Below are 108827 nucleotides of genomic sequence, written 5' to 3' on the forward strand. Positions count from 1 at the left end.
TAGTAGTCAGACTGGTTATTGAAGTTAATTGACATGAGGACACAGGAACTGCCACACCAAATATGACCTGATATCAATCTACTTCAGGACCTCACCTAAGACCTTCCAGCATCAGCCCTCTGGAGAAAATATAAAAATGCAGTAATAAGATCATCCCAAAAACTGTATGTTAAATTATTTTGATACTGCTGTAAGATCTGAAGTAGACAGTTCAATATTTCTTCCATGTTACTGCAAACTAGATTGCTTTATTTAACATATAATAGGGTTTTGTCCCATCACACTAAATTCTTGGCTCCAATGACAACCTCTGGTGGTAAATTTCATTATCTAATTATATATAATACATAAATTCAATTTGATATGAGTTTTGTATTGGTCATCTTCTAATTTCCTTGTAAGCCTCCTTGGTTTTATGTTTGACATCAGGAGAACATTTCCAGATTTTCTTCTTCACAATATGAATTTCTTTTTAGTTTTGCATCATCATTTGCTTCAATTTTTCTTAGACAGCTGAGTCTTTTTTATTGGCATACTGACAGTAATGGACAAGTCATTTGCCATTTATTTCATTTGTGCCAGACAAGGAAACCACAAACTAGCACCTCAGCAAAGTATTTTCCTGACATCCTCTTTTGTCTAGAGAATTATTACTGAAATATATCAAGTATGTAATGTAAAATTTGTGCCTCATACATTCATACTGCTTTATGCTGCAAACACACTACTAGCAAAATACTTCTATAAATTATTTCTTATTAATGTCACCTTTTGGAATCATGCAGTACAGCAATTCTATGGGTCTGGCAGAGGTCAGATTTTATGTGAAGTCAAATTGAATGGTGTTTCTGTATTCTCCAGAGCAACCTTGTCACAGATGTAACTGTAACATTTTCTCACACCAGGCACCATTAGAAGATGAGATAAATAAATTTCTGAAATCCCTTAACAGAGTGATCCTTTGTTTGGCTGCTCTACACAGATTTCCCAGGCTGAGACATTCAAAATCTTGCTTTTTTTTTTCTTTTCCCAGAAGCAACAGAAGTCAGAGGTTTGAAATCCATATTTCAGGAATTCTGCTGAGTTGGCAAAGCAAGCTCTCCTATGTGCTTTGGTTGGCTATGAGAAATCACAGTGCTGATAGGAATTCCTGAGTGAGAGGAGCATTTACCTGTGCTGATACTCAGTCTCTGGCAAAACAAACTTTTCCTGGGGCAGGAATGCAACTTTGCTGGACAATATGAACTAAAAAACTGACAGTTCTTTATATTTTCTTAATATGAACACTGGGAAGTTATCTATGAAAATCCACTGGCTATTTGGGGTGCCAGACAACTTCTGGTAAATCTTGCTTGTGGAACTGGAAGCAGGTCACAAGTTAAGGGAGGGGAGAGCAGAGGTCAAGAGCCACAAGGCAAGCACAGCAGTCAAACCTCATAAATCAGTAACAAAGCCCAAGCATTTTGGTATTTGGAAGACATCAGCTTTTCTCACAGGGTCAATAGAGATAAAAACTTAGGCTGGAGATGAAAGTAAAATCTGTATCCTTATGGATTCCTGTACAGCAGTGCTCCCTCCTTGCTGCCACTGGGGTGGTCACTTGAAATAATAAACACAGTACTGAAACAGTTCCTTCAGTAAAAGATTTTCACCACCCCAATGGTTTGCAGTTCAGTTTTCAGGTGAGGACTCTTTATGTTAAAGGACCAAAGTTTTGGGAAGAAAAGCAATAACCTCCTGTCTGCTATCAAGTGAGTAACTTTTATTGCTAAACAAAGTGCACACTTAGCATTCAAGATGAACAGAAAAGAAAAAATCTTATCCCAACCAAACCTTACCTCAACCAAAACTTGCTGATATTCAGGAGGAATTGAGCTTGTGTCTTCTACTTCCAGATCTAGTAGTTAAAGAAGACAATCTATCTCCTGTAGTCTTTTTAAGGTAAAATAGTGTGCCAAGAGGAGAATTTCTTATTCTTGTGATACACATTTCTTGTGCTTATGATTGGCACAATTTTAAGTAGGCAAGGTAACAATTGAGCATATGGGGTTTACAACATCCCACCCTGCTTGTAAGAGTAATGGCAGCAGGCACTTCATGTCTCACCTGCCATGCTTTGCTTTGCACTGCAGGTTCATCTGGAGGCATAGGGATGCATCTTTCCATGTGAAACACAACTGCAGGATGCACTTCAGCAACTAAAAGGCATTCAGTTCAAAGGACCAACTTAGTGCTAGTCTGAGATCAACTTCCCAAATACAGCAGAGATAAGGTGGCAGGCTTTTGCAAATGCTGTGTCCCAGAACCTCTGGCTGTGATATTTGGATTTGCTTTGCAAGAAATATTCAAGTAAGACAAAAGAGGCAATGCAGGTGGTTCTACATGCTAGGCAGTACACCAAAACAGAACTACAATGAAATCCTGTCTTCTTCCACCACAGGCTCATTAATTTAATTTCACACTGAGAGAAGGCTCCCCTGGTCAGTAGCAGTTGGAGTCTAAAACCCATTTCCCAAAGCAGGAACTTCCCCTTACCTAGAGTTTGGAAAACTGAGTCACATATACAATGTTAAAATGTTCAAAAGAGAGCACAAACGTCCAGCCTTGTTTCCAAACACAAGCTCCCAAAATCAGAGGTACCAGTTCAGTGTCCAGTGAACCCAAGAGAAAGTTCATTTCCACGTTCTCCATGCAAGAGTGCTGGGACTGCCTGGCTCCCAGACAGGAGTAGGAAGGGGCAGAAGACAACAGGCTTCTAGTTGCCAAAGAGAGAGTAATCCCAGCTTCTACTCCCAAGACAATCTCCATTTCTTCTGCCACGTGTTATTTTAATGTTACAAATGCATAAATCAAGGCCAGAAACCTTTAGAATCTTTAAATTAAATAAGGTAGTATTCAGTAAAATTAGTATGAAGATGCTTTGGGATCTGGAAATTCACCTTATCTTAGATTCCCAGTTAAGGATCTATTCCATAAGGAAATGCTTCTGACAGCAGTAATTTCCTTCATTCAGCAAACAAAAAAAAAAAAAAATTCAATTTTGGCAGTTAAAAAGTATTAATGAATTTTCTTGGTAAGATCTTGATGGTTGGAGGCTATGTCAACTCTGACTGGGGCAGACAGCACATCCTGCTCATGACACCAGAGCTTTGTGCTTTTGAGACAGAAGCACAATGGCCAGACTTTGGAGTGTGAAATCATCTCTGGAGAAGATCACAAGGGAAACTTTCTCTTTTTGTATAAATGTATATACCCCAAACAAAGGAGTGTAAATGCCTCGCTAACATTCCACCATCGGCATACAGATGTTACAAATCATGTTTAAATTCATGAATATTCATTGCCTAAACAGTAGCAAGCATGAGAAAGTCTGAATGGGAAGCTTAATGGGAAAAGTCTTATTATTGTTGTTTGTTATTATTATTTATACATTTATTATTATTTTTAAAGTGATTTAATTTTAAAAGTGACCAGCACCATACAACACAGACGTGGTGTTCCTCAAGGAACCAAACACAAGAACTGAGTCTGGTGAGGCTAAATATTGCCATGGCTGCCTGGTGCACAGGGCCAAGAAGGCAGGGGGTGAAATAAAATTATCACAATCATAAGGATCCCTCTGCTTGTCCATTTGAGACAGCACCTAAGCCTAACCAGCTCCAAATACTGTGTTTACCAAAGGCTGGTCTGCCACTTCTCTCATGTCAGGAAGTTCATGCAATGCCAAGAACAGCTCCCTGGTAATGAGGCAGGAAAGCCAAAGGAGGCAACACCTACCACTTCCTCCCCAACCTGATGGGCTCTGGCCAATTTGCAGCCACATGGAAATACCAGTGCTTATTAACCCTGCTGATTTAAAGGAAATAATTAGGACCTGTGGTGCCCAATTTCCCGTAGTTTGAGTTTTATAATTGTGTTTTCTTATTAAAGCACATTTTTAGGGTTAATGCTATTTTTTTTTTCTCCATGCAGAAGGCATTGCATTGTGCCTAATGGGGAAAATGAGATTTGGAATAGAGTACAGTACAAAACAAAATCAGAACAATAAGTAAGTTGGATAAACAGAAAGGGAAGCATTAGTCTTTGTGGTTAATCAGTGCTTATTTCAAATACTGATTTGTTTATGGTGTGTGCAAAGAGAAGAAGATCTAGAAATGAAACGAAAATTCTTGTATGCAATTCTTTCCAATCAGGAACTACCAAGTACTACAGTAACTTTTCCTCTGTTTTGTGTTTCTGTGTTTTCTGCAACACTGTGCCCACCTGCAGAAGAATACCAAGAATAAATCAGATACAATCAAAACAGGTTTAATGTGTGCAGATGATGGAAATCAGAGGCAACTGCAACCAGGTTTGGACTGTTATAGGGCACATCCAGCTAATTACTTGATCATTTTTTGCTTTGCAGCACCACTTTAGTTCAGTGCATGAGATCACGCTGATCATTTAGTATTGAGTAATACTAAGAAAGATTTGGGGCTCTGCTGAACAATTTCTTTATTTTTGCACTTTTCTATGGGGATGGTGGTACAAAAATCCATAAAGAACTCATATAACGTCCTGGTCACATTCCCATTACATAAATCTGGACCAAACTGTGCAGATGTCATTTATCTTTCCTACCTAGGATAAATACACCATAGCATTAAATACACCCTTTATAAACTCAGAATACATCTTTCACCAACTTAGCAATACTTGTGAGTAACCAGCACTTCAGCAAATTAGATACCAGTGTTCCAAAACTGGTCCTCACCATCACACACAGCAAGAAATACAGCTTAAAGATTTTATCAGCAAAATGGGTAAGTGGACAAAAAAAATTAGTCAACCAGCAATACTTATTTAATGATGCTTTTATTTTACAGGATACAAATTTCTGTTCTTTTTAGGTACTCAACATGAATTAAAGTGCTTAATTTTTACAATTCTCCACCCACCTTAGGATCAAATATACATATATTACAGAAAATATGTACAATATCTTCAACATTTTTACATTCATATATTTCTTAACCATAAAAATGACGACTTACATTTGCACAACTTACAATGGCATTTGTATTTCACCTTTTTAACATTATTCACTTTATTGCAAAACCGAAACAAATTTACAATTCTTCCAATTCTTAATTTTTTAGAAAATCTTTTTGCAATTAAAATCAGAAATGCTTCCATAATGAAGGGAAATGGAACATGTATAGCCTGTAATTCTGATGTTAAACATTACAGCTGATACAGCTCCCACTAAAATTACTGTATTAATCTGCCTTAACAGCTGCAGAATAGAAAATACAATGCTAGAAAAAATAATATTTCTATTGCAAACTGTTTTCTACATGCAACAAATTTGGCTTAAAAATACCAGGGCACATAGATGCAAAAATGCTTTGATATAGTTCCCTCTTTTCTGAATGTTTCCACCATAAATACTTAATGAATCTATGAGGATGAACTATAAACAGAAGTAGGCTGGTGTTCAGCAGTGGCTGAAAACATATTTTATTCAAAGAAAACTGCTTGAGGATTTTGAGAATAAAGCATGTTCTACATTCACTTGTGCTAGGAAGAGGAAAGGGTGAAATAAAATGCCACGGTTTATTCTAGGTAGAAATTTAATCACAAGGTTTCAAAGGAAGCTGATTGAAATGCCTCACTGGAATTAGCGTGTTTGTGAGGGCTCGTGTGTTTGTTTTTATAGGCTGAAATAGTAAACATGCCACAATAGCAGATCAACCTCCATCTTTTTCTGGAAAGCATACTCAACACAATCATTATACATTCTATTTTGAATGCAGCACAGTGTATCTTTTTTGATTGTAAAATACTGCTTGAAAACAAGTCATCTGAATAATAGTCTCAAATATATAAATAGACATATATACATATACACACATACATATGCATATGTGTATATACACACACATATGTAATCATTAAATTAATGTTATCATCTGTTAAAGGAGAAGGAATTAGGAAACAATCTGACTAGCAGATTAAAACTCCTATCTGAGGAACATACTACAGTCCCATGTGTCAGAACCAGCTGGATAAATTCCTCACACCAACAGGGCCACAGACTAGAGCAAAAAACATTAACCCCATGTATTTAATTTCAGATTTCAAATAACAGTACACCACAGAGACTAAGAATGGATTTACATTAAGGGTAGTCAGTTCTGCCACGAAATTACTTCTCTCCAGTCATTTATTTTGGATATATATTTCCAGTTGTTTACATTCACCCCTACATCCATTACCTCCATCTGAACTTCACCTGAGCTCTGTGAGTCCAGGTGAGACCTGGTATCACATCAGCTCCCTAATGGTGGAAGTTTCATCTCCCACAAGTGTCCTTATATTATGTAAGGCAGATTGTATGTAAATTTAAATCACTGAGGGTATAATAGCTCCAGCAGGCCCATGCTAGTTTATACCAGCTATATGGAGAAAGACCTTTTGTTATTGCTTAGGATTATTTCTACATGGAATGTTTATTTCTTTCCAGAAAGTCTTTCCTTCAGGGTAAGAAATAACTACCCTTTCTTAATTTTAATTAATCTTTCCTTGAAATGAAAAGCTGATGATTTTTTATGCTAGCTATGTGGTGAGGAACCCAAACAACCTGTCAAGTGTTTCCACATCTTTCCCACTTGTTTCAATATAAATATTCTTTTTCCTTCTGACTCCACTTGGAAGTCTGTGGAGCATACTTCTATAATTTCTCCTAAATTTTACTTAGGTGGTAGTGTATTTACTCTATATTTAATCAGTGCCTTGCCTTCATCCATAACTTAAAAACATGAGCAATAAAAATCTTCTTTTCTATGAAAAAGAGTTAGAATCTTTGAGGAGATTTATAAAGCACTTTGAGATGGTTTTGCATAAAAAGGTGCTACTATATATACATGCAATTAAAGTGGTTTAATATTCTTTCCAAATAGAAGAGAATGTTTTGTACTCTCAATATCTTTTTTGCACATACAAGTTAAATACACTTAGAAATAAACAGAACTACTTGGCATAAAGGGATTTGAAAATACTACATAATACAGGTTTTATAGCAGCTCTTCAACCAAGCAGGAGTACCTGATACCAAAAAAGAATTTTTAGAGGGCCTGGAGGAATGGTGCAGACATGCAGACATCATGATACAGTATTTTCCCATGGTAGGGGGAAAAAATAAGTAATTTCAAAAAATATATTGCTATGATCCAAAAATATGAATGATAAATTCAAGTCTTGTTCTGGTTGAACACAGATCAAACCACTAAAATAAGTTTTTATCTGCTTTATATCACACAGAAGAGTGATCACTTTTAAACTGAGAAACAAGCATTACTTGAACACAAGAGCTGCAAAACTTAAATAATTCAGCAGAGCCATTCACATGCATTCATGCATTATGAATGAATGCTTAGTTACAGTTTATTCCTTACACATGGAGCTTTATGCTCCCAAATTTAATGCCTTTTTTCTTTTCCTTGAAGAATTTAAGAATTTATCTCAAATGGGAACAGTTTCTACCTTGTTAGAATGATGGTTTTAATTTCACTGCTTTCATCATAATTCTAAAGCCACAGCAACTACAACTTTGTATTTGTTCCTCTGCAGTCATAATTTACAGTTTAAAGCACAGGTTTGGGATGCTGTTTTAGGAGGGTTTGTCTGTGGAGAATGAAGGCAACAGGGTGGTTAAATTTAGAATTTCTCCAACTTCGGATGTCCTTCAATATTGGTAATATACACTTTTCCCACAAAATACACATACAACCATGTATTTGAGTGCCAAGGCGTTCTGACTCAGAAGAGAACAATTCTGACCAAACAAATGGGTTTCACTAGGGTAAATAAAATATCCTGTGCTATCCTGTATAAAATTTAATGGCTGAGAACAAACATGAGGCTAACATCCAAACAAGCAACTCCCATTTCAAACTGCTTGTGCCCAGATGCTGGGCTTCATCTGAGAGATGCTGCCATTCAAGTACCTTCAACCGCTCAACACCACTACAACAATAAGGCAGCACAGAAACTGCTACTTCTAATCTCTTAACTGAACGGGCTTAGGATGAGATTTGCAGGAGCAAACAGAATGTACTACACAGCACCAAGCTGGGTAGGATGCTGAGAGAGCAGGAAGGCTCTGCAGTGAGATCCAGACAGGCTGGATCAATGGGCCAAGCCAGCTCCAAGAGGTTCAACAAGGCCTAGTGCTGGGTCACAACAAGCCCTGCAGCACTACAGGCTTGGGGAAGAAAGGCTGGAAAGCTGCCTGGTGGAAAAGGACCTGGGAGTGCTGGTTTGACAGCAGCTGAACAAGAACCAGCTGTGGGCCCAGGTGGGCAAGAAGGCCAAGAGTGTCCTGGCCTGTACCAGCAACAGTGTGGCCAGCAGGACCAGAGCAGTGATTGTCCCCTGTACCAGCAACAGGGTGGCCAGCAGGACCAGGACAGTGGTTGTCCCCTGTACTTGGCACAGGTGAGGCTGTGCCTCAAATGCCATGTCCAGTTCTGGGACATGAAAGACAGGATAAGAAGGACATGGAAGTGCTGGAATGGGCCCAGAGAAAGGCAACAAGAGCTGGTGAAGGGTCTGGAGCACAAGTCCTGTGAGAGGTGGCTGGGGGAGCTGGGAGTGTTCAGCTTGGAGAAAAGAAGGCTTAGGAGGGACCTTATCACTCACTGAAAGGAGATGATGGCAAGGAGGGGATTGGTCTCTTCTCCCAAGAAACAAGCAATAGCACAAGATGAAATGGCCTGAAGTTGCACCAGGGGAGTTTTAGATAGAATTTTAGAAAATATTTTGTCACCAAAACAGAGGTGAAGCATTGGAACAAGCTGCCTGTGGAAAGGGTTGAGTCACCATCCCTGAAGGTGTTTAAAAGGTGTGTGGATGTGGCACTTAGGGACATGGTTTAGTGGTGGACTTGGCAGTGCTGGGCAATGGTTGGCTCAGTGATCTTAGAGGGCTTTTCCAACCTAACTGACTCTACAGTCATATCATCATATTTTCACTATATCTCAGTCCTTCCTATCTGAGAACTCCTCTAAAGCAACTTCTTCCTTTATACTCCACACCTTGACCATGGGAAACTGTTTTTATACATTGGGATGTGGAAAGACAACTCTCCATACCCCACAATTGCACTTGAGGCTCTTGTAGAAGATAGCCACTCTTGGGAGATGGCCATGAAGGAAAGATAGCCACCAAGAGTTCTGCTTGCTTACCTGAATGTTCCCCCCTTTCTTGCCAAGGTATATGTAAGATTACATGTATTAGCTAGGGAGATCTTATATTACCTTGGCAAAAACCTGATGGTATTCACCAACATGAATCAAACCAGGCTTGAGCTGCCCATTGCTAAAGGTAAACACAGCTGCCAGTAGAAGTAACTAAAAATCCCAAAGAGAATTACAGAAGAGCTTGCACATTGGATAAAGGCAATACCAGGGTTATATCCAGAACAATCTGGACCCAGGGAGCACCCAAGGAAGAGAATTCAGAATGGACATGCACCAAGTCAGCTGGAGAGTTAGTACCACACCGTGTCCTGATCATTATTAACACTGGTGTAAAGCTATGGAATCTAAACAATATGGTAGATCCTGGATCTGTGCAGGTGAGAGCAAAATCCATCCCACTAACATTAACTTACATGACATTTTTATGAAGGAATGATGAAACTGCATGCTCATGTGTGCCTGACACTACAAACAGGTATGAATCCCTTGCTAAATGCAAATGAGTTGGGTTTTTTTTTCCCTATTATGTTGCAGAAAGAGTAAAGCAGGAGTAGGAGTTCAGTGGATAATTTGTTTGGCAAACTCATCATAAAAACCCAACAATTTAAATCTGTCATGTTACTAACAAAATTGAACCTGAGCTTTTCAGCTTGACATGATTTAAAACACAGATTGCAGATTTATTGAGAAGTAAGACTTCTGAATGTTCTTATGACAAGCTGATTGTAGAAGTTACATATTTTCCTTCCTTAAAGGGTTTCAAAAAGGAAAGACAGCAATGATTTTGATAGTCAATCACTACCTCTGAGTTTGCCATATTTCACTCAAGTAAAAATTTTATGGAAGTCATTTGTCTCTATGTATAAAAACTCTAATAGGAATGGAAGTTCATAAGGAACTTAATATTGTAAAGCCAATGAGTCCTTGTACCCAGGAACAGGAAAGAAATAATGCTAGTTCATAAAATTTCAGATTTGCAAGCTCAGATTTCATACTAAATTTTTATAAACCAGGCTCCACTTTAAAACAAGAATCCTTGAAGATTGTTGTCATAAATAAGCATTACAATACCTAATCTTCTACAAAAATTAAAAAACTGAAGTTCAAATTGTTCTTTTGCTCCAATAAGCATAATAGCAAAAAGACACATTCCCAGAAGGTTACTAGAATCTGTTGCTTTTCTCAAACCACATACTGCATTTGAGCAACAAACTACTGCACTCTTAAAAGCTAACAGTGATAGGACACTGAAGAAAAGCGACTACTTGTTTAAACACAACTGGAACTCATTTGTCCATTGCATGCCACTTACATTACTGTCAATTCTTTGATGCATAAAAATGTCAAGATCATTAAGTGTCAGCTATTAAAACAAATCACTGAACAGTATTTTTCAATTTAGGACTGTGTTTAATTTCAAATAGAAAACATGCTTTTTAAAAAATAAATTATTCACTAATAAGAACCCAGTATCATGAAATCAAAGCAATAATCAAGTATTGTACATTTTTAATACTGTACATATATTATATATAGTTTTCTCATATTTTAGGTATTTATTTCTACATTGAAAATCATTAGATTGTTTCCTTGATAAATTGAAACCTTAAAAGCCAATATACCTGTGAAAGCAATTTGCATTACTTTAATTAAAAAGATACAAGTGAATACAACATATGTACAGAACTGTGGAAATCAATCTATAAACTACATACATTGAACCAAACTGTCCCTGCATATTTAAGTACAGATCTATTTTGGCAATGTGGAGGTATATCTTTTATCCTGTTGCAAGTCCTAACATGTAAGTAGGAGGCTTCAAATATTTGTATTCTTAAATGTTAACTGAAGAGCAACTGGATTTTAAAAAAATTGCATTACAACGAACAAGTAGTACAGTAAAGTTAGTAAGTATTTTTAATAGCATTCACATTTTTTTTAAAAGTCTCTGAAATGGACCTGTACATCACTTTTATTGACAGAACATAAATATAAGAAAAAGATCCCTAAAAAGACCAGAATTCTTTCCCAAACATAAAGTGCCAAGATGTGTACGGTAGTAGGAAGTTTTTCTTTTTTTTTTTCCTTGATTGAGCAAAGAAAGGTTAACACAAAGGTTAACCACAATTTCAACTAAAAATTTTTAAAAATGCCATGTGTTCCTGTGCTTCAGCATTCAGATCTTTTAGAAGATTCAGGCTGCTCTTCTAAATTCACTTGCAGTTCATTTTGACATTCTGGTGTCTCACCTTTGACAGCTAAATGGATAACTTTGAGCCACTTCTGTTTCAGTTCCTCGTTGTCTGCAGCAAAGCTGTGCACAGACTTGGACTGGGTCAGTTTGAAGCTGTGGGGGAGGTCAGCACTTTTTGGGGTGTCATCCACTGTGTAGCCCAGAAGAGGAATTGTAGCCAGAGCTTTCACATCCTAAGAAGAAGAATAAGAAGTTGTTATTTTTTAAGAACAACTAATCTACCCATTACTTCTCATTTGCTGTACAGTTTGGTGAAAACACTTGGATCTTTCCTCCACTCCCAAGCTGTTTGCTGTCTCTTCCTCAAATACCAGTGACAAAAATTACTAAAATCTTTCCCATTTTCCCTGTACATACCTGTGGAGCACCATACATGTAGAGCACAAGAGCCTCCTGTTTGGGTATGACACACCATGCCTTCTGCCAGGGCTTGGACTTCTCCATGTACTGAAGAAAGCTACATATGACACTGTTTCCAGAGACTTCTGCAGATTCAATCTAGGAGGCAGCAGAAAGCATAAAAAGGAAACTAAACTTTCCTTCAATAAAGACCAAAACCAGAAAGATCAGAAAAGCAGGAAATATATCGCCATTCACATCAGCTCTTGGATAGTATCTGCAAAAAGGCTTCAGGAAATACCCAAGAAAGATCATGAAGGACTGGATTTATGGAGAATATATATATATATTACACATGTGCAATCACAACACACATTCCCTTAGCATGTGTAACCCATTCCTTTTTCATCAGTAACTTTGGATTATAGACTCCTATATCACTCCAATTTTCATTTTGCCACCACAGCCTGCCTTTCTCTATATCCCAGCATCTACAAAAATGTCTGATTTCCAAAATAGCACCATGTTAGGCACTGAAGTGCCACTAACTATCCCACATGAGAACTTATCTACTTTGGCAGTCAAAATATTATGACAGTATCAAGTTCAAACACATTTTTAAGAATAACATGAGCATTCAAGCACTAATCCTAGAGAAAAGATTAGATTAATTGCTTAAAACCTGTAGACAGAGTGAAATGCTACTCAAATTAAATAGTGAACTTGAGATGATAAGAAAGAACACAAAATAATTATGTGTTAAAATTTCCACTGGCCTTGGCTTTTCAGATGCCAAAAGCTGAGGACAACCTGATAACTTAAAGGCCCATTTTATAGACTGATCAAAACAGTATCTTACTACTCAGACTTTGAAGGAAGAGCAAAATTCTGCCCCATTCTCCTCATTGCCATCCCCAGTTCTTTCAGTCTGGGTATATATTTTTAAAAACCAACTGGTAGCAGTGGTTTGGTGTGATGAAAGCTTAAGTGCAAGAGAAGAAAACTGAAAATTTATAAGGGAAGGTTACATTTTGTCACAGGAACTGATGTAACTGAAAGAAGCAAACAAGTTCTAAGGTTTATAATTCCCTTAATAAATGTAAAGTTGCAAGAAACAAGGCAATTTTGCAAAGGTGAGTACTGGAAACCAAAATCTGTGGAATTATATTAAATTGATCCACATACTTTTTATTTCTCAAAGAGAAAATAAACTCTGCAAGAGTACTACCATTTTTCACCTACTGATGAACCAAAAAGATTGCAGCTATACATATATAGTATTTTGGAATGACATACCTCCAAGATGCCTTTCCTCTTCTTTTCTTCACTGTCTGTACAACCAATTATAACATGATAGCAATCTTTACAGACTTTGTTCAATTTGTTGCCATCATATTCGAGATGTGCTTTGTAATCGGAACATTTCCAGCAAACCACCTTAGAAAAGGAAATACATATAATATTTAAGTATTTATAGAAGTTTATTAAAATATAAATAAAAATTAGCGTTAAGCTTTTTGTAGTATATTTTTAATTATACAGAACGAGAAAGATGTCTTTATAATATGTCAGCAATAACTTAAATGAAAATAATGATTTTCCAAATTTGTGCCACTACTTAACTAGAAGTGCTTCTTCCTATTTACTGGCTGGAAATTTTGCACTTTGCATAAAATCACATTTAGCTTTTAATTATATCTGTAGTTTCAAGTTAGTATAGAATCAGAATATAGCCCAAACCATGCTGGCAGTTTCTTTATATGCCAGTGTGAAAAGGTAAATTTACCACCTGGTTTTCTATGTAACCAGAATGAGGTTATGGGATTAAAAAAAACCTACAATTGAGATGACCTTTTAATGATAAAATCCTGATAAAATCAGAAATGGCTACATTTTTAACTTGCTAAGAAATAATAGCATATTTCAGTGTACATACATATACCTATACATATAAAATTTACAATTTTAAAATCAAATCATAAATACACAGAATAAATAAGTCAATATTCACTGATTTTTCCTGATTTTTCTTTTCAATATTTCAACTTTGATATCTCATATCAAAGTTGTTTCATTAGAACTGGTTTTCCACAGAACTTTTCTTTCACATGAAAAAAGATGCCCTGAATAAAAAAAATATGAGTGAAGTTATTTCAAGAAACAAAGGTAGATAAATGGATTTGAACCATTAACAGATCTGAACAAAACTTTATTGTGGACCAAGGCTTTGCAGTGCTAATCTAGATCAGCACCTTCAGCTTGTAGCCCTAGACAATCCTTGTTAAGTATTCCAAATTAGTCACTTTTGGAGAGCCATCATTGCCAAATTAAGTCCCATGAAAAAATTTGAAATTAAAGCACAAGGAGATGTGATAGAACTATAAAAGAGGGAAGTAGTTAGAGTCTAAACAAAAAGGGAAATAAAAAGGGAGGGTGTGCTTCGAACATTAACAGAATTTTAAGACAAAAAGATCTGGGGAAAAAACCCTCTATGACAACTGTAAAACCAATAACTTAGAGCTTCTGAAAAAGTCTCTAGTGTCCTGCAAAGCACAAAAGCAGTGTTATTAATGCAACAAGCCCTCATACCACTTAAAAACATCAGAAAGGAATCAGACGAAACACCCTGTATAACAGATATTAAACCTGAGCTTGTGCTACCATCTGGTGGAGACAGGCAGAGCTGCTGGGTGGCAAGAAAAGAAAGCACAGTGTGTTTGCTGTTCTTTTGTTACCTTCTGAAAACTCACAAGTCATACTGCCATTGCCTGATGGTTGCTTTCACGCTGAATATGTTACTGTACCACCCCACAGGGAAAGCAGCAGCAAAACTCTCTCCCCACCCACACATTCCCTCCTTCCCTGATGCTTTGCACATGTGCACACTTGTTGAACCCAGCTAGGAGCAGCTCCAAGTTAACCTAAGGGAAAACTGCAGGGTTTTATGTTCTTTTGGTGGAGCCAGCCAGTGCTGCCTGAAATAATGCTGGGTTATGCCATCTTAATATGGTCTTGAAATTATTCATATTAGTAGAGGTCTCTCAAAACTAACAATATACTGAAATTTTGCTGGATTATGCCATCTTAATACAGTCTTGAAACTCTTCATATTAGTAGAGTTCTCTCAAAATTAACAATATACTTTGTGCAGGGCCTTGGGATATTATACACAAGCATATGTGTTTCTAATGACTAGAGCAGGCAGAGGCTGCTTGGTGGTGTGCAGAGCTGCTTCTTCCAGCTTCAAGTGCAGCAGCAAACTCCACAGCACTGGCCAGGCTGCCCAGGGAAGCTGTGGATGGATGCCCCATCCCTGGAGGGGTTCAAGGCCAGGCTGAATGTGACTCCGAGCAGCCTGGTCTGCTGGAAGGTCCCTGCCTGCAGCACTGGGGTTGGCACTTGGCACTGTGATTGTTTATGAAAAATCCCTTTGCCAGGATTTCTTCTCCTGGCAAGATGAGAAGCCTCAGCTTCTCCATGTTTTGCTGCTTTGGAATGTGATTTGGAGAATTGTTTACCCAGCATGTGAATTGTTTTTAATTAATGGCCGATCACAGCCAGCTGTGTTGGGACTCTGGTTAGTCAGGAGTTTTTTATTATTCATTCTTGTCTAGCTTTCTGAGGTCTCCTTTCTCTTTTTTTAGTATAGTTTTAGTATATAATTTTCTTTTAACATAATATAATATCATCATATAATAAATCAGCCTTCTGAGAAGGAGTCAATTCTCATCTCTCATAATTCTCTGACTTGGAGTCAATTCTCATCTCTCACCTCATCCTGGGGACCCCCACAACACCGCAACAATTGGGTGACCACAGGGGCTGGGTGATGTTCAAAGTCCCTTCCAACCCAAGCCATTCTAAGCTTCTATGATGCCAAGGAGCCACGAGAAGCCAGGCAGGTGCCTGGAGACACTGGCAGCCATGCTGAGCAGCTGCAGCAGGGGGTTGGCACTCACATGTCCACAGGCTCGGCAGTGGTGCCTCCTCCTCGTCAGCGCGTTGAAGGGCTCCTTGCACTTCATGCACATGGTGACCTCGTTGTCCCGGATCCACCGCGGCGCCCTCTTCCCAAGCTCAGCATTCTAAAGGAGGGCCAGGAGGAGGAGAAAAGACTTTTAAAAGCTAGGAAAAAACTGCACAGTACTTGAAATAATGAAAATAGTTATTCTCATCTGTAGCAGGCCCAGAGCCTGTAAGACTTCCCTGGCAGTCAGAAGCCCAAGATAGGAAATGCCAAGTCATGGTGACTGGACTAGAAGCCCCTCTCTTCCACCTTTGGACCCCTTGCTTATCTCTCTGTAAGACTATAGATCACTTTCCTTTAACCCTTACTATAGGACAATTTCCAAAACCCCTGAAAGAGGTTTTGGAAATCTATATAAAGAGCTGCTTTTGCCCAGCTCAGGCAGAAAAGCTGTCACTGGGAACCTTCACAGAAGATTCAATAAAGACACCCCTGTGGAACCTCACACAGCCTTTCTCCTCTGTCTCCCTGCATCTGCCTGCCTAGGCACCTAGCAAGCTGAAGGGCTGAAATCACAATGAGCTGATAATCACGAAAGAGCTGATGTCACTTAAGCTTGCTAAGGTTGCCTGTGGCAAAGAACTGCTCAGACAGCTGTGCCGAGCAGGTCAGAGCTATCCGGACCCCATTGCAGCCTGCTGGGGACACCCTGAACCCCAGAAAAAGCCTCATTACTCATCCTCTGGAAAGGAAATTACAAAACATAGCTCAAGATGCTTTTTGAAATCTATAAAAGAAATAACAAAGAACCCAGTGAAAAATCATGATGCATCGCTGAAAGGGTGCTCTGTTATGTGTTTCGAGAAAGATAGAGGCTTGTTTACAAGATTTGGCATTTTGAAGAAAAACAATTACCAACAAGATGATTGCTTTGTTGATTACTCTGCTTTAGGAATGATGAGCTTGAAAACAAAGTTTCTGCCAAACTTTTTCCACTTATTGAAGAACACAATGGGTATTAAGAAGGGTACAAAGGAATAAGAGCAGCTTACAGAGACTTCAACAGGCATGTCTTCATATTCTTTAGCAATAGCATTTCTGAAAGTTTCATTCCTCTGCTGAAAAGCTTCAATAGTACTCTGAAGTGCCTAAGGAAAGAGTGGAGAGATTCCTCAGACATGGTAAAATTTAAAACAGACTCTGCATTCTGACCAGTTATTGATCAGCAGAAAGAAGGTAGAGACAGAAAACACAAATATTTCCAATTGCTTCAGTGACAAAATGTTTAGCAAATGAAGAATGTAGATGAATTTACCTTTATCCATTCTTCTTTATCCTGTTCAGAACTAAAAGAAATATTTGACACATTAGTTTCAGACTAGTTTAGGAAACATTATTCCACTATCAACAATTTCTTGCAAAAGCCACGTAATGCTTCAGTAATTCTCAAGAATTTAAACAATACTAATTGTTCACTGTCCAACTTTAAAAAAAAAAACAAAAACAAAACAAAACCAAAAAACAAAAGAAAAACCCAAACAAACCAAACCAGAAGACAAGTTAGAAACATGAGAATTAACACTTCAGTGTATCTGCTCTCCAAGAGTTGCCTCCTCCTTGGATAATGTGTTGGGGAAAACACCCTGCTGCACCATGTAATACCAGTCATACAAAAATTAATTTTTCTATGGATTGCTCTGAAGGATGCAAAAGAGAACCTTTACAACATCTCAATTAAAACAGTTCCCCACCTGTTGTTTTGCAGTATTAGCAGAACTTTTAAGCTGGCAGAATCTTAAACTACTTTGCCCTTCCCACCTACCATCTGCACATGAGGAAGAAGAAACCCCTCCAAGCAGTCAAAATCATTCTTCCTACCTGCTTACAGTAAAAACAAAAAGCTGGGCTATTAACCATAGTACCTGACCAGCAGCCTTCCAAAGAAATAATCTGCCAGCTGTTTAAAACAGTAATTGAAAATGTACTCCAATAATACTTTGAATAATAAATATAATCCTCCTACTAAAGAATATGCCAAGAGTAAATTAAAAATTATTACAATGTCAAATAAAAGTTCATGAGTTAAGGACATTAAGGCATAGGGTACATTCACTATTCATACATTGATAAAGATTTTTCTAATATAATTGAATAAGAGCTTTGTGGCATCTATTCCTTCAGAGTTTTGTACAGACTTAATGTATTCTAACAATGACCACAAAGCAAAAGATAAAAATCTGTGCTTCCCTCACCTAAAATAAATTAATGCAATAAAATTTCTCCTATGGGTAATGTAGGAAAGCTAACAAAATAAACTTACTTTGCTGTATCAATTTTCTTCTAATTAAAACATGCTTCAGAAATGGTATAGCAAGATGCCACCTTTCACCATTGAAATAGGTGTATGGCATAACAATAGACAAAATATTTAGCAAGATATCAGACAGTAATTTACAGCAGATATGACTGATAGCCAAAAACCTGTCCCAGAAATCTTGCAGATCTTAGTGGAAAGGGGTTTTTTTGTGTAATTTTTCGAAGTATACATCTAATTTGAAATTGAATGAAAGTGTAGGTAAACACCTATATGCTGTCTTTGCACATTCTCTGCTGTAACTCTCATTAAACATTACATGTTTCTCATAAAGGAAAGTAGCTTGAAAGTTAATTGGCTAGCAGGCTATGCTTTGTCCCCAGATACATGGTGCAAACACAGAACTATACCAGCCATGGACATTTTCCTGTTTATTTAATCCTTGCCTCCCTGCAATGAAACCCTGACTGCTAAGAACAGGATTTTTAAGCAGGCCCAAAAGGAGAGAAGGAGCATCTCACTCTATTTGAGTCTAGACAGGGGCAATTTAGCCTAGGCACTGCAAAAAGGTGAGGGGAAGGTAACTCAGCAAAAGGAGGATACAAGGACTAATAAATTGGAGAGCAGAATAAGTGCCAGTGAGAAGAGTGCACCTGGAGGGAAAGGACCCAAGAACTAAGAGGAGAGCTTGCCTTCCAGGAGGAGGTTGATACGTGGACTGGAAGAATACAAGTAGATCGGAAATGAGGCTGAGGAACAGAGGAAAGCAGATCATCAGCTATTTCTGCAGAAAACTCTGTTCTGTGGAGGTAAACCCACTGGGAGGGAGAGCTCTGTCTGTTGGAGCTGCCCTGAGGTGAACAGACTCGTTGGTACCAAGGCAGCTCAGACCCAGAGGTACCAGTGATTATCACACCCTGTGTCCTAAAACACCCCAGTCACACAGGCTGCCCTGGCACTGCCCTCGAATTCCCAGCCAGCCCATTCACAGCTATCCTGGGCATTTCTGCAAGGTCAGCCAATGTGCTATGCATCCCAGATGCATCTTCTGCTCAGGGAGATTCCTGGATTGACAATTGATGATTTTTTGGCAGCCTAGGCTATTTCCAAAACACCAACATTAAGATGAAGTCCGCTGCCTCGTTCTTCAAATCTGTTAATCCACTCTTCTGTGTGTATATATTTGATCTCAAGGAACTGGCTAAAAAGACTGCTTACCTGGCCTGCAACTCCAGTGTCCTCTCTTTCCCAGACACTTGGAAAGTGTGTGGATACTCTTCATTATGGGTTTCTATAATCTTCATGCCATCTATGCCAACTCTGGTTCGAACCGAGAACTTGGATCCTACCAGGCTGAATTTGGGGACGCAGTAGAGCAACATATTGTTAAACTGGGGGGAGAAATAAACACGTGGTTTTGCACTAAGAAAAACACAGATAAAGCCACAGTTTGTCCACTGAGAGCTGGACAGTATCACAAAGCTAGACTTGGTGGGTGAGAAAGCAGGTTCTTTCCTGATCAGCTGGCACATAAGATGACCAAAGCTCTAATGCAAGACTTCCTCTTTCTTGTTTCTTTAGGAACAGGATTCAAGGATGGCTTCAGTGAATGTAAAAATAATTGTTCTGCTTATGCAGCAGTCTTCATAGTATTTATTATTAAATTATACTCAGACCAGATATTCTATGCCAGTGTAAAGCTTTTCTAACCAAATCTGTTCTCATGTCTCAATTCTACAAAACCTACTGTAAACTGTAGAATAAGGACTTTTTCCTTCAGTCTATACATTTATATTTATCCTGTACAAAAATAATTTTGTTTTGTACAAGTCGTAACTTATGTTATTCAAAGACATTATCTGTCTTTTCTCCAAGACAAAAGAACATTTCCTAAAGTTTTTATTCCCTGAAACCCTCCATATCACAAGGGGAAAATACAGTACAGAGAGCAGGGCAAAGATATATTCCTTTACTAAAGTAGAACTTTAAATAATGTTAAAATGTCTAAAGCCACAGCCTAGAAGCAGAGTTATTAAATCAGATATAAAGTGTTTAATTTTCTCACTTTTTTCCCCTCTCTCATTTTTCTCAAAATTAATTATTGAAAAGAAAAATTCACTTCAGTTGAAAACTCACTTCAGCTGAATCCTATTTCATAGAAATCCTGACTACACTATTGCCTAGTCTGTATCACAGACACAGAGCACATTTGAGCTTGTCACCTCTCTTATGAAGAGAACATTATTTAAGTCAGCTGTCTGGCCCCGGCTGAAGTATTTCTATTCTATGATTTCTCCTTTTGTTTGAAGCACAGATAAGGAGGAGCTGTGCCTCAATATCCTTTATTAACCAGAAGAAGGGCCATGCCAGAGACCCCTGAGCAAAAATATAGCAGCAATTTTCAATGCACAGGAAGCAACAAATTCCACCAAACCTTCCAAGGGAGTGGTAAGGGAGCATGGCTGTACTTTTCAAACTCCAGCTGAGAGGATGATCTGCCACGATGTAAAACTCCCACAGAACCACGAGACTTACTTACTGGGACCCCAACACCCAATCCATCAGGGCAGAGATCCTAAGCTTTTACATTTCAGTTTAATGAGGGTTTCAAAGTTCTCAGCAGCAGCAGCAGCCCCCACACTCACCAGGAAAAGGTAGCGCTCCTGGGCAGACGTGTTGCGAGCAGCCAGCTTAAGGATCTGCCCTTCTTTGATCAGCTCATTTGAAGGGTTCACGATGTCTTCCTCCTCTCCCAGCATCTCATAGATCTCCAACAACTTCTTTAGATTCTCCTTTATGGTGAAAATACAGTTATAAAAGTTATTAATTGAAAGCACAGGTCTTGATGCAGTTTAAATTAAATGATGGGAGCTGGCGTAAATCTGGAGACTGTTAAGCTTTGGAAAACATATTTATACCCAGCATGTGTGGTCTGACTGATTAATTTAGTTGATAAAGCTAGAAGTACTTTTAGAAATGTTATATCCTTGGTAATTTTTAAAATGCAGTCTTTATACAGTCTGCATTATTTCTTGCCCAAAACATCTCACATTTCAATTAAGATCCTATCATCCCAGCCCAATCAGGCAGAGAAACAGTAACTGCTCTCTACAAACATTGTCCTGCACTGACAGAAGCAGATGAAACATGGTTAAGAGTCCAGTGCAGTATCAGTGATTTGAGCCAGGAGAACTAAGTATGTCCCATTTTCCACTTGAGAGAATTTGATCCAATGACAGATTTTGTCTGTCATTTCCAGGAGCTGTATAAATACATTAAGTAGGAACAATCACTTTGACCCAAGAAACCAATTCTTGCCATTTTTAGGAAGATTTGCAATTCACTCTCCTAGCTTGGCCATATATTGAAATATAATATACTGAAAAGTGATCAGGAAAACAAGGATCATTTACCATCTTTCTTATTGCACTATTTGAGTGACTTGCTGCAGTGGATATAATTTCCAGGGATTCTAAACAGAAGAAAAAGAAAATAAGTAAAACCAAAAAGCTTTACTTTTACTTATTTATGTACTACACAGGGGGAAAAAGGGGGGGCACTGTGGTAATTCTACAAAAATATTTGTTGTTTTTATGTAAATTTCAAAGTACAATAAATTTCTTCAGTTAGCAATAAAAAGAAAACAAGGTAAAGCAGAAGGCATAAAAAAGTCAGGTACCAAATAGAAACAATATGGAAAAGAAGAAGAGAATTATTGCAGTTTACTGTAGCACTTCAGTACTTAGAATCACATTTTTCTGTGACAAGAACAGTCATGGTTCTGTCCCTCCTTTTCTCAAAGTAGTTCAGAAAGTCAAACAATATTTTTTCAGTTGAAACAGCTCATCTTATAAGTGTTTACTGCAATGGTACTAAAAATGAAATATTTAAAAGAATTATCTGGCAAGTGAATTTGAACACTCCATGCAAATACCTTGAACTGTTCTCATGTAAATACAGAGAGGACGAAATTTAAAAGTGGGCTGTGCTTTTTCCCTGCAGAAGCTTAAAAATACAATGAGCCTAACTTCACTTTTTTACAAGTAGCAGTCAAACATTCCAAATGTGCATAAAGCAAAACAAAATGCCAACAAAAATAAATTAAAAAGCCACCACAAGCCCTGATCATCTGCAAAGCAAACAAATCAAAACCTGTGTGCTATTCCAAAACCAAAGTAAAACTTCTGTTCTCCAGGAGAGTACTAAAGGCTTTATGACTTTAAAATTAACTTCAATTCAAACAGATTTTTTTTTTTTCAAGGAATGCTATGATTCCACTGAAGAAATTCTATCATTCTTTTCATGGGTAATTCTTCACTTGATCTTTCCTGAAAATATCTTTAATTTACAGTATCCTCTTACTAATATCTTAATATAGCTCCTTTAATGGCCTGAAGATATTTACTTTCAGCATCTTTCCAGTCTAGGGAATCCTGAGGCAATTTCCTTAGGTAGTCCTTTAGAAGCATCTCGTAGCGTGGAATGCGTTGGACTGGTTCTAGCATGTGATGTTGCAATGTCAAATTTCCACACACTTTTTCCTTCTAAAAAATTGTAAACATATTTCAATGAAGCAGGCAAAAATGTCATTACAATACCATAAAATAAAAGTAATGGTTGATGAAACATAAACAATGTATTTTGAGACATGCATGATAGATCTTCTGAAAGAATACAGAACTAGTTTACCAAACCAGATAATCAGAAAATCTTCACAAAAAATAATTGTAAAAACTTTTCTAAGTACTTGACAGTCTTACCAAAAAGTCTTATCAAAAAAATCTTTTAAACTCCAGTGTATTTTAAAATAGGTTTGTGATAACACACATGAGAAATACTTCTAAATTTATAAGAACAGTTCATGACCACATATATAAACAATCACTCTAATGGGCTACAAAGATATGTTTTACCTATGTGAGGGAAAGCTTTCTTTGAGGTTCATTTACAATGTCAACTCCCTCATATCTTAAGATGAATATTCATTTCCATAATCTTAGATGCAATTAGATTATAAAAACAAAAATTACATTAAAACCTACATTGTTTTCTTCCCTGCCTTACAACCAAAAGACCCCACAGAGCAGTAAAATTTAAGTAGAAATATTCCATTCTATTTCTAAGTGCTCACACTGCAGGACACACACGGCCAATTCCCAGAGACACCCCCAGGGAGCACCAGAGGGTGTGAAAGGAGCCTTTGGGAAAGACTGGCATTCCTGTGCCCAGCGTTACTGGGAGAAAACACAGTATTATTGCACGCAGTGCAGGGATCTAGGGATGCACTGCCTTTTCACTTCATCCTAAAGTGGTATTTACTTTGGTATTTACAAAAAAATGCACTATTTTTATAATCTTCAGCTATTTCAACCTTTACAAATTGCTCCTCTATTTTGCAGGAGAAAAATCTGGATTTTTGTGGGTGGGTTGTGCGCATACGCAGGAAGGAGTAGGGAAAAACGCAGTGTGAAGTGGATAAAAACAACTACCTTAATTCTAAGGGATTTGGTATTCAATTTCCTCTTTAATCCTTTTTTCATCCACAAACCTATGTATTTTTATATATCACTTGATGATCTCCATTGTTCTCCCCATTACCTGAATGTCTTGGATAATGAATTTGAACTGAGGTGACCGCTCAGTCCACGTTTTCACCAGTTCCATCGCGTTGTCGAAATTCTTCACGTACTCGCCGTACATCTTGAGGAAAGGAGCCAGCTTCTGCAGAATGTCTCCAATCCTAGGGGTGGTGGTCCTGCAAAGCAAAAGGGTGGAATCCCAGAGCAAAATGGAAAGAAAAAAAGTCACTCAAGGTTATAAAAGGTCCCAAGCGTTTAACAGAGAACCCTTCTGTTTGGGATCGCCTCATATGGATTTCCAAAATGAGCAGTAAATCTGAATTTGCAGGGAAAGAGTGTATGTATTCCCCTTTAATAATGTAAAGCACCACAGGTCATGTGGAGGACTGAAATAAGAAAATCTAAAAAGTGTTTGTATCCCCCTCTAATGATGTATAAGCACCATAGGTCATGTAGAGGACTCAAATAAGAAAATCTAGAAAGTGATGGTATCCTCCTTTAATGATGTATAAGCAGCACAGGTCATGTAGAGGACCCAAATTAGAAAATCTAGAAAGAGTGTTTATATCCCCTTTGATGATGTATAAGTACCACAGGTCACATAGAGGGCTAAAACAAGTAAAGCTAGAAATTGAAGGCATGAAAGATTTTATTTACAAAATATGGCCTAATTTACTTTATCTGCAGTTCCTTAAAATTACATTATCTTCTTTTGACCATAATTTAATCCTTAAAATATCTAACCTGTGGCTTGGTTTGAGGGCTAAACCCATTCTGTACAGCTTCCATGCTGTGCCTTGTATAAACATAACATTCTAGAAATATATACATATTAACATCTGGGTTTTAATTACTAATTATCTAAGGGAACATATGAAGGAAAGATAATCCCTTGGATTTCAGTCTTTTGTGAGAACTTTCCCACGTTTTTCCCAACTCCTGATGGCGCCTTCCAATAAACCAGAATAGTAAAGTAGCAGATGGAGAGGCTGCACTCCCAGGGCACACAAAAAATGTGGAGCAGCACAGAGGCCCCTCCAAGAACTACAATAGGAAGCACATTTCATGTCTCTTTTTCAGAGACAGACTCAGAAACTCAGTATCTTAGTAAGGATTTCTAAAAGTCTGAAATCAATGTTCTCATAGCGGTCTGAAGCGAAAAATTCTTCAGCCCACTCCAACACACCACTTCTCTGAGAGAACAGCCGTGCAGAACAGAAGGGTTGTGCTTGAAAAGTGAATATTGCAGGACTGTCAAAAACTGGTCCAGCTGCAGCTGCCTCTGCAGGGCAGAGAGTTCCTGTGTAACACTGGGCTGCTGCTGGGGCTGGCAATGAGGGACAAAATAGGGTGGGAAGTTGGTCTCTGAAATCATGCAGGGCTCTTATGTTATTCCAAAGTACCTGCTACTGGTCACCCTAGGATCCAGAAGTCTCAGGGTATTGTATCTAATTATCATTATCATTATTTGATAGCCTAGTGAAGGTCTCCCTGCCCATGGAAGGGGAGGTGGAATTAGATGATCTTTCAGGTCTGTTCCAAGCCAAACCATTTCATGATTCCATGGCATGGGATCACTGCTGTGCTCTGTTACACACTTTTCATGAGAAATATATTGCAACAATGCTGGTTCTGGTGTTTCCAAGCCATATGTTGTAAGTGATATTCAGCTCCAGCTGTTGCTCAACTCACTCAAAATGCAGCTACCAGACAATTTCACTTTCACTTGGGAAGTTTAGATTCACACTGCCTTTTCTTCCAAGAAAGAATTTGCATTTGATCTGCTTTACATATTTTTACATATTTTTACTCTAAGTTTTCAATTTAAACCAAAACTCAAGGAAAGGTCAGAAATTTTTATCCAGGTTTTTTTGCGGGAAGATAAAGAATAATAGAAGCACATAAAGCTACCCATAGAACATACTTAATTTCTTGTGTATAATGAGAGGGACTTATGAGAAGACTATATCTGGAAGAAGCTATTATTCCAGACAATTTCAGAGACCAGTGATGGGGAGAGAAAATTAGCCCAGATTTTACTTTCAGCAATGATCAGAAAAAGCTGTCTTCAACTGCACCCTTTTTTCTAACTCCTCCCAAAAGCACAGTGTTTCAAGGACATTTAAACAGGCTGTCTCAGGTGCAGCACAAAGGTTGTATTCATACAATTTGGAAAAGATAATATCCTTGAGATGCAATTTATTAGCTCTGCACCAAGAGTCAAAGCTTATCTACAAAAGCACTTTTCAACCTTTGAAGCTATATAATTATACACACCATAGTAGTGAGCAGTTTAGCATTTTGCAGATATGTAAAGTAAGGCAACGCATATTCTGTGCTCCATAAAGTGTCTAGAGCAGAATTTTAAGATTACACTGTGAATCTCACTTCAAATCACACAGCACTGCCATAATGTGGTGTGAGCTGTTTTTTAAACATCTAAACTCCACTTCTTATGGACATGTACTCTAGTGTAATCCAGGCATTCAGGAATCCAGGAATCAGTATTTCCTATCTGATTTTTTTCAAGTTCTGCTAAAAGAAATGGGTAGTTTTTACTTACTCCAGTCATTCTGCAGGGAACTTCTTATATTTCACAATGCTTGCATTTTATTACTTCCTTGCATTATAGACTGCCCAGAGGTACCATGTGTTTGTGCATGTGAAGTATTCTTTTTTAAGGAACCATCATTTAAAGGGGAATCATCTTACAGAGTCAGAAGATGTACAGCTGCTGTCTAAACCACCATTGCATGGTCTAAGATTTTCATATATATTACAAAACAAGGGGTTTTTCCCCTTCATTTTTGGTGTGTTTTTTGATAATAAAGGAGCTATATGACAGTGTAGCTGGAAATTATGTACGGACAAACACTTGAATTCCTCATAATAAATTCTAGACAATATAGAATATAGGAGCCAAACAAGTGCTGAGGTGAAATGACTGGATGAAACTTTATTTACCATTTCTTTTTAAATGAGGTTATCCTTTTTCCCAAAGAAGGTAGGGAAGCAGCAATGGTTTGAGACCTTTTCTTTTTTTTTTTTTTAGTTACATAGAAGAGACCAAAAACGTATGGCTGTGTTTTAACATGTCCAGAATCACACACACACACCAAAGCAAGATAAATATACTACATCTGTACATGAGTATTACACAGTGTATTTACACTTGTTCTATCCTTGCTGGCTCCAAACAGAGGTCAAGAAAAGCTGAGGGGGAAATGGATTTTGGAAATGAAATGGAATATGAAATGGAAATGGAATATGAAATGAAAATGGAATATATCTGGCATGGATTTTAATTTCAAAAGGAAAATTAAAACATAGAAAAAGAAGATTCTGTCCCATGTTATTACAAAAGGCAGTAAAAATAGAGGTTACTGTACTTCAGTATTATCATAAATCACATAAGTGTTATTTACCTCAGCTTTGTACTCTGTACAATAAATTCACCAGGTAGCACATAATTTGAGTCTGAACCCCTAATTTAGCAAGATCATGAGCAATCTCACTGCCTTCAGTGGGGTTACTCATGATCCATGTCCTTTATTTTGAGCAAATGATGCCAGTCCTCTGCTGAGTCAGATCCTGAGGAAGAGTGGGAGAGCAGATGTTCTCTTACTTACAGTGGCTCCTGGGCCTGGACACCTAATTTGAAGATACTTTCCCTACCTCAGCCCTGCAAGAGAGTTTCTACAGACACAGTTTCAGAAGTGTATTAACCAGTAAATTGCCTCTTACCATTCCTGCATTCTTTTTTCAAGTTCCGGAAGTAAGAATTTACTGTGGAAAGCATTTATCGATGAAATGTTGGAGAATATTTTATTAATCACCTCAGGTGGAAACGAACCTCGGTTGGCTTCCTCAAGGAGTCTGGAATAGAATACCTGCAATACAGAAAAAGAGCCACAAACCTATCAGCCCATTATATTTAACCAATAGAAGACCACCTATCCACCCCTCCTGCTCCAGCTGAGGCAAGATTAACATTTCAATAATACAGATGGTTAGTGATGAATTCATTCATTGCCTTTCCCTCTCTGGAAGTGAAATGCTTCTCCTCTCCTGACACCCCCCATTTGTTCTCATAAGGCAGGAGAGCCCTGCAGGCAGGGCTGACACAAGGAGAGCCAAGCTGAAGCAGTGCCATTTGGGAGCAGCTCCAGACATCTCATCCTGTCTGTTTTAGCAGCTACATCATCTCAGCTTCCCCAGTCTTCCAGCAGTATTTTCCACTCTTCTGTTCTTTGCAATTAGCATGATGTCTGATCACCATTAGCCCCACCAATTCCCTTGAATGCTGTATCCCCTTACCCTTTCGAAATCAAAGTAGTTGGCAGACTATGAGTGGTCCCCATGTATCATTTAAAGTACAGAAGAGACCCAGTTCTGAGTGGACTATAGTCTCTTTTAAAAATAAATGTATTTTTTCTCCTTCAGTGGGCTCAACCTGACTAGGTGCAGCTACAAAATGTGCATCTGTTAATATGCACATCACAAAAAACTCCATGCTTTTGGACAGCTCTTGTCCCTCTGCCACCCTCTCCCATGCTTGAACAGATTGCATATCCCTAGAAAAGTCTGGGTAAGGACTTGCAAAAGAAGAAAATAGTCTGAAGACAGCAGTTTTGATCACCCCAACTGAGATAGCCAAAGTGTCTTAAAAGGAAAAAAGCCATGTACTGCCACATACACTCTAAAACATATCCAGTTTGCTGCATTGCCAACAGGATAGTTAGTTACTTTGAAGACCATAAAGATTACACAACTTTTTAACCAAGCTCAGAAATATAACAGTCCCCTCCTAGTCTTCTGCTTTTCTCTCATTAGCAGCAGTTGAGCAGCTGTGTTTGAAACTAATTTTTCAGAATTTTCTCCAGTTAATATTTGAAAAACAGACATAGCAGTAATGCACTTAAAAAGTCATCAAGGAAAATAATTGTGCATTACCCATCGGAAAAATCTATGCAGGAAGTAAACATATTTTTTTTATTTTTAAAGTTCTCTAAATCACTTTTTTTCACCCTGCAATATTTTGGCTTTTAAAAGTTACCATACATCCATCACAATGTACGTCTGCTGTGTAAATCCACTTTCTTGAGGACAATTACTTAGATTCCCAGCAGCCTGAACAATTATTGTATCAGTTGAGACTTTTTACTTTTCATCAACTGTTTGTACAGCACTTCTGCACTGGACTTAAGAAATTTAAACTGTAGAGTCTGAGAAAAATATCCTGTAGTAAGGCAATGCAAAGCTAGAGGCATCCAAGTAAAGGGTATATGTGTTATGTGGAAAGCAAACAAGACTTAGGGAGGAAAATTCTTAAGTCCAGACTTTTAGGTTTAAGAAATATCAGCTAGATTGTACAAAGCATGAGTCCAACCCTTTCCTTGCAGGAACAGTAATTTGTGTTTCTAAATATATAATGGTAAAATAGAGGATATTCTTTTTGGAATGGGCAATTTCAAGGTTCTTTGGGACTAAAGAAAAATTCTGATTGGGTGGTTCAAATTAGAAGGATTTCGTAATTTTCAAACAAGTGGGTGATTGCAACATTCACTCCAATTCACTGGAAGCCAAAATATGGTTATCCATCCTCTTTGCTGGCTACCAGCATGATTGCTTAAAGTGACATCCCCACACACAGAACATATTGCATTAAGAGCCACAAAATTCTAATACTTATTAAAAATATAGCACTCTTAAAATAGAAACAAAGGCAAAACTTTGAGGCAACAGAAAATGACTGACTGGAAAATCAGCAAATTGTGAAAAACATGCCACATCTTCTGTAATTTATACCCACACTTATACATAGCCATTTGAGTGAATTCAAGGCAACACAATAAAAGCAAATTGAGAAAAATGTACCCCATCTAGGAGGTCCAGTCGGCTTACGTAGGCCTTTTCTGTTTGCAGAAGTTCATTGGCAATTTTGTGACGTTTCTGCTCATCTGTCTCCTGGAGGAAAAGAAGAGCAACTCTTAGGATACTGAAGAAAACATAATTTAATAATAACAAAATTTTTTGAAAATACTTATAGCTACCTTGTAGTCCAAAAAGAAATACAAGGTTAACAATTAGTAATAAACGTCAACTTTGAAAAATACATCATTTCCCGCAGTTTAATCAACACATACAAAAGCCACAGAATGTTAAATATCAGTCAAATTGCGAAGCAAAATTCAAAGCCTAGAAGACGTAGTATTTTCCAGTTTGTGTAGGGATCTTTGCCAAAGCACCAGCTCCCATCCTGGTAAGTGAGTACCACTGACCTTTCAGAGCTGGAGGAGCCGATTTACAGAGTGAGAGGGAACAGATGGGAGCACTCAGCGCTCACCCCCGCCCCATTTCAGAACTTATTTGAACTGCGTGTTCTTTGCACAGCAAAATTATTGAAAAATGTGGTACAAAACGTTTTATGTTCACCAATACATTCACTGCTGAACAATTGTTGGCTGCAATTAGAGGACTCCTTCATTAAGTCTTTATGGAAGTAATTTTTGCATTCTGAGGGAAGTTTTCATTTTAAAATCTTTTAATCCACAAAATATATTTCTGGTTCTTCTGCTGAACAGGAACTCAAAACATTCATTGAATTTTCAGTATTAAACTAAATATGTTAGAATATGTAATTGTAAGTTGCTGGGCAAAATTACTCCAAAACAAACAATGAAAGGACAGCCTTCTACAGTGTCAAAACATTATGGAAATGCCTCAGGCTTGCAAGTGTCAGGCTCAACAAACTGACACTTCCATTACAAGGTTCTTTCTCCAGATCTAGTGATAGTCTGTCTGTTCACATCTAACAACAACAGAGTCTTCCTGAAATAAATGGCAGTATTATCACACTGCTTATGGGAAACTGGTAATTGCTAGACAAACCATGAAAATTCTTCATTAAAAAATAAATAAAGAGGAGAGCTTGAGTGGTTTCTGATTTCAAGCTGCACACTGCTTCCCACAAGGTTATGATAAACACTTGCAAGTACCTTTACAAAAATTGTGTGAAGAATACCAAATATTAAAGTACAGTCTTATATTTAAAGCAGTTCAGTGCATTTTCCCCCATTTTGGTATTCAATAAGTATTCCAAATTTCAACATATTTCAGTTCTAATATGCAGTGTTCACAGTTGCACTGCTACATGGCAAACCTCCTCCTTAAAAACAGGCTTTCAATAGTGACTTCAAAGCTGTTCATTAAGTCTGTTTAAATCAGCATAGCAACCAACAGTAACCTGCAGAACAGTGTTTTAAGTGCTGTCAAGAGACATTGCAGGGAGCTGGAGATTAGCTATTACAGCTGCAGCTTGCTGCTCAGTGCAGCCATTTACAAAAGATCTCACATGTGGACTTGAGGCACAAAACCATGGAGGTTACTGGTTCCTCAGTAATTTTATTTTTTTTCCTCACCTGAGAACCCCACTTTCTCCCTGAAGCAGTGCTATAGAAGCAATCCATAGTTTTTAGAACATTACTTGAACTAATTAAGAGAGGGAAAATCATGCATAACAAACGCAAAAAAAAAAAATCACATAAAACGAGCTGAGCCCACATTTCCAACCCTCTCAGTATCAACCTTAGACATCATCTTAATTCTTGAACCTGCACCTCCTTTCTACATCAACTGCACGACCTGACAGAGGAATCTTCTGTGTGGGGTAAGATGCACATCTCAGATGAGTTATATTTTAATCACTGTGGCGTGTTCCTATTCCAGCACAAAAACACACACCTAGAGGGTCAGATCAGAGCAAAATAGCAGAAAATTCTACTACTGCTTCTCTTTCAGCACATCCTCAGTGGGGAAGCAGGGGGTGTTGTTGAGGGGAACTTCAGGGAACAATTACTTCAAGGAACATTTTAAACTTCTGTGACAATCCAGCACACATGGCAACTCAATGTATAAAACCAGGCAGAAATGGCTAGTGTGCTATACAGAGAACATTTACATTACACAGGTACATTATTTAATCCCTGGAGCAAAATATCAACAATGTGAGAGACCAAGAGTTGCATCAGCAGGGACTGCAAACCTGAATCTATACTCCAATGCTTACAGTAAATTTGTCAGCTGGATCTAGTTCTTTAGTACAAAGCTGCTCATGCCTAGAATAATTCTATTACTATGCATGCTTAAGAAATTAAAATAAGTGATTTTGAACTCTGAAATTAAGAAGAAGTGTGAAAAATGCTGGTGAAAGTATGAAGTTTCTTATTATCCAAACCAAACAGGAGCCATCTCCTGTCAAGAAAACTGTACCTGCCAACATGACAGTGATGTATATGATTCACTCTTACTCAGGCATAGCCCTTGCCCTGAGGGATTTGAAGGAATATATTAAACAACACAGACAGGGTGAGAGAAGTAGAGTATGAACAAATAAAATTTAAATTACACTGTGCTTGTCTCTTGCACAGCAACCAATAAAGCAGGAAAATTCTGGTATCCCTAAAGTAGTGGCTGTTCACAAGAAGATTTATGCATTTATATTGGTTGCTGAAGATACACAGCTTTGTTTCAGGTAAAGAAGGCTAAAAACTGTAGAATCAAGAAGCTGGTAGAACTTCTCAAATCTTTCAACAGTAAAACATTTCTTGGCAGAGAATTAACTTTGCAAAACCAAAACTTTTACTCTGGTTAAACTGAAACATCACCCCACATTCAGAAATCCAGTATCTACACCAGGTTTCTGCATCTGAAACATCAGAGCCCCCAGCACTATCACTGAAAGAAGACATCATATAAGGATTTTGTTTAAAGATGTTCAGTGGATTCTCCCCCATCCGTGGCATGCAGGCAGTCTAGATCCCTGTTTCCTACCAGTCTCACAGCAAACACTGACACATTTGTCCTCTTGTCCTCAGTTAGCTGCAGCAGCAGATTCCCCACAAGATGTTGTTCAGGAAGTTAATTGATTGAGATGTTCTTGTGCTATTCAGCCTCCGCAGTTTACACAAACCAATTTTTTTGACAGGAGGTTTTTCTGCTGCAAGGCAGGAAAGTTTTAACTTTTAATTGTCTTTTTGCTTGTTATGATTATGTTTCATTACCTTCAAACTAATTCAGTCAATAAGAGAAATAAAGGATACTCTACTCTGGTTGTTTGGGGAAATTGTTTCAGATCACTGCCAAATTTAATAAGTTTTGCTCAACTTTTTCCAGAACCTGCAATAATATGTCTTTAGTCAGATCTACACTGACTGGGGGGAGAGGGAAGGGAATAATTTTAAGAGGAACACTATTTCAAAACAAGCCTTCTTTTCCAAGTCCAAAAAGTAATTTCTGCACTTTTTTTTTTGCATCAGTCACGAATTTAATTCGCCCCTTTCAGCTGTGGATTTAGGATTACTTCTACTGTACATGTACACATTTCCAAAGAGAGAGAGCACCACTTTCTGCTCTTTCCTGAACTAAGAAACACGACGTGCAAGAGACAAGACACTTTGTATCAGCATCAAAATACATATATCAGACTCAAAGTTTGACTATGACTCACAAGCATCTGCTCCTTTTGCTTTTATTCAACTGTACTTACATTTTTAATCAAAAGGGCAGGAGAGTGCTGTTATCCTGTGTGGAGCAACTTCAGCTGGACTACATCCCAGTTTTAATATTCTATAATGACTAAGTAGGCATTTAGCAAAATCACAGATTGTCTAATGCTCTTAATTCTTACCAGTGTGTGCTTGAACACAGAAACAGCTTAAAGCTCCACCGGAACTCTCCTGTTGCTCATCATCCTTCTCCTAATCCAGACAGCGTGGCAGCAGCTCTTTAGACCACCACAGGGCTGATTTCCATCTCCAGGGTGCATTAACGCAAACTAAATCAGTGTTTGATTCTGTAAAGGGTGGCAGACACACTCCTCAACCCCACCAGACTGAAGGGGAAGTCCTTGCTGCACAAGGTATCTCAGGAAGGGCTGCTGTGACCCAAGTGCAAGCTTAAAAGTCATCCTGCATGGCTATGTCTTGGTTTTGTACCCTTCAAGCACCAATGAACAATATACATCCAGTTACAGCCACATTACACCCCACAGCTGACTCAGAGTCAATATAAGACACATCACATGTGCTGGTCCCAGCAGCTCCAAGACAGATTTTAAAGAGATTGCTGCCATTAGCATTTGTCCAGTTCCCTCCTGAACTTTAAGACAGAACTGCTTCCCTTTTCAGCTTTTTTCTTGAAAATGCTCCCAGCACCTTACTGCGTGACTTGGATTCAAGCTTAACATTGTTGCTCACTGAGAATTCAGCACAGAGAGGGGAAAAAAGCATTTCCCAACAGGAGACTGAAACATTATCACAGGTGTGGAGGGCCAAAAGTGCCTTATTCCCAGGCTTATGCTTAGGTGGATATCATAACATTCATTACTGGAAAAAAAAAAACATTACAGAAGAAAACAACCCCTAATAAAAAGAAGAAAACCACACAACCCATCACTTTCTTATCATTACCCAGGATATTTCATCCACCTTTCCTACTCACAGAATTACAGAATTTACCTCCTGGTATGTATGTATGTGATCCCCAGCTAACCAAACTCAAGTGAGCTGCTGCAGGTGCACACCTGACCAACAGTGCAGAGCTTTTCCAGCATCAGCTGTTTGGCTCTGTGTTGAAGAGGAGAAGCTCCCCTTGCCAAACAGGGGATGGCTGGAGCAGAACTGTTAATCACATTCACTGCTTTGGTACAAGGAGGCAAACTCACAAGTAAACTTTCACAAGTGAAAAATATACACTATTTTTCAGCAATTAATTTCCCAAGACAGATTTCCTTCCACCCACGTACTTCGCTTAAGCATTTAAAATCTTCCTCACAAGGGAACTCAAATTCATCATAAGTTCTCCTTGCTAAAAGTCACGTATTTAGTATACCCTGAACATTGCATCTATCTGATCACTAGCCGACTGCCACTGCCTTTTCAGCTTTGACTTGCCAACCACATCCAAGTTAGGGATTCACACAACTCTTCTGCCTGAAGCTCTATCATGACAGTTTACTGCACATGGCATTTTATTTCATATACACCACTAACATGTGTCCCTTGTAGGCTAGCACAGCTGAAGCATGCTGCTAAACAGGCACACATATTTGAGTTTCACTTTTTTTAAACCTCAGATAACTAATGGGGAAAGAGCCAAGGGGACGAGGAGAAGAGTAAAAAGGAGAGGAGAGTGTGGGAAAAGGCAAGCAAGATTTTTTTCTTATCTTTTTCCAGAGGGAAAATAACCAAAATATTTCCAATTTCTGACCTGCTCCTGGAAGCCTATTTTTTGTAAATAAAAACCTAGAGAAAATAGGAAAAGTAGCGATATATCAGGAATGAAAGCATTTCTGTCTTTACCTTTATTTCTACAGGTTGATCCTGTTTACTGCTTTCCTCAGCCGGCTCCTCCTTGACATCAGCATCAGTTCCTAGAGTTTCGCCGTCGGGTGGGAGCAGCGCGTCGCTGCTGGGAGTCCTGTGGCAGCTGTTGAGCACCTGCTCCTGGCAGGCAGCCTCACCTGGCAGGGGCTCTGTGCGAGTGCTCTCTCCTTCCCCGTTGGTCAAGCTGCTGTCCGTGGCCCCGTCCGGGAGCGGGGTGGACGCGGCCGAGCCGCGCTCCGGCGATCGCCGCTCCTCTTCCTCCTGCTCCGCCACGCCGTTGGCCGTGGGCAGCTGCGCAACCTGAGTTCTGTCAGTGTTACTGGTTCCCTGTGTCTGTAGTGAGCGCTGGGAGGGGAGTTTTGGCTGAGGTGATGGAGTGGACCCATATCTTCCTTGAGATTTAGTGATGTGGAGAACGGAGGGGTCTTTCTTGAAGTCGCTAGGGTTCAGGGAGCTAAAAGACCAAGCAAATAAAGTATGGATGAGAGGAGAGTTAAATGTGGACTCATAGAAAATCCTACTATGTGAAAAAGGAGAGTTGCACCACATAACTGATTTCTCCCAAAAAGTCTTATTTTTCCGGTGTTAATATTAGGAAGTTCTGAGACCTGAAATGCAATAAAACACTTACAAACAAGCTTCTCTTACCAGAAACCCAGACCTCTGCCCATTCTGAGCCATTGCATCCCTATGTGTTTTGAATCACATGTGTATGGGAGATTTATATTGGATATTAGGAAAAAACTCTCCACTGAAAGGTCATCAGGCATTGGAACATGTGGTGGTGTTCGCAGGGGTCCCAGGATGAGGGAACAGACAAGGATCTGACTCCATGTTTCAGAAGGCTTAATTTATTATTTTATTATATATATTACATTAAAACTATACTGAAAGAATAGAAAAAAGGATTTCATCAGAAGGCTAGCTAAGAATAGAAAAGGAGTAATAACAAAATCCTGTGACTGACCGAGACAGTCTGGACAGCTGGACTGTGACTGGCCATTAATTAGAAACAACCAACATGAGCCAATCACAGATGCACCTGCTGCATTCCACAGCAGCAGATAACCATTGCTTACATTTTGTTCCTGAGGCCTCTCAGCTCCTCAGGAGAAAAAATCCTGAGGAAAGGATTTTTCAGAAAATATCATGGCTACAGGAACAGGGTGTCCAGGGAAGACATTGAGCCACCATCCGTGGAGGTATTTAAAAGTTGTAAAGATGTGGCACTTGAGGAGGTGGTTTACTGGTTTGGCAGTGCTGGGTTAACAGTTGGACTCAGTCATCTTTTGCAACCTAAATTTTTCTATTCTTAGCTCCATGAAACCAAGAGCAGGAAACCAAGAAACTGACAGACAACTTGTCCAAAGTGTCCCAGAAGGTTATTGATAGAAATGGAGCAAGGCTTGTGGTTTCCCAAGTCCTAGTCCACTGCTTAAACTAACAAATAGCCCATTCCCTAACAGCTCTTTAATTATTAAAAATTAATCAAATAAAATCAATCAAGAACATTTAGCATCCCTTTCGTTAATTCAGATTATTCAAGGACCTTTACATTTTTTTCTCATTTCCAGTTTCCTTTGTTTCCTTTGTTTCCTTAGCAATGTCCTTTTTTCATGCTGCATCTTTTCTGAAGATCTTTGTTCTCCAAAATTTGTCTCTGCATTAAACATATTATTTCTTGTTCCTGACTGTCCCCTAACTATTCTTGGTATGGACTTCCATCTTCTGGAAGGATGAAAACTGCTTAGAAAACGTACTTTTAGTCCTTATTTATAGGATACTTTACATAAATGTTGCAAACATATCCTGCACTTTTGTGCATACAGATGAAAAATAACTTACACTAGCTTTATCTTCTTCCATCATATAACAAAAAAAAAGTTTAAATCACTTTTTCTTTAGTCATGTAAAGACTATGTTTTTTTTATTAAATAAACTTAACTCCAGGATAAAATTAATATATGTTTTTCAGCTGCCTGCACAAAGAGGTTTAATTAACTTTCTGACATGCCTACATGCTTGTGGGCTTAACAGACTAATGAAAATAAGTTATTAGAGTTGACAATCACAGTTTGCAGTTCATGAACATGCTACCTAGCCATTTCAAGATCTTTAATTAAACTGAAGTTCAGCTTCACAGAAGACATATTTTGTGGGCTGAGCTCATTCAAAAAAACAGGAATTACCTCCACTGGCTACGCAGGATAATCCAGAACCCAGCATGCTAATAATGAAAGTTTCTCATAAGCAGAGATCATAGACTTGAGTAGAATTTAGTCATTGGACAGGTATTACTGGTGCACCGAATAAATTATGCTGCCAAAAAACAACACAGCTTCCCATAGTTCACAAAATGTCCCTACTTGTAAAGCTCTATCAACAAGAAAGTTTTCTTTCTTTCTTTATAGTTTCCTTTGATTGCATAATATGGAAGAAGTTCCTGCACAGCACAGCAAGCAGGTCTAGGAGGAAGAAATGTAAGGCTCAGTGGTGCAGGGCACAACAAACCTGAAGAGTTTTCTTCCAGAAAGGATAATTTTTAAATTTTTTTTTTAAGGATACTGAAGAGTTTTCTTCCAGAAAAGATAATTTTTAAAAATTTTTTTAAGGATACTGCACTGTTTAAAAGCTGGGTGATGCTTTGGAGGAAGACTGGAAAACAGAGTGATAGCAGGATTAGAGACTGGTGCTAAAAGAATTCACATGACCTCCAGTGCTGCAGTAATCTTGTTTTCCCATCTCTGAGAACCTGTCATCACCAAGTGCAATTAAATCTCTGCCTAATGACAGAAGTTTGTTGCAGATGAAGCTCTGAAATTATTTCTATTCCAACGGACAAAAACACTTTTGCAATGCTCAGCAGCTTCCATATAAAGGATTAAATTTCACCCATCTTGAGGGGAAATTCTTTCAATGAAAGCCTTTTTAACTCTGACTCCATAGCAGGTCATGCATTCATGTACTCTGCTGTGCATCATTCATTCACTCCCACAGGGGGCCTCCCTTCTGAGATCCAAGGGATTTCATGTCCCAAGGGAACATGAAGAAACCACATCCAAACCTTGCAATGCTCAACTCTTACTGGACAGTTTCTGTTCCTCTGCCATGGGCCTTCTGGAAAGTCTGTCTCTTTGTACAGAGCAGATATATTAGAAACTTCTGTTTCAGAGTTTATAATGCCTCCACTTAGAGATGCATCATGTGCATCTAATTAAAAACACCCAAGAAACACCATTTTGTGAAAGCAGTGTTGGCTGTGGTTCTTTTTTCCCAAAGTTCCATGTTTCCCATAAACCACAGAATTGAAACTCAAGAACAATGAGCTTTTCCACCAAAATCACCAAGTACTACAAAGCAAGCCATTTAGGGAATGCATGCCATACCACTACAAATAATTTGTTGAGTTCACCCTGTATACATGAACAATTGAAGTTAAGACAGTATGAAATTAAAACCAGTATTTCAGGTTTTTCTATTTGCTCATAAAAGTATTTTTTTCTCCTTCAAGAAAAGAAGTATTTAATATTAGCTTCAAATTGCTGACATTTTCAAATATTCAAATTAGCTTCAAATTATTTCCAATTGCTGACATTTTCCAGGTTGTTTTTAAAATACTGCAGGTTTCTTTTTTTTTTGTCTTTTAAAGGAAAATTAGGAATAATGAAAAAGCCGTACGAAAAAGCACACCTTGTTAAGCCAAATATACAACTGGCTCCCACTATTTCAAAACACATGCAGTTTTGCCATCAAGTCCTTTAGCAGGGATAGGATTGAGCTCTACCACAGTACCAATGTTCTTCCTCACAGTCATGCCTCTCAGGTTTTAGCTTTTATATTTTTCAGATTCTGTGCTGCTCTGTTGTGTAGTTCTGAGCCTCATATTAGGGGATGAGGAGCTCTCTTCACAGAGTAGGGAAACAAAACAATTCCTTCTCTAGCTGGGGACCAAGGACAAATGATCCAAATTTCAGGCCCAAGAGCATAAACAACGTGGACTGAAGAGAGAAAAACAAGAAGGATGGGACTTCATAAGCTAAAGCTATAATTGGACAATTAACTCCAATATGCAAATGGACCAGAACTTAGCAAAGTGACTGGTCACGAATTTAGTGACCACTTTGGGTTCATCTGGGGTGTAGCCCTGGCTGGGCTCTTGTGCTGCTCCAGGTGTATCCATTGAAGCCTTCTAATAAATCCCTGCTTTATTCTTTAACTCTGCCTAGCCTCTGCTCCAGCTCAGCCTTCACAAGGCATCAACAGCTTCAAGCTCCAACAATCCCCACACAACAAGCAGAGTTACAAACCAAAACAAATTCCATCACATACCTGCCTCCCTCAAAACGGTTGATGAGATCTGACACTTTACTGGACTTTTCCTTTGTGACACTAGAAACAGCAGCAGGTGTCTCTTCCTCCATTCTTGGTTTCTGGTTTGTTAAAGCTTTATGCCTAGGGGTTTGGTATGTTGCCTTCTGCAGATGAATTGGCTTTGGAGGCACTGCAAAGAACAACAACAACAAAAATCAATCACTCGTATTTCTTTGAGTTTCTAGAATACAGAATCATAGAATGGCTTATGTTGAAAGGGATCTAAAAGATCATCGAGTTCCAAACCCCCTGCCATGGTCAGGGACACTTTCTGCAAGATCAGGGTACCTTCACAAATGAGATTTTTGCATAAAGAACTCATTGCATCAATGAAAAAGAGATACCCTTGGCTTTATTCAACCTCAAAGCTGCTTTACAAATACAAGGACTTCATATAATTCTTCATGCACTGTTTGGTATTAGGGATCTTGTTCTATTTCTTGACTAAAAGCTGAACCATATGCTACTTTAACAAGCTAGAAAATTAGGGAGTTTTCTTGTTTTCTTTCTGTTTGTTTGCATAGTGTACTGTAGGAAATACATATGAGAAGTTTATGACTGCAGATTTTGTAATAAAAAAGAATTAAGCACAAAGGAAAGACGAAGGAAATTGCTGTCCCAAAATTCTGGTGCTCTCATTCTTTACCTTATCCCTTGTGACCTCAGTAATAATAATCAGTAGAAAAGGTATTTGCCTTCAGCTTTAAAATTCCCTTACTCACTGAACCTTTGTCTAATTATACTGCTGAAAACCTTCCCCCCTGAAAACATTTTTTTAATTCTTGCTTTTTCCCCATCCTTACCACAAGTCCTTCTAATTAGATTGTTGATGATCAGCCACTGCTTAATACAGCAGTGACTAGAACACAAAAGACAAGGTGACACATAAAGCAACTGAAGTCACATCACTAAAATCTTTAACTTTAAACAACCATGCAGCATTTGTGGGCAACAAAAGCACATCACAAATGCATTCCACACTGGAGCAATGAATGTCCAGCTCCATCAAAAGGAGAGACTTGATGGAGAAGGACCTTAATTCCCAAGAACACTTGTTCATTCCCACACACATCCCCAAAACATACTGTGGGAGCAGTGAAAGCATTTGACATGAAATTGGGAAAAAGTAATTGAAAGGCAGGCACAAATTGGCAGGAGTAGGCAATATCCTGCCCGTGGAACCAGTGCCCCACGGGCTCAGGCACTGCTCCACAGGCACCACATTCCAGTGGGGCACAGTGCTGGCCCTCCAGCAACTATAAAACCTGCCAGTGAGCAAGGGAAGGGAAGGAGGACTTGAACTGGCTTTTTTTACCTCTCTTGTGGTAGGGAAAAAAGCTCCAGTACAGGATACACAATAGGTGGATGTGGAAAAGCCATGTTCCTTGCATTGCTGGTGCTAGAATATCTTCCTAACTTACCCTGGAAAACCCATGCATCACAGGAATGATCTTAGATCCCATCAACTGGTATTTGAAAGGGATGCTGAAAAAATTCTTTCAAATACACTAATCATAGATGGTGATAAACTTGAAGGAACACTAAATTAAGGACAATTTTTCATTTCTTCCCTTCATTTAATTTATAGGTAATACAGGACGCAATATTTGTTTGTGTTTCCAACAACCTAACTGCAGTTTAATGGGATTGCAGTGATCACTACAGTCTGAAAAGTACCATGAGATACACTGTGAAGAAATGAATTTGCCATAAAAATCTTTAGACTTCAATCCTATCAACTGCAAAGGCTGATAGATAACACAATCAGAGGGAGAAGGAAGACAATTACTGTAGGTCAGATGCTTTTACTGTGCATATGTGCACCCTCAGTCTTCAGAAGTATTATATTTATTAACACATGCAAAAAAAACAAGTTTGGGGAAGGATGCAGTAATGCTGCTCTTTTGAAACAGTTATTTGCAACCCTGAAACAAGCAGATTATTAAATTGTGCAACTGCTTCAGTGTCTGCAGTCCCTCCTGAGCAGCCCCATGCAGCCCCGCTGCAGCTGCAGTGCAGTGGAACAGCTTTCCCCACATTCCCTCTCCCCGGGGATCCCGGGCAAGGCCTGGCAGAATGAGGCCAGTGAGCATCCCGTAATTGTCCAGGCACGGAAAAGCTCCCTGTGCTGACAAAGCCATGGGACAGCTGAGCCAGGGAGACACCAGCAGGCTGGGGAAAAGCAGGACACAGCATTGATCACAAGCACATCCCCTCGGGGAGGAGGGGGACAGCAAAGGGGACACGGAGCGGATTTGCTGACCAGCACCACTGTCACCGACATCCTTTCATAGAAATCCTTTCTTTAGGATTTTTCCTCTTCTGAGAAGCTGAGGCCCCAGAAGAAGAATGTAAACAATGGTTATCTGCTGCTGTGGAATGTAACAGGTGCAACAGGGATTGGCCCATGTTCCATGTTTACAATTAAGGGCCAATCAGGGACCAAGTTCTCTGGGACAGATTCACAGAGCTCTCTTGTTTATTGATTCCTATTCTATTCTTAGCTTAGCAGCTTCTGAACTTCTCTCTCTATTCCTATTAGCATAATAATAATGCAGTATATGTCATGGATTAATAAATCCAGCCTTCTGACCATGAAGCAAGATTCTCGTCTGTCTCCCTCACCCTGAGGAACCCTTGCAAAGCCATGAAACACACCACAGCAATGTGTAGGAACATTCCTTCCTCTTGCAATGGACTCTGTATAACCCCCAGTCCTGGGAGATCTCTTACGCAATGGACTCATACAGCTCTCCAATTCTTCTGTACATCTCATGAAACGTTAATAATCCTCACAAGGATATATTAAAACTGCTAAACTTGAGGGAATTAATATCTACTGATAAAGCAGAAGGAATTAGTTGGTGGCTATTTTTATACTGGATCCACTGGGACAAAAATCAAATTCTAGGACATTTTGTGGAAGTGTCACAAACTTCTGCAGCTGAAAAACCACAGCTAAGCACATATGGCAAGCAATGAGGAACCTCTTGTCAAACTGGACAATCCCCATATACTGAAAATCACTTTAATGTCTTCAGAAGACAACCACAAACCAAGCAGTCAATTCACTTAGGTAAAATATTTTATTCCTTACTCCCTATCAGCACCTAGCAGACTGCATTTCCCCTACCAGCTGCTGCTGTAGCTAGTGTAGGGTTCAGAAATACTGCCATGGAGAAAGAATAGTTACAAGATCAATGGAAAGAAAAGAATCAGTAGTGTAGAAAAAAAAAAAAAAGCAATCCACAACCCTCAAACCTTCCTGTAAGGTCAGCCTTGTTAACAGGGATTATGGAAAGCAAATTCTATTAATTCTTTCCTCAATGTACTTCTGTAGTGTTTTATTTTAATCAGATTATTTTTCAGTGTGCACAGAGCAAGGATCTTAAGTGGAAAAAAAGAGAAAAGACTGCCCTATTGTAGTAACCTGCATAATACATAGCTCTGTTTGAGTCTATAAATACTTTTGCCTCTGTACTGCAGAATTTTGAGCTCATTAGGAGATATGAACTGCTTATTCTGCCCAAAGAAAACCCTTCCATATACTGAGGTAGCAGATACTGTACACTGCTACCAAAATCAAGATTTATGCCGCAGTGCCTGCCTGTGCATTCAACTTTGCATATATACATAAGGAAATGTCAGGTAATGCTTTATAAATGGCCCAAAAGATACAACCACCTTTGCAGACTCCAAAGCATATCAACAAAGGTCATTTATCTCTTGTCTTATAAAGTATAATGTGTTCAATGGTTAAAAATGCCGCTATGCCTTGACTCAATGGAAATGAAGTTAAAAGTTCCTGTGGTAAGCAACTACAGCTCTCCTGGCTGAGTCATCCATCATCACCAGGAATATCAAATGAGCACTGCTGAATAGATGCCAAAGATTTATACTCTTAAGAACAACATGAAATAACCAGTAACCTAAACACAGCAGAAAGAGAGAAAAAAAATCATCTTCTCTTTGAGATGTGCGTTTCCACATTTTTGGTTCACGCCACAAGAAGAATCTTTCAATAGTATATCAAGAGAAAAGACCAATAATAATCAGATGTCTTTTGTTCTCTCATTTGTCATCTTCACTGAGATAATTTGGGGATTTTTTTAGTTTTAGTTAAAAAGAGACTTTGTAGCAGGTTTCTTAAAGGACCACCAAGACTGGAGAAGCTTACCTGGGAACAGCTGTCAGTTTTAGTTCCACTCACTTCCATTCAATTTAGTTTCATTTGCCAGGGAAGTACAGTCTATATTTCAGTCCTTTAAGAGGTCTCTCAGCTTTTTTAAGCCCAGGCCACTGTCAACTTTTAACCACAGACTATATAATAACTGAGAAAGGAAGGCAGGATTCATGCTACACAGCAGATATTCAGCTAAAATTGAATGTCAGAGTTTAAGTGTTGAATCTGTTGCATCCTAATCATTTCACAGTAGCACAAACCAGGCCAACATTTGGAGTGGAAATTCACCTCCAACCCAAACAAAAATGCCTCTTCAGCCTCAGCAGGAGACTCATAAGTACTCCTAGGCTCTCATTAGAAAAATTTAAATGAGCAACTGATGCACAGTCTTGAACTGACAAGGCACTTCACTGCTTTGAAGAAGTGTTGGCATTTCCACATATTTTGCATCCTACAAAAAAACTGCCTTGTACAGACAGCAGTTTCAGTGCCCAGTATTTAGCAACTTGACATCATAAAAGAACTGATGCAAGAGGATCAAAGAGCAAGGAATAGAAGAAACTAGGGGGGGAAAAGGTAATTTTTACATGTCACTCTACATGAACTCTGCTATTGCAAGGTTCAAAGGACTACCCAAATATTTGCAGGTAAGGGCAAATTTCAAATTATTTAACAACTTACTTCCTCTCTTGTGGATTCCCATGTGGTAGCATATTTTGCTATTTCCACTGACTGCCTCCAGTGCAGATTAGTCCACTTTATCAGGGAATGCACTGCACTGGTGCAAAGGCAAAGCAGCACATCTCACAGTTGGGATAGACACACAGACTCTGACTGCTTTGCTCTGCAGCCCTGACTCCTTTGCTCAACCCCCTCATCATCTTTTCAGCCCATTTCAGGCTTTACTCCAAATTTGTTCCAAAGATTTTCCTGAATCAAACTCTGCTCCAGACAGAAATCTGACACACGAACTGCTGACTTGTTGATGGAAGGAATTACTGGGGAACAAAAATTGATGGAAGGAATTATCGGAGAACAAAAATTCTGCTATTACTGACAGTGTACCAAACAGGATTTTACTCCTTGAAATGCCAGGGGGAAAAATTAAAATGAAAATAAGGAATTTTATATTGGATTGCGTGCAGAAATTTATTCACTTGACCTAGATACCCTGAGTGAACTGTTTCCAAATACTTAAACTGCTTCTCAGAGACCAAGTAGAGACGAAAGTACAGGGTTCACTTGAAGTACAAGATTTTGAACATTTTTCCTCAATGTTAAAACTCTATTTCCCTTAATAAAGCAAATTTTACTGAAAATGGTTGTACCACACTTGCAACACAACCTCAAAGCCATGTTTATATCTCTCATTTTAACTACTTTGGTAGGTTAGATGAAGGTCATTTTGCAGTTAGTTCCTCCACAACCAAATACATTGGCATTGCAGTTCAGGTCTGTCATCTTGTTTCCTTTCACTATTAAAGGCCACTTAGTATTTGCATGACTAGAATAAGCATATGGAAAGATGTTTCCTGCTGCTAAAAACAAAAAACATTTTTGTACCTCTGCATGAAAGCTCTTTAAAAAAATAGTGGCCACTTTTAAACCAATAAACCAGAGCAGCCTAGTTTGCTTAGAACATTTAGTCTCCCAAATGCCTCTCTCACTAATTCTGGTTTCTTTTGCTTCAATTCAATAAAAAGCCAAACAAAAAGATATAGTATAAAACTTCCATCTGATGCACATAGTTAATATTATTAAATGGAGAGTGAGCCATGAACAAAGGAGACACAAAATACTATTTACAACAGTATTATTGAATTCTGTCTACACAGCTGCATTTCTTAGACTACCACACTATTCCTGGCTGTGGCACATTTTGGAGCACACAGTATTGACAAACAAAAGGAAACATGGCTAGGAAAGATCAACAACAGCTGTGTAACTTGAATGAATGAGGTCCAATAATATAAAACTCCTAATTTATCTAATAGCTAAAATTTTATAATAAGTGTGTTGGCTCTGGTTTTGAAAGGCTTTAAATCTTTTTATTGATAGCACATTTCTATTTATCCATTAATTACTTCTAAAATATTTTTTTGGGAGGAACACATGTTCCCTTTGCTGTAGAGAATTAATTCCAGAGACCTAGGAAATGGTGCAGAAAGGCTCCTCAGTAAGTAATGTTTACATATGACTGGCAAAAAGTCTTAGTTTAGTTAACAATACTGGCAAATGTTCTGTAAAAACAAATAACACACAGAAAACCAGCTTTATTTTGCTCTCATTCTCCTGAAGGAAACAAAACTTTCTTGACATCTCTAAGAATTTCCTCCTGCCCTTAACTCTAAGACAAACTCAGGACTGATGCAAAATTCTTCAAGGTGCATTTTCCCATTGAGTGATACAGATATTTTTGACTCCACCACATGATGACTCTGTGTGATTCTAGCTTCTGTACTTGATTTAGATGTGCTCTGCTACTGGATTTGTGTGACCAGGTTTTGGTAGCTGGGGGGACTACAGGAGTGGCTTCTGTGAGGAGCTGCCAGAAGCTTCCTCATGTCCAATAGAGCCAATACCAGCCAGCTCTAGGATGGACCCACCACTGGTCAAGGCTGAGCCATCAGAGAAGGGAGTAACACCTCTGTGATAACACATTTGAGAGGGGAAAAAGGTTATTGTACAGATATGACTGTGCTGAGAAGAGAGGAGTGACAATATGTGGGAGGAACAACTTTGCAGACACCAAGGTCAGTGCAGAAGGGGGACAGGAGGTGCTCCAGGTGCTGGAGCTGGGATTCCCCCACAGCCCATGGTGAGGCAGCTGTGCCCCTGAAGCCCATGGAGGGCACAGGGGTTGCAGAGATCCACCTGCAGCCCATGGAGATCCATGGGGTTGCAGAGATCCCCCTGCAGCCCAAGGAGGTCCATGAGGTTGCAGAGATCCACCTGCAGCCATGGAGGGCACAGGAGTTGCAGAGATCCACCTGCAGCCCATGGAGGTCCATGAGGTTGCAGAGATCCACCTGCAGCCATGGAGGGCACAGGAGTTGCAGAGATCCACCTGCAGCCCATGGAGGTCCATGGGGATGCAGAGATCCCCCTGCAGCCATGGAGGTCCATGGGGTTGCAGAGATCCACCTGCAGCCATGGAGGGCACAGGAGTTGCAGAGATCCACCTGCAGCCCATGGAGGTCCATGGGGATGCAGAGATCCCCCTGCAGCCATGGAGGTCCATGGGGTTGCAGAGATCCACCTGCAGCCCATGGAGGTCCATGGGGTTGCAGAGATCCACCTGCAGCCATGGAGGAGACCCATGGTGGAGCATGTGGATGCCTGAGGAGAAGCTGTGACCCCATGGGAAGCCCCCACTGGCACAGGCTCCAGGCAGGGACCTGCAGACCCAGAGAGAGAGAAAAGCCCACTCTGGAGCAGGATTTCTGGCTGGGTTTGTGACCCTGTGGGGAACCCATGCTGGAGCAGGCTTTGCCTGAAGGGCTGCACCCTGCACTCATGCTGGAGCAGCTCATGGAGAACTGTAGCACACAGAAGGACACAGGCTGGAGCAGCTCATGGAGAACTGTAGCACACAGAAGGACACAGGCCGGAGAAGCTCATGGAGAACTGTCTCCCATGGGCGGCACCCTGAAATTTGTTATGTTGCTTAATCAGTAATCAGCTTGTGATCTTCCCCCTGTCCTTACCTCAGCTCAGGAGCCTTTTGTTACACTTTCTCTCCCCTGTCTATTTGAAGAGGGGAGTGATAGAACAGCTTTGGTGAGTACCTGGCATTCAGCCAGGGTCAGCTCTCCACATCTGGTTTTCCGTAAGTAATTCTCATTTCTGTCTTATCAGCACTGTGTCTCAGAATCCAATGCACTGACCAGCACTGTGATTTATGCCTTCAAAACTCACTTTTTTTTAAACTTAAATAATCAAAGTTCCTATTGCATGTCACCTCTAAAAGATATCAGTCCAGATTTGATTTGAAATCAAGATTTCTGGAACGTAGTGACTCTTAGCTGTGACCAGCCACAGCAGAATCAACAAAATATTACTGAGAAGACCACATAAAAAGATGGTTTGAGTCAATATGAATAGTGATTTTATATATGTATGATTATACATATGTGCATATAAAGTGTGTATATATAAAGTATGTATACATATATATATATATATATACAGAGAGGGGTATATATATACTATTATACTATATATACGACTATATTATATATATATAGAGTATATACTATTTACTATATACTATTTTACTATTTACTATATACTATTTTGCCTTTAAAAGTAAAGATATTTATGGAAAGAAAAAGAGAGAAAGGAGATCTAATTCTAGTCTGTGTACATTACTGTCAGGTTTTGATACACGAACATGAAGTTCCCATCTTTCCACATACTCCTGCAGGAAGGCTCCTCTCAATCTCTGCTAGAACTCCAAAGACCCTGAATATCTTCCCACCACCCCTGCCTTGAAGCCAGAGTGTCAAACACTCTAGTTTAAAAATAGTGTCCAAACCTCCCTGCTCAAAAACAGCAATACTTTTGAAAAATAAGCCAGAAACTACAGAATCACAAGGCATTTACAGAACATTTGCATTTAAGCAGCAAGCTTATGCTCCATGGTTTTATCTCTTTCAAATACAATTCTCTCAAGGTGCTCTGCTCTCAGAAGTCTGAGACAACAACTTCCCTAACAAAAATATTTGGGAACACTTACCTTGTGGCTTTGGACTTGCAGCTGAGCGTGGGGACTGTCTGAGTGGCACACTTCCATTTATTCCCTGAGCCGCGTCGTAGCGTACATTCTGCTCCACAAGCCTGGCTGTGGCACCTGCTGCACAAGCCCTGGACAGTATCAAGGGCTTTGGACAGATGCTGCTGCCTGGAAAATAAATACGCACAAGGATTTATATAGAAAATAAGTATAATTAAATAAAAGTATAAATACACACGAAAGTAAGAAATAGGATTGAGTATAGGCTAGAATAGACTACAAGTACATTTATTAGAGTGCTAACAACTCCCTACAGAGAATATTAAAATATTTAAAGTGTCTCATCCTAAAAACCCTCTTTGCCTTTCACTGAAATTTGTTGTGTTGTTTAAACCTTGAAGGGTTGGATATGAAGAATATACTTCCACCATGATTAGCCTGAGCTCTTCCATAGGAACATGACAATATCCAACAGATATTTTTCCCATTTGAATTGTTGCTTGTTCAACAGAACTGGACCAGCTGGTTCAACAGAACCAGCATTTTTGTTCATCTATTCTATTTCTGTATTCAAAATGTGTACAAAATGCTGTATATTCAGAACATTTATTTAATTACTTGGTGAAAGGATCCAAAAGTCAGCTAAACTAATTGTGTCTATTTTGGTAGGAAAGGAACCTATTATAAGCAGTTAGAAAAAACCCAAAAAAACAAAAACAACCCCCCCCCCCAAAAAAAAAGCACAGCACAAAGCCAGAGAGAAATTCTTTCTTAGCAGAATGGAATTTATTCTCATTCATGGGCTCAATATGCTGTTATTGATAAAAAATGTGCAAGAAAATATAAAGTAAAACATATTCAAACAATGGAAACTGTAATAAAAGCACTTATTACAGTAAGTAATGTGAATTATGGAAGCCAAAACCATGCACTCTAGTTTTCCGGCTTAAAAGCAATTGGTTCTCTGAACACAATCAAAAACCTGAAAGGATAGTATGAAGGACTTTGAGATGTCACTTAGGTCAAGATTCATTTACCTCTGAATCCAAAATACTCCAGAACATTTTTGTGGGAGGAGCAAGGAAAAGGAGGAAAGCCCATTACTCAATTATTGTGGTGTTGTCATAATTATTTTCATTTTAAAAAAATATTAGGGTAGAGCTTCTGCATCTCTATTTCCTGTTGTTTTTTACCACCCTTTTTATTTTCTTGCCTTTGCTGGGGTTTTTTTTGCATGTTTCCGTAAAAAGCAAATCCAAAACCCACTCACCCATTTCATAAGGTGATCTTCCTATATCTTCTGAACAACAACTCCTCTGCAGAGTTTGGACCCTCTGGTCCCATCCAACTTCTTCTCCCACTGCAAAGCCCACCCAGCTACAGCCAAGCCTGTACAATTAGAACAGCAATGGAAAGGGATGCTACAACTACCGCTCTATGCTGCTCAATGATTCTTCAGCATTTTCTGGATTCCAACAATACTTTCAAGTATTTATTCTTTATTTCCTGGAAGCCTATTTTTCCTGTTGGACACTGAGGTAGCCTTGCACCCAGAGGCTGCCTCTACCAACAGAGATTCCTGCAGAGGTCCTTGGTGAGATGACAATCCCTGCTACCAGAGCCCCAGGTGACAATGCATGCACAACACCCGCAGCAGCAGCACAGCACCTTCCCCTCTTCTAGTTCATCCCAGTGGCAAGGGATCTCCCAGAACATAAAGGTGGCTGTTCCAGAGTGATGAGGATAATCTAACAGGGCCCCCACTCCACAGCAGCAAGATCTCAGATGCCTGCAATCTCAGGCAGAGATTCCTTTACTCTGTTTCCTTTGGTGTCATCCCCATCCCCAAAAAGTTGTGTTGTACTACAGCAGTGACAGCGCTGTCCCACAGCATTCCTGAAAGCCCAACAAGGTACTTCAAGTGCCATATGTCTCTCTCCTGGGGGTGGGAGTTCTGAGAGCTCTTAGAAAGACCAAGCTGATGGTACAGGGAGTTGGACCAGCAAGTTTTCCTTGTCTCCACCTAAGAGCTGACAGGCTGGATTTCCCTCTCCTACAGAATCCCATACAAATACTGCTACAAATGAAGCAGCTTGCACTCTAAATGGGCAATTCTAAATTCAGAAACAAATTTAAGAGTAACTCCTGTGGGATCAGTAGGTTGTACAAATTGGGTAGGCAACTGCACACAAGTTATAAATCTATATTCAGATCAGTTATAAGTTTGCAGTGAGAGTCAAAGTGTGAAGGCTTAAACTTTACTGAAAACTAATTGGTTTGCAGATTTGTCAGCCAAGATGCTTCAAACTCCAGAGCTCCCAGAGTGCAGCTCAGTAAGGGCCGTTGCTGTGTCAACTGCTCAGGCCAAGGCTAAAAATCTCCATCAAAATACTATCTTATTTATTATAAGGATTTCCTAAGAAAATGAGGTTCTGCTGTGGCCAGAATGGGAACTTGCTTTGCACGCACATCTTTATCAAGGCATTCACACCTGTTGAAGGTTATCACTCACAATCACATAACGCCCAGTAAATAGAGCTGCTGCTGAGAATAGAGCTGCTCTGTGGTCAGCCACGGTCCCCGCTCCCTGTCACCTTCTGCTCCAGATTCTGCTTCTGGCTACTCCTTCCCCTGGGCCAGCAGCAGCCCTTGTTGCACTGCACTGTGAGATGAGCAGCAGAAATGGGGCAGGCGGCAGCTGGAGTGCATTTTGGGTGGGTTTGGCCTCGCTCAGCAGCCCCAGCACTGCTGCTTGCACAGGGAACAGCTGGGAATATGGCTGGAAAGGGACAGGACAGCTCCTCCCAGCAGCAGCAGCCCTTCCTTAGACCTGCCTGATAAGATCATTTCAGCACAACCCCAGTTCCTCAGCAGCTGTTCAGACTTTCATTCTGCTTGGTTTACACATGCACACACACAGCCTTAATACAAAGTCCAGCAAAAACAGCAACAGCTGAAAAAAAACCTTTAATGCAAAAATAGTAGGTGGCCTTAAGAACCAATTTTGTTGTCAGCATCACATAGTCCCCACTAGATTGGCAAATATTATCTGCATTCAGTGTGCAAAAGCCATTTGGTAAAGCTCATCCACTGTAAGACAGAACGGTACCACAAGCAAGAGAAAAGAGTGCTTCTCTAGAACAGGATTTTTGCAGCTGCTTACAGGAAACAAAAGCTACAAGAAGTGTTCTCATTCAAGATGTGCTCTGTCTTCACACCAACAACCCAGCACATGGGGCTGTGGGGAAAGAGAGTGACTTCAAACTTGTGATTGTTGTACGAGCCATTAAACAAATCCTCCTTCCTCTCATGCTTGCTCAAGATGGACAGGCTGCAGACATTCAACACATATTTCAAACCAGTGATTTTGTTAATTGTGTAAAAGCTGGAATGGTAAAAGGTAAAAAAATCTAGCCACAGCATATTTCTATACAAAACTGAATATTCTCTGGGCAAAGCACATCCTTTAACACTCATGGAAATCTGAGCCCTAGTTTCTAGGCAATGATGATGAAGAGTATATAAACAGTGATGAACAATAGCACCTTCCAGGTGATGCAGACAATAAAATTGTGGCAGAAAAACAAACTCATAGTGAAAATTCCTGTATCTAGCGTATTGTATTCAAGTGTATTGTAATATAACAATACATTTTGTCGTAACAAAAGCCCAAAACATGCAATATTCAGCCCAAATACTTGCTCCACAATGAGGAGCATGCATTTCAGTAGGGCTGCTCAATTCTTGAGGCTTAAGTAAGCAGTGACACAATTTGCCTTTTTAAAATACAGTTGTTGCCCTGTAAATACAACATAAAATCCCATTAGATATGCAAAAATGCAGACATGCTGCAAAAAACCTGCACTGGGCTGAAGTAGAACTCCACCATGATTAATTCTGACCTGATTAAAGAAACACTTATGCACTTCTGCTACTCCCATGAATTATAAAAACTGAGAAATTTTACCTCAAGTCAGAAATGCCATGCACAACCAAATACTACCAGCCACTTGCTGTGTTGACCAGTACATGATTAAACCCTCCCTCTTTTAATCAGGAATAATTAAATACACTGAAGAGGAGAGAAAGGTGGGGAAAGATTTAAGAAGTGTAAGGGAGAAAGAGGTAATAATAGCTAATAGAAAAGAGAAATAAACAGTGCAAATTTGATAAGCACTTAATTACTTTGCTTATCATCTGCAAGGAAATGAGAAGCTAGAATGCTTGCAAACATGCTTGCATCTGCAAGTATGTTTCAAGCTAGGCAATGCATTATATTTTTTTTTTCAGGGCATTTTAATTAGAAATAACTTTGATCCATGAACATTTAGACAAACAGCCAGCCAGCTTGAAGTGCCAGTAAGATTAAAAAATGGCCTATTTATATTCAGGAAGGTTACACTAATGACTTAGCATTTGATGGGTCCTCCATCAGCAGTTCCATAAGCCAATCTCAACACCATTAACTCTTCTGTTGCATTTATTTTCATTCCCACTTCCAAGCACATAGTGCTTCTCTTCTGCTGCAGCGCTGTCTAATTTTTATTGCCACTGTGATCCCACTCTTGTTCATGCATTCTGAATGAAAGAAATGCAGTGGTTCTGGATGTAAAAACAAAATCAACGGGGGAAGTATTAATCTCTTATGACAAGGGGGAAAATTAAAGGATGAAAATTACTTCTCTTAAATGATATAGTTATGCATGCCCCCTGTGTTAAGTCCCAAGAGCACCCACCCCAGTGGCTGTGGCTGTTCTACTGCTGGATCTTTTCATTGATGTAACATCAATGCAAAGCCTCACCCGAGCCAGCCTTGGACAGAAATGGACGTTCAGCAAATAGACCCTGCCAAGGCACTGGCTCAGGCACAGCAACCAAACCAGACATTCTCCTGAGCAGCTCAGAGGAGTGCTGAGTGACACTGACACTAGCACAGACTACTCCAAGCCACCCACCTACTCACCAAACACTACAGGAGCTGGCAAGGGCACAGCAGGAGCGAGCAGCAGCTCCCTGGTCACCAACAAGGAGGCACCAAGCAGCTCCTCACTCACAGCACCACGCGCTGAGGCCGAGCCAGACATCCAGCGCATGAGGTCACAGATTCTGCACACAGCTGTGTCCAAACCTGCCCTCAAACCTAAGCCTCAAGTAACCTGCTACTTCCCCTTCACAGATTTATCCTTTCTGAGAGGGGAGCTGACACGCTCCTGAGAGGCTTATACTGCTGAAGCATACCCAATGTCAATAATAACTGGACTAAGCTCAAATTATCTGAGAATTAGGAGTGTGAAGGAGGAGGGTAGGAAGTCTGGAAGTCAACATTTCTCTCATGAAAAAAAAAAATAATCTTCCTTCCTCCAATTCCTATTAAAAGCTATCATTCCAAGTTAATGACACAGCTGTGCTTTGATACGTCCTCACCTGTCCCACTGCAGTGGTGGTAGAATTGTGAATGTTTTCAGCTACAGAATAGTGCAGAAACTCCACACTGATATTCTGTGCAGATGAGCTATAAAAGGTTAAACATCAGGCCAGCCTTTACTGTGGTGAGCCATCGCTGAAATATTGTAAATAGCTGACAACCAAACACTGCAAATAGAGAAAAAAATAGCTTTTGCTGAAGTCAGGAGGGCTGTCTCACCAAATAAATTAGTTTTCTTCCTGCAAGAAGGTGCTGGCCAGAAAAATAAATAGCAAATAACAGACGGTTTAGAATTATCTTTGAAAAATGGAATCTTGGCAAAGGATAGGGGGCAGATCAGGTTCTTTTAAAGGATTAGTTCAGATACCTATGCTGACAAAATGCAAAAACGTAGAGTTTTTTCTTGCAGAGCTATTCCCCAGACACAGGCAAAAATATTCTAAGTTCAACAGAAGAAGGTAGACCATTTTCTGGGAGTAAAAAAGATTCAAACCATATAAAACTATTATTTCTCACTGCATACAAACATTAATAGAACTACCAAACCAATATTACCTGCCTTTCATAGCATTTTCTGGATGGAGTAAATAAATCTTCAAGTGAATATGATACATATAAATTGTAGATTGCAAAAAGTATATAAATACTGCTGCTCTTTTAGTTTAATGACCCCTGTGAATGCCCTCATGACATGTGATAGTGAAGTTAAACAGGAAACCTTACTGAATTTCAAACTGTCAGACCAAATACTTGCTATATGATACTTGCCAAGAACCAGAAAATATTTAACTTCTTGGTAGATATGGTACCTTACTTAGTAACAGAGAGCAAAGGTTTCCAGACTGTGGTATGCACAACAGTGTGTGAACCACTGGCAACAAATACACAGAGCAGCAACACAGAAGGAAAAGTGAAAGAAACTTCAGCAAGTTTAACTGTGGACAACACCCAAATTATTTTAAAAGAAGAAACAACTTCTGAAATAGTTTCATTTTTAATAAACTGAGGAGGGTTATGCAGAGCATCAGTGACAGAACCCAACATCAAATTTTCTCATATCTGCTTGGTCTAAGATGATTGGTTTGATTTGCAGGTATTTAGGAGACTTGCTCATTCCATGCTGCTTTTCCCATGTTTTGCCAAGCATTACAGTTGTTTTGGTTGGAAGAAATCATGCATCTTTCTGATGGTAACTTTTCTTTCTAGACTGAAATAGAACTTTCAGTAATTTTTACCAAAAAGATGGAGTTGCTATGGATGCCACCACTTTTAAGTAGAATAAATATTTAAAGTAACAAATTCAAGATTATAAAGCCCAAGCTTTAAGATGAACTACCAAAATATTAACTAAATCAGATTTAAAAGTAATCCCCTGATCTCAGTCTCAGCATACAGTGAATCACACAAAGCAAGGACGTGAATGGTGAATTCAGTCACTACAAATGTCCTGCCAATGCTGGCTACAGGAGGCAGACTCAGTGTGCTTCACTCTATTGTCCTGTCTGGCTGCAATCTTTGTTCTTTTGGCTCTGATAATCATTTCCTTGCAGGCCAACCTGCTCATCTGCTGGGAGTCTTATTAAAATGAGTCAACAATTAATGGGATTATCTTTCAACATTTGTTTCAATTTCAGATTAGCAAAATAATATAACATGCACTGCTGATGCTGTTCCATTAAAACAAAAAGCACTGTACAGAACTTCAAATGATTGTAGTTTGAAAACAGAAGCTTATGACAGGTCCTCTGCCAAACAACAACATTTCTTCACTGAGGTTTTTATAAGTCACCTACACTTGTACTCACTGTGACGATGGTTTTGCTGATGGTGGAATACTTCATCAGCTATTTAATGAATAATGGGGGTTTCTTAAGTACACAGAGAAAATAAATGTTCAAACCACATCTCCAGAAACACATGACTGAAGGGAGAGCTCCGAGTGCAAGGAGTTCTGTTCAGAGGAATAAATTACTCCTCTTCCACATACTTAGTTCCTGTATTACAATATGTTCCCCCAAAGCCTTGTTTTCACTTTAGCCTCTGAACAAGTATTACCAAGCACAAAGTCTAGAGAGAAAATAAGCAATAGTATTCTTTTACTTGTAGAGACTTTTAATGGTTTGTGCTTCATGAAATAATGTCAAAATCTTTCAGCAGATTTGGACAATATTTTTTCTTTGCTTTTATTACGACTAAAACACTTGCAAGTGAATACAGCTCCTGACCCTACAGCCATGTACCATGAACTTCACGTAGCTAAGAACCACAGGATCCAAAGCCACAAAACAAGACAGAAAATGAGTACAATGAGAAGCATCAGCTCCATCACTCCAGGGCAGGCAGGGCAAGTTGACCCCGTCGCCCAAGTCAGCTGCCCTGCTATTTACTGTCTCATTTCTCCACCAGGAAAATTCAGGCAATTCCTCCCTCCTTGGCAGCACTGCCTTTTGCCAGTGCCATAACTCCTGATGGCAACTTTCAGCTCAAGAGCTGCTTCTCACATGACTGCATTTCACAAAGTCACAGCAGAGTCCTGACTACATCTGCCAACCTCTTCCCCCATTGTGGTAATGGGAGCACATTAATGGGGTGAGTTCTGTGTCTGGGGGGCACTTGCTCCCCTCCCTATCCCATGCTCTCTTTACAGCTTCCTTCATGTTTGATGAGGAAGAGCTTTAGCAAGTTTTGTGTGGCTTTCTGGAGTCCCTTCTGCATTAATAGTCACTTTGATTATGAACCCTACCAAAAGAAAAGATTGACAGGATACGCTCCTCCACGTTTTCCCAGAATTATTTTTTCATTTTAGTTTTCTCCACAGAGCTGCATGAGGTGACCAATGTCTCCTCAACTATTATTTTATGCAACAATGAAAATTTTCACTAAGTTTTTGTCACCAGCATATTCTGCACAGATGGCAATCATCACTCACTAAGTGCCCCAAGCTCCTATTTACTAAACAAGACACCTCATTTGTAAAAACAGATTTTCTGATCACAGAAGAATCACTTGTCTGGGCAAGGGCTGTTACAGTGAGCCTGGGTTTTTTTCACTTTATTTGTCAAGTTTTAGGATGATTTATTTTCTTCTTTCTTTTATTATATATCAGATAAACAGTATGACACCATGCTGGGTAGCCCAATTCAACTTCATATTAAGGAAGGCACCTGCAATACTGGGGTCAGCTGAAGGGAAAATGCATCTGACTATCTCATTCAAATCACTGGAATAATTCAAGAGGATTCATTAGCATATACTTACCAGGCAAGTGCAGGGATTACTCAGACAGTGACAGAAAGATCTCCCCTTCTATAATTCATAACCCATTATAAAATATCGGTGTGCTTAGAGAAATTTGAGTTAACTACAAATTTCATAATTTTGCACAGTATTCATTGCTTCGGAACTTCTCTAACAAGTCACTGACACTTCAATCTTGTTCTCTGCCCAGTTATCTGAGAAGTTATTTCATCTCAAGTCAGAGCTATTTTGGAAACTATCCATATGCTTTGAGACATGAAATCAACTATTTCTGTAGATAAAAGGACTAAAAGAAAACATTTTTAGAAACAGGATGCTAAACTAGCCAAAGCAAAAAGCCCCCACAGACCCAAAGGGGAAAAAAATAAAGTATCTAATTACAGAAGATTGAAACTGTAACTGATGTATTATTGCAGAAGATCTGGGCAGAAGTTGTAAAACACAGGCACATTGAAGTAATTTAAAGAAATAAACACATAATATAGTACATCCAAAATGCAGAACAGCCAAAGATGCAGAAAGAAGTCAATTACTCAACACAAGTCAATAAAATTACCACTGATAGATGGAAACTGTTTGCCTGATCCAGCTGCTGAGCAGTGCGTGTGTCCTGCCAGCCTCTGCCCACCCAGGGCTCACCCAGCAGCCAGCTGTCACGGTCACAAGCCATTCCACCCGCTCCCACCCCTCTGTGTGCACCAGCGCTGGCACCCATCTAGCCTCAGGATGTGGTCTGGGAAAGTTGAGCCATCAGAAATGTAACCCTGCCCAAAAAATAAAGCAGCCAGTTCCACGCTTTCGTTCACCTTAGATGCACTGGAGCCTGGGCAAAGACGCAAATTTATTGATAGGGAAAGGAATACAAGATTCTCTTTCCAGAAGCAAGTAGCCACTAGGTAATACTGATTTTATTGAATCATATCTCAGTGTGATTGGAGAAAACAGTAGGGACAGAGAGGGGAAAAAAATAATAGAAACAAGCATTATCTAAAAACGGATGGTTTGAACTATGCTCTAATTATAGAAGAGGCAGCAGGGTATTAAGTGCACAATAGCACTACAACAGGCTACCAGGCACTGCTTCCTGTTACATGAAAGGTTACAAGTGAATGCAAACCCGTGAACTTTATGATGAAGAGGGAGGTGGGGATGCAGAGAAGCCCCGGGCCCCAGCAGTGCAGCACCACGGCCACCCCGTGGCCGCTGCCTTCCTCCCCAAGCCCGGCTGCCCAGGAGCTCCAGCCTCCCTGCCAAGTCATTAACAACCAGCAGCTCCCAAACAAGCAGCTCCCAGGCAATGCTCGCTGCACCAAACCAGAAATATAAAGAACCCCAAGCTGGACACTTCACAAGAATTCAAGAGCTTCCTGCTTTTGACCTGGTTGAGGGAAAAAAAAGTGAAGAATAGCTACAAAAAGCCTCGTTTAAGTGCATTTAGATCCTTCCTGTGCAATCATTCAGGAAGGACCTTCCTTGTCCAGTCTCTTTAAAGCCTAGCACAATTATGCCAGATTTTACATCACCTCCTTTCCATAAGGAACAAGAAACTAATCACCATTTCACAGTAACCCACTGGCTCATGATCATCCTTATGTAAGGAAGCCAAATACAAGTTGCCTGGAATCCAAATGGGAAAAAAAATCCCCTAGCCCTTAATTGCCAGAAATGACCTCTCTTTGTATTGTCCACAGAATTCACTCCAGGTGAACAGACCTGCACGTGAATGCATTTGCCCCTTGAACATTATACAGATTGAAACAGCTTTACACTTCATGCTCTGAATAGCTGAGAGATTAAAATTGAAAAGTATTCTATTGCTTAGTTCCCTCTCCTCTCTTTCCTAGACCTACATTTAAAATCTCAAATGTTAAAAAAAATTAGAAAAACAGCAACAGTATGATGAATTTTGAATGCAATTTCTTAAAACTTATAAAAAGCTGATAATTCAAACATCTTGTTTATATGCAAACTTGAATATCTATCATACTGTTCCAAAAAGCTTAATATTCCTATGAATAGTTATCTTTGAGTGTGCAAATGGATAGAAAAATGCTATTTAAAACAAAAAAAAAGTAATGTAATGTAAAAAATACATTAAGGCCAACTAGACTCCAAGAAGAGAAATAATTTTGAAATGGCTGAAGTTTTGTCCAAAACACCTTGAGGACGTGCAACCATTCAAAACGCAAATGTTCGAGGGCGCCAGGACAGACCAAAAAAAGGCTGTTCCCACCCAAACTGCAGCTAGCCCAGAGTGAGCAGCCCCCACCACGATGAGAAGTTCCACCTTTTCCATCCCTCCACATCCCTGGAATTCCCACTGCTCCCCTTCTTACCCACCCCAGGGCTGGCTGGGTTTCTCTCCGGGTCAGGGTAAGCACGCACAGCTCCCGGGCGAGCGGACGCGGCTTTTACACCGGAGTTTTGTACAGTGGGAACGAGCTGAGCTGGCTCTGGGTGAGCCCAAGAGCCCCAGGAAGGGACCTGGCAGCCTCCTGGCAGCAGCTGCCCACGGGATCACTGAGCTGCTCACAGAACTGCAGCCCAACAGAATGTTGCTGACTCCTATGTAATATTTAGCGCTCTCCGTAGAGCCTCAACGCTTGGCATCAGTAGAAAGAGCGTTGTAATAGTCACTAAAAATAGTGGATGGCTTGCATGATGGGGAATAAAGTTTTCCAAAACAGAGAGCAAATAAACTCTACGAAATTACTCGTAAAAATAACATTTGTTTAAGGTTAAGGATTTAATTTCTTTTCTAATACAAGGTTCGGCAATACTCCAATCCCTCTCCACCTCACATGACGTAAACCAGCTGTTGCCTCCCCTTCTTTTTGTTTCCTTTTTTTATAGTGGCAGATCATGACTGCAGGGGTTTTTCACAGGCAAGCAAGAGTAACCATAATGCATTACATATCTTATGGCAATGTAAAGGAAAGACTGTTTTTCCTGACCACCTGTCCTTCTCAAGGTTGAGAATTGCCTGTCAAAAACTGTTAGAAGTACACAGGCATTAAAGTTCCAAACTCTTAACACTGAAGAAACTTACTTCTTTGTTTTATAATAACTATAAACCCAGAACAGAAGGAGAGAGATAGAGGACAATTGCATAAATATTATGAATTTTTAGTAGACTCAACAAATACTCTGGGTTTACAAGCATTGGTGTAAACCAACAGACATTTTCTGTTTATACACCACATATCACGAAAAGGCTAAGATAAGACTCAGTGCTGCAGGCACAAAGAAAAGCATAATGGTGGCACTAATGAAAACACTGGAGTCCCTGTTGACTTCTGAGTCATGGTATCAGTGACTCTTTGAAAAGCCATTGCTTGAAATCAGTTTTTTCCCTTATAGTGAATGCTATCACTAAAAGAACATAAATCTATAACGTTTGAGTCTTCAAAAACATCAACACTCCATGAAAGGTACATTCTCCATATTTGTTGTGGCCTTTAGTGCTTGGAAAAACTGCTTTGCTCAGGTACCTGCAGACCCTCAACTGCGCAAACTACCCATGGTGATAGCAATGAATGGACTGATATGTGAATTTATATTTCCTGCAGGTACTGTCCCTCCTTTTGCCCTCTCACCCAGTCCCAGCATTCAGCACTGGAAGGATTTATTCGTGTTTCAGACTGGAGGCAGCCAATGCGTCAGCAAGAGACTCACTGCTTCTCCGACACTGCTTAGGGGGATCCAGGGATATCTGTCCACTTGATTTAAAACCCACACAGACTGGAATTATTTGCTGTCACCCTTTCTCTGTGCACTGTCTATATCCACAGTTCTTCTACACCTGATAGCATAATTTATGTCACCTTAAAGCTTGTAAAAATTTATTTGTGCATCACATAGTTAATCTCAAAAAAACCCCAAATGTCACAGCTTCACCACTCTATTTGACCTTCAGACTGCCACTGTTACATGTAAGAATTCTGTAGGCCTAGGCCTTTGCAGACTGAAAGCAAGCCAAAGGGAAAGAGGAAATAGTGGTTATAACACCACATTATCCTTCCTGAAAGATCCGTAAGGGTTCCTGTCACATTTAAAGGAAAAGGATACACATTAGAGAACAGCTCTTAAGAGATCAGGGAAAGATCAGAAAGTTTCCTACATCCACATGTAAATTCTTCTCTGGATACAACAAAATGGTATTTAAGGAGTGGGAGGAAAGCTGTGATTCCCATCCTTTTCGTTGATTATTAAATGCTAGAGGGGAAAGGGCAGTTTCAAACTTGCTCATAAAACAGATAAGGAGCCAATTTTTTAAACAAGTGTTCTTTGTACCCCCCTAAAAAAGCAGATGCTCACAAGTACTGAAATCAGGAGAAATGGGTAGAGCTATCTGCATACATCTACTCTGAGCTTCTCTAGCAAATCTCAAACTCACTCTGCTGGCAACTTCCTTCCCTCTCTCAAGCCTCAGAGGGCTTTCCAGAGAGGGAGACTGGCATGCTAAACCCAAACCTTCCACAGATCAGCATCACCCCTCTCTCTGTGAAAAACCTAATTCAGAATATTTGCTGTTTTACATTAAGTGTTAGGCTTGGGTATGCCTTTTGACTGAGCTTACCCCAAGCTGAGTTTTTCTCAGAACTGAAAAATGCACTCAGAAGTAAAGCAGTATTTTTAATAGTATTCTTTAAAACTCATTACAAGCATACAATGGAAAAAATCCAAACCTTTCACTGGATGGTGCAATAAAATGTGAGTTTCTTTTAAAATTCTGGAAGCAAATTCTGTACATTAAGTGTAGCATAAGCATTAGTTAAACGGATTATTGCAACATCATAGGTGCAAAGCTGGCTATAAGTCATAAGTGTACACCTACTTCCTAAAACAAAATCTCAGAGGTAATGCTTTCTTATAGATATGTCCTCTAGAAACCTTACAGCTATGAACACAGCTCAGTGGATCTGGCAAATGAACCAGGAACTGAAACCACTTACAAACATCAAAAAACGGACTGGCTTTTAAGAAAGTCCTGAGCTGGTGAAAGCAGCAGCGAAACAAGCCCAAAGCAGCGGGGTTATTGGTGTGGCAGATGTATCAGGCAGTCCGTTCAGGAGACTTCAAGCTCATCTACTGCAAATAGGAGGAAAAATCCACCAGAGCATTCCAGCTGTATTGCATCACAAGGCAGCTGATGTTCACCGGTTTATTTGCCTCAGAGTATAAAGTTTAACTCTTGGTGTCTCTGCACACAAACACACCCCAAGCCTTGAAGAGACTAAAGCTTGCCAGAAGCATCCCAGTCAGCCTTACCTGGTTCAGAAGACATTGTTTGCAAACGTAATCCAGTACCACTGCACGAGGAGCTGCTTTTGCAATGGCAATGACCCCACCAGAGGCTCACACTGATGCCATTGACAAGCCCTACAAGTTGCCAGGAAGGAGTTCTCCCCAGATGCTCGGTTTGTGCTCACAGTTCACATGCTGGGGCTCAGCCACACGATGCTCCTCCTCTCGGAGGGCCAGCCTGTGCTGAGGGGAGAGGCGTAAGCAAAGCAGTCTGCTCAGAGAAAAGAGTGAAGTCTGTTCACGAGGAAAGGGGAAAAACAAAGAAATCTGCTTATGTAACCTACAAACTGCTGGAGAAAGCAGGAGGAGGAGGAGGGACTGCTGTAAGTTGTTTTGTCTAATACCTCAGCCACTATGAAAGTTTTGTTACTCTTCATTGTGTTGCTGTTTGAAATTAAAACAGCATCAAGGTTAAAGGACAAGCTAGTACATTTTTCTGTTTGGTGCTTTGTTCTCCCTTTTTAATGCATGGTGCTCATGTCAAATCCTCTGCATTTACTAATCTCTCTTTAAATTTATGCCAAGAATTAAGTATACAGGACAAAGGATACCAGAGTACTGACCAAAAGAGTCGACATTAAAGAATTGTTATGAAAACATTAGTTTATTTTGCATTGCTTGAAATTGATTAGAATAATTTAAAATCTATTTTTAAAATGACATAAACTACGTATCGTGCTCCAGGGCACAATACAAAGATATTAGAGTGAATTATTAACTGAAGAAATACAAAGTTTCAAAAAGCAAAAGGATTAACTGGAAAGGGAAGTTACCCCGAGTAACTTTCTTTTATTGTTCAGCGCTCCCACACCATGTGATCCCCAGCTGGCACACATTCATCTCAGCAGGAGAAAAACCGTGGGATTTAAATCCAGCCCTGCCAATTCTGATAATATGAATCAGAATACAGCAGCCAGCTGAGATCATTTTCAACCTCTGCACTGGCCCAAGCCACAGCTCCCTGCAGCCCCTTCCGTCTCCAGCCTCTCACCATCCCCACGCTCACAGCACCGCAGGGCTGCTCGGAGAGGTGAGCACCAAGGGTTACAGGGAACACGCTTGCAAAACAAACCCTGAGAATGTGTTTGTCACTGAGGGGACAGCCCTCTGGGCAGCTAATTGTTTCCTTTCTATTACAGATGTTGTACGGCAGAGGGATATTGCCAAAACCAGCAAAACAACAACTTTCCTCCCGTCATTTCAACATTTTTGGTGCCTTATTCGTCTCGAGATGAGCAGATGCAAGCTCCACACATATGGATTTGAAACCTAAATGGAACACATTTTTAGCACCTTGGCCAAGATTTACCAGTTTTCTTTCTGTTTTGAGTATTTAAACTGCTGAGCTAGGAAGTTGCATTTCCTCATCCCTGATATTTCTTGAAAGTAACCCCAGGCTCCTTAAAGACACATACACATTTTATTCACCTGGGTCATCAATGCACCATTAAAATAAAAAATAGAATTAGCTGAGTTTCATAATCAGACCAAGAAGACTCCAGTGCATAAGTTTTATTTGTATTTTGAAAGTTCACCTGCAGGAGTTCAAACTTGCTCCTGTTGCTTGGGCTTGCACATGAAGTGCCTTTATAACAGAACACCTTATTGCTCCAGGAAAGCCTTTGTTGAGAAGGCAAATTTTCTGCTCAGTTTCCCACATTTGGAATAAACCACTTTCCCCAGGAGTCTGGGTTGTCCATCTGCTGGTGAATGAGGGCTTTGCCAGCCTTTCTTCAGCCAGGTCTGCCCTCCCCAGCCCAGCAAAACCACTGACAATGCCTGTCATACAAATACCTGATTTTAAATTCAGATTGAATCAGCAATATAGGGTTCAATATTGACACAAACAATATAGTAGGTTAGAAAACTAGAAGACAAATGGCTACAGAAAATTAAAGAAGCAATTATTTTAGATAAGCAGCTACATAAATTGTTACTGACAGGAGGAGAGGGAGAGGGAGAGGGAGAGGAGAGGGAGAGGGAGAGGGAGAGGGAGAAGAGAAGAGAAGAGAAGAGAAGAGAAGAGAAGAGAGAGAAGAGAAGAGAAGAGAAGAGAAGAGAAGAGAAGAGAAGAGAAGAGAAGAGAAGAGAAGAGAAGAGAAGAGAAGAGAAGAGAAGAGAAGAGAAGAGAAGAGAGAGAAGAAGAGAAGAGAAGAGAAGAGAAGAGAAGAGAAGAGGAGGTCACACAAGGAAAAGCAGGGGCCAGACAAGGAGAGTCACTGCAGCTCTGCTACCACTCAGAAAGAAGGAATATGAAGGAAACTGGGGATCCTATTTCACTTCCAGAAGTAGCAACATTTAAACAGGTATAAAGAAGTCACCACTGCCCATCTTTGAAATACGTATTTAACGCCTCCTTTTTTTTAAAAGTAATATATTAATTGTTCCATATCTATTTGATTAGCCAGCAGATAAGGGGATTTGGAAGAGATTAAACTGCTAGAGGGGAATATCTCATTAACCTATTACCCTGGTTTCACAAGTGTTCTATGCCCAACTTTGCTTTCTCTAAAAGCAGAAACATGCAAATTGCACAATGCAAGTATAAGCTGCCAACTCATCAACAAGAGGTGCAGCTATGTCTTCCCTGTCACCACAACATGCCTATAAACTTTAAAGAAAAGTTAATTTAAAAATAAGATTAGTTTTTTTAATTTTCTCTAAAAGGCAGATAAAGAGACACAGAGAACATCTAGTTAAATAAAACATTCTCATTAAAGTGTCATAAAAGTCATACTACTAAGATAATAAATTGCCATCATTTAGTATAATCAGAATAACTACACAGACTACAGTACGTCCTTTAGTCCTTGCACAGCGGACTAGTTCTATGAAACTATGTTACCCCAAATCAAAATTATTGGCTCATATATGACTGCCTCACTCCAATAATTGAAAGTTTTCACAAACACCTCACAATAAATAGAAGGCACTTACTTTTTTTCCACCTCCAAGCACTTGGAATACAAACAAAGGAACACCAGCTTTTGTCAGTACTTTCCCCATTTTGCAGACAAGGGGACTCAAACTGTGTACATAACTCATTTGAATATTCTTAATGTGATGAAGCTGAGAAGGAAGTCACATGAGCACTGTTAGGAAACCTGGAAAGCTGAGCTAAGTATTAAAGAGCTACGTGAGCAGTGTGTCACTGTGACACAACCCCAAAACCAAAGCGGCTCATGTGACAGTGCATCAGTCCTGCCCCCAGTGTGGCTGGCTTCTGCCTCTCCCCTCCTCCCTGCAGACTCACTTCAGGCACAAAGTGCTTGGAAAGGTTTGCTGTGGGTCATGCATCAGAACGTGATGCACAGTTTGTGTAAGCCACTGATGGAGGGGGATTTTTGTCCCAGCCAAAGGATCAGTAACCTACCTGTACCCTGACACAGAATTCAAAAGGAGAACTTCTGGATTTCAGTATGGAAACACCTCCCAACTTTCTTTTTCCATGTGAGAGGTCTACAGACATCTCAGTGAGCCCAAGAGAGGAAGGTCCCTTTCACAGGGCTCCCAGAGAGCAGCTGTGGCTGACTCACACTGATCCCCCTTTTCTCTTCTCCGTTACACCCCAGAACTTGAAAATCACAGGATTTGGGACATGGGCAGAAATAAAAGCATGTTTCTTCCTCATCCCCAAAGAGTTCCTGAGATGCTGTTAAAAGCCATGAGCTGGGCAGTATTCTGCAGAGGGGTTGGACTTGTGTCCCAGCTATTCTAAGGGAAATGGGATCAGCTACAGGACACCACACAGCCGTGTCCCAAAGTGACCCTCACTGCGGTCAGACCTTCCACATGCTCTCCTTTTCATCACTCACGGCATAGCCTAAAATCAGTAACAAGTGATTTTGGGCAGAAGCCTGGATGGCTTAAACAAATATATTAAAAAAACCCTCAAAGCACACAACTTATTTAAAGCTGCTGTTTTGTTAAAGTGCATCCTTCAAGCTTTGCCCAGTGGCATGTAAGGAAGGAAGAAAGAGTCACATCTCAGGGTTTGCAGGCATATACTAAGTAAAAGGATAGGGGAAATGTTATATTAAGGAAGTGAGCTCCAGAGATTAGTGATCACCAGAAAAACAAGGAGGTGAAGTCCACACAGAAGTGGGCCGGGCAAGGAGGATATCTAGAAATGAGTATTCAGGACTGCTGCAACAAGGAAAAGCAATATCATCTTTAAAAATATGGGCAGCTAACCCTGAACAAGGTGAGAAATACTAAGAAACACTGGATTTGCAGCCCAACAGAAACACATTTGTTGAAAGGACATTTTCCCCTCTGAAATTCAGAAAACCAGGAACATCTATCACTCTCCTCCCTAGCTCTCATGGTTCACATGCAAGGAGATTGTGACTTCATTATATTGCAAGAAAAGCAATCTCAAGGTAGAAGTGATGAGCAATTAACATGCCATAATTAGGAAGTCAATAACAGTATTTTTCCATCCTTTTTTTCTTTCCTTCCAGCTCAGCTGTATTATGTGTCCCAAAGGGAAAGTCTGTGGTTGTGCTCAAATAACACGCAACAGAAATTTTTAGAGGAAAAGAACTTTTTGTCCTTTTTGTTTGCACAGATTTGTCGCTGTAGCATCTTGTCTGCAATTTAGTCCAAGAGTGAGAGTAATACAGACAACTACAAAACACTCCAAACAAATAATGAAATGGTTGCAATTCAATGAAATCAGAGAACTATATCAAAGATCACTGAGTGCCTTCTATTCTATTAGAGTTTAAAAAAGGACCTATGGTAACTGTGTGTTTTACACTGACATATAAAGCTGGATTTCTGTAGCTTTAACTACCTTTCATACTTGAAAAACAACAAAAACAACAAAAAACTAAAATCCAGGAATCTGTGAGGTTTTTTGTCAACTAATCTTGTTCAGTAAAGATCAGCAATTGTTCAAGGATTTCTGGTATTAGACATGAAAAGTGGTCAAAGGGTGTAATCTCCATCAACTGGGTGTGATTTGCCAGCTCTTCTGTTTAAAAAACATTTTAACAGATTTTATTTCTAAAAGCTTCTTTCTACATATACAAACAATAAATATATATCCTGCAAATTCATGTTGTGATTTAGGGAAGCAGACTCATTTTCCAGTTAATGCAGCTTTTGGTCATACACAAACACACAAAGCACATGTGCATCCCACAAAAAAAGCCATAACCCCATCCAGGAAGACCACCACACAGAACTGTCATTGGATTCAGCAGCACAGTGAAAGGCTGAATTCCTAACTTTAAAATTACCCCCTCCACATTAAAAATCTAAACAGATTCACAAAATAAGCAGATCAGATTGCAGGAACTGTGATTTCACTTCCATATAAAAATCAAATCAGGGCAGTGCTAGATACTAAAAATAAAGTACCAATTGTTCTTGGTTTGAGTTAATAAAAAAACCTGCATGGAGGGTTCACAACAAACAGCAGAGTAGAATGCATTAATACTCTGCTGGGCTAGATAAGAGTACACAAAATATGATCAGGGGAAAAAAAATGATTGAAAATTTTTCTTTATCTGACAAGAAGCAGTAGGGAATGTTTGGGTAATCCACTGCAGAAGGCAACATACACACAAGCCCCATGGCTTACAGCATCAGTTTATGGATCACCCATGTCATTTGTGCCACTGTGCAGATGCTGAAAGCCATATTCACCATGAATTTGTTTAGTCTCTCCCTGAATCCAATTTACATTTCTTAAACAGAATATGTGACAGTGCAGGCATTTTTAAGCTATTCCACCTTAGCTCTGACTCCATGCTTCCTGAGGAGGAGAAACTTGAAAGCACAAGACATTTTCCCTTTCCCCTTCCTCCACCCTCCCTGTCACATTACAAGAACTATCAGATGAGCTTCTCCAGAACAGGTCAGTTCCTAAAAACCACAGAAGCATAGAATGATTTGGATGGAGAGCATTCAGTCCAGCCCTCCTGCATGGACAAGGACATCTTTCACCAGACCAGGACAAAAAAATGTCACCATCTGTTTCACAATTCTTTCCTTCAGCCTCAAATACACCTGCAGCTGCAGTCTCCTTGCTTTGTCCTGTTAGGGCCAATATAATCTAGTATTTACAGGACAGTCAGCAAATTGGACCCTTCTTTGCAGGGTTTTTTCTGCCCTGCCATTAATACATAGAGCTGATTTTTTTCCAGTCCATCCAGCCTTGTGTACCTCAACTATCCAGAGAAAAGTGATCACAAGGAATTTAACAAACCAATTTGATTCCAAAAGGAGAAGTAAAAATACAGTGGTGACAAATAAGAGAATGTAGAAGTGTATTTCAGCTTTTGGAGCAGTAAGGGTCAAAGATCAGAGAGAGCTGTGACTGTTTTTATATAGTGAAGTTGTGCTGATGGTTAAACATAGCCTTTGAGACCACATCCTCACTAATGAAACTGTAATTTCCTTTAAATTATTGCCATCCACACACCAGACCTCATCAGCCAGACAGTAATGACTTTTCATCATTTATTTCAACACAAGAACAATCAATAAGCTTTCCCCCCAGTTCCTTTACCGCTATCTCTGGACTCTAAAAAAAAGGAATTAGAAAAGATGTCAGCTATAAAAGAGACACAGCCAGGTTTCATTGCTGTCTTTCTCATGGAAGGAAATTCTAAACCACCATCTGATTTTGTGATAAACAGGATTAAAGCAATGCAAAGAAAATGTTAATCCATTAAAACATTATGAACAGACTGGAGTATCAAAGAGCATAAGTAGATCACATTGGATTGAGAGGATTTCCCTCTCATCATGACTGTCCTGGGCATTGTTTTGCACTGAAAATGTTTAGTATCAGATTGAGGGAATATCACACTTTTGCTCAAATAAACTGAGGACACTCCATGGAAGACACACATGCACAAAAAAAACATCTCAGCCTGCCAATTGAAGTTTTGGTCTTGTGTTAAGCAGCAACTAAAAAAGTATTCTACAGTTCTCAGAATGTTTCAACAGTGGGAAAATTTTGGAATATTTGGAATATTTCAGGCAAACCAGAGAAACACTAGGAATAAGACCAGTAAAATCAATGACAAACTTGAAAAATTTAATTTAGAAGGACTGTATTTTAAAATCAATCAAATCAGCTTTATAAAGACATACACACACAAATGTTCAGTCTCTTATGACATAACCAGGGCACAGCTTGCAGAGCAAGTGGGCAAAATTCGTAGGCAGGGCTCTTCATCTACACTGTTCCAGACTAAGATTTCAAAATGAGCATTCCCCCAAAATAACAGGGTGCTAGCAGACAGCAGAGGGGTGCAGCATTGCTGACTTCACTGAGGGCAAACAGTGCTCACACTGCTAACTGTGAGTATTCCATCGTATTGGATTTTAACTGTTGTGTTTCAGCTCTCAGGCAAGGCTCTAATTCCATCACTGAGCCTCTGAATTTATTTTGACTTACAGCAGCTATCTTTGAGAGTGTTTGTAGCAGCTTCCACAGCTGAAGCTGAGTTACACACAGAAATCTTGACAAGCCAAGGGACTAAAACGCTTGCCAGTTCCATTCTAGTGGGTGGCCAAATCATAACAGCAACATAAGGCTCCAAGCAATGGCGTGAACAAGAGAAGAGCTACTGAAGAGAACAGACATCAAAATTAGTCTTGGAAACTGCTGTGACACATAGAGCTGCCAGAGAACTATTTCAGCTGCAGAGAAAAGTGGCACAGGATCTTCAAAGAAAGGCAACAGGTAATCTTACATAACCTGTGAAGCCTTTCGATGTTTTACAGAGCTGAACAATACCCAGCCACACTGAACAAGTAAAATGAGCGTAAATTATTTCTTCTCTGTCTCAATCTCTGTTACTGTAGAGTAACTGCTACAAGCATGCTATGGGAAGCCAAAAAACTATTTTGAATCACAAAAAGCCACGTTATTCTTTCACTCATCTTCCTGAGCATCAGTGACCTCCTTAGGAATGGAGGAGAATAAAAAAATAAAATAAATATTGGCTGGTGTACAAAATAGGACAGCAGCGTAGGAGAACGCAAAGGATGCTGATACTGAGGAGGAGATAAGATGAAGAAAAATTCCAGGTGAGAAGTTCAGGCCCTGCCCTGCAGGAAGGACTCATTAAAGAATCAAGCTGTTCTTTAAAGTATTATTACAATCTCTTGAGTTAGTTTTCCCTCTACTACTCAAACAGCAGCAGTGTTCAACACCTCTCCAGGAAATACACCACACCACCCATGGCACTACTTTATGGCTTCAAAACAAATCCCTTGGCTGTAGAAAAGTCTCAGGTTTTCTGCAGCCTCAATCCTCAGGTCATGAGCCTTTTCAGCAAAGGTTTGCATAAATCTTTGTTTCAATCTTAGCTAAAAAATTCTCTAAATATACTTAGAACTGTAAACCACACCAACACCCAGTTGAGCAGGTGAACATGAGTTTTGTTTTGGTTTTTGGTAAGTGTTGCTACAAGTAGAAGTGGAACAGACAAGTCACAACACTGTTTAATAGCAGGGTTAGCTGCACCTACACCCTTCCCATGAAGGTAAAGTGCATCTGTGGTAGTGAGAAAACCACAATAAAAAAGTACAATCTTAAGAAGGCACAAGCCAGAAAATGTCTACAGTTAGGCAAGAAGAACTACACAAAAACTTGCCATGAAGGTTCCTCCAAAGATCAGCAGCTGGAAAAGCACTTTACTTGAAAAAGCACTTCTGCTAGCCATCTGTCAGGACTAGAGGGCTATTCTCCCCTCAATTCAAAATCTGGCTGCCCTGGGTTACCATTCATCTGAGGCACTGAAGACTGCCTTGAGCCCAGAAAGCATCATCCTGAGAGCAGAATTCACGTCTCAAAGCGCCTGCTCGGGTTTGCTGCTGACAGGGATCTCGTGGCACTGGCAATGAGTTCAACCTTTCCTGTTCATTTCTGAAGCATGGTGTAACACTGACTTCTCATCATTTAGCAGAGTTTAAAGTTCTCTTTAAAGTTTGTTTCCCATGGCCATAAAAGTCTGTGATTTGCAGTATGCCAGAAGAAAAGCCTGCTGATTATCTAAATGGCAGGTAAGTTATAAGGCTACCTGTGACTGAGGGTGGCAGAGGGGAAATCCTGCACAAAAACCCATCAGTGAGCAAATGGCTCCTTCCAGTCCTGGGCTCCAGATTCCCAAATGTACTCAAGAGCTTACTTTGCTGAGATATTAATCAAAAAATAAACAATTCCCATGGCTCTTATAAGTCCAAGTAGTATTTTTATACTTAAAATGAACAACTAATTATATAGTAAGAGGAACTGGATGAACTGGGGGGGGAAAAAATTCCCCTTCAAGATATTCTGTTGCCGACAGTCATTTCTTCCCATCCTGTTCTTCTTCCAACTTTGAATAACAATTACTTGGGAGGAATGTTTTCTGAAACTCTTTGCAGAACACCTCTGAGTCTTCAGGTTCTTCAATTAGACACCTTAACGAGGTGGAAGCACAAAGAAGGACAGAAGTGCTTCTCTACTAAATGCAAGCCCCTCTGGAAAAGGCTAAAAAAACCTACCACAATTCGCAAAAATAATTCATCTTCCAGTCTCTCCCATTTAGTTACTCCCCATCTCACTGCAGAGGTTTAGGATGGTGATCAGCTTTAGAACAAATTCAACCAATTTGATGTTTTCTAAAATCTGGAACAGTGCTTTCCAGCATCGTGGGAAAAAGAAGTGTTAATGCCTGAATTTTGACCCCACCCAGAGAAAGCATAAAAAAGCAGCAGCAATTTTACATGACTAAGGCCCAGCAAGCAGACCAACAGCAGCAGTGCCTGTGTCAGCAGGTTTACCCTCCCATATCCAGAGGCTGGAGAACTCCATTATTCCATGGAACTTGCAAAGGGAACAGTTTGTGAACAGGCACCAGGACTTTCCAAAACAGCTGGCCCTTCAGAGGGAGCTGCAGGCTTTAACCTCGAAACAGCCACGCTGCTGTAAGGAGACAGTCAGGAGCCTGAGCTTTTCTGGGTTTTTGTTTTAGTGTTCACCATACACGAGTACACGGCAAAAACAAAGCGCATTGAAAATGAAGCAGTGTTTAAAACCTCCACCAAGCAGCAGCCCGAAAACAATGTGTAAATAAACCCAAGTCATGTCAAGCAGCATTCCACAGTCATGTGTCAAGTGAAAAGCAGAAAGACTTGTCTGTTTGAAGCAAACAATTGTGATCGTTTATGCACAAGCCACTTTCCTATATATTGACTCAGGATTTTACCATTTAATGACAAGTTTCCTGAAAGCTTAGTGAGTACAGACACTATAAACAAGATTATTATGAGCTCATTATATACTAGGTTGCATTTCTAGACACTATTTAGTTGAGTGCTTATTCAAAATGCCCTTTTATTGTGAGATGATGTACCTAAGTTTAGCTTACCCACTTAAAATCACCCCAACCAAATCACTGCTCAGTATGACCCATTGTCTCTGCTGGCCCCCAGAGCCTGTATTTTAGACTAAATCTCCTTCAAGAGATCATGTAGCAGATTACACTGACAATCATTTATTTGCATTAAGCATAAACATCAGAGCCACTTGTACTAACCTACCTAAGACTAAAAACAGAAAAAAAAAGCCCTTAAACAAAAACATCATTACTTTCCACCAGACATTTAACAGTTCCTCTCTTACATGGAAATTGGATGTCTACTGTGAAAGGCCAGATGCTCAAATGGATTAAACAGTGTCTAGCCTTTAAATCCTGCATCCACAAATCAACACTGACCTAGTGACCTAAAGTAAAATTTAATAATAAAAAAAAAATATCCAACAGACAGATATAGACCAATCAAGACAGAAATTAAAAAAAAAAATTGATTGCCTAAGACTATTTGGATATTTGCATGCTGCTCATGAGAATACAAGAGCTGGAGAGGACAGAATGTGCAGTCCCCTATTTATCCTTGACACAGGTTTAGCAGAGGCACTGGGAAAACAGGCTCAGCCCCAGTTAGCAATCAGGAGAAATCACCTCTGGAAAGGGTACCCAAGCCATTACCTTCCTGCCCTCAGGATGCTGCTGTCTCTGAAGGCTTGCCAGCGAGACAGTGATTCACAGGCAGTGACAGTGAATCCTGCGGGCTGCCTTCCTGGAAACAGAGCAGGGCAGAGAAACACATCCCACAGCAGCATGACCTTGGGAGGGCTGCCCTTCACTCCAGGCAGGTCCATGATAACACCTGAAGGGTGAAAGTCTGATCTGTTCCCAAGGACAAAAGCCAACCTGCCCCCTTCCTCCTGACAATGCAATTACAGACTCGGTGCTTGCACGTGTGAGCAAGTCCACTGCAGCCCATTAAGAGCAAGTTTTGCATAAATTATCGACTTCAAAGGCAATGCAATATTTAAATTCTGGGGAAGGAAAGGAATTTTTAAAAAGGGGATTTTTTTTTTTAAATAACAAGTTGATACAGCTTTTATTACGGGTGCTCACACAATTCCACCAACATGAGAGTGTTACATGATGTCTGAAAGGACTTCAGGCACATATACCAGCCTCCCACAAGCACAGCTCATTCACCACAAACAGTTAAAGTACTCAAAGAAATAAAAACCCTCTCAACCTCCCACACACACTTTTGTTAGGCACCAAGACTTGAAAAGCATCTTGTAGGTTAAAAATTTATCTTAGTCAAATATGTTGCAATCATGACTTATTAACTCTATCAGTAACTTTCCATCCAGACTCCAATGCCCCGATATTTTCAGTGCTTAAAAGCAGAGGACAGAGAGGTTGAATTAGCACTGACACAGTTTTAATTAACAGCCTCTAGTAGTGTTCTCCCCTGCACCAAATAAAAATGGCAGTTCTGGTGAGATGGATGCAGCATAAAACCTTTATTTGAAAAGGGAAAGCCCATATGTGACTAAAACCATCTGCTGAAGCAACATTTTGCAGTTTTGGGGGGCAAAATTTTCATGTCCCTCATTTAAGTGCAGTAAGATGTTCACCATGCAAATATTAGGGAAAAAAATAATACTCCTAGCTCCTGCAACACAGCAGAAAAAGTATTTTATAGGACAAGAAAACCTCACAAGGGTATACCTTTAATTTTATTTTCCCCTTCATATTAAATTCTTCCATCAAAACAGTCACAGTATTTGCAGAGAATCCCAAAAACTCATGCCAAGTCTTTATACAACTAAACTCTATAAGAGAAATAGCCCAAAATGTTTGGTCAGTTGGCGAGTTAGAAAGAGGGAGAGAGGGTGGGAACGAGGAGTGGAAACCTGCTCCTGCATTCTGCCTCCCTCACGCTGCCTCCTTGGGCAAACTGCATAAAACACCCTCAACATCCATTGTATCACCAGCTCTGCTCCAGCATTTCCCCCTCGTCTCACCCTTGGTGCCAGCAGGAAAAGCAAACACCTATCTCATCCAAAAAGAAATCACTCAGACAAAAAGCAAGCAGCGTGAAAAGACACGTAAATCAAACAGCTCTGGCAGCAAAGAGCATTTCATAAAGAGGAGAGTTATGGATTGCTCCATTTGTGTCAGTTCGGCCAGTTATTGTTCTCACTTACTACTTGAACTACCCCAGATTAAACTGCTTGAACTGCAGCAGACAAACGAAGATCCTTAAAACACAATCCCCCCACACCCTCCTAACAATAAGCATTATTTCCGTGGCGCTGCCATCCTCAAACCTTAAAGCCACTCCATCAATTAAAAATCACCTACACCCAAAACGAATTTAGCACCAACCTTGCGAAAAGCTCGCTCCACTCGGCTAGAAACCATGAACAGTTTTTGGTAAAAATCCTTTTATGCGCTCCTCCAGCTAGCTAATTCCAGCCTTCCATTAACGCACTCCATTGCAGATAATTGCCGGCAGCACACGCTCCCCTGCTTTTGCTGGCTCCCAACGCAGCGAGGATAATCACATTCCAGCAGGGAGCGAACAGATGGCAGCCTCCATGGTAACCAGCCCTCCCCAGCCAGCGCCGGAGCTGGGAGACTCCCGGGGAGCGGGGCAACAAGCGCCCTTTGTGCTCCAGCCCCGCTCAGCCCGAGCGCAGCAGCAGCAGCAGCGGAGCCGGCCCCGCGGCTCACTGGGCATGCCTGGCAGGTGCCCTGCCTCCGCAGGCGGCTCCGCACCTCAGCGACAGCTGCCAGCAGCTCTCACCGTGGCACTGCCCGCCCTGCCGGGTGCAGGTGGGTGAAACACCCGCTGAGACGGAGGTGATGCCGAGCGGGAGCTCAGTTTGCTGTTAAAACGGGGAGCTGGCGGGCACCGCACCTCAACAACAGCTGCCAGCAGCTCTCACCTTGGCACTGCCGGGTGCAGGTGGGTGAAACACCCGCTGAGACGGAGGTGATGCCGAGCGGGAGCTCAGTTTGCTGTTAAAACGGGGAGCTGGCGGGCACCGCACCCCAACAAAAGCTGCCAGCAGCTCTCACCTTGGCCCTGCCTGGTCAAGGTGCAGGTGGGTGAAACACCCTCTGAGACGGAGGTGATGCCGTGCGGGAGCTCTATTTGCTTTTAAAACAAATAACAGGGGAGCTGGCGGGCACCGCACCTCAACAAAAGCTGCCAGCAGCTCTCACCTTGGCACTGCCGGGTGCAGGTGGGTGAAACACCCACTGAGACGGAGGTGATGCCGAGCGGGAGCTCAGTTTGCTGTTAAAACGGGGAGCTGGCGGGCACCGCACCCCAACAAAAGCTGCCAGCAGCTCTCACCTTGGCACTGCCTGGTCAAGGTGCAGGTGGGTGAAACACCCTCTGAGACGGAGGTGATGCCGTGCGGGAGCTCTATTTGCTTTTAAAACAAATAACAGGGGAGCTGGCGGGCACCGCACCTCAACAAAAGCTGCCAGCAGCTCTCACCTTGGCACTGCCGGGTGCAGGTGGGTGAAACACCCTCTGAGACGGAGGTGATGCTGAGCGGGAGCTCAGTTTGCTGTTAAAACGGGGAGCAGGCGGGCACCGCACCTGAACAACAGCTGCCAGCAGCTCTCACCTTGGCACTGCCCGCCCTGCAGTGTGTACCCTCTGAGATGGAGGTGATGCTGTGCGGGAGCTCTATTTGCTATTTTGAGCTGGTTTTCCCTTGACAAAATGATTTTCTGAAGGCAGGCTTATTTCCCCTGAATGGGTTTGATTTCAGCACGTTTGCTGCCTGTATCTGATCTCTATCTCCCGGACTTTGAAATTGCTCCCCTCAAGACACCATAATCTATTGCTCAACAAGACCCTCTGCTTTGGTCCCAGGGCTTATCTGCTCTGCATCAGCCGGGATGGATGCTGATTCAGCAGCAGGCAGAACTGCCCTGTCCCTGCTGCACTGCCAGCAGAGGCGTGTCTGGAAAAGCCTTTTTTTCCATATCAAAGGTGTGCCTGAAACCTCTGCTCTCACCGGGCCAGGCCCCGCACAGCTCCACACCTACGGTGCAGGTGTGTGCAGCAGCTCAGAAAATTCCCACTGGTGATGTCTGCAGGGAAAAGGGAAGTGGCTTTTCACATCCAGCCGATAATGATCTCCTCTGCAAAATAAAAGGGCTGTGAAAGAACATATTGAGGTTTTAAATACTGATGAGTTGCACAGTCTCGAAATATTTAAGGTTTGAAACACTGAATGTACAATAGCCTTGACTCACACAAACTTTCTCAAAACCACTCAGTGCTTATGACTAATGGCATGTCAAAAAACTGGGTAATTTTACTTAAAGCAGCACCAAATTTGGACCTCAGGTTTCTGCATGCTAACTTAGGTCTAGCAAATTATTCCTTTGAGGAAGGGAAAATGGTTTCCTTTCTCCTTTGATCTTCTAGCTGGTCCTGCAGAAGAGCTTTAATTCCTCTAAAAGACTGAAAAACCCTGAGCTGGACCCCACCATCACAAAAGCACAACTTCTTCTGCAAGTTGTTTCAGGCACAGAGCTCTATGATTTTCTCTCTCTTCCCACCCAAATCTTCAGTTTTCCTCATCCTCACTGCACAAGGATGTTTGTTTTGTTTCACAGCAAGCCCAGTGAAGTTTACATTGGTAAGAGACACCTCTATTAAACTGCTGGTGCATTACCATTGGAAGCCCTTCAGACGGCACAAAAATATCTGAAATCAACCCGTAAGTCCCCATCATAGAAAGCTGAAGAGGACCCAGAATTCAGAAGGAACTCACAAGGTTATTGTGGATACTGGTGAAAGGTGTGGGACCAAACCCAGGTCTGCCAACTTGCCCTTCAGGACTAGCAGACCATTCTGACTCATGCTGCTAATTTCAATCCATTTTCTTCCTCTAAATAAGCAAATTTTACATCATCAAAAATTTCTTAAGCTTATATGGACACCAAACCTAATTATCCATCAGCAACAGCAGTAAAATAAAGTAAGGGAAAAAAACCAGTATCCTATTCAACTTGCCAATTATTAATAATAAAAAAATTTCAGCATTAAAGAATCATGAAAGGCATTTCCTTTTTGCCTCTTAAAAATAAAGACAGTGACTCAGAAATTAGGTTTGATGTACTTAGAGATTTTTAAGCATTTATGCATTTCTGGAGTTTAAAAATGGAGCAATTACAATTATTAGCAAAATTACTTCAAAATTATAGGGACTGAAGTTCAGTTTCGGTCTTTTTTCCATCATGAAAGGCACACCCCCTACAAAACAGTTTTCTAGATTTATGTTAATTCCAACTTTGTATTTAAAAATTAAGTTGTTTACTGAAATATTATAAGCCATCTTGGTATTGGAAAACCTGTTCCATACACCATAAAAACCCTTAGACCATCTGTTCTTGAACAAGAACTAGCTGTACTCATTATAGGAGGATTGCAAGCAGAATGAAGGGCAACAGCAGTCAGAATCTGTTTCAGCTTCTTACTTGGAATTTCTTTAATTATTAGGTCTGGTTTTACAAAGACACAATGGAAAAAAAATCAACTACATGGAGCAGCCATCACACAAGGGAAGGGACAATGGGACACGCTACAATCTTTGATAGAAGCAATAGGTCACATACATGGACCAATGGTTAAAAAAGTCTCTTCTGTTCATATGACAAAAGTTTTATTCAAGCTCCTTGAAAGGGACAGAGGAAAACAGCGCATCCAAAATGATTCTGAGGAGGGGTGGACAAAGAAAAGAAAATTTAGTCATCTCTCCTTCTTGTTTGGCTCAGGGACAGAAGTTTAGGAATAAACTGGTTTTAGCTGGAAGACATGAATGGGAAATAAAGAACATATTGACATCCGGTGTCCTGAACTAATTCCATTGTAAGGATTGTCTTCCACAACAATGGCACCATGTGCTTCAGCTTTTCCAGCCCCAGCTGCTATCTGACAGACCAAGGTTTTGCCATTTTATTCAGGTTGGTCAAGTCTGAAACTAAGCTTTAGAAATGTATGTTTTTCAAATTGGATGTGGGGTGGGGTGTGCCTTTTTGGTAATGACCACTTAAAAATCTATTCACCCAAAACAAGTTATGTGAGTTTAGAATGAGATACATAGACAGCAGTTAGTCACCACTGTCTGCATAAGATTTGAAAGCTTAACTAATACCAACCACAGCATCTAATTGACATGTCAGGCCCCACACACATGGTTTCAAGTTGTTGCCCATTTGTTATATTATTTTTTAGAGTTCTACTGAAACAGGCTTGTAATTCCTGACAGTTGCAACATTTACTGCCAGACAAAGTAAAACAATACAACATGGATCTGCTCTGTTATAGTACCACCTTTGTTTCTACAGAGAAAACAACTTTAATATAAATATAGACTCATGGAACTGTTTATGTTGGAAAAGACCTCCAAGACCATGGAGTTCAGCTGTTAACCCAGCATCACTGTATTCTCCACTAAACCAGTGTCACATCCACACATTTTTTTTAACTCTTCCAGGGATGGTGATTCCAGCACTTCCCTGAACAGCCTGTTCCAATGCTTGATAACCCTGTCAGTGAAGAATTTTTTTCCTAAAATCCAATCTAAACCACCCCTGGTGTAAACTGAAGGACAGTCTCTTGTCACCTGGGAGAAGAGCATGGCCCCCACTTTGCTATAACCTTTCAGGGGGTTGTAAAGAGTGATAAGGTCCCTCCAGAGCCTCCTTTTCTCCTGTCTAAACACCCCCAGCTCCCTCAGCTGCTCCTCACAGGATCTGTGCTCCAGACCCTTCCCCAGCCCCACTGCCCTTCTCTGGACACTCTCCAGCACCTCCATGTCTTTCTCAAAGTGAGAGGCCCAGAACTGAACACAGAATTTGAGGTGCATCCCCACCAGTGCCAGGCACAGGGGCACAAAATGCTCATGTGCTCCTTTTAGCTCCAAATCATCCAGTACTGAAGAAGTGCACCTCAAGGGAAACAGGATGTGTACATTTTTAAGAGCATTACAAAATACATCTATTCTAATAAGCAAGCATAAAGGCTCTGAAGATGGAAAAGGAGACCTCAGGCTGCCCTCCTGTTACTTCCCCAGCCATTTCAAGCTCCTCAGTGCCACAGGAAACAAGACTATGGCATTTATTTTTCTTTCAGAGGGTGCCCTGAGAGGAGATATGTGCTGGGCTTGGAAAGAAGGGCAGCTGTTTTGCTTTTGTTCCGACAGGCAGCGTTTGATTCACATGATGCCAGCGTTGCAGGTGCTGAACCTTCCCCTTCCAAAGTGCCGCTGTGTACAGAAAGGGATCTGCAGCAGAGAGAGGAGCCATCCCCTCCTCTCCTCCTCCTGACACTGCCTCCATCCCCTGCAGCCATCCTTCCTCAGTGTTACAACAGCTGTTCCTGTGGATGCCTATTTCTGGCAACTTTCACTAAAGGACAACAAAGAAACAGGGACAGAAGTTCTACCAGGCCTTCTTAGTGATCTCTTTGGTCCACAAGCCTGGAAGTTTTCCTTCCCTATTAGGCAGCTCTCCAGAATAACTTTCCAGTCACAGAAATATAAGAAACAAGACTTTTACTGTTATGTCTCCAAAGATAAGTTATTTTCAGATCAGGCAGGGCACCAGCCTGATACACTGGAACACATTCTCTAAACTAGAACTGCTTTCATTTCCAAGCAGTTTATGGCACCTCTCCCACTGAGCTGTATCAGCACTGCCTTCAAGTTAGCAATGCCTGCATCAAAGATATTGTTTCTTCCTAAAGCATATCTAGAGTTATCCAGGCACATTGATAAATATAATTTTCAAGTATTATGGAAAGCAAATGATGTAAAAATCTAATTTCAAGAAAATCCAGCCATCAAAAGGCTCTAGATTTCAGCCCCTTCCTCTAGTAAAGAAAATCCTCTTGCTAACTGCTGATAATAAAGACACAGCTAATTAACAGAATTTTACATTGTAAACACTGGATTATTTTTATGTCAACAGCAAAACGTTGTGCACAGAGGAATTGTTAAGGAGAATGTATGATTGCACAGGCTCCCTCAGGAGCACACTGCAGTCAGGCCTCACACATCCAAGGCAGGAAAATGCTCATTTTGGTGCTGCCTACCCAGCAGCAAGAGGGCTGGATCTGGCCTTGCAAGTGGTGTACAAATGGAGAGAAATGGAAAGCCAACATCAAGAGGCTTGCCTTGCAACAGCAGAATAAGCTGTCACACTAATGCATTCAATTAAAAAAAAAAAAGAAAGAAAGAAAAAAAAAAGGCAGCAAGAGGTATGACAAAAGTAGAGCAGATTTCAGCTAAAAATTCAGTTTGTCTAGGTAGGACAATTCAGGTCACTGTCTGGAAGCACCCAACAATAGGGCACAGCAACCAGCAGACGTGCCTGATTATTGCTGCAATCTCACAGAGTGTTTCCATGGAAAAGCAGCAGCCTCCTAGGTTTGACATTCAGCGTCTGACAGCTGAGCCAGCCAAGGCTCAGACTCACAAGGCTCAAAGAGAGATCACAGACAGCTCTTTGGATGTGGTTCTGAGCACTGCAGGACTAAATCCAGCTCTGAGGAAGAGCCCAACCCCAGGGGTCTGCTCTGTGCTTTTTATTTACCAGTTAAGTCCCAAATGAAAGCAGAACAGACATCAGAGCAGCACATGGGTGGGAGCTGTGGCCACAGGGCTTTCCTTTCTCCTTAGGCTCCACTAAAGAATTTCTGCAAAGTCTGTACAGACTGAAAGCCTGCTCTTGGACAGAACTGGCAAAACAAAGCTAGAAATGCTGGAAGAAGAATAGCCTGTACATTCCCTCCTCTATAAATTATCCTACAGTAATGACCAAAACCAGTGGGAGAGCAAGGAAATGTAGAGAAACCAATGCAGCCACAATGAAGTCACTCACAACATTATGGGTACTCAGTGAGCTTGTCCCCTCCACACAGGCACAGGAAGCTCTCATACTCCATCAATCCAACTTGGAAAGAAAAGAGGTTGTTATAACTCCAGAAGTTGAACTTAGTCTTTGCAGAGGGGATCTGAGGTACAGCAGGAGCAGTGGTATTTGAGCAGTGCTAAATATTGCATCATGCTTCAGCCCAATGCATGTGGAGAACTTATTAGTGGCAAACAACGCAGAAAAAAATTCTTGAAATGCATTTAACAGATCCACCCATATAATACACATTGATTTGATTTAAATTCCTTTCCAAACTCACCAAGCACCACTTTGCCAGAGGTTTCTAAGGTCTAGAGACACCAGAGCCAGATCCAGCCCAAACAAGCACTTTTCTGGGCAGTCTGTAACAGCTCACATTCATTTTACAACACACCTTGCCTTTCTCTACCCAGAAGCTCCTTCCACAGGTTGACTGAGCAAAAAGCCATCTAAAAAAACCTCATTTTGGAGGGTATTTGATCAGGCAAACTTGGAGCATGCTCCTTCCTTGCCCACAGCTGACAGCTCCACTGACAAGAGGAAGGAAAAGCAACATCACAAGATTTAGTGATAGCTGACAACACCAACAAAACCTAAAAATTGTACCCACCTCCAATGCTGGCTCACACAAGAGAGTTAGCTTTTCTACAACCCAAATTTACAGGGCCACTTAGGCCAACAGTAGCTCTGTGTTCCACTGGAGCCACCCAAATACTCCTGGGTTTTATTTTTGTTTCTATTTCAATGGCTCAGAGATTTCTTTGCAGTCTACCTCCTCCCAAAAGAATAAGCAACCAGTTTCACAGCTGTGGGGGCAAAAAGTAAAGGAAAAAGAGGTTTTGCCAGAAATTGTTTAGAAAATTTTGATGACTACTGGGGGCCTTGGTCACAGTAAGGGCTTCCAGGTGGACTCCTGACAAATATAGAGGCATACAGCAGGTTGTCTCTATTTCAGATCATTTTCTACAAAAGTAATAAGCCCAGTACAGCCTATTGCTGTACAGTATTGCTGGCAGCAAGCACCTTGGTAAGGCTTGTATTATTATTGCTACTAACACATAATGCAACAAAGAGGGATCTTGCAAGGATTGTATTATTTTGCTACGAGGAAACAGAAAATAATATTAGTGCATGAGTCACTGCAGTACCTTGGAAGGTCTAGAATTTTCATAGTTTGCCTTTAATTACTGGACATAAGGATAAGGAAAAAAATAAACAGCAAAATAAACAAAAATAAATCAAGACACACCTACAAAGAAAGACTCCACATTCTGAGAAACGAGCAAGACTGACACATAGGCACAAACCAGAACAAGCTGATCTTGTTAACAAAAAAATTTTGGAGACTCTTTTAAAGTTTTGATTGTCTTTGCACTAGTGAGAAAAATGAGTCCAGAGAATGCAGTACCAGCAGGGGTGAATAATTAACTGCATTTCAAAGTTCCTTAATTAATACAATATAGTGCAAGTGTGTATATAGAGTGTGAATATGCACTACAATAAAATATTTTCCATCCAGCCTGCCTGTACTTACATTTTAAACAGCTAGGATGTATTTTATATTTTGATACCTAGAAATGTTTTGATATCTATAAATACATGTTGATGTATTTAAAGAGCACTCTAGTAAATGTATTACCTACACTTAGCTTCCAGGAAAATAAAATCTTTGGTAATGCACTGCAAGGTAGTGATGTGAGGGACCATAGTGACACTCACCCCTTGTCTCCTATCCGTAATTTTGAAGATCATCACTATTCTCAGACTGCATGTGACAGAAAAATGGGAAGGAAAGGTCAGGAAAATGTCAGAAACCAAGTTGAAATTTGAAGACAAGTTCATGGTGTGCAATGAGGAAGGTCACAAGCCTCTCTTTCTCTTTGTAATGGTAACTGCCTTGGATCAACACATTCTTGTTCTGCTTCTGCTGCTGCTCAGCCAAGCCATGAGAACTCAGTTTAGTGCAACTGCCTTTGGATGTTGACAGATGACTTAGTCCTCAACAACAGCAAGAAACAAGCTTTCTTTTTGATACCAGCAGAAAAACTACATCTAGACCACAGATTCACTCCTGCACAGAAAAGTTTGATCACAGGCTATTAGAGAACTTACTGGCCTCCTGCAGATTTCTGATTCTTCAAGAGAGATCTATATAAGCTACAGGCCAAGATGAGAAAAACTGTGTGTATCTTGATTTTCAAATACTTCTGAGACTCTCCCAGAGGACATCTATTTAACATCAAAACCAGTAAACTGTTAAAGAAAAAATCCCCACAAAAGCAAAAGACAGCTACTTACAGCTACCCATGCCTTATAAAGGAGTGCCAAGCAGAAATCCTCACATTCCAGTGATTCTGTGCAAGTAAACCTACTTATTTGGGAGGCAATCTTTAAAGTGGGCACAGAATGAGCATTATCAACTCACTCTATGAAAAAGGAAGTTCTGAATTTCATAACTTAGTGACATGGCTCAGGAATTAAGCAACAAGAAGCATTTCAACACATAATAACAGCAGCTTGTGTGAGTGGGCACCCATGTCAAAGGAAATGTGTCTTTAAAATTTCTCTTTAAAAAGAAAAAAAATCCTTACCCATTGGGAATCATTTGTCTCAGTGCCATCAAGAATAGTTCTTTTCTTTTCTACATTATGGAAGCTACATTCTAATCTCACCTTTAAGGCCTTTTGGGAACCCTCGCTTTTTAAGAAAATAATGAGCAGCTGTGGCAGTGCAAAATGTCTGTTACTCTCCAGAAGAGCAGTCCTGTATTTTGGCTTTTAAGAAGTGGAAACACATGAATAAATTCAGAGAAAGGATTTCTGTGAGTTACTTTCACTTGTAGCCTCACTATTTTTACAGTAATAAACTGTATAGTAGTAAGTAATTATTTTTCTGTAGCAGGAAACTTGTAAACAAGACAGGTCTTGTAATTTGCTCCTCTATTTTTGCTTCTCATCCTTGTGGTCTTTATATCCAACTTCAGCAGGAGGCCTCCAACCCTTGCACCATGCAAAATTCAGCAGAAACAAGCATGCCCTGACTGCAAAAAGCTCCTGGCTCCTTTCTGCATTGACTGTTACATTATTGAGATGGCATGAGAGAATTTTCAGGAAAAGAAGAAGACTTGACAATTTCCACCATGCCTCAATTAAAAACAAAAACCCAAACAAACAAACAAACAAACAAACAAATAAAAACAACACCAGCAAAAAAACTTGTTAAGATACAATCCCACAGCATCAGGCATGGATGATGCCAGCAGCTCTCTAGACAGCCAGACACTCACCTGACACAACACCCACTCCATGCAGCTTCTGTAGAAGTCCATTCCTCAGTTTGTTTTTTTTTTTTTTAAAGCAGGAGGAGCTGAGTTCTACCAAAAAGGGGAGTCTGTGTCTACTGTACTGCTGCTTCATGAACTGTGAGAACTTACACATCAGAAAAATTATGTTTAATGATCAATAAGAGTTCTATAAATACACAAACTGAAGACATAACAGGAGACTACATGGTCCAACAGCCAGCCCTGAAGCAAAATTGGCATGTCTAACCCATCCTGGGAAGATAAATATGAGGAAACTACATCATCAGAAGTATTAACTATACCTCTCTCAGCTTCATAGAAGAGAAAGAGGAATACATATTTTTAATGGTTCTTCAGTTGAAAGCTGTCTGATGCGACCAGTGTAAATCAACCACTCTCATTTTCTCCTAACTACCAGCAGGGCAAAGATCCTCAGCATTCTCATGAAAAAATGGAGTTTAAACATCATTATATCCCAATACTGCCCCTTATTTCACCCAGAAACCCTTCTGACCCTTTCATTCAAGCTCTGAATCTATAATCTGAAAGCTCAGTATGAATTATAATGATCTTTTTGATCATATTACTTCTAACAACCTCCTGCAACTGTAACAGCAGAAACATTAAATTTTCACACTCTTTCTTCTCAAAATTTCAGGTTATAGAAGGAAGAGCTGGCTGAACAGAAATTAATGAAAGAAAAATTGCAGTTTTCAAAGTTTGTGGTTTGCAGTTACCTTTGACTTCAACACTACAACCATTAGGAGTGATTGCTGTCATCAACAGGAAAACAGCTGCATCCCACAGTCTGCAAAGGGCACTCACTCACCTGGACTCCATCACAAAGAATTCACTAGCATTATATCAGTTATTACATTGCCATTTATTTAATTTATTTTATTTCAGCTTCCATTAAGCTTTTTATGACAAATAATTAAGGCTATATTGTAAGACTGGGATTTTTTTTTTTTTTGGAGGGGGGTGTATTGACTCTTGAACTAGTCTATTTCCATTGCTTCAGTAAACTGTAATCTAATATTTAATTTTAAGCCATCCAACAGTATCATGGGACACAATACAGCAAATCTGTAGTCTAACAGGTTACAGATTCAGCTGTTAATCAGTCCTTCTATTCCATAACAAGAAGAAATTTTAATAAGTTGTGACATTCATACCTGAAAGCTACAAAATGAAGACGAAGCACCCCAGAAATGATTTTCAGTTCAGTCCTACGTGATCCAAAACAACCAATCTCCAAAATGCATCCACTCCCCAAATCAGAAGAAATCACATTTAAATTTAAGACATGTATTTGTCACAGCAAAGACATGTGCATATGTGATTTATCAGAAGTGATGCTAGAAGTGGATATAAATACCCAGCTGACCCAGCACAGCACAGAGCAGTGGAGGATTGCCAAGCTGACCTCGAGTGCATTTCTCTGAGCACAGCACACATCCTGTACCTCTGCCACCTCCCTCTAAAGCAGCAGCTGGCTGCTAGGAACACCTATGCTTCCTATTCAGTGTTCAATACTTGATTCTAAAAGGGAAAACTCATCCATTTTGTTTTCACAAGGAGCTTGAAAAATAACAGTGATATAGCTGAAAGAGATTCCAGTCACAATTATTTAGACATTGAGGACTTACAACAGTCTTTCTCAGTGATCTCTCTGGAGAGCTGAGGGATTATGATGCTTGGATTTGTAAGCAGAAAGATTTTGAGAAGTTCTTTTGGGATATACAGGAAGCCTGTGTGTTAAGGGCAGTACTTGATGATAAATATTTGCTTTTTACTCTCTCCTCTTTGACAGCAAGGATCTCTGCTGGATGCTGGTTTAGGAAGGCAACCGACCTCTAACCCAAAATAAGCAGAATTGTTATTTGTGTTCAGAGGAATATTTCTGTGTTCACACTGTGGTCTCTCCTATTTCCAGGAATACAACAGAACAATAGCTATGTTTGATTATATAAAAAAAACTTTTATTTTTAAATAAACAACCAAAATCAATGAGTACTTTGGGGCTACAGTTTGTTGCTCATACACTACACCACAGCAAAGGAGAAAGCTTCAGAAATGCTGGAAACAGTAACTTAGCAGTATTTTGCCCTTATCTACTCAATATCCAGTTTCAGTAGAAAACTTTTTTCCCCCCTAGCCAACAGGGGGAAAAAAGTGCTAACTCCTTGAAACAGGAAAAATAGATAACAAAACTGAAATTCCTCCAGTCCAATCCATAATTTGGCTCAGATTTGCAATCAAGAAAGCAGAAGAGGAGCTGCTAGAGAACACTGACATGCACATAAGCACTGAAGATTTTTGGTATCTGAGAATATTGAGGGTGGGTGCTGGTGGTGAGGCTGCTTGGCTGGCTGGTTTGAAGCCTATCAACAAGCCAGGCCCTGCAGAGTTATTATTAATCATGATCAAATCACATCAGGTTGTCAACATCTGATTGCCCTTACACTTGTACATTCTGTACGTGTCCCTCGGAATTAAAATGGTAAAATATTAATCAGCAGTGGCAGCACACAAGATATTTTCATGCAGCAAAAGTCAAATAGAGTGGAAATTACTCACAGAGCTAAACAAGAACAAAAGCTTTTTAAGTTTGATTTGTGCCAAAATCTTCATGCTATCCATGTTATTATTCATCCAGTGCACACTGGGTTTTTTTTCTAAAATTTCTTTCAAATAAAAAGTGTTTAGATGAACAATGCCATAAAAGGAAGAAGGGAAAAAAAAAAAAACAGAATGCACACCTACACACACACAAAAATATACACACTTTAATTTGGGTCCCTTCCCTTTCCTGCAGATTCTCAGCAGCTGCCCAACTTTTTGCCAAGTCCTGGCCACATGCACCCATGACTCTGACTCACCATTTTACACTGCAAGCACTGCTAGTTATTCTTCAGTTGCTTCCTAATCTTTTTATGGTTTAGGACATCATCATTATGGCTCTGAAATGAGTTGCACACAGAAAGACACACTCTGTGGTACACACACCTTTAAGAACTAAAAATCACTGAAGTGTTTACAAACCACAAAAACCCCCACAAACAAATAAAAAAAACCCGACCAAACAACAGTTCAGTTTTGCCTTCTCCAAGGATTTCTTTGACCTCTTTTGTACAGGGCTTGAACATCTTCATTGACTTGCAATGTAGCCAAGACATTAATCAGAATATTCTGTTAAGCCTTTCTCTCAACTACCATGACTGACATGAGACTGTGGGGAGGGAATGAAGGTGGGGGTGGAAATTATGACTTTTTACCTCTTGCAGAACTGAAACTATTTATATGAATGATGACATTCTCATAAGACTTTCAAAGCAGATGCATAAAGCTGGGAAATCAATTCAAAATCAAGGAAATAAATACCCAGCAACAACAGGCATGTATTTGCTGTCCTACCTTGAGGAATATATTTTTGCAAGATTTGGATCCTGCAGCTCATTATCACCTTATCTGTTGTTTTTTTTAATGTACCTGAACTCTTAGAAGGAAAAATGAAAAATGAGTATTCAAGAATAAATTCCATCTTAAGTCTATAGTTCCTTCAGGACAGAAGCTCACAGTAACTTAAAAAATGAGGAAGATGTCTCAAGATACAATAACACGTTACATGATATATTCAATGAGAACATAATTTAAGTTCTTGCAGCTATGGAGTTGAACTAGAGGAAGCAGGAATCACGACCAAAACATGATTTCTTTTGCTACCCAAGACAAAGCAGATTGTGCATTTTTTTCTGCTTTAGGAGGCACAACAACTGCTTTATTTCCCTTACAAAGAACAGCAACCAACAGGAAAGGTTATTTCAGCAAGCCCATGCTTTGGGCCATTTATATTTCCAGTTAAACAGCAAGCATCTAAACTCTTAGAGGAACATTTGCAGACCACAACAGGCAAGCAAGGGTTGTCAGACCCCCTCCGGATCAAGTTGCACTGCTCATGCAGTGGTTTAGTTTTGAAGGAATCATAGAATGGTTTGAATTGGAAGAAACCTTAAAAACCACCTGGTTCCAACCCCCTGCCATGGCAGGGACACCTTCCACCACACCAGAATGATCAGAGCCCCATCCAGCCTGGCCTTGAACGCTTCCAGGGATGGGGCAGCCACAGCTGCTCTGTGCAACCTTTCAGTGTCTCTCTACACTCACAGTAAAGAATCTCCTCTCAAAATCCACCCAAACTGGAGGCAATACTCCAGATGTAGTCTGACCCCTAACAGGCTCACTTTCCATGACCCAACACAGTTGGTGCACAAATTGTCTCATGAGCTCCCCATTTCATTGCTCCCTAAGCACCAGATTCTGCTGTTGCACAGAGATTTTTCCATTAGGGACTGTAAAACCTTTTTTATTTTGCTCATAATTAACTGCATGGAAGTTCAGTACATTCATCCACTTCCTCTCAATCCATTTTTCCAGTCTGAAAAAGTCCTTCTGAAAAGAATCCTTGCCCTACCCATATCAGCTGCTCCCTCTCTATGTAATTTCATTCCCACACTTGTGAAGATGCTCTGCTTTCCCTTGTCCAGGTAGTTCACAGCAGCATGGAACAGTATCAATGTCAGGATTAACCCAGAAAAAATGGGATTCCTTTTCTTTCCCTGTCTGCCTCTTGGCTGGCCTATCAATTGACCAGTGTCTCCTAAAGGACTACCAAAAGTGCTTTGGGAGCCAAGCCATCTCCAGAATCACTGTCTGACCATGGTGTCCATACCCAAAGAGCAACATTCCCCAAACGTAAGAACAACAGCATAAGGTGGCTCCTCCTCTATGCTCAAATACCAGTTTACCTCCAGGCAAATTGCTTTACTTAGAGCATTATTTAAAGTACAAGAATCTCATCAGTAACTGTTAGTCACTCTCTGTCTCCATCTGCTATGCTTCAAGTGTTTTAAGTTCTTCCCTGTCCTGAACTGTTTGTGTACATGACAGAAGGAAAGCATAAACAAAGAAAGAGACAAGAAGAACTTTGCAAAGCTGTTCTGGTTGGTTTCTTTCCCAAGGGTCCTTTGAAGAGCTTTTGAGTTCAGTAACTTCATAGAACAGAAAGAATGTTTACATTTTTGGTGTATGAAGGCATGGCACAACTATTTGTATAAAAATAAATTGATATCATAAATGTCAGAGTAAGATGTTAGGTTTGGGTTCTTTGGCTTTTATTCAGAGGGGCAAGGATTAGGAAAATATAATAGCAGTATCAATTTATCATTATTCACAGAGAAAAAGTTTGCAGATAATTTCCATAGATGAAGTGCAGCACCACCTTGGAACTTAGCTAAAGTCATTTGCAAACTGGTGACACATGCAGTGCCCCAGGGAATTTAGAAACTAACAATAAGCACAGCTGCTAAAATATCCCCTCAAACAATGCAGTTCATACCATGGAAAAAAAACTAATTTGGACTCTTTTTCACTCATCTAGAATTTTTACTTTTGGCTGAGCATTAAATCTTGCACAGTTTATTTAGGGTGGAGAGGAATAGCTTACAGGATTACTCTGGGGCAATGGAGAGATGAAGTTTAGATGAGAGGTTAAGTTTAGACAAGAGATCATAGATTATCAAGAAGACACCATAGAAAACATGTAAAGTTAGTGGAAAAAGCCTTTCCATTCAGAAAGGTGGCTCCACCTTCTATGAGATAAATGAGCTCCATTAGAAACTATGCTACCTTACTCCTTTTTAAAGAAGAAAATTCACTCTCACCGTGTCCTTCTCACTTTCAAGTGCAAAACCAATTTAGAGATATCTGCATTTGTCACAGAGATGCTTTGAAAGAAAAGAAAATATGAAACAAAACCAAAGCCAAACAAACAGAAAACTATTAATGAAGAAATGTGGGAAATATGATAATCCAAACAACAATGGAATTACGCTGATATCCTGCATGGAGAACTTAAAACATAAAAAATTCCTATGGTAAGCTACTGAATTGCTTCAAGAAAACTAAGTTCAAAGTCTTTGTCTCTACAATAAATTTTTTCTTCAACATGTTTCTTCCTCAGTTCTCTGTGCAGATTTCTGTGTGCATAACCCCAGCATTAACAATCCCACTGACTATGAGCACAGGAGGAGGAAGCAATCATTAATTACTTGAGGCTGTGCAGATATTTATGAGGCAAGAGAAATGAACATGCAGTTCTTGATGGCACCCATGGTGTTTTTAGGCAGCTGCATGTGAGGGGAAAAAAATAAAGGGCCTTAGGAATCAAAATAAAAATCAGACTTTGTTTTAATAATGGATAGAGGAAACTGCTTTCCTATTAGAGGACAAATAAATATCACCAACTGCCTGACACAAAAGGGAAGGGGAAAACAACAGGAAAACTTGCCAGCTGGGGAAAGGGGTAATCAACTGCCAGGGATCATTTTAGGGAGGCAGCTGCTTGTCTTTGCCAAGTTTCAAGAGTTAGCTGTTCTAAAAGTATATTTGAAAAATGCCACTGGGGAGTTCAGATACTGACCTTGTATGGAAAAATTCCACTGAGAAGACAGCAAATTTCCAGGATCCCGGGAATTCTGTTAAAAGTCATCTCATGATTTCCCAGGTTCAGCATCAAAAGAGCTATTCCAAAAATGCAACCAATGTTGCTTTTTTCTGCTCACATCCCTACCCACAGGGCTGCCAGTCTCCCATGTGCCTGTCTGGATTTAGTTCTGCACATCCCACTCCAAAGGGAACAACTTCTAGACTGAGAATGTTGCTACTACTATATCATCACTAATCTATTTTTACTGGCTGATGCACGGGGCTGCTGGGAAGACAGCAGATATAACATTTCTCTCGGTATTTTAAGATTATTCATGTACAGGCCTCTCAGCAATACTATTTGTTGATATTTTAGAGAAGCACTGTTAATAAGCTCACTAGTATTTTAGGACTTAAAAGGCCTAAATCTAGTAAAAAACCCCAACCAAACAAAAAATCCAAGACGAAAGCAGCAAGGTTTTCCTCATATAACAGTGTGCTTGAAACTAAACTACTTTTTTCAGATAAAGTATTTTTAAGAGAAAAGTCTGTCTGTATATTTTTAAGAGAAAAGTCTGACTGTATGGCACAGCATTGACATCAAGAGACATGAAGGATGATCAAACCACCACTGTAGTATTTCTGAGAGTTTAACAGAAACCCCCTCAAACAGGTGATGCAGGAAGAAGTGAGGTAAAGGTGCACAAACCAACAAAAAAAAAAAGGATTCATTATATAACATCTGCACTTAGGTTTCAAATATATCACAGAGGATCAGCTGGAAAAAGCATAGAAAAGACAGGTGCAGGAAGAAACCCATAAGCAGAGTGTCATGCCCTTTAACACCCCCACAATCAGCTGACATTTATTTTAACCCCTCAAGACAACCAGGAAACATTTATTCCAGATTACAAACTTTTAGCCAGAAATTCTGCCACCCTTCCTTTTGAGTCAGAAGCAACCAAACGACCTAAAATTCACCACTTTTGAGGGAAGAAGCACATGCAATATTTTTCCTCTGTATTAACAAGGGTGGGTATTACCCAGTGTGTGTGGGGAGCTACTCAGCACTGAAAGTGATAATTTGCCAAAAGACCAGATGGCTATCATCAGGTACTGTTATAAAAGCTTAAACACCTATGTAGCACTCATGACAAAAAGCAGAAGCCACAGGAAACCACAAACATTATACTAAATAAAGAGCAGAATTCTGCTGGAACCTGACAGTTCATTATTTTGTGGTGCTCCCCTCCACCATTATCCCAACAGCAGCAACCCAATCATGGTTATTGTGTTTCACTGCTGTTTCAGAGCAATCAGCATGCATGTTACCTTCAGTGACAGATAAATCTCTAAGGCATATAAACTTCCTGATGAGAAAGTAGCCAGCCAACCATTGACTGACCTATTTACAGAACAAACTGGTCCATGAAACAGGAACCTCAACATCCTACTTCAGTCTCAAAAGTCTTATCAAGGGACACAGAAGGAGAGAGAAAACCTAAAGACAGGACACCAAAGAAGCCTTTTGTAAGGACAGAGTGGCTTGACTACATTCAAGATAAATTTAAATTTTAAAAAAATTAAATTAACATTCATACTGCAAAAGTCAGTTAAAAAGCGCCTTCTTTACAAATGTGTTTCTTAGCCCATCTTTCCACTGTGCTAATACATATAGAACAATGATGTTTAAAAGTTCAAGTGTCAAGATGTGTAAAAGTGCAAAGAAAGTTTATCAAGTTTACAATTATCTGTCAGAGATTGTATCTTCTGGAGGTGTGAAGATAAAATACATATCTGGAATACATTCAAGAGAAGGACCAAAGTTTTAAAAATAAACCTTACTGCAGACACTGACACTTTGCTCACCAGTTTCATTTTGACTATTTGACAGACATAAAATACTCATGAGGAATGCTTACTTTTTCCTTTATATTTTTAATTTTTGTTTAACAACAGACACAAGTTTCACAAAAAAAAACCCCAAGCTATTCTCTGAGATATCTGGGTGATCACTGGGAACCTTCACCCACATAAGGACTGCATTTCATTAAATTTGATTCTCACTGCAATTACAGTGCTGTGTATCACAGCCTCTGTGTTCCACAGATCTTACAATTATAGTACAATCTGATTTAAAAAAATAAAATAGAATTGCCATGAGCTATTTCTAGGCAATGTCAGGATCCTAAAGACAAAAATTCGCAGGAAGATCACATATCAAGGCAGTAGAGAAAAGAACACAGCTTTGAGTACTGTGATCTCAATATCAGGACCTTACCCAGCATGTGTGTAGAGTGCTGTAAGAGCTTCTAAAAACAGCCTTGATCACACTTCTTGAACTGTGGCAGATATCTCAAATAAAAGGATGTCCAAGAGACCAGGAGAGAATAGAAACTTTTGAGCCAGAAAGTGTCCTGAACAAAGCTATGTATGGCCAGCTCAGATCATCGAGGAAATCAGAGGGAAAGAAGAAATGACAGTAAAAAAGAGCTCATGACAGAACCAAGTTAGCAAAGAACTTTCCAGATCAGGTGTCTGTGGGAGAATCACACACCTTGCACATCAGCCTCCCCTGCTGAGGCTGAGCATGCAAACTGAGAGATGGTGAGTCTAAAACCCAGACAAACTTGCCATATATCCTCAGCATGTGTAAATTACAGCTCTCTGACTGTGTGTGGCTTGGTTTGTCTTGGTTGCTTTCGACATACAAGAAGCAGCTTAGGAAGATGGGAAGGTTAATTTTTTTTTCAAATGTGTGACAGATGACACTTCAGCTAGAAACAGTAAGTGCAGAAGTCACCTGTGCTTTTGGTTTTTGGACTTACAAAAGCAAAACTGGACTCTCCTACCCCAGCCTGGCTTCTGTAAAATTTACAGAACTGAAATGAGCAACATTAATGTACTTTCCTCTAAGCAAACATTTTCCATTGAAAATGGTATTTCATACACATAGCATCAGTTCTTTATTCTGTGTTCCCAGAACTCCTACAATGATACAAAGGCCTTGTTTAAAGAATAATTTTCTTTCCTCCTTGCTTCAAACCACACACAGCTCCATTGAAAGAGAAGAACTTCATGGTTCCAGCAAGACAGCAGAGAGGAAATATCTAAATAAGGCTTTTCATCTGTCAAAAAGTACAGGTAGACCAATGTAGCTCATTCTTTAGTCGTATAAGATTTGTGCTTTGAGGTTATGCTTTCGCAAACAAGACACCATCTACACTTCAAGTACAGTGAGCAGATTTACCAAAAAGAGAACAAGTGGAAAAATAAGTCTGAAGAGCAGCATTCAGTTTTGGTGGTGTTCAGTGTACTCAAAAGCTTGACTTCCTACCCTTTTTACTCTCCTTAGATGTACCAGAAAGACCCTGCCATCCTTATGGCTCTGGCCTGGCTGAAATCTCAACCCTCTATCTTTGAGCACACAAGTGGTTTTTGGAGTGGGCTCCACATTCAGGTCCCACCACACTGAGTTTAGTGCAGAAAATGTAAAAGACTGAACACCAGTACATAAACCATCTACAAAGAAAACCATTCCTTTTAGAGGTCAACAAGTGGTTTCAATATACCACCAGGCAAAACTCACTCAGGTTCATGTGGCCATCTTGCAAACACCATGGCAAAGAAGATTTAAATGTCCATTGGATCAGGATGGCAATCTAAAGCCCACCACCAGCACCAGTGGTCTGTCACTGACCATCCTGCAACTCCCAAGTTGGAGCAGTCCTGACAGGAGGCACTTCCAAAAAAACATTTCCATTCCAACAGTAGTAGGATATCAAGTGTTCATTGTTCCAAATATTAATTGAGAAATAAAATATTTTCAATAACTGAAGCATTTTTAAAGAAGAAAAGAAGTAAATCCATATGGATCACCGCAGGCTTCCATGTGATATATTCTGGAATGTGAACATTGTGAGCCCAGGAGTCAGTGGAAGGAAGGAACGCTTTACCTTGTGCAAAGCAGCTTTGAGTACTGTGATCTCAATATCAGGACCTTACCCAGCATGTGTGTAGAGTGCTGTAAGAGCTTCTAAAAACAGCCTTGATCACTACCAAATCACATTAATAACCATAAAATGCATGATAAATTGAAGAATCGGAATTTGAGGGGTTGTACTTGTTTTTCCTGCACATGACAACCAAAATTGGTTAAAACAATGTACTAACACCTCACAGGAGAATTTTCAAAAGTTCTCCCTTTCATTTACCTTGCTCTAAAAGGAAATAAGTGGTAGCTTTCCCTTTCCATGGGAAAATGAGCAGCTCTCCATCTTTGGTACTCTCTTCCATAATTGTGGAACTAAATAGCACAGCAGAGACCTCACTGACACGTTCTTCATCTTAAGCCAGATTTAGAACAGCCTTGAAAGGAATGCCATGCAAAGACTCACTTTCTAATAGAGCCCCCTCTCTCCATCTTTGATCCTCACAAACTCGCTCTGACAGCTACAATACTGAAGAGGTCACCACCACAAACTGGCTATTGTGACCATCACCTCCGAGAAGCTGGCACCCCAGGAAAGATGCAGCAAAGCAGTTCATGGGAACAGCACAAATAACAGAGTGAGCAAAATGGAAATTCAAGGGCAGTGACACGCCTGGCTACTGCACAGCCATGTCATACAGTTAATGGAATTATGTGGCAGCAGTCTTTCCCAGAGAAGTAAATCACTGAAACATTTCTGAAGCTTGCCTGCCAAACACCTCATATTTCACTTATTATCCTTTCACAGCAGCAAGTTGTTCACAGACTAAATTTCCCTCATTTGAGCTATGCATAAACCCTTTAGACTGATCTATTTAACAAAAATGAAAGTCACATTTTAAAAATAGGGAAATTGTTCTTAAAAGGTCTCTATTGGAGCTTGTAAAAACCACCAACACTCCTTGTAATTGCACACACACATTATGTACCCATACACCTTGCAGTCCCAAGCACCTTTCATTTTTCCTGAACTATTTCCAGCAGTTTTATGGAAAAGAGGTTATTTATTCTTGAAGAAAGCATGCCCATTATTCCAGGGCTGAGCAGAGTGGCTGCTGCAGCAGGTCAATAAGGCACTGCAGGAAGGGCAGCACTGCTCTGCTCCCCCTTCAGAGACAGATCACAAGCACTGCCTTCATTAATAACTATTGACTACCCTCTCTAATTACTGCATCCTAGACCTCGCATTTTCACTGCAGCACCAACCTCAGCTGTCCACAGAAGCCATTTACTCAGCTTACATTTAGCTTTTGCCGACAATTTCACAGGTTGAAAAGGGGCAGAAACCATTGTTTTATACATAGACACTTCTGGGTTTCCAAAAATAGTTAAAATACCTAGAAATTCACTTACTGATATTAATCCGCCAAATTAGATACCTGAATCTGTTGGTTTACATGTATAAAGGTAGAAATAAAAATCCAATATTCAGACTTGTAACTTAGTGAAGGGGTTTTCAGAAGAGCTCAATCTCAATACCTCAGAAAACCAGGATATTTAGCTGTTACATATGCATGTAAAATCCTGGCTGCAGAATAGAAAACTCCAAACTTGCTCTCACAACTCTCTGATTAACCCCACTGAGTAATATCTTTGCTTTTCCTATGCATAATTTAGAAACAGACAATCAATCCCAATTAACTGCAGGCAGGAATTTAATTCTGAATCACATTGTTGGCAGAATAGAATCCTGCTTTTCTATTCTCCCCCTCCCCTTTCTTTTTGTCCTTCAGTGTTTCTCAGTAAACAAATCCCTGATTACTTTTTCACTTAAACATTTGCTGCATTAAATATTTGCCTTAAGGTAAGAAGTTCTGTGGAAAACTACAACATCCACACCCTACCCTATTTTTCTGAAGCATTCTTGTCTACATACAGGAATTTATTTACTTACCAGTGAAGACATCTACGAGCATTTGGTAAGAAATTGGGGATTCACATTTTCTCCTTAGGTCAAAAGAGATTCTTTCTACACCAGGCTGACTTTGTGCTATATCCTCAGAGCCACCACCCAAGGTGGCTGCACAACCTGTAGACTGAAGGGCCCACTGCCTCTTTCACTTCCTTTTGTGGTTTTCAAGGCCAAAACAAGAGGGAGAGCTTTTGTTTCCCCACCAGACTACTGCACTCTTCAGTTATTTTATGAACATGTGAAAATGTTTTTAAAGCGAGAGCTTTATTCTTACATTTTGTTCTTATTTGTGGATGCAGAGGAAGATGGCAAGACCCCGCACAAGCTCAGAACACCTCCACTTCATGTTTGCTGTTCTCTCTGCATGCATAACCTCCTCCAGAAAGCAGAAACTTCAGTGATAGCGAAATTCCACCCAGACAAATGGAAAGCACAGTAGTGTGGCTACCAGAGGAATATATTGTCAGGCTGCACTCATCATTCCCTGCAGAGCAGTATCATTGCCTGCTAAGCATTCCCCATCCTTGTCACAGGAATGAGTGAGCTGCCATCAATAGAAAGTGATTTCTGTCACCCATACCTGATCCTTGCCAGTTATCTGTAAAACAAGGCATCCACACTGAAAACAATTATGAGATGGTCATAAACACACTTCACACTCCCAGCTGTTTGGTAGAAGGAAGAAATAATTTTTTTTTGTTTTGAGATCTGGGACACAAAGAACGCTCAGCTTATAGCAATTGCTTCTCAGTTTTGCAAGTGCAGTAATAAACTCACATAAAACAGTTTTGGAACAGTCCTGCAGCTGAAACATTGTGTATTCATTTCACACTGGGTCAGTGTTTTGAAGGATGTCTCTTCACAGCACAGCTCTCAAAGCAATCTCAGTATCAGCCAGAGCAGGCCAAAAGCAATAATCTGATAAGCCATTCCTGTTTCTCTAATTTAATAGTCTGTGGTGTAAAAACACCCTAAAATATAGAAACATCACCTGCCATCTTCTCATCCATACTCCTTTCCTTGCTGTTTATGCAGCAGTAGAAGCTTTGATAATTATTTGTCCAATAAGATAGAGATATCAATCAAATAAAACATAGTAGCTGCTTCCTCTTTTTGAAGGTAAATGGAGTTCTGATCCTTTAAAGTTTCTTTTGCAGGGAAGACAGTTCTGAAGGTAAAACTATACTTATCACACAGACTAAGATAAATAGGTCAAAACTATTTTATCAAAGGAAATAGTTTCAAAACCTTTGAAGGCTGATTATTTGCTCCTGAGATGAAAAATACATATACAAATGAGAACATTACAAATGAAAACATTATGGGTTTGAATAAATAGGTTGTAAAGAGCCTCAATCCATTCAAAACAGTATTACTTGCTATACAGGGGTGTTTGAAAATAAAATTAAAATGTACAAAAATTTACTAAATTTGGGACACAGTATAGTACAGGATCCAGCATTTTGGCTTACAATTTGACAAAACAGTCTTAAAAATCATTTGTTCTTACCTAGATGGAAGCACACTTGACAAGTACATCTTTCTCACATGTCCAAAAAACTACAGCAAATAACTTGCATATCATTTCTTATCATGCTGCTCAGCCACAAAGAGGAGGGGCAGGAAAGAAAGTTGCTGAAACAAATTTTGCCAAGCATCAGCAGTCACCAAGGGATTCAGAGGGGCATTCAGCAAGCTCTTGGAGCAGTTTCTGAAGGTGAAGTGTTAAGTTGCACAGACCCAGGGAAAATGAGAAGTGCATTACTGTGGGGTTGGGTTTTTTGCTTGTTTTTCTTTTGCCTTTTTTTTTTTTTTTTTTTTTTTTTTTTTAAGAGCATCTATTGCCATGGAAGCAGAAAGCAAAAGTGAGTTTTAGAAAGGTTTCACTACCCAGCAAAAGTAACCACACTGCAGATATGAAAAGCACAGTGCAGGAATTACAGCAAAACCACTACAAGGTTAAGGATATTTTACCTTTTATCCATTTCCATAGGCAATTTATCCTCAATTCCAGATTTTCATCATTGATCTCCAGCCCACAAGTAACCACTCTTAAGGAAAGAAATATGCAGGTAAATTGCTGTTTTCATACTAGACTTTGAAATAAGAATGGAAAACTATCATGCTGAGCCAATTGTAACCATTTAACAATTAATCACAGATTAATCTGTGAAAGAGTAACCTTTGAATTAAATCTGTGGGAAACAAGCCTGTGCTCTACAAGTTCATATTTCCTTCACCTGATCATAAAAAGAGCAGGTCTGATTTTATGCAAATATGCAACAGACAGGTCAGAAATCCCTTCACCTTTCATGTGACATGGCCAATTTACTCAGCACAACCATTTATATTGAATTTCAGCAGTATCAGGGACAGCATATTTGCAAACAATTCACAGTTAAACCCAACCTTAGAAAAATTAAACTTGATTTACTGGCTGTAGGTCAGTACTCAAGATTTTCAAAGAGTTCAAAAAAGTTCAGTGTGTGAAAATGCATAAAATTATAGAATGGTTTGGACTGGAAAGGACCTTAAAGATCATTTTATTCCAAGCCCTCCCCATGGGCAGGTACAATTTCCACCAGAGCAGGTTCCCCACAGCCCCAACCAAACTGGCTTTGAGCACAACTTCTCCAGGCAACCTGTGCCAGTGCCTCACCACCCTGTGAGTAAAAAATGTGTTCCTAACATCTCATCTAAATCTCTCCCTTTTTTATTAAAAACTGCTCCCCTTGTCCTATCCCTATCAGTTTCTGTATTAAGTTCCCTTCCATATAAGTCAGCTTGTTGTTTTGTTAAAAAATATGCTAGAACAAGGAGCTCCATCTGAAGATACATATAAATAAGATAGAGGGAACCATATATAACTAATGCTGTTATCAGTTTGCCTTTTTCCCCCCCGAGTATGAAAGCTCAGAACCTCTAAGGAGTTTAATATCACACCCCCAAACACTGTTAAACAGTGTCTGTAGCCCAAGCCCAGCATTGCCAGTGCAGGAGGGGAAACCAGAGCAGCTTTGCTGGCCCAGCTGGAAATGGAGCAGCAGCCCCTGGTGCCAGAGCCCAGCTCAGCCCAAGGGGTGGCAGCAGGATGGGGAGCTCTGCCAGAACCCAGCCCCAAGTCCTGCCATCATCCCCCTGCTGCTGTGGCGAGCACGCCGCAGCCTCCCCTCCCTCCCTGGCAATTTGTTATGCTTTTCTTAGTAAAGGCTGCTGGAGAATTCAGTGAGATGCCATGAGGGAAATACAATTTTAAATTCAATTACAAAGTAAAAAAAAAAAAAAAAAAAAAAAAAAAAAAAAAATTACTGCATTTACTTTGCCTGCCTGTTTTGAGCCTAATAAGCGCAGGATCACTATTCAGGTCTGTGTACAAACATGGAGTTAAATATTCATGTGTCAGGACTTGCCTACGTGTTGTTTTATTGATATTTGTCAATAAAGAGCAATATGCAGCTGCTCATATCTTAAATTTACATAGGCATCATGTACTAAGACTCAATTTTCACATTTTCAACACAGGGCACAATTCTGTGAGTAAACCCAATGTAGTACAGGATCCAGCATTTTGGCTTACAATTTGACAAAACAGTCCTAAAAATCATTTGTTCTTATTTAGATGGAAGCACACTTGACAAGTACATCTGTCAACATGACTAATGTTTTGAAAGACACTAAAGTAGAATAAATTTATTAAACATAAATTACCTTATTAACTCTCTATTAGAATTACCTTAACAGAAGTAAAATAAAATTCTGCACTAGATTTCAAAACTCAGATTCTTGTCATAGATATAATGTTATTAAAGTTACCTTCCTTTTAATCTCTGAGGAGCTGAAAAATACTGGTGTGCTTTTATCTTATTTTTTTAATTCAAACACCTGAATTAGAATTAATAGAAAGAATTCACACCTGCTTCCTTTTTAATATGAAATAAATCAGAATAAATAAATAAATCAGAGAAGTCATGCAGTCATTCCCCACAATCCACTAATCAGGAAACAAACATTATGCATCTTTTCAGAAAGTTATTTTGCGTGCATAATCCTAAATGTATCTGCTAAGTCCTAATTAGGGAACAGTATTTAAAAATAACAAACAAAAAAAAAAATCCACCCCACAAACCCAAAATCCCACACTGCCACATTAATAAGTAGAAAAGAGTAAAAGAGTTGATTTTCTACACTCACCAAATAATTAATTACACAATCATAATTTAAACTGCAGATTGTTCAAAGTTATAACATCCACATATAGAAAAAAAAGGATAGGGGGAGAAGCATACATTCCACACAAAATTTGGTTCTGAATTGGCACACAGGTCATTCAAAAGCTCATGGTAAAAATGGAGGTTCTTCTTCATGATCAGAGTTTCGTTATCTATATATTATTATATATTATCTTTATGTGGTTTGCTAGCAGACCCTGTAATGCAGTTCAGAAGTTTTCACTTAGAGTTTAACATGCTTACTAATTATCAGAGTTCTCCTTCCTTCTTTCAATACTTGCCCATGCACCGAGGAAAAAAAATAAAGAAAAAAAATAAAATCCTTAGGAACTGGGTCCTTTCAGCATCATGCAGTCCTCTCTATAGTTACTAAATAGCTCCTGCTTTTCTAATCCCTTGTATAGTATACCTGAAAAAAACTCCTTATCAGAAAGCTGATCCTGCTTCCATATCCTGTGCCACAGCAAATATTATATTTTAACTTCAAACAACCTTCTCTCTCACACATAGAAAAAAAAAAAAAAAAAAAAAAGGAATCCAACTGCAGGATTTAAGATCCCCCAGCTCTGTGTACTTCAGTTTCCAGCTCTGCTAGCCTTACTCACATTTAGTGTTGCCTGCCAGCTCACTGAATATAATAAGCATGTAGTCCTTGTCAGTCTCAGGAAGGATAATATATTCTCACTTCTCATATTGAAAAAGCATTTTTCCTTCCTGAAACTGAGGCTAACATTTGACAGCAAGCAGCTACTTTGTTTGACTTCCTGAAGGAGGAAAAGTACTCGGAGAAATTCCTCCATTTCCACCCCAAACTATAGATTCAGAGTGGGGCAGGGGCACGAAGAACCACCTGAGACTGAGTGCATGGGAAGCAGAGAGGGGCAGGAGTGGCTCTTTTCTTCCCTCAGTGCTTTTGTACAAGCAAACAGAGCTCAGTGGAGCACTGTGGAAAATGATGATTACTAAATATATGCACTCTTGTGGTGTCCACTGAGAACAAGTCATCTACTTCTGCTCAGGTTTCTAATCTCCTTCCTTGCAGTGAGAGGAAGGAAAGAGTGAAAATGTTTTAATTTTGTTTTATGTTAAGCCAGCAATGGTGTGAGCAATAGCACTTGCACACCACAGGGCAGCAGACTGAACAGAATTCTTCTTCCTGCAGAAAACTCTCTCCAAAAACACACTCTAACTCAGAATTCTGTAATTTTTTCCCCTGATCTATCAAACCACCTCCACCTCTAGGCAAAAGGAAACAATTGGAAAGGCTGGTGCTGCAAAGGAGCATTTGTGACACTTTATGGGTGCCAGCACAGTAACTGGAGTTTTCACTTGCATTGCTCTGGAGTCACCAAGTGAGGGTTGGGTTCTGTAACTTCACCATATTTGAGTATTCCTAATATCACACCTAAACAAATGAACAGGAAAAATGTTACAAACTGTTGTGCCCTGGAGCTGTTCCCCATTGCAGGTACTTCAGCAGCATTACCAACCACATTTATAGACACCAGTCATTTCCTCTATGTCCAATTTAAAACCTCTTTGTTATTTGAAAGGACTACATTAATATTTTCTCAGAAAGCCAGAGTGAAAATAATGAGTTTTTAGAGAAGAAGACTCTGAAATATCTAGATCAAAGTAGTTTTAGAAGACTCTGAAGACTTTCTGATGTCTCCTATACCAGAATCCTGTCCACTGACATATACTGCATGCTACTTCAGATAAATGCTGGTCACAGGTGCCTTGACCCCAGCAGAACACAAGCAATCAGTAAAGGGCTTGGCACATGCCTTTAATCAACACTGTTTAACCCTGTGGGGGAAAAAAGTAATGTGACAGTTTGAGATGCACACAACACCCCTAAAACACTCCTCTTTTCTAAGGCTTTAAATCAACAAATCATAAAACATGCATGGTGAAACTACTTAACCCCTTTTGCCTTTAGAACCTACCACTATCCTATCTCAACATTTTCTGTAAGCTACAAGAGGCAAAAAAAACTCAATTAAGATTCATTTTAATCAGGATCCAGTCCCATGAAAGACCTAAATGGCACTTGGGACCTAGCAAAGAGGGCACAATATTCACAGTGATAAGATACATGAAATATACCACATTACAACATCCTGATATTGCTCAGGTTTTAAAATGGAAGACCTACTTCTCTCCAGCAGCTCAACTGCATTTGGTGACAACAGCCTCAAAAAATCCCATAAAAAACTAGTGAACTTGACAGTTGGCATTGGCCACCTGGGAAAAGCAACCATAACAGTGTTAAAAGGTAACAGTTGTTGAAACCAGGAAGCAATAATTCTCCACAGTTATGATGAACAGACAACTTGTTTGTTTAAGCTCCACGAAAATCCTTTGAAGAGGTAACTCTCTTGGGTTTTGAAGTTCCTTTAAGTTCCTTATTAACACACACAATGTTGATATTGTTCTCATTTCTATGAACAAAAAAGCTTTTCATATATCCAGTGCACAAGCAGCCCTTATACAGAAAAGAAGTAAAAGGAACAGTTAAAAGGGGCAATTCTGCAGGCTGAAGTTGAAGACCAAGGTTAGCCCACACCAGAACCAGCCAGATCTCCTGCTGGGTATCCACAGCACTTGGATATTTCTCTCACCCTCGACTGCATGTCAGGAGTGTTGTTCTAAGAACACCCTCTATGCTTGATCCAGGACAGGGAAAGGATGTAGGGAAGTTTTTAGAAGCATGTGCACAACCCATCTCTTGGGCTGCTGTGTTTGGACCCCTCCACAAACACAAAAGCCAGGGCAATATCCCCTGCAGCCTCACCTACCTTGGCAGGCTTAAAATGCACCTTAACATCCAGCCCAGGCACCTGCCTGCCCTTGACTTGCAGGTCTGGTGAGCCTCTTTGCCCCCTGGATCAGTTATAGATTAATAAATTATGAGGAACACTGTTTCCTGCATTATCATGCATAACTCAAGAGGTAATTACAGAGCAACAGTCAGCTCAGATTACCAGAACATGGTCAGCTCAAGCTGCTGCACTCCAACCACTCTGCTTTCTAAAATGGAAAATGATTTTTAGCAGCAGATTGGTGCAACTTGGTCTCAAGTTTAAAGTACATCTTAATAGAATTCACACTGTTCTATATTTGGAATTAAAATAAGCCAAAACACAAATCCCAAATAATTTTATGCACTGATAGCAATTCTGATTTTATTGTACATACCACAAAAAATAGGTGTTTTGCAAAGCCTTCCCTAAAACCACATTTTCACACAAAAATTTCCAAGCTTTTGTTATAAAGACATAAAAGCCCTCTTTTAAAGTTTCAAGAATTAAGAATTTTCAGGCTTTTGAAAGCCATCCCCAGGTGTCGCATCTCACATTACTTTCTTGAATGCTCTAGTACCACTAATCCATAGGAGAATAATTGAAGTACAAAAGGATTCTACCCTCACAGATTAAATGCAGCCACTTAATAAGGAGAGTTAGTGTCAGACTGAATAAAAAGCAATGTACACTATGTTTGCATTAAGACAGGGACACTTTGGCAAGAGTCAGCTGAAGAAAAGGCTGATAGCAGTGTAATTGCATAAAACTGATAAAAAATTCAATTCTATCAAAAACAATTGACTTTTTCTGTATCAGTGACTTTGCTTTGATTCTTAACTCACCAATTCTGAAGAGAGACCTAATTAGTCAGTAAGTTTAATTTCCTGACTCAGTTACTGATGTTAATATAAATAATGCATATATACTAGTATTCAATTAAGGAAATGAAGTATCACAGACAAGATAGCAAATGATGGTAAGTGATGGCAAAAAGGAAAAACATTCTAATAACTCACTACAACAAGTTGTCATCAGACCCTTGTGATACAAGACAAAATACTTAAAAAGCAACCTGCCTTCAAATATTGTTTGCTTTAAAAATTTAACAATTCAGGGAATAGGTCTCTTCCAACCTAGAAATTCTGTGATTCTGTGAATAGATGGAGTTTGGAGTTCTTTAAGTCTGCTGTAGACACTAACTTAGATTTTTGATTTAAAGTACCTGTTTCATGGGAGAAGAGCAACCAGGAGCCTGCTCTCCTGTGAGCTGGCAATACTACAGCATTCAAGAAAGTCATGTGGCATATGACAGACTCCTGAGCATAACCAACCAAATGTCTCAGCCTAGTAGGAGGATGAAGCCTTAAGTAAAAATAAAAAAAAAAAATTAAAAAAAAAAAAAAAAGTTTCCCTAGTCCAGCTTCCTAGCTGGAGCTTAAAGGCTGGACAGTCCCCAAAAGGAACAGCAGCTGGTCAGGTCAGGATGCTGAGCCAGCAGCAGAGGCAGTGCCAGGGAGCTCTGCACTCTGCCCTAGATCTTCCACCTTGAGAAGCCACAGGAATGGGCAGGGGGATCTACCCTCAGGATTTCCAGGTTGAGGCCTCTCATGCTTCACAGAAACAGAAGACACACCAAGGACGCAGTCGGAAACTTCTCTGCTGACTTCTGCTTCTCAAGTGCCACAAAGTCCCCAGCGGTGACCAGCAGTGCCAAGAGCCTGGCACAGAAACATCAAATGCTCAGCTAATAAAGAGCCAAACCTTTAAAAGGGCCAGAAGAAATTCAGCCACTGAACCAGTGACTTTTAATCGTTGTTCACCACTGTCCCTCTCCTAGCCTCATCCAATTCTGGCCATACCAGCATCTATGTGTGCCTGCAGTTACCCATCGGGGGAAGGCTGCACCTCTAAGCTACATTGTCACCTGTGCTGCAAGACATTTGTTCAGAAATCATTAACAGATCACAGAATTTCCCATGCCACAGTTCAGTTCCACCACATTTTTCCTTCTTTCCAGGCTATTTCACTTGTTTCCCACTAACATCTGACATACTTAGCACTAATACTTATAATGAATGCTATTTCATTGCTCTGTCCTCCCTTCCACTCAGTGTCTTTTGCCTCTAATTTTAACACATTTTATGCTCCATTTTATTAAGTTTCAGTGCAATCAGAGATGTTCAATTGCTCTGAAACTCATTAGAAATACATTTCTTTACGTATCTAGTTTTGCAGACTACTGTAGCAGTAATTTTCCTTCTCTCCTGTTTTTACTCAATTCTCCTCATATTCTGATATTACCTTACTGCTGTGTATCTGCACCCTGGGACCACACCTGATTTCTACATGGCTTGCCAACATCTCAACAGAACCCCATCCTCCCTTCCCTACATTTACTTCAAAAGTCTTTTCTTCTGCTAAAGGCTTATCTCTGTTAAAATGCTATTTCCAAGGCAGCTGGGTGAAGAAACCATTAAAAATTCCTTTCAGTTTCCTCCTTTATGCTCAGGTTATTTACACAACCTGGTGCTCTGGGGACACACTCCCTAAGCAGCATTCTCTCTCCCTTTGTCAGGAGGAGTTTGTTGACAATGGGGTGAATCTATCGAGCTGTCCTCTGCTATGCATTTGATTAAAATGTTTTGACCACCGATAGCTGGAGGCAAAGTTTATTCACAGATTTAACAAAGATGAAAAGGATCATTCTGATTATCTGAGTGTAAACATTCATCCCAGATCCCCTTATATTTAGGGCAGCTAATATACACAGCATCCCATTCTGGAACAGAAAGATTTTTTCCTCTCATAGAAACAGAGTTTCAGCTACAAAATTCACAGGCAGTAATTTGATTAAAATACTGAATTGACAGAAATGTTTTGAAGAAAATCCACCCAATATTAAGAGAACTGGAGGAAAAAAGCCCACAAGTAAGTGCCTCATTTTAAAATCTCCTTGCTTCATATTTTTCCTTTCCCTCTGACAAATCCTTCATCCTGGGAAGACAACTTATCTATCAAATGCATAACACTGCTTTAAGACACAACGGTGCAAAACAGAGCAGTTGGAGGGTTTTACCACAGATCTGACTGTACCCAAGACATACTGACAAACACTGCCCAGTTATGAGCAGGATTTTTCCTGCAATGCTGGGAGATGAGATAGTCTCTCACTGGGACTTCAGAAGTGGGGGAAAGTCTGATAGCTGCAGTTTCAAGCAGCACGGGTGCTGACAGAAAGAGGAACAAAATAATAGCCAAGGGCAAACCACTGGGTTTTGGGTTTTTTTGTTATTAACAGCTTCCTTTGTCAATATCTGATTTTACTTGTTACCCAAAAGTAACACATTCCCTGAACAAGCTCTCCTCTTCCAATCTAGAAATCTCCCAACCACATGTATTAAATTATCTACAAAAGAAATCAGCTTTATGATCCTGTACAACAAACTAATTTGTACTGGGTGTGCAAATTATTACTTTCAGTTTCAGCAATGCCTAGAAGCATTTCAGCAATGTTACTTACCAGAACCTTACCTGACTTTGGCCTCTCAGGCTACATTGAAGAGAAGCTTCTAGAGAAAGAAGCAGGCAAGTTTCAGCAAACCCATGTCAACTGCAACTCTCCTTTGAAATCTTTTGTGTACTGTCACTTGAAAGTCAATCAGTGAATACAAGTTTTAATTTATTTCAGGAAATCAACACCCAGATCACCAGCAAGTCAATATTACAGGGCAAACAAGGATTATTGGGTAAAGTTGACGTTGTCAGACAAGAATTAAATAGAAACATCAAAGCAACCCAAAATACACATAGACATGACTGGACAGTGTATGAACTAAACAGTACACTCTTACTGGCTTTAAGGGGATGATTTTGATCCTAAATATTTGGAGGAGAAGAAATGGTAAAAGCAAAGTTCCATTTCTTGTCTCTTCCCCACCTTTGCTTCAATAAGAGGCAGAGGTGATTAGTTTGGCTTAAAACAGGAAGCTCTCTAGTGAGAGGAAAATGTATTTTCATGCAAGTTCTGCATAAAACAATTTGTTATGCTTTACTTTTCCTCATTTCTGAAGAGAGAGGAATGTTTGGAAGCAGTTTCCTCATATTCACCTTCCTCACCCAACATTTTAAAGTATCAACACTCTTTGATAAAGCTCAGCTTTAGAAAAATGTCAAAAGCCTCTAATCCCCAGGAAGGCTTGTAAAGCAGCTATTTTTCTTTGTCAGTGGTCTCTAACATTCCTAGAGATGCAAATCACTGCTAAGATTAGCCCTAATGATTGTATAGGCTTTCCCTGAACACACTGCATAGCAAATTTCCAGTCACTGTAGACCAGTTAACAAAATGCAGTGGGTTATACAAAGCCAGGAACAAGCAGAATCAAAATCCAATGTTCATTGCTGTATTTTCAAAGGTAAAACAACAACAATGAGAAACTGTCAGGCAGGGCACAGTTATCCTTCCAGCATTT

The 108827-nt window shown here is 39.9% G+C and overlaps 1 protein-coding gene across 2 annotated transcripts; it reads right to left on the bottom strand.

Annotated features, from left to right (window-relative positions):
- Positions 1-4840: 4840 nt before the first annotated feature.
- On the bottom strand, positions 4841-62361 carry FGD4 (FYVE, RhoGEF and PH domain containing 4). 2 transcript variants are annotated; one of them, XM_059472024.1, is made up of 17 exons: positions 62326-62361; positions 48375-48539; positions 39412-39583; positions 35059-35536; positions 29576-29665; positions 27443-27588; positions 23718-23874; positions 22525-22663; positions 21533-21591; positions 20765-20911; positions 19338-19510; positions 17121-17151; positions 16858-16953; positions 15798-15923; positions 13135-13275; positions 11857-11997; positions 4841-11672 (listed from the first exon to the last, which is right to left on the bottom strand). In XM_059472024.1, exons 1-17 carry the CDS (start codon positions 62339-62341, stop codon positions 11415-11417), a joined length of 2535 nt encoding a protein of 844 aa, XP_059328007.1. In that variant the 5' UTR covers positions 62342-62361; the 3' UTR covers positions 4841-11414. The 2 variants fall into 2 exon arrangements, with proteins under 2 accessions (XP_059328007.1, XP_059328008.1); XM_059472025.1 differs by lacking the exon at positions 62326-62361 and adding an exon at positions 49642-49740.
- Between the last annotated feature and the right edge of the window lie 46466 nt (positions 62362-108827).

This window comes from Ammospiza nelsoni, chromosome 5 (assembly GCF_027579445.1).
Source record: "Ammospiza nelsoni isolate bAmmNel1 chromosome 5, bAmmNel1.pri, whole genome shotgun sequence".
In the NCBI taxonomy this organism is placed as follows: Eukaryota; Metazoa; Chordata; class Aves; order Passeriformes; family Passerellidae; genus Ammospiza; species Ammospiza nelsoni.

Excerpts from the sequence above, each read along its gene's own strand:
- FGD4 (XM_059472024.1), bottom strand. Across the intron at positions 22,664-23,717 it reads TCATTATCCAAGACATTCAG|AAGGAAAAAGTGTGTGGAAA; the intron begins GTAATGGGGAGA and ends ACAATTTTTTAG. Across the intron at positions 13,276-15,797 it reads ACTGCCGAGCCTGTGGACAT|GTGGTTTGCTGGAAATGTTC; the intron begins GTGAGTGCCAAC and ends TCCTTTTCTAAG.